At 37.5% G+C, this 121,896-nt stretch overlaps 3 protein-coding genes across 5 annotated transcripts in view; all 3 read left to right on the top strand.

Annotated features, from left to right (window-relative positions):
- Positions 1 to 1,935: 1,935 nt before the first annotated feature.
- On the top strand, positions 1,936 to 83,735 carry LOC148845668 (putative peptide/nitrate transporter At3g43790). 3 transcript variants are annotated; one of them, XM_088953277.1, is made up of 17 exons: positions 1,936 to 2,153; positions 8,187 to 8,227; positions 33,486 to 33,546; positions 33,654 to 33,756; positions 33,885 to 33,987; positions 34,163 to 34,216; positions 34,312 to 34,374; positions 39,721 to 39,770; positions 39,890 to 39,965; positions 44,878 to 45,087; positions 46,992 to 47,079; positions 47,708 to 47,793; positions 47,888 to 47,995; positions 49,705 to 49,749; positions 49,851 to 49,939; positions 67,040 to 67,083; positions 83,298 to 83,735. In XM_088953277.1, exons 1-17 carry the CDS (start codon positions 2,012 to 2,014, stop codon positions 83,381 to 83,383), a joined length of 1,449 nt encoding a protein of 482 aa, XP_088809403.1. In that variant the 5' UTR covers positions 1,936 to 2,011; the 3' UTR covers positions 83,384 to 83,735. The 3 variants fall into 3 exon arrangements, with proteins under 3 accessions (XP_088809403.1, XP_088809404.1, XP_088809405.1); XM_088953278.1 differs by lacking the exon at positions 49,705 to 49,749; XM_088953279.1 differs by lacking the exon at positions 8,187 to 8,227 and having other exon boundaries at positions 2,016 to 2,153.
- Positions 83,736 to 92,893: 9,158 nt separating this feature from the next.
- Positions 92,894 to 110,475, top strand: LOC148845667 (Ribonuclease III family protein). The gene is made up of 5 exons (XM_088955334.1): positions 92,894 to 93,920; positions 103,793 to 103,997; positions 104,439 to 104,639; positions 109,291 to 109,377; positions 109,851 to 110,475. Exons 1-5 carry the CDS (start codon positions 93,064 to 93,066, stop codon positions 110,166 to 110,168), a joined length of 1,668 nt encoding a protein of 555 aa, XP_088811460.1. The 5' UTR covers positions 92,894 to 93,063; the 3' UTR covers positions 110,169 to 110,475.
- An 8,548-nt stretch (positions 110,476 to 119,023) lies between these two features.
- The window catches only part of AKINBETA1 (5'-AMP-activated protein kinase beta-2 subunit protein), a 12,757-nt gene continuing 9,884 nt past the window's right edge, over positions 119,024 to 121,896 (top strand). The window contains exon 1 of the mRNA XM_088954924.1: positions 119,024 to 119,626. Coding sequence (XP_088811050.1) covers positions 119,426 to 119,626 — 201 coding nt within the window. The 5' untranslated portion in view covers positions 119,024 to 119,425. The remainder of the gene's footprint in view (positions 119,627 to 121,896) is intronic.

The raw sequence follows: 121,896 nt of genomic DNA, 5'->3' as shown, positions 1-121,896 counted from the left end.
TCACTCCAAGCTTCGAAGGAAGGCCGAAGGTTTCAAGGGTTCGAAGGAGACAAGCCGAGAAGGGCTAGAGGTCGAGGCGGATTGCTCCTTCGGATACTGTAGAAGTCAAGGGCTTGTACTGAGAAGGGCATTCGAAGAGGACGATGCGGATCAGGTGGACCCAATTGTAGAGCACCACAGGGCTCTGGCAGAACATCTCGCCAGGGCCTTGTATGGTTCGCATCTGAATCATCTGAGCCCAACTACCCACTAGCAGTTCCCACTATAAATACAAGGCACCCTCACAAGGTAAAGGATTTGAAACCTTTGTGATCTGTAGTACTCTCTCCTATAAGAACTTAGCACTATCTAAGACCTTGTATGTACCCCTCGACTCCAGACTCTCTGCTTACCTTGCACACATACTAATTTGGCCATCGGAGTCTTTGCCTCGGGTTTCCACCCGAGGCCTCTAACACCTCCTTCCTTTTAGATTCACTACCGTGAGAGCCGTATCCGAGCGTCCTCATGACGAGCCTATGCTGGTGTCCTTTGGTCGACACGTGTCAGCCCCGTACAGACTAGCCGAGTGCGCCTACATCATTCATGATTATTGACTGTCAAAGAAACCACATCGTTCAGCTGAGATCATGCACAGTACAGATGCAAATTAATATCACTATTAGTAGTTATGCCGTGAATGCTGGTTGTTTCTCGTCTTTCTCCAAACACAAAGGACCCGGTTGCAGTTGCAAGCTTAATACTTGAATTTGGAATAAAGGGCCGGAAAGTTTCATGGAGAGAAACTTGCCAGAATGTAGCTAGAGAGGGAAAATAATTCGAAACTTTTACCCGGTAAAATGCAGTTTGTCGCCAGACAGAAACGATCTCTTTGACTAAATTGGCTTGGGGATTTGAACACACTAAACCAGACCCAAAACTATCAAGAAGAAGAAAAGTTATCCGAAGGGGAAAGGGGAGGGGGAGAGACAAGTGAAATTGATCAGTACAGTAATCATACCTAGGCAGTGTTGATTGTGGTCTAATGTGGTTCAAACCCCACCGGTGTATTATTTGTCATGCCCAAAATATTGGTGACAGGTTTTTTTCATGGTCTCAACCACACCACGGGGTACTATTGCCCCAATATTAATTATGGTGCTTCGCAGCCTCATTTTAGTTATTGTTTTATTAGTTTTCTTATCTACCTATGTGATGCAGGCTACATCCATATCATCATAGAACTGAACCCAGATTTTCTACTCACTTTTTTTACCCACTCTCTACCTGCAGTGAATTGGAGTCAGGCATCTCTCAATTCATAATAGAGATGTGTAGCTCCAATTCACATGCGAGTAGAGAATGGGTAGGAAAAGTGAGTAAGAAATACCGAGTGCATAGAACTAGCTAGTTAAAAGAAAGGCGACTTGATCATTGAAGCTTGAAGCCTGTTTAATGTCAAGAACTCGTACACCTAATTCTATTGTATTCTTCTTTGCATAGTCCTCTTGAAGTTTTTTTTCCGGGGCTTCACCCATGAAACGAGTTTAGTCATTTTTCAAAAGAGGGGAGGCTTTAGTATTTATGCTGCATTTGGTTGGAGTATGAATACAGATTTATAGAGTGCAAATACATACAAAATGTAAAATTTTGTACTCTAACATAATTGTATTTATACTATTTCCAAACTGAGCCTTATCAAAAACGCCAGTCAGGTTTAAGTATTTTATCCAATAAAAAAGAAATAAGTTTTAGAAGTTTATTAAGCTTCAGAAGCTGCCCAGAATTTCCCCCCTTAAACCATAAAAATAAAGAAAATTAATCTTCCTGTCACAGATACATAAACAATAAAAACAAAGATGCTACGTTTGGGTGGTGGTGGGCTCCAAATATTCCATAATTTGGGTGGTGCAGGTTTCAAACTGCTTTTTTTTTTTTTATTTTATGCTACGTACGCTCAGTACTGAACAAGAGAAATTGTCCGCAACTTCTGAGTTTGAGACACTGTTAGCTCTTCGTTGAGCTTGCATTAATGGCGGGGAACAGAGAAACTCTTCTGAAAAAGGTGTACTACAATGGCTGCCCAGGTTGCGAGGTGGATCGGCTGAAGGAGTCGCAGCAACAAATTCCTTACAAGAAGTTCTTGTATATCTGGGTTGTATCACTCTGCACCGGTGAGTGGGTTAATTTAATCCGGACTTGTTCTTTAATGATATCTCTTGAATTTCTCAAAATACATCTTCCCACGTTCAACTATTATCCAATCAGTGAGGCAACCAAATGAACTGTGACTTCCCAGAGGTTAGAGACTGAAAATTTTCTGAATTACATGCATATTTATATTATATACTAGTATACGTTAGAGTTAATAATTAAGGGGTTGAGGGCTGTGATTAGAAGGGTTTAATCCCACGATTTTTATACCATATTTTAAAATGTGATTGTTCACATCAGATTTTTCACAGTAACTGTGTGGTTAGGCATAGCTCTTTCTTAATTTACACCAAACGTCAATAAAATCGAACCGGTCTAAATTTTTACATCGTTCTTAATTTACACCGATTCCAAATACAACCTAGCATGAAATTCCATCAGTCAATTAGACTCAGATGTAGAAATACCCCGGAACCCAGGTGCATATGAGATTGAATTCCAAATCTCTGCAACGACCAATACGAACCTTAGCAACCAACCATCTTATTTGCACCTTGCACAGTATCTTTGTTTTGAATCAAGAAGACCGAATGCTCTGCTTTTTTTTTTTTTAATTCCGTACCCATCATGTTTGTATTTATTGACCGTTGAGAAAATGCTTCGACCTTGGTTGTGTCCATGTCCTAATAATAGTTGGACAGTGATAGAATGGCAGGATTTTTCCGTTCTCTGGAAGCTCCTACCATGAAAAACCAGGACATCACCATATGGGGCTATAGTCCGATTTGATTATTTCTGTCTAATCTGTTTACATAAATGGATCGGGTTCTTATTTTAAAAATTGCATCTCTTTGTTAACCGGATCTGATGATCTGACCCATTAGATTCAATTAAGATATGTGAGGCTATGAGAGAGAGGACCCATTTGGGAGGGCTTCTATGTTGATTAAGCTAAGCTATCAAAAATAGATTTCTCAGCTCGTTTAAGCTTATTTTTGGTTTTCGGTTTTTTTTTTCCTAAGTATAATTTCATAGCTTTCCATGCGGGGCTTATCTTGCAATGATGAGTTAGGGTTGCAATCTAACCTAGCTCTAATCGATTAACTCAAGTTTAAGTTCAATTCCAACCAAGTTAGGTCGATTAGTTATTCAATTTCGATTCAGCTCAACTCGATTGCATCCCTAATGAAAGCCTCTACAAACAGGCACATGGTTTAGTAAAATTTATCATCGCGGGTCATCATAGCCTAGTCCAATCTAGGTTTAACACCTTTTGTAAGGGCTATAGCCTGGGCTTGGACCCAATCAAAACCCAAATTTATGACCTGATTCTTTAATTATGAGAGTGGTGAAACGGACTCGAATAAAACCCAAAATTCTGAAAAACCTATGGGACCTAGATCCGAATATGAGACCCTTAAATATATGAAGTTACGAATTTGGTATTCTTATGAATCGACATGTATAGCTGGTCCAATCCAAATCCCATACAATTATAGTCGTGGTGGCTCAATTTGGCCTTTTTTTTACGTATTTGCACTGTACATTTTTGTATTTATGCTCTTTCCAAACTGTGCCACTAGTACAAATTAAAATCATAGTCCAACAAATTTTTTGACAAATAACAAATCATTCAGTGTTTTGAAGTAAAAATAAATGCAAATGATGCTTGTGTTTTTATTGGGCGGCTGCAAGTTGTGTTACCATTGTTGCAGCAGCTCCGAGATCCTATCCTGGTCCTTGGAGCCAATAGCAAGGGTGGTAAAAAATGTTGGGATCTCTTGCCAATAAAATACCTTCCAACACCTTTCCAACATTATCTGATAAGGCACATTTTACCATGAGATTAGAACTCATCATAAAATTGGGACCTGCCATGTATGAGATGTGGAGTGTTAGATTAGAGTTTATATCTTTGCCTCACAACACCCCACAGTACATTCCCGCCGTATTGGGAACATCTTCCAATGATGTATGTGATCTAGTTAGATCATGTCGGAAGAAGGATATTGGAATCTATCTTGTTGGTGGAATCTAGTCAAACATGTTAGATTGGGTTGGGAATTTGACAAATTTTCAATGGACCCAAACCCTAAGACCCATGTAGTTGAAATTCTTCAGCAGCCTTAACCTTAAACCTTGGATGGTAATACGGCTGCAACTTGAGCTGGTTAGCCCAAACCCAATCTGAACAGTTAGGTTGGGGTTGGGTTAGGTTTGATCCCTTGAGCAACCTGAACCCAAATCTATTATTACTAATATACCTATGTATTATCCTCCTATCGCATATTATCAAAATCCATCCATCTTAACTTTGAACCTTTAACCCTAATGACAAGTTGTCATCGGTGATTTTCATTCCATAATTTTTCTTTATTATTGTTGATTTTATAATTTCATATTTTTGATAAGATCTATCATAATTCATAATAGTCATATTATTTGACATGTTTCTTTTTTATTTTTATAATAAAAAATCAATAAATACGTCAAACAATAAAATGCCAATAAAAGTATGACCAATTTATGATAATGAAAGTTGAATTTAGGTCTCTTAGACCAAAACAATTTGAGAGATTTTACAAGATTTTAAGAAAATGAGAGAAAGGTTGGGCTGGGCCCAACTCAAGTCAACTTTAGGCTTGGACTAAGGTTGAAAAATTTTAAGTTGGGTTGGGATTAAGATTGATTAAGTTGAGTTGAAGGTCGGTTTGTTTTTAGTTAGAGTTGGGGGTTCAAAACCTTAGGTTGAGTTGGGGTTGAACCCAATATAACTCGGCCCATTTGTGAGTGTTGCTTGCTATCAAGACATTTGCTAGTTCTAAAATGTTGGCATGGTTGGCTGATACTTGGTGAGAAAAAACACAACTCATATTACCGTTATGGACCATAGTAAATCCTAGTGGTGCTCATGAGCCAAGTCCAGCTTAGCACCAATTATAAGGATCCTAGCCTAGGCGCTGACCCTGGGCCTGAAATATGGGCTTAGGCTTAGGTCATGCTTACAGGCCTATAGCAATGTAAAATATAAAATATTTTATGTTATATAGTATTTAATATATATATATATATATAAATTTTCATTCATGCGTTGATGCTCCGATTACAGGCAATGGTGTTTGCGGGTATAGATGTAGGACGATTTTGTGAGTAGCAGATCTGGAGTTTTTATAAATATAGAGATATTCTAAATGTACAGCTGCAAGGGATGTGAGGACGGTGTGAGGACCGTTTTGTCTGTTTCAAATCCGAGTTCTGGGCTCCGAATCCCGCTCTTTTTACGCCGGCAGTCGACATCGGATTGCTTACGTAGCCTATTTTACACGCCATGTTTGCAGTAGATGCTGTCGAGATCGGCGTCGGATTCGCTGCAAACACTGACGGTTGGTCACTTAGTTCGAGTATACAGTCTTAATAGAGCAGTGATGAAATCTTGAAGGGTATGACAGAGTTGTGCTCTGTTATTCCCATGGATCTTACGTTTGTCATCCTTCTTCCCGGAGCCTCGGAGGCCGGCCAATTAACCATTAATGCAATTACGGGGATCCTCCATGAGCTTGAAATGAAACAGTATAGGCAGGGTCAAGGTTAGCAATGGCTACTCCATGTCTCCATCTGGACTTTCTTCCCTGCGTGCGACGGCAGAGAGCCCTTCCAACCGCTTCCAAGAGAAGAGGGCTTCACTTTCAATTGTGATTTCCCAGCAGGGGGCCCTAGACATTTTCTGTGGCCCTTCCAATTATAATCCTGAAAATCCTTGAGAGCGGACAGCGGGTCTTTGGGATTTTTTTATTATTGATTGCTTGGCCTGATAGGATACTGAACTGATTTAGAATCTTCATAATGGCATGACAATTATGGAGGTCAGATTTAGCAAACAACCAACAATCATTCCCGAAGAGTAGATGAAAAATAACTTCGGCGCTTCTTCCTTCCTAACTGAATGCCTTGGGGCTGACAGTCAACATGCATTCACAGTAAATATTACCTCATTATATCGCAAAAACCAGACATTCCATATAGCACCATTCTGATATTGGTGCATTATGCGTTCGGTCGATGAACGTGAGTTTGAGTATGAGAGCGGCCACTTTGTGTAAAAGATGCCAAAAATTACCTCCAAGTCCACTCCTCCCAAGATGCGGGATAGCCAGGACCAACATTGGGTAACGTTTTTTTATCTGTTTTTTGTTTTTTTTTTGTTCGTTCTTTTGCTATCCAGCATTGCTACAATTGAATTATTTATAGTGTTTCCCTCCCCTTTTGAAGTTAGGTAACTGCAATTATGATCTTTATTAGGAAAAGCCATCCATCCTATTGACTTACTCCAGCTGGATACGGTGCCAAAAGTAATCTCATATTATAATTGATTTTCTTTATAAATTTGTTTAGTGAATCAAGTAATGGCCAACTGTGTAGAGAGATGAAAGGAACAAAACCTTACTCAATTGAGGGGAAGAAGCATTATCTTCATTGGGTATTTTTAGGATGTGTTCTCATGTTTATGGTTTTAATTTTGCCTGAACTTAACATTATAATGTTGTAAGTAGGTGCTATTGCTTGGTGCAATGGTAAAATCTTGGGCCGACAAGAATGAGAAAACGGATTCCAGTGTGAGGGCTGCCATTGTGCAAAAAATGCCAAAGGTAGCTAGGACCAACATTGTGTAATGGCTATTTATCACAATGCTGTAAGCAAGTTTTAGTTGCAAGAGAGGACTAAATTACCCTTGATGGAAGAACTGAATCACGAAGTAAAATATTTCAACAGAATGATATAAAGGAATTTTGTTATGAAATATGGAATACTGAATTTAACTGATGTTCCATGTTCACTTTTTACCAAAAAATCTAACTGATGTGCTAAATTTCAAGTATGGAAAGAGTTATGATTTTTTTTTCTAACAAGTAGGAAAGGAACTTCGAGTCTTGTGAAACACCACTTAAAGTTACAAAAAAATCTTTTAGTGTTGCAAGTACCCAGAAATTTTGTATCCTTGGAATGTTTAAGTTTATATTACATTGTTAGTGTGCTGATTAACAGTTCCAATACTGGTACTACAACTCAACTCAACTCAAAAAAGCCTTATCCTAGTTAGGGGTCCAACTGTGCAAGTTAACCTGCCAAGGGTGGCTCAGTTGGTAAGTTCTTTGTCTGGTTGCAATAGAGGCTTGGGATCAATTCCCATTGTCACTAGGTTCAGTTGATTGAATTTAATAAACATAGAGATATCTATGTTTTTCATTGTAAGACTATTCTATCATCTTTTATCCATGTTAATTGATCTTTCTTATACACGCCACATTTCTGATAAGAAAAGAAAATAATGTCTTTCTATATTTCATTTTACTAATTTTGCACAAGAGTTTGGCTCTACTGAAATTGTAGTTTTAATTAGGGAGAGGTGTCCTTGGATGGTGATTGTCGAAATGACTGTCTATGAGTTTAATTAGTTGCTCCAACTTAGCAATAATATACACAATGTTATCATGAATGTGGATATTGAAAGCCTCCTCTACAATGTTATGAAGAAATTTGACTCTGGTTTGATCATGTAGTCATTAAAGAACATGTTGTAATATCTTACAAACCAGTAGGAATGATATTGACAATACCATAATAGCAGAGCTGCAGAAGCATAAAAACTATTTCATGACTATTGTTTGCTCCCTCATGAAAAAAATTATTTTTTTTTTCTTGCTTGGCTTTAATGCTTTTTCCCTCTTTTCATGTTGATTCCTTGATAAATGTTGGAGCTTAAGTTTTCCTTTTATTATAAATGAAAATTTATTTGAAAGCTTAAATTATGAAGTTTGATTTTCTGTCCTTGTTTTATGGTCCTTAACTCCAGCCTAATAGACAACCTTTAGGAACTTATTATGGATTATCTTTGCAATATGATTATAGGTGATTCTCTTATCTTTTTGTTTATGGCATGCCATATTTGATCTTTTTTAATTTAGTTTATCCTTATCATCAGTCTGATTTACTTTCCATATTGCTTTTCCTATTTATCCCTTAATGCTTTATTGTTTTTGGTCTACCTTTTCCAGCTTTGCCAATCTCATCACTCTTTCCATATATGTACTTCATGGTATGTCTACCATCGGTAGGACTTTTAGTTATTAATTTCTCCCAATGAGTTCAAATAAGCATGGAAAGAGAAGTTTCTAGTTACAAATATTCTTTTATATTCATATAAGATGTTCTCAATGATGTTGGACAAACCTTGATCAAATCACAAATTCACAATTTCATATTGGGTTTTGGCATGAACATAGGAAATGAAATTCAGACAATAAATAGAATATCAAATAATTTAAGGATGGGTGGCTTTTCTAGTGAGTAGTGACACAAGAAATGTTTCCACATTGAACAAAAAAATAAAAAATAAATAAAATCAAAATATAGAGTTGACATGCAATATTACTAGGAGAATTCAACTGGAATCCAATGGTTGATTGTTTAACCATGATTTGCAATATTGGAAAGATTTGGAATGCTTCCCCATTTTGCTAGGTTGCGATACAAAACTTTCAAGAATATTTTTTCCTATTATCTCCATTATTTCAACAATATTTATATATATTGAAGGTTTAAAATCTTAATTTTTTAGAAATCTTTTCCTTAAAGAATAAGATTTTTTCAGCAATATTTTAATGGTGTTCTTTTCCTTATATTGAAGGCTTAAAATCTTAAAATTTTAAAAATCTTTTCCTTAAAGAATACGATTTTTTCAGTGATATTTCAATGATGCTCTTTTCCTTAAAGAATTATTCAAAAAAGGGATTTGGTGATTTGGATGACTGGCTTACTATTTTGTTATGATTCAGCGTGTGTTTGGAATCGTGGGCATTTATTGAATAAATGCTGCCACATAGGCGCCACTTCAGCATTTCCCCCATTATGTGAATCTGTATGCATAGGGACTTGCACAGTAGACTTTGGTTTATGTGTGCGCCTACCGTTGGGGGAAGCTTCATTTTAGTGCTTTCCCAAACGCGTAGGCGTTTATTCACTGTTTTGCTGATGTGACACCTAATGGCGCCTAAGTGTCAATAAATGGGTTCGTCATTGCTTTTCTCGGTTTTCCAAACAAATCAAGTACAAAACGTTTAGTCAATAAACGTTCACGGTTCCAAGACATACTCAATTAACAAGCTATTATACTTTAGAAGAAAAAAGATATAAAGGCACACAATTACAAAAGAGGATTCTCAATCTAATCAAATCATATAGTAGAAAAAAGATAAAACTCAAAATGGCAAGTAAATGACACAAATAATGAGGAGAAGATGGCTAAAAGACTAAAAGGGAGACAAAGAGAAAGATACCTATTTAAATCTCTTAGTCTTTTCTTATTACTTATACAATTGTTTGCTATTGTTTTTTGGGTGTTAAATATGTGATTATACTTCTAATGATGAAGGTTTTATTAACTAATTCCATGTTTTTAGAATATCTCCCTAATTTTTAAAATTTTCCAAATTTCTTAGTGATTATTTATAAGCATCAAGAAAATTTTATTAAAAGATATAAACAACAACAATACAGAAGTGTAAAACACCCTTTGCAATCACAAATATATAAAAGACAATGAGAGCATAGCCCCTGTCATCTCTCCCCATTTTTGTTTAGCCAAAGAATCAGCTACACTATTAGCTTTCTTTCTGCAATGTTTTTAGTCAACCATCTGGATTTTGTACATCATTTCTGTACACCCACAGCTTTGCCTCCCTACTTTGTAACTACGCAATGACCAGTTTAGAGTCCCCTTCAATTACATTGTAGAATAATTGCATTATAATTTTTCTCAAAGAAACATGATTTCCATTAACCCCTTGCCTTTTGTTTTTGGAGATAAATAAGGAAGAAAATTTATTAATATTATTGATAAAATGATACAAATGTCTTGGGTGGCAAGGTATCACCACCCAGCAGTACAAAAGAGAAACTACAATATAACCAAACTAAGACAGACCAAACTCAAAACCCATACAAAATTAAACTGACAAAGTAGACCAGAAATTCGAGACAGAATCTTCTTTTTTTCTGCCTACAAATTCTAGAAGAATTAAAACCCAATCAACATGCTTTGAGCCGATTGATGCCACTAATTTTTCCTTGCTCTTCATCTTTCCATAAAAAATTCTTCTATTTATTTCCTTCCACAACTCCTAACAGACAACAAAAGGAATGTACGACCATAGGTTTTTTACTTTGATGTTTCCTGATAGCCTTGGCCATGCTTCAAAAATATCCGCAGGTCTAGCAGGAGATGAACCATCAAGGCTGAAAAGCTTGAAGAAGAAAGCCCAAATTCCTTTCACAAAATTGCAGCTAACCATTAAATGGTTCCTCTGAAAAACACAATGCACATCTGCTCGGCATTATAAAACATCTCTTCTTCAGGTTGTCTTGTGTAAGGACACTGCCCATTGACACCAGCCATGCAAAAGCCTCCACTCTTGGAGGAATTTGTTTCCCCAAATTCCTTTGAGAGAAGAAGATCCCACTTGATTCCTCATTAGTTCATTGTAAAGAGATTTGATAGTAAATCTTCCGTTTTTACACTCCTTCCACCACTTTTCATCTGCTACCTTAGGATCAATTACAGCCTTTTGCAATAATGACAGCAGCGTTGTACATTCCTCAATCTCTCAATCCTACAAAGGTCCCCTAAAGGTAAGAAACCAAACCACCACATTATTTCTTACCTCATAACATTGAGAAACCTACACTCCTTTGCTACTTAAGATGTAAAGTCTTGGGTACAGCTCACAAAGCTTGCCCACCCCCAACCCATCTTCTCAAAATCTCACACTAGAACTACGCCCCACCTTCCAAGACAAATGGAAGCAGAGAGTTATATTTCATAATCCCCTTCCACACACTCACCCAAGGTTTAAAATGTTGATGTCGATGGAAATGTCGCTTACCAAAATATAGGACATATGTCGGAAATGTCGAGGGGAAATATTGTAAAAATTGGAGACATTGTGGAAATATTATGAAATATGTGGAAATGTGCAATGATATTTTGTAAAATGATAAAAGAAGCATTAATACATATTTCTAGACTATTATCTTATTCCTAACCATTATATAAAGCTAAGAAACTAAGATCGATAACAAATTAGTAAATGACGATTTACTGATTTATTATGCAATTTCATGTTTTTATAAGGTTATCTGATATTTTCTTTTCTTATTTTTAATTCTGATTTATTATAAATTCTAATATATTTATTTCACACTAGTAAATAGAAATACATTTGTTCTGATTTTTTAAATATTAAAGTTATAATACATTATGTTTTATTATAAATTTAATAAACTATTTCTCCTTTTTGTAGAATTAAGATTATGATAAAGTCTGATTTCTCATAAAACTTAATGAATTTATTATGATTTTTAATACTAAACTTATAATAAATTATGATTTAGTATAAAATTTAATAAATTTATTTTGATTTTTATATTAAATGTAGAATATGATTTATTATAAAATTTAATAAACATTTTCTGATTTTAATAAATATTTTAAAAAATACTAACTAGTTAATATTATATTACTTGAAAAATGTTTTATCTTTTATATTATAAAGTAATTAATTTATTCTTTTGTTTTTATATTTTGTTAATTCTTTTTTATAAATATTTTATTTGAAATATTAAATAGAAATTATTAATGGAATAATTTGTATTAATATATTGTATTATAATAATATAATATACTAACATATTATATTATTAATATACATTAGTCGACATCCTGTCGACATAATAGGAAAAACTGTCTTTTTTTTTGGTTATTTGGATCGATTTGGTCGACATTTCGGAAATAATGTAATTTTTATATTACCATCCATTTTCATGTCGGTGAGCCTCGACATCGACATATGTCGGGCGACATTAGCAACATTTTGCGACATTTGAAACCATGCACTCACCCCATATGAAGATCTCACCTCCCTTCCATCCCACCCAAAATTCAGCACCCCATATTTACCTGCCACAACACTTCTCCAAAGCTGCTCCCTCTCCCTCCCAAACCTACAAACCCATTTCCCCAACAATGTTTTGTTGAAAATTCCCACTTTCCTAATATCCAACCCCCCATCTCTTTTGGCTCTACACACCAAAACCCATTTAACCAAATGAAATTTCTTCTTCTCCACCTTACATAGGAACTCCCTTTGCAACTTTTCAATTTCTTCTATCACCGAAGCCGGATCCTTTTGGAGTGATAAGTGGTAGACCAACATGTTTGAGATCACACTCTTTATCAAAGTGATCTTCTCACCAAAAGAAAGATACTTGCCTTTCCACCCAGACAACCTTTGTTCAATTCAATCTGTTGAGCAAAAGAAGAAGAAGAAGAAAGGAAGGAAGAAGAAGGAGAAGAGAAGAGGCTGCAGACTTAAGGCCTCCAAAGAACTGCTTCATGCGAGTGAAGCATTTGTATTTATACTATACTGGCCGTACAACACAAGAGGTCTACAAAATTACAAAAATACCCCTATGGGCACTAAACCTGTGTACAATACATCTGTCAACATTCCCCCTCAAGTTGGGGCATAGATATCAATCTTGCCCAACTTGTCACAGAGATCTTGGTGTCTGGAATGGTTTAGCCCTTTTGTAAAGATGTCTGCTAGTTGGTCTTCAGAGCTGATGTATGGAGTGCATACTTCGCCTGTGATGATTTTCTCTCTGATAAAGTGCTTGTCAACTTCAATGTGCTTTGTTCTATCATGTAATACTGGGTTAGCAGCGATACTTATAGCTATCTTGTTGTCACAGAGTAGAGTCATGGGTTTGTCCACTGGAAAACCCAACTCTCCCAATAGATTCTTTATCCACATACCTTTGGCTACTCTGTGTGCCATTGCACGGTACTCAGCTTCAGCACTGGATCTAGTTACCATGGTTTGCTTCTTACTCCTCCAAGTAACAAGGTTCCCTTCTACAAAGGTGCAGTAACCACTAGTAGACCTTCTATCACTTTGAGATCCAGCCCAATCTGCATCTGTGTAAATTTCAACTCTCAAATGTCCATGTTTCTTGAATAATAAGCCCGCACCCGGGAACTTCTTAAGATACCGCAGTATTCTCTCCGCTGCTTCAAGATGAGTTGACCTAGGTGCATGCATGAACTGGCTGAGGACACCAATAGCATATGCTATGTCTGGACGAGTCATAAAGAGGTACAACAATCTCCCTACAAGCCTCTGAAATTGCTTCACATCCTTAAGAGGTTCACCTTGGCTATTATTTAACTTATGGTTGGGGTCAATGGGAGAGTCAGCTGGCTTAACCCCAATCTTTCCAGTGTCCTTAAGCAAGTCTAGGACATATTTCCTTTGGGAGATGAAGATACCCTTTTTTGATTGGGCAACCTCAATTTCAAGGAAGTATTTGGCAGGTTCTAGATCTTTCACTTCGAACTGAGTGGCAAGGAAGCCCTTCAAACTTTGAATTTCATCCTTCCAGTCACCTATAACAATTATGTCATCCACATATACTATTAGGGCAGCCATTTTACTTTCTCCCCTTTTTACAAGCAGTTTGTGATTTGACTGACATTGCTCGTATCCCCTCTGCTGAACTGCAGTATGAAATCTGCTGAACCAAGCTCTTGGTGATTGCTTCAGTCCATATAAAGACTTCTTTAACTTGCACACTTTCTGTTCATTTCCTTGAGCCAGAAAACTGGGGGGTTGAACCATATAAACTTCCTCTTCAAGGTCACCATTCAAGAAGGCATTCTTGATGTCGAGCTGATGTAGATCCCAATTCAGATTGGCAGCAAGAGAGAAAAGTACTCAAGTAGAGTTCATTTTGGCAACAAGGGCAAAGGTTTTTGCATAATCAACTCCATATACTTGAGTAAAACCCTTTGCCACTAAATGAGCTTTATACCTCTCCATGGTTCCATCAGCCCCATGCTTAACAGTGAACACCCATTTACATCCAACTGGATCCTTTCCCTTGGGGAGATCAACAAGTTCCCACGTGCCATTTTTGTGAAGAACATCAATTTCTTCCTTCATGGCATTTGTCCATTCTGGTACTGAGAGAGCTTCTGCCACATTCTTGGGAATAGGGACACTATCAATGGAGGTAAGGAAGGCACGAAATGAAGGTGAGATGTTCTCATAGGAACCAAAGTTGGAAATGGGGTGTTTAGTGGTGCACAACCTAACACCTTTCCTGTGGGCAATAGGAAGGTCAAGATCATTAGCAACAGGGAGGTCAGGACCATCATTGGGAGTCAAGTTACCTAAGTGGGTATGATCTTCCCCCGAGGAGTTTGATGGCACTTGAGGTACAGCTTTTGGATTCTCCACAGCTCTTGAACTTGGTTGGCCTTTATGACGACGAGAAAAAACACGGAAAGGTGAAGGATTAGGAAGAGAAGGGGGAGAAGGATTAGGAAGAGGAGGAAGCTGAACCAGTTTCTCCTCATGCCTACACTCCCCCTGAGGAGAAATAGGAAAGAAGGGCTCATCTTCAAAGAAGGTAACATCCATGGAGACATAGAATCTCCGAGAAATAGGATCAAAGCAACGATACCCTTTCTGAGAGAATGAGTAGCCAAGAAATATGCACGGGATAGCACGAGAGTCCAATTTCCCCCGGGTGGGAGATAGGTTTTGGACAAAGCACCGACAACCAAAAACACGAGGAGAGATAGAAAGAAGAGGGGCCTTAGGGAAGAGAAGCTGATGTGGGGCTTTGTACTCTAACCAACGAGAGGGCATTCGGTTAATGAGGTATGTAGAACAAAGAACAACCTCAAGCCAAAATTGTTTGGGAACATTCATATGAAGCAGTAAACCCCGTGCCACTTCAAGAAGGTGTCGGTTCTTCCGTTCAGCCACACCATTTTGTTGTGGCGTGCGGGCACAAGAGCTTTGATGAAGTGAGCCATGTGAAGCAAAGAACTCCGTGAGGTCACTATGAAAAAACTCTTTTGCATTGTCTGACTGAAATATTTGTATCTCGGTCTGAAATTGGGTGAAGATCATCTGCTGAAAATCTTGGATAATTTTTGGTACTTCCTCACGGGTTCGCATTGGATATACCCAAGTGTATCTGGAATAATTGTTAATGAAAGTAATGAAATACTTGTAGCCACTCTCAGAATGTAAAGTAACAGGGCCCCACACATTAGAATGCACAATGTGAAAAGGAAACTCAGATTTATTATTTTTTTGAAGGAAACGAGTTCTACAGTGCTTGCTTAACTGACACGTTTGACAAGAGAAATCAGAAACAGAAACTGACTTACACAGTTCTGGGAAAACAACTTTCAAGGACTCAAAAGACAAATGACCCATGCGACAATGCCACAAATACATTTTACTCTTTCTGAACTGACTCATAGACTCTGTAACATGAAGGCCAACCGTATTCTCCAGCATATAGAGTCCATCAACCATACGCCCCCTACCAATCGTCCTCCCTGAGGCCAGATCCTGAATCACACAATAGGAAGGGAAAAAAGTCACAGAACAGTTTACAAATGGTCACCCAAGAATGTGGTAGGATTACTTGATGTGGATGCAAAGGAGGTGGTGGGAGGAGCATCCACCTGGTGAATTGCTCTACCATAAAGCTCCAAATGGTCATGGAAGGAGTTTACAATATCCTCCCTTGGGTCAGATCCAGAGTAGCTATGTTGGCCATGTGGTGTTTGAGTCACGGTAGAAGTGGAGGGCTGATTCTCCCGAGTAACCATGTTGGCCATGTGGTGTTTCTTGGTACCTTGTTGCCTGGGCCTTCTAATTACATATGAGCCTTGCTTCTTAGGTAGATCCTGAGCTCACTTTGGTTTCCCATGGAGATCCCAACAAGTATCTTTGGTGTGTCGGGGCTTCTGACAATTTGTGCACCACAATTTTTCCTTATCTTCTGCTTTCTTCTGGAGATCCCCTCTCTTGGAAGAAGGCCCACCACTAGTAGAGGTACCTCCCTTTGCCGCCAACACAATTGCATCCCCTCTGGTGCTGTTCATCAAGTTTCTCTTGCTCTCTTCAGACTAGACAAGAGCATAGACCTCCTGAATTGAAGGAAGATCCTTAGAACTTAGAATTTGTACTCTAATGGATTCATAGATAGGATTGAGACCATGTAAAAAAGCAAACACTCTTTGCTGTGAGACAAGTTTCTTATACAATTTTGCATCTTCATCACACTTACAATCAATATTCTGGTAACGGTCCAACTCCTTCCAAACAGTGGTCAAGTCAGAGTAATAAACTGATAAACTTCTCTCCCCCTGTTGACAAGTAGATGAGGGTGCTTGCAGTTGATAAATCTTGGCATAGTGTCGAAGTTCGGAATATGTGTATTTTGCTTGTTCCCAGATCTCATTTGCAGTTTCAGCCCACATGAAGTTCTTCCTTATTTGCGGTTGCATGGAGATCAAAAGCCATGACATAACCATACTATTCTCCTGATCCCATCTATCGTGTTTTGCATTTCCAGAAGGTGGTTCTTTGATTCTTCCATTTATGTAGCCTATTTTTCCCCTTGCAATTATGTATAACTTGATCCCTCTTGACCACTCTAGGTAATTTAACCCATCAAGAGGAACAACAACCATAGGGAAGGATAGGTCACTGCTCTCACTTGTTCCATTCAGTATTGTGGAGATTCCGGATGTAGCTGAATGTTCACTATTCATGATTCTAGGTTTAGAAGTACACAAAACCAAAGGCACACTGCCTTACAGAGCTGCTACAGTCCACAACTAGGCACTTGCTGATTTTCGGTTTCACAGAGAACCAAGCACAAACACTGCAGCTGCAGTACTAGTTTGTATGACCTACACTTTGTAGGAGTCCACAGAACAATATACGAACACTACACTTGCAGTGTAACCAGGTCTGAATGACCTACAGTTTTACAACTTTCATGAAGCTCTCTCAGTAGGAACAGCATACAAGTGGTGGTTCACCACACCTAATCGGCTGATATCCACTTTCCAGGGCAGCCAAACAGTCACTTAGGGTTTAGGGTTCATCAACAGTCCCTTAGAGAGCTGAATAGAGCAACACACAATCAGAGGAGGGGAAAAAAAATAGTCAAACAGTCCCTACTCAGATTTTAGGACATTAACAGTCCATCGAAATAGTGCAAGAAGAGAACCATAAACAGAGAAACTTCAGTTCAGTACCTAGGTCACCCGAACTGTGAATAGGCAGTACACTCATGGACTCAATCTTCTCTGTAGGCCAGAATCCTCTTCGTACATCTGGGGTGGTTTTCTACAGTCTTCTTAGCCGAGCAAATCCAGTCACCAGCACCTGGGCTGGAGGATAAAGAAGAAAAAACTTGTAGCAGAACCCTTTTCTGCGCTAGGAAGTTGAATAGTCAGCTTTCTTGTAGCAGAACCCTACTCGGCAATGGAGACTAACCGCAGCACTAGAGAATGCTTCCCCTTCCTTGTCTTCGAGACCTCAGCTAGTTGTTTTCCAGGCCTGGTCGGTTCCGCTCTGATACCATGTTGAGCAAAAGAAGAAGAAGAAAGAGAAGAGAAGAGGCTGCAGACTTAAGGCCTCCAAAGAACTGCTTCATGCGAGTGAAGCATTTGTATTTATACTATACTGGCCGTACAATACAAGAGGTCTACAAAATTACAAAAACACCCCTGTGGGCACTAAACCTGTGTACAGTACATACAATACATCTGTCAACACAATCCAATACAGGTTGCCAAGTAGAGGAGGCAACCACTCTAGCCCCGATAGGAAAACCAAGATAAGAAAAGGGGAACTCCCCAAGCAAACATCCCAAAGAGCTAGCACATTCTTCCAAAACTGCTTGCTGAACCTCTCCTACACCAATCATAACAATCTTGCTGAGATTAATCTTTAGGCTTAATAGCAATTGGAAACATTTGAGGATACTCCTCAGTTAAGCACCTACTCTACCGAAGCATTAAAAAAATTAGGGTATCATCAGCATATTGAAGATGAGAAATGATCAATCTTTCCCTTCTAATTTTAAACCCATTAACCAACCCCATTTTTACACCTTTATTGACCAATTTGCCCAGGACCTCCACCACTAAGACAAATAACATTGGAGAAAGGGGGTCTCCTTGTCTCAATCCCCTTGAAGTATTGAAGAACTTTGTTGAAACCCCACAAAAAAAGAGACTGAGGAAATGCAGGTAAATATCCAGCTCCTCCATTTTTCTCCAAAACCTATCCTCATCATAACTTCTTCTAAAAAGCCCCATTCCAAATGGTCATATGCCTTCTCCAAATCAATTTTGCAAATCACCCGACCCTCTCTACTCTTAGTTCTTGCATCTACACACTAACTTGCTATCAATATTCCATCCAAAATTTTCCTTCCTTGACAAATTCCATTTGTGTAGGACCCACCACCAAATGCAACACTGTTTTCAATCTTGCCGAAAGAACTTAAGCCACAATTTTGTATGGGCTGGAAATTAGACTAATTGACCTAAAGTTCTTCACCTTACACGCACCTTCCACCCCACCTTCAGGATTAGAGAAATGAAGGTTGCGTTAGCCATCTTCTCAATTTTATTTTCTGACCATAACTCCCTAAGCATCTCGAGCAAATCTTTCTTAACCATATTCCAACACTCCCTATAAAATGCAACTACGAGCCCATCTGGCCCTGGAGCCTTATCCCCTTGCATATTTTTTATTGTATTCCACACCTCATCCTCAAATTCCCTTTCCAACCACACCTTTAATCCCTCATCCAAGTGAAAAAATTCCAAATTCCCCAAGTGACAGCTCCTATCAGGAAGAGATTTGTATAAATTCATGAAACAATTGCAAACCTCCTCTGCTATACTTTGCTGATCATCAATTATTCTCGCCCCTAACTCCAACCTCAGAACTGTATTTCTTATTCTTCTACCCCACACCATGACCTGGAAAAAATAAATAAAAAAGGCCGTATTCTTGTCCCCCTCTTTCAGCCACAACACCCTTGCCTTTTGCCTCCAAGACACCTCTTTAAAATGAATTAACTTCTCCAAGTCCTCTTTTAATAATTCTCTTTCTGCTCTACCTTCTTTAGACATATTATCCTCCTCTTCAAACCTGTCCAGCTTTGCCATCTTCCCCAAAACTTCCTTTTTTTCTTCTTGCCTCTACATTCCCAAAAACCAACTTACTCCAACTCTTCAAATCTTCTTTTAATTTCTGCAGCTTCCTCATCATTATAAACCCAGCGGAACCTTGAAACCGATAAGAGTTCTATTTCTGCTCCGCATACTCCAAGAAATTTGGATGCCCCAACCACATTCAAATCCAAATGGTTTTAGGGCCCTTCAGCCTTACGAAGCCCCACAACAAAACCAGCTTATGATCTGAAATTGAGAAAACCAATGTTTCTTGAATTAAAGCCTCAAACATCTAATCCCATTCATCATTCAATAGAAATCTATCCAATCTCCTTAAAATTGGAACCTCCTGCCTATTTGACCATGTAAATTTAGAACCAACCAGCCTTGACTCTACCAGCTCTTTCCTTCTAATAAAATCCCCTAAAGCTCTCATAGATCCAAACAATCTTTTATATCTACCCCTTTCATTTCCCCAACCCTTTTAACTACATTGAAGTCTCCACCAATCAACCATGGCTTGACCCTCTGCTTCATGAAACCCCTCCAACTCTTCCCAAAGGTGAGACCTCTCCCTGTCCACATTTAGACCATAAACATTTGAAACTATCACTTTCATTTTTGAGCCCACATGCTCTAGAACCACTGAAATTGAGAAGTTTCCTTTAAAGAAACCCACCTTGCTCAACAGCCCTGCATTCCAGATAGTCAACAAGCCTCCTGACAACTATGAACCCAAATCCACCCAGTCCCTATCCCTTGAATCCCATATTTCATTGTTAATTCTCCAATCAAGATCTTCCAACTTTGTTTCCTATGAATCAATATTGCAATTCTGTAGTTCCTAACAAAATTCTTGACCACCTCCCTTAGACCTCTCACATTCCAGGTGTAAATTCTCATTTTTTTCTCTTTTCTTCTTTTTTCTCTTCTCTTTTTATTCTTTTTTTTTTCTATTCTTCAATTTCCATTGTTTCCTCAGCTCTCTCCTGAACGAAGGATTTTACTTCTTTGTTCTTCTTTCCCTCTTACTTATTAGCTTCTTCCACTGTCCTAAATGTCTTCCTTGAAAGCTCTTCTTCCCCCAAGAAAAACAACCCTAAAATTTTGCTTACTCTCACTTCTGACTCAATTACCTTATCACTTTTCTTGGACCTCATGTGTCATTGTCAATTTCCACTTTCTCCTGCTGCTCTTCCACTTCCTCCCATCCTTATCTTCCAATTGTAGAGTCTTGTATCTTCTTCTCCTTTGACACACTTGCTCCTTTCCTGTCTCCTTCAGCGTTCTCAGCCCCCACCCCCTCTCCCTCCCCTAACTCTTTTGTTTTGAAGATAAAGAAAAAAAAAATTATTAAACAAAAAAGGAGGTACAAGAAAAGGTGATACACAATCACCTGAGGGAAAGGAAACTCCACTTACTCTGGAATAACACTTTCACCTCTTTCCGCTGCTCACCCCCCATAAGGTTTTGACCTCACTCCCTTCTTTTTCCACTTCCTCTATTTCCCCTTCATTTTCTCCAGCACTCCCCTGTCCCACCCTTGACACTCCTTCCCCTCCCTTACTCACTTGCTCTAGACACCAATTTACAACCCCTCCCCGTGCTTCTTCTTGAACCCCTTCACCCTCCCCACCTTCTCTCAAGACAACCAGATGGGGAACCTACCTGATTAACTGTGTCGATCTCTGCTTCCTTGCTGCAAATCTCGAGCTTAATTAATGTTTAAATCCTTAGCTCTTCATTGTGTTGAACAACCCACCTCTACCGTTCTTAACACTGCATCTATCCTACGATCAACTTCACTGCTATAATCTATCACACTTAGAACAGTCCTTCAATCACCACCCGATTAGTCCTTTGTCGTTGCCTCCTTATCAGATGCTTGACTTCCCCTTGGCCCTTAGATTCTTCAATTACCACTTGTCTTCCTGCTTCTCTTGTCAGCAGACTCTGCATCTTGATCTCATTGTCATCCTTCTTCCTCTCACTAGAATCGCCATACACATACCTCCATAGTTGTCAAGGCATTGCCTAGGTGACTAGGCACCCTTGGCTAGGTGCCTTGCCCAAATGCCTTGACTTACAGCAACTAGGCACCCATCTAGGTGACTAAGTGCCTACCTAGGCAACAAAAATGAAGGTGGATGCCTTAAATAATATCATTATATTGTGGTATCTTATTAATATGCGTGCTAATTCATTTTATTATATGCTATATATATCATTTTAATGTTTCACTATTGAAATTTAAAAGATCAAAGGGTTTTGAGGAGAGAAAAAGAAAGAAAGAAAGAGGAAAGAAAGAATAAAGTATAAAGAGGTTCTTTTCTCTATTCTCTCTCTAATTAAATAAAACAAAAATTCCATCCTTGTTTTTTCTATTTTAGTTTCCATCTTAAATATTTATCATATAAAGCTAATAACCTTCTTTAGCTGCTAGTTGATATGAAATTGCTCTATTAAATACTTATTATAGTAGTAGTATTTTCGAAAATAATGAAATTAATATATCTTAAAGATTTTTATCTTTTAGATGTGATGATTTGCTACATTCTTAGTGGAAATTTAATGTTTCTTAATAAAGAGAGTTGCTATTCCTTTTCAATTCGTATACATGATGAATGGTATATAAAACTAGGGAACTAATCAAAAGTTAGTTCTTTATAATATAAAATTCTTATCGCCTAGGTGACTAGGTGGCTCCACTCTCCAGTGTCACTCTTAATCACCTAAATGCCTTGAAAACTATGAATACCTCGTTGTGCAGCAAACATATGCATCTGCATTCTTCTTCCCTTCATGATATATCCTTCTCTTTGATCCCTTTTGGTTGTTTAAACCCTTCTATTATGAAGACGCTTCCTCCTTCAATGAAGACTCTTCCACCTTTTCAGCTTGACCTAAAATCCTTGTCTTTTCCCTCATATTTTTTGAGACCCCACTTATTTCCTTATTTCCCATATTGCCCTTCCAACTTGACCTTTCGTTAGAGAGGTCAGAAATGACCATTTTTCCCTTGGCCATTTGTGACTTTTCAGCTTCATCCCCCACCTTTCTCCGAGCCCCTGTTTCTGGTGACTGTTTGCCTTCCCTTCTCTCTCTTTCAACTTCTCCTCCTTCTTCCTGAATTCCCTCTTGGTTCCAGCACTCCCTTTGTCTTCTTCAGTTGTTTCAGAAGCTGCCACTCAATTAAAGCATGGGTCTCGGCAGGTAGCTACAATTCTTAGTTGATAGACTTCCCCTACATAGAACAAATCCAACAGGGACAGGATCTTCATTGCATTCTCAGTCTGTACCAAGATTCTAGCAAATTGAACCTGTTCCCAAAGCTTGTGGCAAAAATCAAACTGCCTAAACCTCCCACAAGCATTACCAATTGCTCTAAGCGTTTCTGTACCCCGGGCATGCAAAGGGATCCCATACACATCAATCCAAGCAATGTCTTTCTGTTCTGTAATTTGCCCTATTGATGGAAACCATCTATCTAATTGTATCTCTGGCTTCCTGTTCATTCCTGCCTTCTCTTGTTCCAAAATTCTCTCCATATCAAACTTTCTTCTAAACCTGAACAGGAAAAGGCATTCTCCAAGTTTCCGAACCCCTTGCCTTGCTAACATATCAACCAAGGAATTTGCAGACCTCTATATCCATCTAATTTTCAATTTCATATTAAATTTTTTGCAACCACTTAAACTACTTTATCTTGTTCTTAAAATTCCATAAAACTCTCTCCATATTCAGTAACCAACTTATCCACCTTTGAGTCTTCAATGGTTAAGTTCTCCGCTCTTATCTCCATGGATTTTTGCACCTCACATACTGCAGCTTTAAGTTTTGCTCTTATTTGATTCACATACTCCAATTGGACCCGATTACATATTCATCATAGCTATGATACACCTTCATCCCTAAAAGCCCCTCATCCTTGAAGGCCCCAGATTCTAGAACTGTTGCCATTAAATTGAAGTTTTTTTAAATCTCCTTTCTAGTGCAACCAAATTTCTCATTACATTTGCCTTCTTTGAACTTGACTCCGCCACTTAAGCCTACTGCCTAATTATTTTCCAAGGAAGAAGAAGAGAAGAAGAGAGAAAAAATTGTGAGAGAGACAAAAAGCTTGCTGTTAGCGCCAACTATCTACCAACTTGTCACAAAGATCATAATAATTCCACAAGGAATTTAACCCTTTGGTAAAAACATCTGCAAGTTGTTCTTTAATGCTAACATAAGGAGAGACTGTACTTGGAGCGATCGATAGGAACCAGGACCAGGGAGTTTCTTCCCCCCTTCCCCTCATTCCCATCCACTCTTCTTCCCCTCTTTCCTTTCAAAACTCAGTTGATATTGTTCCTTGTAGTAATCCTCGGCTTTTGGTTTTTGCAGATCCAGTTGTTGAAACCTCACTGCTTGCAGGTAATGACCCTTCTGTGGTAGGAAAAAAAAGAAGGGGGTCGAGAAAAAGACAGGGAGGGAGAAGTAATCTTGAATATGGTCCTAGAGAACCTTGCCAGCTTTATAGAGCAAGTTGAGAAACCTGAGAAGGAAGATGGGGGAAATGGAACTGCAGTAGGCACAGAAGAAAAGGGGAAGGAACTTGACCTATTAGATGGGAAAGAAGGTGAGTGCAGAGAACCACCCAATTTGAAAGGGCAGAAACAAAAAGAATCTAAAGGAAAGTTCACCAAAGGAAAGGTCTATATTACAAAGGAGGCTGGAGATGATAAAAAAAGAAAAATTCATAGTCCCTTACTTGAACAAACAACAGTAGTGTTCATACCTGTCCACATTCAGCCCTCTTCGTTACTGAATAGAGGGTTTAGTATACCCCTCCAACGACCACCGCAGCAACAACCGGAGGCATCCTCACCTCCAAGTCCACATAACGACAGCTCCTTTTCAGCCCCTTATCAAACCTCCACTCAGGTCAGTCGAAAAGGAAGAAGATGACTGTGAAAGTTGGTGGTGAACCCAGAAAGAGAACAGCGGCAAGAAAGAAATGAGGATACGACCTTACAGCTCTGATACCATGTTAGTAAACCCTAGCAGATTCTAGGTTGAAGTAGAGAAGAAGAAAGAAAAGAGAAAGAAGAGGAAGAAGAAGAAGAAGAAGAAGAAGAAGAAGAAGAAGAAGAAGATGATGAAGAAAGAAAGGTTCGGCCAGACTAGAAGAGAGTCAAAATCTACTCCCCTAGCTGACCCACTTGTATTTATTCAAAAACATAGAGTTACAGGAAAGACGATTTTGTCCCTCATAGAAGATGGGACACATAACTTAAACTCAGATACAATAGACCTTTCACTCTCAAGCAGATAATCCAGAATGACCAAAATACCCCTGACTCGAGCATTCTAACATAGAGAAAGGGATACCTTCTGGGAAGAGCTAGACGCAGTCAGGGGTCTTCAGGAGGGACCATGGTGTTTAGGAGGGGACTTTAATGTGATAAGATACACAAAATAGACAAACAACCCCAAGCAGTCTATAACAACAAGTATAAGACACTTCAACTCCTTGATTGAGTCTCTAGAACTAAGAGAACCCACCTTGTTAAAAGCCTCTTTCACCTGGTCAAATCTTTAGGAAAGTCAAGTGTGCTCAAAGTTGGACAGGTTCCTTTTCTCCATTGATTGGGAGGAGTTGTGGGGAAACTTAACATTGAAAGCCCTTCCTATTGTAACCTCGGATCACTGCCCCATAAGTCTTTTCCAAGAAAACCTTATTGGAGGCCCTATACCCTTTAGATTTGAGAATATATGGCTGGAAGTCCCAAACTTTTTGCAAAAGGTAAAAGATTGGTGGTCAGAAGGTAGAATAAGGGCTAGAGAGAAGGGGTAAGATTCACAAAGAAGTTGAAAAGATTGAAGGAAAAGGTTAAGGAGTGGAACAGAGAAAAATTTGGAAAACTTAAGGTCATAAAGGAGGAATTAGCCAAGAAAATAGAGGAATTGGACTAAAAGGAAGCTCGTAAAGAGTGTGGGCCAGAGGATAGAACAAAAAGATGGAATTTAAAAGTGCAACTAGAGGAGATCTGGAGAAAGGAAGAAATTTCTTGGAGACACAAATCAAGGTGTAAATGGCTTCTGGAGGGGGATGGAAACACCAAATTTTTCCATTCACTAGCAAATGGGAGAAGAAGAAAAAATCAAATCTCTAGCATTGAGGTGGAGGGAAGAGTAATAAACTCAAAGGAGGAAATTGAAAGGTGCTTTGTGGATCATTTCAAATCAATCCTTGCCTCCTCAGTTGAAAGCAATTTGGAATTGGAAGAATTACAATGGGATAGAGTTTCAGAATCCATAGCTGCCTTGCTAGAAAGAGTTTTCAGTGTAGAGGAGGTCCATGAAGCAATTTTCTCGATGGATAGATCCAAAGCTCCAGGGCCAAATGGTTTGTCAATGGCTTTCTATCAAGATTATTGGGAAGTCTTAAAAGATAGTTTAATGGATGTCTTTGTTGATTTCCATAAAAAAGAGGAAATCTCTCCAGGAGCAAATGCAACTTTTATTGCTTTGGTGCCTAAAAAGAAAGAGGCCAAAACCCCTAAGGACTACAAACCGATAAGTCTTTTAGGTAGCATGTATAAGATCATTGCAAAAGTTCTGGCTGGTTATCTGAAGATTGTCTTGCCCTTTGTCATTTTTAGAACCAAGGAGCTTTTGTGGAGGGGAGACAAATAGTGGATCAAATCTTAGTTGCAAATGAATGTGTGGTAGCGAAGAAAAAACAAGATGGCAAAGGCTTGGTTTGTAAATTAGACCTAGAGAAAGCCTATGATATGGTGGATTGGTCTTTCTTGTTGAATCTCATGGAAATGATGGGTTTGGGTGAAAGATGGAGACTACGGATTAAAGGATGTATTAGCTCAGCACATTTCTTTGTCCTTTTAAATGGGGTAGCCAAGGACTTCTTCCCGATGAAAAGAGGGTTGAGACAAGGTGATCCTTTATCCCCCTTCTTGTTTACCTTTGTTGCTGAGGTTTTGAGTTGACAAATCATCAAGGCTGACCAAGAAAATTAGTTTAAAGGTTGGAGGATTGGCATATCAGAGGTGGTGGTGTCTCACCTGCAATTTGCAAATGATACTATCATTTTCTGTGAGAGCTGTGATGAACCTAGTTTGAGGAATTTGAAAATTTTGGTGGATGAGTTTTAGCAGGCCTCAAAACTAAAAGTGAATTGGGGAAAAAGTTGTGTAGCTGGATTAAACTTAGAAGAGGGTGACATCCAAGCCATGGCAAATTTACTAGGCTGTGAAGTGAAAAGCTGGCCTCTAGAATACCTAGGTATGCCCTTGGGAACCCGAAAGCTGAAAGTTTCTGGAAATCAGTTTTAGAGAGATTCACTAAGAAGTTAGAAATGTAGAAGAGAAGTTATATTTCCTTGGGGGGAAGAGTAACCTTGATAAAATCCACCCTAGCAAATCTGCCCACTTATTTCCTCTCCACTTTTAGGATCCTAGTGAAAATAGCCAGGAAGTTAGAAAAGATAATGACAGATTTTTTGTGGGAACCCGGTGATGAAAAGAGGGATCATTTAGTGAAGTGGGAACACGTCTGCAAACCTAAGAAGCAAGGTGGCCTAGGTATAAGGAACATCTTAAAGAAAAATACAGCCCTCCTAGGGAGATGGCTATGGAGATTCCCTTGTGAAGAAGATAGGTTGTGGCACAGGGTCATTAAAAGCATTAATCGTGAAGTAGAAAACGGCTGGGATGCAAAACTAGCCTCCAATGCAGCTCCAAACTCCCCTTGGAAAGCAACCTTTGTGGTACTCCCAACCTTTCTTCACTTTATCCACTTTGATGTTGGGTGTGGCAATAAAGTGTTATTCTAGGGAAGACCTGTGTGTAGGGGATTTGCCCTTTAGTGTCAAATTCCCTGACCTTTACTCCTTGTCAAACCTTAAAAACAAACCTGTTGCTAGGCTTGGCGTGCTTTCAGACTCGGGTCTCTATTGGGACTTTAGCTTCAGAAGGGGTCTGAGGGAAAATAAATGTGTTTCCTTATTGCTCTTGATCTCAACCTTAGAGATGGTCCACTTAGACCAAAATACAGCTAATATTGGAATCTGGTCCCCAACCCTTGACGACTTACTCTCTTGTGCCTCTTTCTTCAGTCTGCTCACTCATTCTGAATTTTTGGGGGTGAATTTCCTAGTGAGAGAAATCTGGTGCAAATCAATCCCTCCTAAAGTACAAGCCTTCTGTTCGGAAGTATTCCTAGGGAAAGGTAAACACTTGTGATGTGCTACAGAAAAGAAGGCCAATCAAATGCCTCTTTCCTCATGTGTGTGTCCTTTGTAAGGCTTGTGGTGAAACCCTACCCCATTTATTTTTATCCTACTCTTTTGTTTCTTGTATTTAGGAAATTGTTTGTTCTCTCTTTGGATGCAGATGGGCTCCCCCACAGGATGTAGTAAGTCTATTCAGCCCCTCTTTCCTGAGGCAACAGAAGAAAAGAGGAAAGTGCTTATGGAAGGCAGCAAGAGCTGCTGTGGTATGGACTATATGGGAGGAAAGAAACTAAAGAATCTTCTTTGGAAAAAGCAAATCAAAGGAGGAAGTCATTGAAGCCATAAAAATCAGAACTGCACATTGGGTGATGACCATGGAACTATTCAAAAACCTCTCCACGAATGACATTCTAAGGAACTAGACTGAAGTGGCACAAATAGATGTACCCAAAGAAATTGTGAGTGGAGTGGAAGCCACTTGCACTAAATAAACTAAAACTAAACTTTGATGGGAGTTCCTTTGGCAACCCGAGAAGGGCAGGTATAAGGGGTGTGCTTAGAAATTGTCAAGGAGAAGTTGTGGCACTTTTCTCAGGACCAATAGGTATTGGTGACTTAATTCAGGCTGAATCTTTGTCTCTCCTACAAGGATTAAAGCTGGCTGAGCAGATTGGAGCAATAAATTTAGAAATATTTCTTGGGCTAAATAAATCACATCAACGCCTTGGAAGCTCAAATTTATCTATAGGGAAATTGACATACTTGTAAGGAGGTTCAACTCTTACTTTGGTTGGGTAAAAAGGACTGCAAATGGTATGGCGGATACCCTAGCAAAACAGGGGGCAAATAGATCTACCTTGTTCTAGGTAGAACTGTAACTATTTGTAGCTTGGGTCATTGCAATGCTGAAACCAAACTCATGTAATTCAATATATTCCTGATCTTAATAAAAGTCTTATTTGCTGATAAAAAAAAACATAAGGAGTGCATGCTTCTCCTTTCTCTAGTTCCTCCTAGATAAAGTGTTTATCCACCTCAAATATGCTTGGTTCTCTCATGGATCACTGGGTTGGCTGCAATATTGATAGCAGCCTTAGTCACAGCAGAGTGACGTAGGACCATCAAGAGGAAAACCCAATTCTCCTAGTAGATTTTAATCCACAGGAGTTCAGCAACACCATGAGCCATTGCCTTGTACTCTGCTTCTACACTAGGTATAGCCACCACACTATGTTTCTTACTTATCCAAGTAACGAGATTTCCACCTACAAAGGTATAATAAGCACTAGTGAATTTCCTGTCATCCATTGAGCTAGCCCAGTCAGCATCAGTATAAACTTCAACATTCATATGTCCATGCTTCTTAAAAAGAGACCAGTCTTAGGGAACTTTTCCAAGTACCTAAGAACTTTGTCTGCTGCCTCAAGGTGTGCAGCCTTGGGAGCATGCATAAATTGACTGAGGACTCCCACGACATATGCAATGTCATGCCTAGTCATCTTTATGTAGAGGATTCCTCCAATAAGCCTTTGGTACTATTTTGCATCCTTTATGGGCTCATCACTGTACTCCCCTAGTTTGTGGTTAACATCAATGGGAGTGTCAGCTGGTTTGGCACCTAGTTTCCCTATATCCTTCAGAAGGTCAAGAGTATATTTCCTTTGAGAGATGAAGATACCTTGTTAAGAGTGGGGAACCTCAATTCCAAGGAAGTAACATAATGGTCCCAGATCCTTCACCTCAAACTGTGTGGCCAAGAACTTCTTCAGCCTCTGTATCTCTGAGACCCAATCACCTATAATAACAATGTCATCTACATAGACTATTAAAGCTGTTGTTTTCCCTTGTTCCTTCTTCACAAAGAGTGTGTGGTCAGTTTGGCATTGCTTGAAACCCATTTGTTGAACTGCATGGTGGAATCTGCTAAACAAGGCCCTAGGAGACTATTTCAACCCATGTAGAGACTTGCAAACTTTCTGCTCACTACCTTTTGCACAGAAACTGGGAGGTTGGTTCATGTTCACTTCCTCCTCCAAAGCACCATTCATGAAGGAATTTTTAATGTCTAATAGGTGGAGTTCCCAATCCAGATTTGTTACTAGACAGAGAAGGACCCAAATAGAGCTCATCTTTTCTATAGGAGCAAAAGTTTCTACATAACCAACCCCATACACTTGAGTAAAGCCTTTTGCAACCAGACAAGCCTTGTATCTCTCAATTGTGCCATCTGCCTTGTGTTTCACTTGAAACACCCATTTGCACCCCATAGGTTCCTTCCCTTCAAGAAGATCTACCAACTCTCACGTTCCTTTCTTATGTAAGGCATCAATCTCCTCCTTCATGGCATTTGTCCATTCAGGAACCGATAAATCCTCTACAACACTCTTAGGAAGGGGAACACTATCAATGGTTGAAAGGAAAGCATGAAAAGAGGGTGAAATATTCTCATAGTATAAAAAATGAGCCATAGAGTGGTGTGCGGTACATGATCTGGCACCTTTCCTCTTTGCAATGGGAAGATCCAAATCATAATTCAAAGTATCAATATCAATAGGTTCAGGGGTATCAACTGGAAAATGGTACCTAGATGGGACAAGGGATCTAACCCCCAAGAATATGACGGCATTGGTTGCACAACTTCAGGTTTCTCCACAATTGTTGAACTTTTCTAGCCTTGGCTTTTATAACATTGTCTATGGAAGATACGGAATGGAGGAGGATCAAGAAGAGGAGGTAATAGAGCCTGTGTTTGTTTCTCCTTAACTTTACTCTCCCTCTAAGGATAAATATGGAAAAAGGGAACATTTTCAAAGAACGAGGCATCCATAGACACAAAATATTTTTTAGATAGGGTCAAAATAGTGGTAACCCTTTTGAGACAGGGAATAACCAAGAAAAATACAAACAATAGTTTTAGGATCAAGCTTACCTCAAGTGGGAGAGAGATCATGTTCAAAGCACTTACAACCAAAGACACACATGGGTATGGGAAACATAGGAACTTCTTCACATTGTCTAATTGGAAGCAACAGGAAACATAAGAACTTCTTCACATTGTCTGATTGGAAGCAATAGGAAACATGGGAACTTCTTCACATTGTTGAGGGGTTCTGGCACAAGAGCTTCAGTGAAGAGAGCAACAGGAAGCAAAAAGTGAGATAACCATGGAAAAGCTTCTTCACATTGTCTGATTGGAAAACTTGGATCTCAGTCTAAAAATGAGTATAGATCATGCGTTGAAAATATTTCACCAATTTAGGAACTTCTTCTCAAGAGTGCATAGGATAAACCCAAGAGTATCGAGAAAAATAATTAATAAATGAGATAAAGTATTTATAGCCATTCTCAATTAGAATATTAACAGAACTCTACATATCAGAATACACAAGATAAAAAGGAAGATATGATTTTTTATTTCATAAAGGAAATGAAGCTCTACAATGCTTACTCAACTGACACACTTGACACTTAAAATTACTACCTGACACAAACTTAAACATTTCTAGAAATAAATGCTTCAACGCCTCAAAAGACATATGGCCCAAATGATGGTGTCACAATATAACTTGACTCTTACTTGAATGACTCAAGGACTTTGAAACCCCAAAACCAACTTTCTTCTCCAACATATAGAGGCCATCAACCATCTTCCCCCTACCAATCGTCTTCTTGGAAGTCAAATCTTGAAAAACACAAGAATGCAGGAGAAAGGTTATTGAACAATTCAAAGTATGTGCCATACTGCTGACAAACAACAAATTAATAGGTAACCTTGGAACATCCAAGACATCTAATAGTGGAAGACCAAAAGGGCAAAGATATAGATCCCCGACCAGCAATGGAGGAGAAAGATCCATCTGCTAACCTCACTTTATCTCTGCCTTAAAGGAGGGTATATGAATGGAAATGAGTTGACTTACCAGTCATATGGTTTGAGGCACTAGAATCAATGATCCATGGGGATTCCACAGTCCTAGAGGCTATTTAGAAGGCAGAGGTTGAGTTACCTGAGGAGGATGCAAAAGAAGTTGAAGGAGTAAGCCCAATATTCGCATGTCTAAGAGCCCTACCATATTGCTCCAAATGGTCATGGAAGGATTAATAATATCCTCCTTGAGATCAGAACGGGGGGGGGGGGGATCTTCAGATGAAGTCACTGCTGAATTTCCATACTATGAATCATGAGCTGCTAAGTTGGCTGAGGTATACTTCTTCTGATTTGGTTTCCTATTCTAATCCTGTGCAGACATCTTGCTAAGTTCTTGTGCCCACTTTGACTTCCCATTCAACTTCAAGCAAGTTTCACGGGTGTGCCTAAATTTCTGACAATGGGTGCACCATGGTTATCTTTATCATTTTCTCTTTTCTGGCCTTCCCCTTTCTTTCTTGAGTTCATGTATCCCCTTTCTGCTAAGGAAAAAGTCTCCCTCTCAGGAGCATTCATAGCTGATTTCTTCTTTCCTCTGACTGAACTAGGGTATAGACTTCTTGAATAGATGGAAGGTCTTGCACTCTAATGGGATCATACATAGGGTTGAGGCTCAATTGGAAAGCAAACACACATTGTTGAGACACAAGTTGTTTATAAGCTTTGGCATCTTTTAGACTTTCCCACTCAATGTTCTGGTAGAAACCCAACTCTTTCCAAACTGAAGTTAGGGCTGAATAGTAGGCAGGCAAGCTCCTCTCCCCCTGGTTACATGTTAAAGATTCAGCTTGTAATTGGTAAATCCTGGCATAGTGCCTTTGCTCTAAATATGTTGCTTTTGCCTGTTCCCATATTTCTTTAGCTGTCTCAGCCCACATGAAATTCTGTTTAACTGAAGGTAACATGGATGTCAGAAGCCACGTCATAATCATGCAGTTTTCTTGGTTCCACTTATCATATTTAGCGGTCCCTGATCTAGGTTCTTTTATCTTCCCATTGATATATCCTGCCTTTCACCTAGCTGTAATATACATCCACATCTCTTTGGACCAAGCCAAGTAGTTCCTACCATCCAAGGGAGTGATAGTCATAGAGAAATTTAAAGTATCATGACCACCATTCAGTCCATCCTGATTAGATGTGGTTCCAGATGTTGCAGAATCTTCAGTAGCCATATATAATAACTTTAGAGTGAACAATGACCTCTTTTCTTTCAGTCCACACACACGGATGACAACCACCCTCACTCTTTTGAGATTTTTATGCATGTAACAAATACAATCACACACAGAAGCTGCTGTCACACACATGTACAGGTCTGTCTAACCTTTCCAAAGGACAATACAAGTCCAAAAACATCAACAAAAAATACTGCAATACCCTGCCAGTTGAATCAGGTCACTCATGACCTACAAAGGTGTTTCAAAACCTTACAGTTTTGGATCTACAGGTCCACACAAAAGGGTCAAACACCCCCTTACACCATTTGGCCAATGTAAAACACAGCCTGTCCTTGGACTTACTGCCAAGAACTAAGGCTGCAAACAATCTAGTTCTTGGTTCTGTTCAGTCCAAGCAGATTCTTGTAAGATTTCAACCCAGAAATAATAACAGCACAGAAAAAATCAAAGCACTTTCTATAATGTTTTTGAACAGAATGCTCTTTCTATAATGGTCTCTTCACTTCAAACGCTCTAGCATTCCTCTCTTCCCAAATCATCCAAATCAAAGCAGCTGTGTGCATCTGCACATTATTTTCTATCAGGGACTGAATAGAAAATTCAAAATGAAAGAAAATAAAATATGTTCAACTCATATGATACAATGAAGTATATTAATATGGTGTACATGCTATTAAGATTATCTTATTCTCTGCATTGACAAAGTTGAGACCATGAAAAGACTTGTCCAACTTTGTCTTGTAGGTGTCTTTTCAAGGGTCCTGGAAGAATGTAAAAATTGCACATGATTGTTGTTTATAAGCATTCTATAGGTAATTTTCTTTGTTTTTGTTATTGTCATTATCTTTGTTTATCATCATTATAATTTCTTTGTTATCTTTGCAGATCAGAGACTTCCATATAGCAAAACGAGAGGAAGATATTGGTTTCTATGCAGGATTTGTTGGTAGTATTTGATACATCACAATTTGCAATAGTATATTTTTTATATATTTACTGAAGTGATTTAACTTCTTAGGATATAATGCTGATAAAGTCATTCGTTTCTTGAAGGATCTTCATTCATGATTGGAAGAGCTTTAACTTCAGTTTTCTGGGGAGTGGTAGCAGATAGATATGGTCGAAAACCTGTTATATTGATTGGGACAATTTCAGTGTCAGTAACATTACAAACTTTCTTTTAATTTTGATCCCTGGTTATAATATCCAAGAAATGAACTTCGGTTTGTTGATTGTTTATTATAAATGTTTCTCCATGATAGAAATTTTCATTATTTACCTCAGGGTTATATTCAATACACTCTTTGGCCTCAGTACAAGCCTTTGGATGGCAGTTTCTATGAGGTTTCTTCTTGGATGTTTCAATTGCATGCTTGGGCCAATAAGGGTATTCTTCTTTATATATGTCTAGATGATAATATGACAAAACACAATTTCTTATCTGGTAGAAATGTTAACCACTGCTAATTAATAATTTTTATTGTGGTATTTGCTCCTCTTGTTTCATTTTGTACCGCTGATGTGTTCAACATTACCCATTGATTGTATCCATTGTGTTCTAGGCATATGCTTCAGAAGTTTGCCATGAAAAGTATCATGCTTTAGGACAATCAATTGTAAGATACTTTTCTTTTCAGTGCTTATCATGGATTCCTCTTTTGTTCTGCATCAATTATAACAAAGTATTTATTGATTTGACATTTCATTTCAGGCTAGTACATCAAGGGGCATTGGGTTTATTATTGGTCCAGCTATAGGAGGTTTCTTTTCACAGGTTGAACAGCATTTCCTTCTTAACTGTATTTACTGGTAACTATTGTTGCTTACTCATGTAAACAATAAAATAACAGTTAATTTACATAAATTGGCTGATTGAAATGGGATAACTAGTTATCAGTTGTCTATATGAATCCTCAATACTTAAAAATATGTCCCTCCCAACATCTTAAGGAAACCCATAAACAGTCCTCCAAGAAGGATCCTTGTATAGTATAACTCTAGGATATGGCCTCCAAAATAGATCTCACATATGAGACCAGGTGTGTCATAAACCTATATGACCTTCTCACCAAACATTTGGGAGTTCTTAATAGGCCATCCTCTAAATTGGAGCCTAGTTAGTTCAATGTATAAAGAACCGCCTAAGTGGGTGGTCTGGTCACACAGAGGTGGGGACAGATAGGGGAGTTTCTCCTGGCAAACAGATGGAGGAAAATATTTGCAGTGGAGGACAAGAACTTCATTGTAGAAGAGTGGATGGGTGTTATGAGCTGCTAGTGAAGTGTTGATAGATCAGCCATTCATTATTGGGCTTTATTTTTTCTATTTTTATATGGATATTAATTTTCTATTCTATAATTTGTTCTTGTTATGCTTATGGGCTTGATTTATCTTGGACTGTGGGCCTTTTATTTTTCTTACTTATTGTTTCAACTAATTAGAGGCAGACTTGAAAATTCATAATATATTGATTGGTTGGCTAAATACAAAAGAAGTGGAGGGTTCTTTCTAGCTCCCATGACTGTGATTGTTTTTCCACTTTCTTTTTCTCTTCTCCTTTCTTATACTTTTTTCTTCTTTTCTTCTCAATTATTCTCGACTTTTATCACTTTGCTGAAAACTGTGGGAAAGACATCAGAATTTATGGATGAATACCTTAGAAACAAGAGGTTTTTAAATAAGTAGGAGTAAAATGGAATATATACTATGTATATTTAATAATAATATGGGTGCAAACCAGGGTATACTTAGGATTGGAAACCAATGCATCTTCAATAGGGGTCTGGAGGCCAATAGTAGAAAGGGTGGAGAGGAGACTGGAGAGGATCTCTGGGGGGCAGAATCACACTCATTCGGACTGTCCTTTCAAGTCTACTGACTTGTTACCTTTCATTGTTGAAGGTTCCAGCTGTGGTGGCTGATAAGATAGAGAAATTACAGAGGGATTTTCTATGGAAAGGGGTTGGGGTCCAATGAAGTTCCATTTTTTTATCAGCAAGGAAAGATTGATTTTATTAATAGTGTGAGGACAAATTACAGGGTTACAATAAAACAGAAAATACAGTTGTTACTTCACAATGTGTTACAATAAAACCCAGAAAAGTTGCTGCCCCTAAACTCCCTATTTAGCTAATGAGTCAGCTGTCCCATTTGCGGTCCTTCTTATCCAAGTGAAAGAAGCATTGAGTTCCCTTGCTAGGCTTTCAATATCCCTCAAGGAATGTCTATATCCAAGGATCACTACCCCTGTTATTAGACCAATAGATCACCAGTTTTGAGTCCCCTTCAACCTCCAAGTTTTTCAAATTTGTTTGTTTGGCAAGTTTTAGCCCCTGAAGAAGTGCTAAAAGCTCAACCTTTATTGAATTGGCTATCCCTATAGGTATTGTTATGCAGGAGAGAAGAATGAAAGAAGAGAGAAAAGAGAGAGAAAAGAAGAGAGAAGAGAGAACTGAGAGCAAAAAGATTACTGCTGGTGGCGCAGCTTTTTAATATATATACTAAGGCGACAACAACTAAAATAGAAAAGGAGCAAAAGTACAATAGTACCCCTAGGTACTATACATAGGAAAAAATAACAGCTGTTAACACTCCCCCTCAAGTTGGGACATAGATGTCAATCATGCCCAACTTGTCACATAAATCATGATGTCTTGAGTGGTGTAGTCCTTTCGTAAAGATGTCTGCAAGTTGATCCTTAGAGCTGACATAAGGAGTACACACTTCCCCTGTGATAACTTTCTCTCTGATAAAATGCTTGTCGACTTCGATTTGTTTAGTTCTATCATGTAGCACAAGGTTAGCAACAATGTTTATGGTTGCTTTGTTATCACAGAATAGGGTCATAGGTCTGTCCACTAGAAAACCCGACTCACTCAACGGATTCTTTATCCACATAATTTCAGCCATTCCATGAGCCATTGTTCGATATTCAGCTTCAACACTAGATCTAGCCACCACACTTTGCTTTTTGCTTCTCCATGTAACTAGATTTCCTCCCATGAAGGTATAGTAGCCACTAGTTGACTTGTTGTCATTTAGGGATCCTGCCCAATCTGCATCAGTATACACTTCAACTTTCAAATGCCCGTGCCTTTGAAACAACAAGCCAGCACTTGAAAACCTTTTAAGGTACCAAAGGATTCTTTCTGCTACTTCAAGATGAGTGGTCATAAGGGCATGCATGAACTGGCTAAGGACACTAACTGCATAAGCAAGGTCTGGGCGGGTCATAGAAAGATATAACAATCTCCCTATAAGTCTCTGAAATTGTTTCACATCCTTGATAGGTTCACCTTGGCTGTCACCTAATTTATGGTTAGGATCAATGGGGGAATCAATTGGCTTCACTCCCATTTTTTCTGTATCCTGGAGTAAATCTAGGACATACTTCCTTTGGGAAATGAAGATACCCCTTTTTGAGCGGGCAACTTCAATTCCTAGGAAGTACCTTAGAGGACCTAGATCCTTTACTTCAAACTGTGTGGCAAGAAAACTCTTCAACTTTTGGATTTCATCCTTCCAGTTGCCAGTGATAATTATATCATCAACATATACTATCAAAGCAGCAATTTTACCTTCTCCTCTTTTCACAAACAATGTGTCTTGTATCATTTCTGCTGAATCGCTACATGGAATCTACTGAACCAGGCTCTCGGTGATTGTTTCAGCCCGTATAAAGACTTCTTCAACCTGCACACCTTTTGTCCATTGCCTTGAGCCTAAAAACCAGGGGGTTGTGTCATGTAAACTTCCTCTTCAAGGTTACCATTCAAGAAGGCATTCTTGATATCAAGCTAATGTATATCCCAATCAAGGTTAGCAGCAAGAGAGAATAGAACTCTAATGGAGTTCATCTTGGCAACGGGTGCAAAAGTCTCTACATAATCAACTCCGTACACTTGTATAAACCCCTTTGCCACTAAACGAGCTTTATACCTCTCCACTGTGCCATCAACCCTATGTTTGACTGTGAACACCCATTTACATCCAATTGGATCCTTTCCCTTAGGAAGATCTACAAGTTCCCATGTGCCATTTTTATGAAGGGCATTAACTTCTTCCTTCATTGCATCTGTCCATTCAGGTACTGAAAGAGCTTCTGCCACATTCTTAGGGATAGGGACACTGTCAATGGATGTGAGAAAGGCTCGAAAAGAGGGTGAAATGTTTTCATAGGAAACAAAGTGGGAAATGGGGTGTTTAGTGGTGCACGATCTAACACCTTTCCTGTGAGTAATAGGAAGGTCAAGGTCATTAGCAACAGAGGTATCAATTGCAATGGGGTCAGGGACATCAATGGGAACCAAGATACCTGAGTGAGTATGATCCGCCCTCAAAGAGTTTAATGGCACTGGAGATACAACTTTTGGATTCTCCACAACTCTTGAATTTGGTTGGCCTTTGTAACGATAGAAGAAGACACGAAAATGAGGAGGATCAGGAAGAGGAGGGAGCTGAACCAGTTTCTCCTCATTCCTACTCTCCCCCTGAGGATAAACAGGGAAAAAAGGCTCACTCTCAAAGAAAGAGACATCCATGGAAACACAAAGTTTCCGAGAAACAAGATCAAAACAACGGTATCCCTTCTGAGTGAAGGAGTACCCCAGGAATATGCAAGGAATAGCCTGTATTTTTACATTTTCATCCCTTACCACCCCTCCTATTCCAGACAGTCATGGATTACCGAATCAAAATTCAATTTTAAATATTCCTTTCCCAGAAGTATCCAACTTCTTGTCACCTTTTTCTTTTTTGAAGAACCTACCACTGTTCCTTAATTCCTCAAAACATCAGCAGTCGTGAAGTCAGGAAATAGCTCCATGGACTTCATCCAATCTGCTATCTTTTTTTGACATTCATAACAAGGGAGAGATCGGTGATTACCACTTAGATTGAAAGGAAAGTTCTATAAAATAGTTGTAAGGTCAGCAATGCCATATGGAGCAAGAGTGTTGGGCAATCAATAAACAGTGTCCAAAAAATAAGTGTGGCAAAAGTGCATATGCTGAGATGGATGTATGGAAAAACTAGAAAGGATAGGGTCAGAAATGAAGTCATTTAAAGGAACCTAGGAATAACTCCAATAGGTGATAAAATGATAGAAAGTAGACTTAGATGGTTCAATTACATGCATAAAAGACCACATACACCACTGACCACCCTTAAGAAAAAGCCATCAGTCACAAGTTTAAGGGGTTAGAAGGGCTAGGGGCAGATAAAAAAGGAAGTAGGTTGAAGTAGTAAGAAATGATTTAAGAACTCATGGTTTAACAATGGATATGACATTAAGCAGAATGGAATGGTGAAACAGGATTCATGTAGCTGACCCCATATGGATGGGATAAGCCTTAGTTGATGATGATGAATCATTGCTGAAAATTTAAGTTGATACCAGAGCAAGGTTTCTCTTCTTCTGTGTGTGTGTGTGTGTGTGAAACCCATGTGTATTTAGGATTAGCAGTGTACATGGGTATTTGTAGAAGCTGATTACCATTTTTTATGTCACCTGATAATTTTAACGACTTTTGGAGATTTTGATGTTTGATTTGTTGCATATAAGTTTTTCCTAGCATATGCTGCCCAATACTAGAGAAAAATGTCATTATATTACAGCAGTTATATAAGATAATGGGTTTCTCATTGAGCCCCATGATCTGTTCTTCAATTCTCTTCTTCTAGTTTGTTCTTCTTCTCTTCTCTCAAACTTATTCTAGTTTCTTACCTTATATCATATTTTATATTGAGTTTGGTTGATTTTATTGGGTCTGGGTTCTGCTGGACTGATTGATAATTCTTTTCATTATGGGTGGTTTGAAATGATGGAAAATAATTCATGACATAGTCAAAACAGGAGCCCATGTACTTACACTGTATCTGAATTCTCTTTAACACATATTTTGTTTCACTCTCCATGTTCTAAAGAAACCTATGGTTATTTGTTTGTTCAGAAAAGATTCTATCCATTTGGATATATAATCCTGGTTTCAAATTGTGTTTTTGCTACATCCCTTTACATAAAGTTGTTTCTGATAATAATTTCCCACCCTCAAATGGTTTTCTTATGCCTTGTTAGTCCTTTGGATTAATTCAGTTCACTAGTTTAGTTCATTTGGTGCAGCCTGCAAAGAAATATCCAAATATATTTTCTGATAATTCTCTGTTTGCAAGGTAAGTTATACTAAAAAACCTAAATATCTTAGTTCCTTACTTCCTGACTGTCAGTATTATACATCATAGATCAATTTATATTGAGGTCTCAGAAAATAAACAAATAGAATGTATTGCAGGTTTCCATACTTCTTACCATGCCTTATCATATCAATCTTTGCTCTGGGGGCATTTATTTCTTGTTTTTGGATTCCGGTAAATTTCACAATTCATTCTATTATTTCGTTCTTTGGAAACTGAACCATAGCATTCTTCAATTTTATCCATGTAATATTTTAATTCTTTTTTTTTTATTCTAGCATGCCAAGAAAAAAGTTATTGTACTGGATTTCTTTTGGCAAAATTAAAGTTGATAACTTGAATGGGAAATAGTTAAAATCTAAAAAATATAAAAGCAAAAAATTGACCTATTGTAGGGCTTGGGGTTTGGATAAGAAAATTTAAGGAGAAAAGTATAAATATAGACAAATAGAATAATAGAGGAAAGTGAAAAGGTGAAATATTCTTATGCTATTCATGATCCTTTAATTTTATTGTTTGAACTCCATTTTCCTACCCATATTTCCAACATTCTTTGTTTTTTGATGAATAATGAAGAATTTTATTGAGATAAAGTTTGAAGTATAAAGTACACTGACAAGTGGTTACAAAAACAGAGTTCTCCCAGAAGGCGCGAGTTGCTGCCTTACATAAAAAGTAAAGTTACAATTGAGCCCAGAATAAGTGATCCCTGTTCACCCCTTGCTTAGCTAGTAGGTCAGCCAGCCCATTTTCCGACCTCCTCTCCTACTGAACTCTTACAGTGAGATTAGAGGTAAGCCACCTGAATCTCCTCATCCCTCCCCTAAAAGACCAAGCTACTGTCTCCGGTTCTTTCAGCCCATATTTCCCATTTTCTTTAACTATCTTTATCTTGATTCTTGAGTTAATCATCAATATTTTACATGTTCATTTATAATACTTTTGTCTTTCATTCCAGATAGACTAGTGTCAGCTTTCAGAAATTTCTATACGCTTTGCTGACTTCAGACAGGAAGAGAATAAAATGGTTTGAGAGATGAAAAAAGTAACAAATGTACATCCTTTTTCCATTGCTTATAATTTTGAGACTTTCTACAAAATGACTAAAATACTCCATTTGGATTACTGACCAATTCTTTTAATAGAAAGCTTATCAGATAATTCATTAGTTCTCTCCTTAAGATTCAATTCCAATAATGACTATCTATAAATTGAACATGGGGCTTAGGTATTCTCTTAGAGACTTCAATCTAGACCTAAAAATTGACAAAAAAATTTCTAATCGTTTTAATACAGAGAAGCCTATATTAACCCATAGATGTGACTGGATCTCCTACCCACAAGAACTCTATCCACACCTACCCACAAGAGACTACAGCCATACATTGGGAACATCTCCTCATGAATAACAACATACAACTATACAAATATGGGAGATGTGCCCAATGTGTTGCTCAAATGTCTTGCGGGTAGGAGACCCAAGTGCTAAATAAACCCATAAGATAGATTCAATTGGTGAGGAAGCTTTGGTGACCCTTAGTGACCCTGTCCCACTTGGTGTTTGGATGTTCTGAAAACTAGAGTTTCGTTTGGATCCTATTTGATACAAACTGGGAAGCACGGAATACAACTTTTTTTTTTTCTTTTTGATAACTCAAACAAGGAACGCAATAACAAAAGAAGATACTTAGCAAATCTCGATGGTAGAATGCACTTTTGACCAGAAAGAATACTGTTTGATTAGTCAAAACTTAGTTGATTTGGCTGGCATGTAACATGCATTTATGGTGCATAAATTCTGCAAAATTTCAGTTCAGTCAAACATGTGGAAGTTCCCTAACTGAAGGCTTCAGGATGACTGGTTTTTGGGTTTTACATGGGGGTGATCATTCTTGGCCTGACCCAGCCCAACCTGCAATTTTTTGGGCTTGGGCCTAGTTTTTTTCTTTTTTTTTTTTGTGTAGGCCTGGCTCAGCCCAATGTGTATATATATAAAATAGTTAATAATATATAATATTTTATAATATGTTCATATTATAAAGTACTATATTATGTACTATGTGTAATAAAATATAAATATAATTATATGTTATATACGTACATATGTATTTTATTTTATATTGAATATTTTATATAAAAATTTAATTTATATTATACATACTTGTACAGTTGTATGTTGACACATTGATCAACTCACATATGGGAGTTGTCCTCCTAGGCAAGGTTTTCATTCTAATTACCAAGCAATGTGGGACTTGGGACAACACTTAATAGTGAGTGCAATACTATTGAGTTGACACATGAGTGCAAAAGTATTGAGTGTTGTCCCAAGTTCCACATTGCTTAGGAATTAGAAAGAAGGCCTTGCCTTCATCTATAAAAGGATAGACAAGCCAAGCCTATGAATTAGAGTGAAACCATATCCTATTTTTTTGTGTCATAGGCCTAAATTCAAGCCAAGCTTGGCCTAGTTTGGGATGATGCAAATATTTTCTTTAACGTATCATACATTTACACATCATATAATGGAAGTAGTACAAAGGAAAAGGAGTATGAGCATTAGAAAGCTGATTATTGAAGGAGACTTCTTCAAGCTGGTGCTGGGCTAGCTGAAGGAAGAAAGGAATGGGCTTTGGAACTACAACAATGAAAGGAAGAAATTTAAGTGGCTAACACAAGACATTGAACTAAAAATGCTTTGAGTTAAAAGAAGTGCTATTAATTCCTTTGCTGATGTTTTAGCAAACTAAGGGGTGGATAGTGATTCTTTCTTTTGGGCTCAATTGTAATCAAGGATTAAAGTATCGGTATCGAGTATTGTATTGGACAACTTGGATACAGATACACTTTGGAAACACATGGATACGGACGAAAAATATGGATATGCTAGGGAAACACATAAAACTTTCATAATACATTAATAATATTAAATTTAAGGTCAAATAACCATAAATAATGTGTAAATAAATAGAATATATATTTTAATGGTGTATATGGAAAAAATATATTACAATAAATATAATATGACGCATAATATCATGCAATTTTATTGATAATGTATCAATCAAGAGTCCAAAATGCAAAACATATTTCCCTATTATATTTTAATTATAATATCAATTATTTTCGGTTTTACTATTTTTACTTTTTTACATTAACAAAGAGGTCAACCAAATATTAAATGCTCCATGTAAATTAAAATATCCATTAATAATTTATAAAATGTAGAATCTCAACTTAAAATATATCAAATCTGTTAAAATTTCTAAGATACATATCATATGCAAATTCATAATTTTTAACTTTTAAAATGATTATTCCATTATTATATTTTTATTCCTGTAATTTTCTAATTAAATTTTTTTTTGGTATAAATGTAGATTAGTAGATTTGATAGATTTAATTTAAGATTATATCCTGTAATGTAAATTAATATATATATATATATATATCATGTGCAAATTTATAAGTTTTAAGTACTAAAATAATTATTCTCTTATTAATATTATATTTTTATAATCTTTTTTAAGATTCAAATAAAATTTTTATATAAATGTGGATTTGATATATTATTTATTTCTATTATTTTATAAAATACTGATTTTAAGTATTACTTTTTTAATTTTTAGTTGGAGTTAACTGTAATATGTATTATTTATTTGAACTTCATTTAAGTAATAATGAAATAAAATCTGTATTCATTTACTCATGAGCACAAAAGATGGAGTGGCGTAGTGGCATACAGTCGCGGACGTTAAGCTCTCCCTTAGCTCTTAACGCGGGTTCGAATCCTTGCAACTTTCTTTTTCAGTAGAAGAGTATGCGTATGCACATTCACGTCTCACGGGTAGTGTATCATTCTATATCGGTCTATATCGATATGTATCAGCCAATACAATGTGATACGAACCGATACACACCCGTACTGGCCCGATACGCATGACTAACAGGATACATCTCCAATTGTAGTGTATCCCGTGCCGGACGCTAACTATAACGATACGATATGCTCCATATCGGACGTATCGCATCGATATTTCAATCCTTGGTTGTAATTTATTGGAACTTCAATGGGAGGGCTAAGGGAAGTTGTTTTGAATCTCTACTAAAGCTTTTCTATTATTGATAAAAATTTACATCATATAATTTGAACTTTTATAAATAATTAAGCTTTCATTTTTTTATGCACATAGGCCCAATGCTTAGGCTAGGCCTATATAGACCAAGGTCCGGGCTGGGCTGGGCCTGGGCCTAGGACTAGGCTCTAAGCCTTATCATAGGTGCTAAGCCTGGCCTGGTCCAATAATCACCCCTAGTTCTACAAGTCATGATTAAAGTCGAATTCAATAGGTTAACTAGTGGACCCCATTTTTTCGTGTCATCTACTATTGAGTCTTTATGTTAAGTTTGGTCCATGTTGGTTTAGTCTTTAAGAGTTATGTTTCAATCTTATGGAAATATACTATTTATAGTAATTTTAAGACTTACTATCTGTTGTAATTGCCATAATTGTTATTTATAGTAAGTATCATGATTATTATTTATAATAAAATTGTTGGTTATATTTTAAGTAATTCTTGGTTCCTTACGTTAAGTTAGTCCTAGTAGAATTAGTAGAGTTATAAAAGTATCCTTGTTTGAATACGGAGTTTCTATTTTGTTTGTCTGAATACAAGGAGTTAGAGTCAAAGTACAAGTTGGAAGTTGCTTCCTTTTGGTCTATAACAGCAAGTCTTGCAAAGAACATTCTATTATACACTTATACTCTTTTAATAATTTTTCTATTCTGCTTAGGAATGAACAGAGTTATTTTCTGTTTCTACTACAGACAATAGCTATAGTAGAGTTATTCTTGCTTCCTCTTCTAATTTTTTTCTTCTTTATTTTCTTGTTAATACTTGTAGCTGAAGCCTATTGCTGCGCATCAACAGTTTTCTACTTTAATATTATGAACAAATGAAAAGAAAATATTATACATGTCCACCGGATGTATCATTATATTAAATGATTTCTTGAATAATCTTTAGTTTATACCTTTGCAGAATATTTGATTTTTTACCTTATGACTTTTGGATCTTTATTGCAGGAAACATTGCATAAGCATAACAGAAATAACAAGGAAGAATCATATGATGCACTGGAAGCTTCTTCACATAGATCTGATGAGAAGGAAGAAATGAAAGAAACTGAACAAACTGGGCCACCTTCCAGACTAAGCCTCTTAAGGAATTGGCCCTTAATGTCAACTATAATTGTATATTGTATTTTCTCACTTCATGAGATTGCTTATGCAGAGGTCAGCTTTCTTGTTTTAACTTTGTTTATCTTTATGCATGCTTCATTTATTTGTTTTCTGAATATCCTGCAATAGAATTGAAACTTATTTCTTATTAGATGTGGGTGTGTCATTTATTTGTTTTCTGAATATTCTGCAGTATACTTGAAACTTATTTCTTATCCGATGTGGATAGTTAGTTGTGTAGATCCTCTTCAATCAATTTTTCTATTTTGTCCTTACAAAGATTGCTCTTTATTGAAATATGAATAAATGGGCTAGGCTAACTGCCCAACTTTCTGTCTCTCTCAACCTCATTTGTGTGTCTGTTGTGCTCCTTTAGTTCTACTTTTTCCTTCTTCAATCTATTGATTTGAGAATAAAATCAAACTCAAGTTGGTATCAGAGCACCAAGTGGCACATCTTCGATTGATTTTGCACCAAATTGATTGTCAACATCATCATTGATGTCAACAAGCTGTATGGATGTTGGTGATTCCTGAAGAAAACCCTATATCTTGATCAAGAGTCATTTTAGATGAGTTTAAGCATATTTTTCTCATTTATTTAAAGCCAGTTTGACCTTTTTCATGATTTTTCTTTGAGAAAATCGAGAAAATACAGTTTTTTTGGAATGTGCCACAATCAAGATGAGGACATTTTGGTTTTGGCTGTAGTAATTCAAGTTGATTGATAATTGTGGAGTTTTTTCTTCACTAAGTTCCCAACCCTATTTTTTGGGTTTTTTTTATCTGTACAACATTCAAATCGTTTCTGTTTTGGTATTGGAATTAGTGTGCTTACATCACAATCACTAATGTACAACATTCAGATGGCTTGAGAGCAATGGTACATTAGTAATTTTGGTCTAACTTTATATTTGTTTTTTGTTATTTCAATTGTGTCCCACCTCATAGGGCAGAAGAGACATTTAATTTTACTTGGAATTCTATTTAAGTACTGGTCGACTGGGGAAGAGTACTTTTAGAGACCTTCAATCTACCATAAAAGTGTTCTTAAGCATGCAGATGTCATTCTTCCTGGGTTTTCTTCTTTATTGGGAGTAGTGTTCTGCTTATTCTTTTATTTATTAGTTGTTTCTTCTATTATATATGTACCCTTTTATTATAGGGGTAGTGTAGGGAGTAGTGTTCTTCTTTTCTTTTCTTTGTCTGCTTTCTGCTTACCAGTCCAAGTGTTGCCTAGGTGACTAGGTGCATCGCTTAAACACCTTGCTTAAGGTGTGTGCCTTATTATATATTGTATTTACCAAAGACTGACATGTGCCTTTTTATTATAATATCATTCATATTTCTACATCTTACTGACATGTGCTTTAATACATTCTGCTATATACTTTATATACCATTTGTATTTTGTTTTAAAGTTTTTCTATTGAAATTTAAAAGACCCAAGGGTTTTGAGAAGAGAAAAAGAGAGAATGAATAGAAATGTAAAGAGGTTTCTAATTTTTTTTTTTTTTTTGTATTTTCTCTTTCTTACATTAAATAAAACTGCAGCTCTGCCCTTGCTCTATTTTTTTCTTTTCCATTTCTAAAACCAGTCTTTCACCCAGTTCAATACCTTTGCATTGTTCTTAGGAAAGGTAAGCACACTTGTACTGTGCATCCCATCCCTGGTTTTTTTATCCGTTGATCACTTCTTTTTCTTATAAACATTTCATATCCCTGTTATCTTCTGTTTCCATTTCTAACTCTGTCTAGGAAGCCTAGTCTTCTTATTGGAGGAAAGCATCTGTTTATGGAATTCAGTTTTTTCTCTATTTTCTTCTTGCTTTGTTTCTAAATATCAATGCATGATTAAGTCTAATATTTTTTTTATCGTTCCCATGTCTAGATTTTCTAGTTGATGCCAATCTTTTTTTGTTCTGTTTTACATTAATGATCAACCTCTTATGTTTACAGGTATTCTCACTATGGGCTGTTAGTGATAGAAAATATGGAGGCTTGGGCTTCTCATCTCAAAGTGTTGGTGAAGTTCTTGCAATCTCTGGTATTTAGGAAATACTCATATTCCAATAAGTCTTAAAGGATCAAATTGTTTATTTTGTATTACTTCTTTAATAGAAGAAAAAAAATATTAAAAAGAATGGATTATTACAATGTGTAAGTGGTAAAAAATCACCAACAAGGCAAACACTTATTAAAAAAAAAAAAAAAAGAAAAATTATACCGAACTGGCCCTACAATACCTCAAGGAAAATCCCTGAAAATTATTACAGACACCACCCATATTGTTATTTTATTAAGAGTGTTTAAATATAATGGATTAAATGACACTATTTTCCGTGTGTCTAATAACTACTGTATATAACAGGGCTAAATCAATGGTAAAATAAAAACAAGGAAAGGAAGCAAATGATAAAATGAGATAGATGTACACATAGGGTACACTGACTATGTACAGCAATATCTCTGTTCACATTTGAAGCTTTGATTAATAATTGATAAACTAGAAAGGTAAAGGCATATCTATGAATGGGCATGCATTGTTGAACCTTGATAGTCTTGCAAGTTACAACCTAGTTTTTCCCCTTAATTGTTTTTTTGTTTGTCCTTGTTTATTAATAACACGTTTACATTCACAAAATTGTGTTACTGACCACTTTCAACATTATTAGGTTTTGGTCTTCTGCTATTTCAGCTTTTCCTATATCCAAGTATTGAGAAATTTCTCGGGCCAATAATGGTTTCCCGCCTTGCAGCGGTATACATTTAACCCCACATTTTATCATTTGTCTATTTGTGTTTTATGTACAAAATTTGTACACCATTAAATTTCCAGTACTTTGAATATACAGGTTTTGTCAATTCCATTGTTGTCAAGTTATCCCTTTATAGCTTGGCTATCAGGCTTCACTCTTCAATTAGTGATAAATTGTGCTTCCATATTGAAGAATGTCCTATCTGTAAGTCAAGTTTAACCTGAACTTATATTCCTTAGGTACTGAATGTTCTGTTAATAAGAAGATGCAATTTGTCACAATTTTCATTGAGTTTGCATTAAAATCATTTTGTTTTGGCGAAATGAACTTATAAAATAGTTTAACGATATAAAAAATTGTATTTTCAAGAGTGTGCTGAAGATAATTCTACCAAGTTTGTTGGTAACACAATAGCTTTCTCTTGAACTGTAGGTTTTCTCTATAAGTACATAAAGAATATTGTGGTAAGAGTTTGGTGTAGGAGCCAAGGTCAATCTATATAAGGAATGTGACCCATTGTTTTAGGAGAACTATAATGAGAAAATCGAAATGATGGGAGCACAAGTAAATCCTGAATGGCTTCAAATTTAACAAAAAAAAAGGCTTACCACAATATTGTGTTTACATATAAGCATTGTATCTAATAGATTGCCATTTATGTTTTGTATTTTACTTGATTGTGCTTTGATTTTTATTGCTAAAATTGTGTATCTTTTCTTGTTTTTTGTTGACAAAACAATGTTCTCGCTATATAAATTTACAAATGACAAGTGTGTTGCATGTACAAAAAATGAATTAAAATGGTAGAGTGCAATACTTACAAGTTATAGATAGGTAATGCATACCATACAGGCTGTCTAGTTTGAAAATAGAATAGAGGTATCATAGAGGTTAGACACATATGAGCATTTGAGAGGGAGCACCTGGAAGATTGTGGGAAATCAAAGATTGGTTAGACACATTTTTCCTGCTTAAGGTGTACAGTCAAGGACATAAGTCACAAAATTTGGCAATCATTCCCACCCAACGTCTTCCTAAAACTTCATAGATGAACCATCTCCGACCTTAAAAGAAACATAGTTAAAGAAAGCTGATTGAAAGCTCATAGTCCCATTCCAAACACACACCCCATATGAGCATTTGACCTCCTTGTGTCCCATAAAAATCCACTACCCTTCTCCAAAGAGCATTCCTTTCAACCTCAAACCTCCAAAGCCATTTACCCAAGAGCTCACTGTTCAAATACCATTTTACTAAATGGTACCTCTTTTCAATGCCAAGCACTTCATCTTTCTTATCCCTACAAACTAAATACCATTTTACTAAATGATACCTCTTTCAATGCCTTTAATACCCCAAAGAAAATCCCTTTGCATCTTCTCGATTGAATTCTCCACAGAAGATGGAACATTAAGCAAGGATATTATAGTATGTACAGTCCTATTATACAACAGTACACCAAGTCTACAAAAGCCCATAAAATTCCTATAAAAAGATGATTGGCTTGTCATACCATATGGCCTCTTGACATCAGCTGTGGGTAATGATGCATCAGAAGCCAAATCGTGTTTCCAAATCAAAAAAAAAAAAAAAACACTCTCTAATACCAAGATGTACTCTAAGCACAATAAAGTCAGTGATTGGTCTAATAGGTACAGTGTAGAGAAGAATGTTACGAAGACAAAGTGTTCTATTTTGCATCAACGTGCTATTCTTTTAATGCATATAATTATCAATTACTAAATAGCCCCTGACACCATGTAATTACATAATGTGATAAAGTTCAAATAACTAAAATACCCCTGAACTATTAATAATATTTATTAATATTAATGTTCATCCTACATAAGAGCATATTTAACATTTTCTCTATCTACTGTCATCTTCCTAAGGGTTTTTGTTTATTCAAATAGGTGGTAACTCTTACTGGATTATTTATTCTTCTGAATAGTGCTGTTGTAAGTTTATTTCTCATATTTTCCTACTCTTTATTGTTTTTGGACTCCCTTTTAATTTTCTTTCTTGCTAAACACTTTTTGACATGACACTGCAATTGTAGCCCCAACATCAAAGAGGAGCTGCAAATGGCATTTCGATGACCTTAATGTCTACTTTCAAAGCAATTGGTCCTGCAGGAGGAGGCTCTCTGTAAGTGTCAATATGTCATATATATAACCTTTTTTTCTCACTTTTGTAGGTTGATTACAATTAAAGTAAAAAATAAAGTTAGATATGAGCTACAGATTCCATTACCAGGATTTTTTCAGCTCACTGGTTCAAGTAGTAAAACTTTGCCTTTGACTGTTATCAGTCGGTTGTATTTCCCTTCTTTTGAAAACTTAATACTTTTCTTAAGTTATTCTCTTTTTAATGTTTAAAGTACTTGATTCCATTCAGTGGAACTAACAGGCATCCTGTCAGGTTCTGGCTCTTGACCTTGTTTTCTTTCCAAGAGAAATTATTAACATTCAGAATGGTGGTTTCATTTTATGTACGCCCATAAGGCAGATTTTTGGAATGCTATCTTAACTATAAGTAGGAAGATGGAGGTGAAACCACTTGGTTTGATTCGTCAACCTTCAAACATCCCCTTAACTGTCATGTTCATTAGTTTAGCTTCCCTAGGCAGTTTAAAAAAGTTTCAGCCATGAGCCCTATATAAGAACCCTGGAGAACTAGATCTGCACAAGAGAGTTATGGGTTGTCCAAGTGAATCTATCTCCGCATTAAAGAGTTTATTTATATTTCTTGTCATTTATATGTAGAAGTTATTAAATACCCATATTTGGCAAAAAAAAATACATAACAGAATGACAAAACATATTTCAGTAGTAGAAGAGCACAATAATATGGTACACTAACTACATAAATTACAAATTCTCACCCACTGTTTTATTTCCACCTCAAACTGATGTGTTTGTTCTGACATCTGTTTCTCAACTACCCAAATCATAGATTTGGTAAAAAAAGAATGACAAAAATCAATTGTTTAAGGTGAAAGAGTGACAATGCCGAGAATTCAAGATGTGTGCTAATGCCAAGGGCAGCCAACTATTGCAAAAAGTATGAACACTCTGAATGCTAGGCAGAGATATGGGGCAGTGGTGAGTGATTTGGGATGCTATATGTAGAGAATAAAGAATAAGTTCATAGGCAGTTTTGTCTTTTCGTTTTTGTTTACTAAATACTAATGAGGATTATTATTGTTGTCTTTGTAAACTATCAGATGATATCAGTAGAATGGAGCATCCGGCCCTAACAATCTATTCTCCCAAACACTAAATCTACTCTTCTCTTCCTCTCATATATCCTATTCTCTTCTCTTCTCTTCTCTTATCCACTCATTCTATCTAATCTCCTTTCCACACTATTAAACAAATCAACATTTTATATTGAGAGCTATTGCACGATCAATAGAAGTCATCAACAGGTAAAGGACTCTATTGACATCATCAACCAGTATAGATACGTCAGTGGGTGTTCTAATGGCATATAATTTAAATGCCTAAGTACCCTAAAATCTGATAGAACAGAATAGAAATGTCATGAAGTATTCTGGTGACCTGAAACTTTAATTTGTAAGAACCCTAGAATCTGAGGAGGTTCTCTTTTACTAAGTTTTTCATGTACTGCTTTCTATTAAAAGGTACTGTTATGATATTTTTCTAGTTTACTTTGAAATACCAGAAAAATAAAAGATTGAAAGATTTGATTTTGTTAACAGTGTATAGGAGTATCAATGTCATTGCATTTGGCTGATGATTAGGTTCCTATTAAGAGGCTATTTGAATTTTGAAATACAACTATAAAATGTTAATGATAGAGGGGTATGAGAGACAATAGACTTTCTCACCCCATTTCTTTCTTGTGATTTCATTCACAATAAGCCACCAATTTGTGAGTTATTTGGTATCAGAGTAACTGATATTGAATAGAGAAGTCTGACACAGTCACCAAGGTGTTGCTGACATCACTGGCGGCCATATGGGTGGCATTAGCAGCTGCACAGTCAGCAATCACCAGATCTTAAGAAACCTAAATCCTGATCAGCCGTGAATTTAGAGTAATTTTCATACATTTTTTAATGATGCTTTAAAAAGATCTAGTATTCTTTTTTTATTTTAAGGTGGAAAATTAGTGGGGTTGAATCTGTGTATGGATTCTGTAATATTTGACCAGAAGCATATTTCTAGATCTCCTAGAGGTATCCCATAATTTTCTGAGGTCTGAAGAATATTTACAATTTTTTTTCTTCAGAACTGTTTACCACCCAGCTTTATTATTACCTTTTTGGATGCACTATTTGGTGTCTATCTGCTATATGAATCATTAGGAGTTGCGATTGTGTTAGTATGTGCTGCAAGGGCACTTTAGTCTTTTTACCTTAAGTTGTACTGCCACCCTAATATAAATAGAAGTTTAGGCATCGCCAACCCAGATTTTTGGACCCTCCATCAATTTTCTGTTCTTCTGTTATTCTCTACATTTTTCCTTGATTTCTTCTTGGATAATATGGTATAAGAACAAGAACTTAGTTGGTTGTAAATGGGCAGTTAACACAAGGATGATGGATCAATTGAAAGATACAAAGCTCACTTAGTAGATACTTCTACATATGGTATTGACTATTAAAAACCCTTTCTCCTATTGCCAAGATGAACTCCATTCAGGCCATTCATTCTCTAGCATCTCACTTTTCTTTTCCTCTTTACCTGATGGATGTAAAAGTGCCTTCCTCAGTGGTGAGTTAACAGTCAAGGTAAAGTTTACAAATTAATTGGTTTGACCACTTTAGGGGAACCATTCAGAAGATTGGTTTTATTTAGTCTCAAGCTGATCAAACTCACTTCATCAAGAAGGTAAATAACTCGGTGATGGTGTTGTTTGTCATGAAGATGATATTGTCTATTGGAAATAGTCCTACTGAAGTTGTTAACTTGGAGGCTTTCTCAGCATTTGAATTTGAAATCAAAGACCTTGGAGAACTCAAGTACTTCCTTGGCATTGAGGTGGTTAGATCTAAGTAATTATTTCACAAAGAAGGTATATGTTAAATTTATCACAAGAGAGAGGAAAGTTAGGGGTCAAAACTGTTGAGACTCCTGTTGATCTGAAGTCAGGTGCTGATGATGGGGAAGTCCTTCCCAAACAAGAGAGTCTTTCAAAGATTTGTAGGGTGGTGGTTGTATCTTTGTCACACATGACCCAATATTGCCTATGATGTGAGTTTGATTAGCATAGTTGTCAAGGCAATGCCTAGGTGACAAGGAGCCCTTGGAGGCTCGCCTCACCAAATCCCCAAGCAGTTTTGTATATCATGTTATAAAATACTTTTATATTCTTAATTTTTTGAGATTATAATTATAAAAAAAAAAAATTAAACTAAAATATCCATTTTTCTTATATACTAATTCCTTTTTATTATTTTATTATTTGTCAGGTTTAATCAACACAAACATTGATAACTTCTGTATTGAACCATCAAAGACTTCAAACCTGAACCAATAAGTAAAGAACTTAAAATTTTGTCTAATCAACACATTTTCTTCTTTTTCTATAACAAAAATATAGGTTCATGCCTATATTTTTTGAATTTTCTTTCCTTTCTTCTTTTTCTTCTCATTAATATGTTGATTTTCTATACTTAAACATGAAGTTTATACTTTTCTTATGAAAATTATGGATAATTGTTAAGGAAATATGGCTATGGAACCTAGAGAACTACCCTAGGATATATATTTTTTACTTAAAAAAAATCCATCGCCTAGGCAACTAGGTGATAAGGCGCCCTTGAAAACTTTGTTGGTTAGCCAGTTTATGCATCATCGAAGAACAACTCATACATAGGCAATGGATGGGATTATGTGCCATTTGAAAGATAATCCAAGAAAGGGTATCTTCCAATCATGGTCATCTTAAGGTGGAAGCCTTCATAGATGCTAACCGGGTAGGATCTATTGATGATAGATGGTCTACCATCTGAATACTGCACATTTTTTGGAGGTAATATTGCCTCATTAAGGTCTAAAAAGTAATTTGTTGTTGCCTACTCTAATGCAAAGGTGGAGTATAGAGCTATGGATCCTGGGATATCCAAGTTTCTTTGGTTTAATAATCTCTCAAGTGAGATTGGAGTTGAGTTTGAGAAGCCTATGAAATTACACTGTGATATTCAGACAACAATTAATGTTGTCATCAATCCTATGTAGCATTATCACACTAAACATATTGAAGTAGACCACTACTTTATTAGAGAATGCGTTACTAATGGTGAGGCTTATTATTTCTAGTCTAGAGATCAACTAGTTTATTGTCTCACCAAAGGAGTTCCTTAGGTAGGCATGTATGATATCTATAACTAGCTGAGGGGGAGTGTTAACAATGTATAAGTGTAACAAAGTCATTATATTGACAAGGATAATAATGTCATTATGCTAGTGGAGGGAAATCGGGTCTTCGAGTTCCTCACTGGATATGATATTGTCAAACAAAACATTCTAGCAAAAGACAATGCTGGGATGGAGCCAAGGACCGGTACTGAGATGAAAGATGTGGTATGTGAGTACTGCAAGAAAATTAAGCACACAAAGGATACCTATTGGAAGCTACATCCAAAGCTCATACCTCCTAGATTCAAGAACACCAATAATGATAAGAAGAGTGGGAACTAGGAAGAGTGGCAATGCCAATGTAGCCACCTATTTTGAGGTTGAAAAAGGTTATAGTGATGAGAAATCAATAGGGGAACAACTTGTAGCTCCCATAGCAAAGTATGAGAAGTATGGACAGCTCATCAACCACTTAGAATCTACTACTATAGCTGGTTCCTCTTCAGGGAATGGTTCCTCTTTTGCATATGCCCATTCAAGTATTCGTGCTACTGCAAACCATGCTTCTATCTTAGGTAATTATAGGATACCTTGGGTAATTGATTTTGGTGCCTCTGACCATATGGCTAGTGTGTCCCATTTATTTCCTACTTATCAACTTTTATTTGGTCAAGACAAGACCTCTCTTGTTGATGCCTCCCTTACTCCTATCTCTGGCAAGGGAAACATTAGAGCTTCAGATACCCTCACCTTATCCTCAATTTTTAATGTTCCTACACTAAATACTAAATTGCTTTTAGTTAGTAATTTGATAAAATCCTTGAACTGCAATGTAACCTTTTTCCCTTCTTACTATGCTTTTCAAGACATGAAATCTCAAAAGGTGATTGGGAGTGGCCATGAAGCGAATGGGATAAACCTGTTGGATATGCTTGGGCAAAGTCAAGTATCACTTCAGAGAGCAGCTTTTGGTTCTAATGCAAGTCATGCAAGTTGTCAAACCATTGTAGAAACTATTATTCTGCAAGTAATGAAAGATCTATAGTTCATTTTCATATTGTTCACTCTGATGTGCGAGGGTCATACCATTTACCTTGAGTGGGTAGTTATAAATACTTTATCCTACTTATTGATGACTTGTCTTATTATACCTGGCTTTACCTTATGCGTTCTCATGCTGAAGTACCCAAACTTGTGAAGAAATTTCATGAATTTGTGCTTACCCAATTTGATACCTACATCAAGATATTCCAATCAGATAATGCTAAGGAATATTTTGAGAGGTTTGGGGTTATACATCAGAGTTCTTGTCCGCGTACGCTAGAGCAGAATGGGGTGGCAAAGAGAAAGAATCAACATGTTGTTGAAGTAATCGGGAGCATTCTTTTAGCCGCCCATGTTCTAGTGAGATTTTGGGGTGACGCAGTTATGACAGCTACCTACCTTATTATTCACATACCTTCTTGAGTTTTGGGGTTCAAATCTCCCTTTGTTGTCTTGTTCCTTGAGGGTGAAGTTCCCTATTCCTTTGCATGTCTTTGATTGCATATATTATGTTCATGTTCCTAGCTCTCAGAGACATAAGTCTAAACCCAAGTATCGGAAGTGCATTTTTCTAGGGTATGTCTCCACACAAAAGGGTTATTGTTGTTTTGATCCCACTAGTGATACTCATTTTGTCTCCATAGATGTCACCTTTACAAAGTCATTTCCTTTTTATGGTCATTCTCATGAGGGGGAGCATTCCATTAAGTTGCTTGTTTCATCACTTCCTTTGCCTTCTCTTGTTGACCTTGGCGTTGAATCCCTACAGTTTCTTCTACCCCATTGGCAGAGTTTTCGTCTCATAGTTCTTTCATTCCTGCTCCTCCTCCACCTACTAGTCCTTCAGCTTTCACTACTCATCTTATTGTTCAAAGGTGGTACCAAAAACAAAGGTTACGACATGAACAGGTTGTTCCCTCATCTGCAATTGAGCCTCAAGCACTCCCAACTCCTGAAGAGAGGGCAATTCCTTCACCGCTTGCTCAAGAACCTCCCTTCCCAAGCTTGGACCCACCTATTGTTGTGACAAAAGGTAAGAGAAAATGTACAACACATTGTATTTCCAAACACCTGTCTTACAACCTATTGTCCCCATCTTATTATTCTTTCTTCGCTTCTATTTCTTCTCAACTACCCAAGTCAGTTACAAGGCCTTGTCTAAACCAAAATGGAGGGAGGCTATGAAAACTTAAATAGAAGCACTTCGCAAAAATAATACCTAGGATATTGTGGATTTCCTTCATGAAAAGTAACCAATGGAATGTAAGTGGGTGTTCACCATCAAGTATCATGCTAATGGTACCATTGATAGATATAAGGCTCGGCTAGTAGCCAAGGGGTATACTCAAGTATATGGAGTTGATTATATGGATACCTTCTCACCAGTTGCAAAAATGACCTTAGTAAGAGCTTTGTTGTCTTTGGCATTGAGTTATGGCTGGCCATTACATTAGTTTGATTGAAGAGGTTTATATATCCCTTTCCCCAGGTATGTATTATAAGTAAATGCAAGGCAAGGTATGCAAGTTGAAGAAATCCCTTTATGGCCTCAATTAATCCCCACGATCTTGGTTTGACAGATTCAGAGTTGCACTTGTTGAGTTTGGCTATATGTAGAGGAGAAGTACCCAGGTTACCTTCCTTATTGTTTATGTTGTTGATATTGTGGTTATAGGGAGTGATACAGAGGAAGTTCAGGCACTCAAAACTTTCCTTAACTTAGAATTTGAAATTAGGATTTAGGGGAGTTAAGATATTTCCTAGGAATCAAAGTTGCTAGGTCTAAAGATGGCATCTTCATTTACCAATGGAATTATGTGTTAGATGTTCTCATGAAGACTGGGAAACTTGATGCAAAACATCCTTATACACCTATTAGTGCCAACCATAAACTCTCAGCTAGTGATGGTGAGCTCTTGGTAGACAAGGGAGTGTTCCAAAGACTTTTGGGGGAGTTACTATACCTTCGCATGATACAGCCAAATATCTCATATGTTGTCAGTTTGATTAGTCAGTTTGTGCGCTGCCCTAGAAACACATATATGGTTTCTGCAAAACGGGTTTCTGTGTTACTTGAAGGGAATTCTGGGAAAGGGTATTCTCTTTCTAGGCATGGACACATGAAGTTAAAGGCTTATACAGATGTCGACTAGGCTGGTAGTATTGATGGTTGGAGATCTGCATTAAGTTACTATTGCCTTGGTTGCGGGGAACATTATCCCTCGAAAAGTAAGAAATAGTTAGTAGTAGCCAGATCTTGAACAAAGGCAAAGTGCAGGGCAATGGCACATGGAGTTTCAGAGTTATTATGACTCAGGTCACTTCTAGAGGAGATGCATATTGCACACGATAAGTCCTTAATGTTGTATTGTGATAACCAGGTTGCGGTTAACATAGCTCACAATCTAGTTCAGCATGATAGGACAAAGCATATTAAAATAGACCAGCATTTTATAAGAGAAAGGGTGGCTTCTGGAGAAGTTTGCCTTCCCTTCATTGCCTTTGAGCAACAATTAGCATATGTTCTGACGAAGAGTGTCCCTAAGGAAAAGTTACAACACTGTGTAAGCAAGTTGGGCATGATTGATATCTATGCTCAGCTTGAGAGGGAGTGTAGAAATGAAGGGTTGAATGGACCTTAGTTTCTTTCATTTCTTTAGTTATGTTTATGTTTTATGTTTATAAGTAGCGGACCTTAGTTGTGGGCCTGTTTTCTTTTTTTTGTTGTTGTATTTAGTGTTGGCCACCCTACTACGAGTATGATGTAATTGTGCTCATATTACAACTAAGAGAATAAAACATAACATTGGGGGACTGGAGGGGATCGAACTACTCTCTTCTTTCTCTCTTTTCTTCCACCTTCTTCCATAATTACTTTTTTCTCTTCCATCTTCTTCTTCTCTTCTATTTTCTTCCTTTATTTCAGATTTCAGGTGGGATCTACAACTACAACTATAAAAGTTAATGAGAGAGGAACATGAAAGACATGCCACATTAATAACAACAATGATTGCCAGATGACATCAGCCACTGATTTGTGGTTCTTTGATCAACTATGTTCTTCATAATGGTTGGAATCATTTTTTAGTACTGTTTTTTTATTAGATCTAATCGGGTTTCAACATGTGACTTGCGGATATTAGATCTAGTTTCTCTTTAGCCTACTTTATTTGATTCACAATACTGCTTAGGACCTAGAAAGGGATTTTGCATTCCCCTTTTATTGGGTTGTATTGATTATTGCATTTATCCTTAAGAATGAAAATGGGTAAGAAGGAGGAGTTATCATTTTCAGTCCAGCACGGAAATTTCAGGCTTGGGCCTAGGTTTTGTGTTCAGGCCCAACCTATGCCCAGGCCCACAATTTTCCAAGCCGGGCCTAGGCTCAATACTTTAGGCCCAGCCTGTAATACATATTGTATAGATTATTTTATATTTATATATTTAGCATTTTATGTATAAAAGACAGGCCCAGAATCAGGCCTGGGCTTGTGTTTCATGCTTGAAACCTAGGCCAGGGCAGAGCTAGGCCCAAGCTATAGCCCTTATCACAGGTGCAAAGCCTAGCCTACGCCCAGCCCGACCCATAACCACCCCTAGAAAGAAAGCATCGAGCTAACGACATTGTTGCTTGTTTCCAGCTTACCTAAGATACATTTTCTACCTAGTCAAACTAGAAATTTTGTAGAAGAATTGAAATTGGACTAGGCTACCTGGTAAAAAATCCTACTTGCATTAGGAATCTAGTATAATGCCTCCTGGTGACTGAGGTAAGCATGAGAAGAGTCTTTTTGCATTGTAACTAGGAATTCAACTTAGGTCAAGTTGGGTTGGGGCTTTGTGCTCAATGGGATCAAATGGCCAAACCCTAACCCTAGCCCAATGTATCCCGACTTGTAGCCCTAACTAGAACTCTCAAGAAAGCTTTGTAGGGATTGTCTTGAAGTGTTCTAATCAAGCAAGAACTTTCATTACACCTAGGTAAACATTTTTTAGTGTTTTTCTTTAAAAGAGCATTAAAGATTACTTATTATTATATTGATATTTATTTTTGGAAATAATTTTTGGAGTCCCAGCAGTTATAAAACTCTTGGAAAAATCCCATGTGGTGGTGATTAGTTCAGATAGTGAGTATACAATGGTATCCCAATCAGATTCTTACACTATACTACTATGGTGTGGAAGGACATAATTGTCATGATATTTTACATGAGGGGTCTTGGTTGATAATTTCCAAGTTCTTAAAGCTATAACTTGTAGATGTAAATCAGTCCTCTAATATCAAGATTAAATTTAGTGATTAGCAGAATAGAACAGATCTTAATAATTGTATAAGAGAGGAAGATGGCGAAGAGAAGAGGTAAGAGAAGAAGAAGTCGAATTAATCACCCTTCTCCTCTAACCCTATTTTTTATTAATCTCTAAAAAGATGATGATGACAAGTATACCCTTAAGTGGGCGGCCAGCTTGGCAGTTACATAAAGAAAATAAAATAAGAACAAATAATAGGCCCATTAAGTGAGGCCCATCAACATAAAATAAAGGGTATCACATGAGACGTTGTTAGGGCTCATTCGGCCCAGTCTCTTTACACTCCCCCTCACACTGAGCATGATGTCAATCATGCCCAGCTTGCTTATATAGTGTGTCAATTTCCCCTTGGGAACTCCCTTGGTCAAGATATCAGCCAGTTGCTCTTCTGATGTGATAAATGGTAAACAAACTTCTCCTGAAGAGACTCTTTCCCTTATGAAATGCCTATCAACCTCAATGTGCTTAGTTCTGTCATGCTGAACAGGATTATGTGCAATGTTGATAGCAGCTTGGTTGTCACAATAGAGCATCATTGGTTTTTTGTAGTCCACCCCCAACTCCTCTAGAAGGGATCGTAGCATAGTAATTCTGACACACCATGAGCCATTGCCCTGTATTCTGCTTCAGCTAAAGATCTAGCAACTACTGATACTCCTCCAAGACACAATATTCCCAGCAACCAGAGCACAATAACTAGAGGTGGACCTTCTGTCATCAATACATCCTGCCCAATCTGCATCAGTAAAGGCTTCCAGCTTCATGTGACCATGCTTAGCAAATAGAATACCTTTCCCTGGAGTACCTTTCAATTAGCACAGAACCCTTTCTGCAGCGGCTAGATGAGTATCTCTGGGAGAATGCATAAACTGACTGAGAACACTTACTGCATAGGAAATATCTGGCCGAGTCATGCAAAGGTATAACAACTTCCCAAGCAGTCTCTGAAACAATCCTTTATCAGACAAAGGTGCACCATCTGTGGCAGAAAGCTTATGATTAGGATCAATGGGAGTGGAGATGGGTTTAGCTCCAAGTTTATCAGTTTCAGCAAGAAGATCAAGGACATATTTGCGCTGAGATATGAATATACCGTCCTTAGATCGAGCAACTTCAATGCCCAAGAACTACCGAAGATCTCCCAAATCTTTGATGTCAAATTCAGAGTTGAGAAATGCTTTTAGTTTATTGGCCTCTTCAATGTCATTACCCGTGACCACAATATCATCAACATAAACAATCAAGAAGGTCACCAGAGAGTCATTTCTCTTTAAGAACAGTGTATGATCAGATTGTGTTTGAATGTAGCCAAAGGAGACAAGAGCAGCCCGAAATCTCTCAAACCAAATCCGAGGAGATTGTTTGAGACCATAAAGGGATTTCTGTAGTTTGCACACCTTGCCTTTCATTTCTTTTCCATACACTCTTGGAGGTAGAGACATATAGACCTCTTCATGCAGTTCTCCATTCAAGAAGGCATTCTTAACATCAAACTAGTGTAGGGGCAGTTAAAAGTAACTGCTAGAGAAAGTAAAACCCTGACTGAAGTCATCTTAGCTACAGGGGCAAATGTCTCCAGATAGTCAATGCCATACATTTGGGTGTAACCCTTAGCAACCAACTGAGCCTTAAACCTCTCAACAGAGCCATCAGAGTTATATTTAATAGTAAACACCCATTTACAACTCATTGGTTCCTTTCCTTCCGGCAAGTCCACAATGTCCCAGGTATGATTCTTATGTAGTGCATCAAGTTCGGTCATCATAGCATCTCTCCATTCAGCTTGAGATAAAGCTTCCGGTACAAACCTGGGTATCACAAGGGAAGAAACAGAGGCAAGAAAAGAGTAGTGGGAAGGGGAGAGAAGGCTATAAGATAAGTGTTTGGATATACAATAGGCTGTACACTTCCGCTTGCTCTTGCGAAGAGCAATAGGAAGGTCAAGGTCTAGAACAGTCAAAGATGGGTCAGTAGAGGGCTGACCTGTTTCCTTAGGAATGATGGGAGTGGCAAGATACTCTTCTAAAGGAGTGGAAACAACCTACACATGTCTGAATCTCTGCCTTTGGTACCACCTCTGGAGAGCAGGAGCAGAAGAAGGATGGGGAGCAGGGACATTAGGGGTAGGTCCAGTGGAAGAGGTGGACACCCCATGATCGGACTCACAAGGAATGGGAAGTAGAACAGCTAGAGACAGAAAAATACTGAAGAAGGGAGTCAACTCTGCAAAGGTGACATCTCGAGATACAAAGCGGGTGCAACGAACCGGATCAAAACAGCAATAACCCTTCTGTGTGGAAGCATACCCCAAAAACACGCACTTATGAGCCTTGGGTTCAAACTTGTGCCTTTGGTGACTATGAATATGCACATAGCAAGTACACCCAAACACACAGAGAGGAAGAGAAAAGAGATCCTCATCCAGGAAGAGAAGACTAAAAGGGGTTTTAAAGCCAAGGACCCAGGAGGGCATATGGTTGATCAGAAAGGTAGCAATAAGAACAGCATCTCCCTAAAACTTTATAGGAACATGGGATGCAAATAAAAGGGATCTGGCAACCTCAACCACATGCCTGTTCTTTCTTTCTGCCACCCCGTTTTGTTGTGGAGTGTAGGAACAAGAACTTTGATGAATAACCCCAAAAGTTTCAAGATAGGTGGAGAGGGTTCTCTCAAAATACTCCTTAGCATTGTTAGAGCGGAATATTTTGATACAGGTATTAAACTGGGTGAGGATGAGTTCATGAAAATTTTTCCCAATAGCTGGTACTTCATCCCTGGATTTCATGAGATAAATCCAAGTGTAACGTGAGTAATCATCAATGAAAAGGATAAAGTATCTATAACCCCCCATGGTTGGCATGTGATATGGCCCCCACACATCAGAGTGAACAATATGGAAAGGAGAAAATGATCTTTTATTGCTAATTGAATAGGAATGTCTACAATGCTTTGCCAGCTCACATGATTCACAATGAAGACTCGATAAAGACACTCCTTTATACATATGTGGGAACAGATGACTCAAAGCAGAAAAGGACAAGTGACCAAACCGAAAATGACATAATAAAATTTTGTTAACAGACTCTGACACGACTGACTCTAAGTTAACTCCATGAGGTGGTCCCAAAGCTTGATCTGGTGTGTCCAGCAAGTATATTCCGTTCGCCTCATGGCCACTCCCAATCATCCTCTGAGACTGCTAGTCCTGAAAAACACAATTAGTGGGAAAGAAAGTTATGCTGCAATTCATTGACTTTGTTAAGCTACTAACAGATAAGAGGTTTGTGTTAAGCTTAGGGACATGAAGAACAGAAGATAAGAACAGGGTGTCAGAGGTCTTTATATCACCTTTACCAGAGATGGGGGCAAGGGACCCATCGGCAAGGGATATTTTCTCTTTCCCAGAGAGGAGGTGATATGAGCAAAATAGGTTAGATAGGCTGGTCATATGGTCTTATGCACCGGAATCAATAATCCAAGGGATTTTACGATTACTTGAAGCTGAAGCATGATTCGCAGAAGCACGAGTACCTGAGTGAGCAAAAGCCGATGAAGATGATGTACTGTTGGAAGGGTGAGTTGAAGAAACCGTAGCTTCCTGGTGATCTAGGAGCCTCCCATACTTCTCAAAATCCAGTTTCATTGCAGCCAACTGCTCAATAGTTGATTTTTCTTCGCTTTCCTTACTTCCCCCTTCAAGCACTGTAGCAGCATTTGCAGTCTTGGATTTTCCCACTTGACTGCCCTTCTTAGGGTTATTATTGTTCTTAAATCTATCAGGAAGAAGTTTAGGACAAAGCTTCCAGCAGGTGTCCTTTGTATGTCGTGGTTTCTTGCAATATTCACACAACTGCTCTCTTTTCTCAGTAGGGCCCTTCGGTTTCATTCCCGCATGTGCAAAATGTTCTGTAGATGGACTCTGCAACTGCACCTGCCGCCTACTTTTCTCACTACTTATCATAGCATATGCCTATGAAAGAGTAACCTCATCCCTGGCCAAAATGTTATGTATGATAATATCAAACTCAGGGTTGAGTCCAATGAGAAACTCAAACACCCTATTTCTCTCCACTAGCTCTCTATACATTTCAGCATCCTTTTTACTCTCCCATACCACTGTTTCCATAACATCAATTTCCTACCATAGGGACTTTAGTATAGAGTAGTAGATTGCCACACTCTTCTCACCCTGTCTCAGGTTCTTCACATCACTTTTCAATTTGTATGCTCTGGCTACATTCAGTTTTTGTGAATAGGTCTCAGTTACACTGTCCCATATCTCCTTAGCCAAAGACATCCAGAGATAATGCTGGCTTATATGAGGTTGCATAGAGTTGACTAACCATCCTATAACAGTATAGTTCTCTTGCATCTAGCCTGTGAGATACCCGAGTTTTCCTCTACTACAAACATAGATTTTTATAGACTGGGCCCAAGCAAGATAGTTCGTCCCATCTAGCTTAATTGTGGTAACACCCGTCAAAACAGAATCTACTGGAGCAGGTCCAGCACCTGCTTGAACTCACTTCCGTATGTCTCCATTAATCAAATGAAAATCAAAGAACAGAAAATTTTGACTATGTAAACTTACTTGAAGTCAAACTAGAACTTGGGTGCTTGAAAAACTAGGGTTTTGCTCCATCCAGCAGATGGGCGGGAGAGAGAAGACACTGCCACACCTACCAGAGTAACCCAAACTCTTCCAAACCAGAACCGCCCTCCTTTAGCAGTCATAAGACACCTTCCAAGCACAGAGTGCCACACCCAAGCTTCACCTTTCCTGGTAACTCGAAAATCTCCAGTTGGCTAGGGTTTTGGGCAGTAGCAAAACAGCATCACTTCTTGGCAAAATCTGGCCAAAACTAAACTCTCCAAACCCTTCTACCAATTAGGCAAGTGATTCTCTATACTATAGAGAACCTATCTCTCCATACACTCTCTTGATTTTAGAGTGTACAGGAACAAAGAAAAAAAAGAAGAAAGAGGAACTGAACCCGCTCTGATACCAAGATGTAAATCAGTCCTCTAATATCAAGATTAAATTTAGTGATTAGCAGAATAGAACAGATGTTAATAACTATATAAGAGAGGAAGATGGCGAAGAGAAGAGGTAAGAGAAGAAGAAGTCGATTTAATCACCCTTCTCCTCTAACCCTATTTTTTATTAATTTCTAAAAAATTGATGATGATAAGTATACGCTTAAGTGGGCGGCCAGCTTGGCACTTACGTAAAGAAAGTAAAATAAGAACAAATAACAAGCCCATTAAGTTAGGCCCATCAACATAAAATAAAAGATAAAATAAAGGATATCACATGAGAGGCTGTTAGGGCCCATTCGGCCCGGTCTCTTTACACTTGTAAATGTGTTATTGAACCTCTTTGCAATTTTACGAAATCTTTCTAATCTTAACCACTAGTTAGAGAGAACAGAATGGAGATTCAAATGTTAAGGCGGAGAGATAAGGTATCCCTCTACTAAACCCTAACCCTTAAGAAATGGAAACCCTAATGGATCTCACTACCCTAGGCATATAAGACTCTTTATATATGATATAAAGAGACCTCAAAATGTACAGTTTGACCAGCCCTAGAGAGTAAATTGTGGATGCACAAGAGGTGCTCAGTAGACCTCATTTTGGTGTAATAGTTGCATTAAATTGAAGTAGTATGATCTACATTGGTAGTAATTGATTAGCCTCGACATCTTATGTGATTGAAGGAAGTAATATGATCTACATAGGATCAGTGATTTAAAAGGCGCGCCTAGGCACATAGCCGAGGCGCATTTTAGGGTAGGCGCCTCACCCAGGTCCTAGGCACAACACTTTCAAAAGGTGCATGCCTAGTGCTCCTAGGCGTGTGCCTGATGCGCCTTGTGCCTTGGCCCGGGCGTATGCCTTTTGAAAATTGTATGCTTTTTTGCTTTTTTTGAACCTAACGAGGGCTGGGGGCTTTGCCTCCGGTCCCCCGACCACGCCCTTCGAGGCAAGCCCAAACAAGTCCATGTTAGGGTCTTAAATTCTTGATTCTCACACAAAAAAATATTGAGTTTATAATTTTAACTGCTCTAAGAACCCCCTATTTGCAAATGTTGTTCATTCATTTATCTTAATAAAATATCTTCTTAATTATAAACTCATTATTTTTTTGTGTGAGAATTAAGAATTTAAGACCCTAGCTGGACTTGTTTGGGCTTGCCTCAAGGGGTGTGGCACAAAGGCGACTTGTAGAATCAAGAATGTAATATGTTTTACATCACATTAGCTACTTGAAGTAATGCAATTGAGGAAAAAAAGAGATTGTGGGACTTACATGCTTGAAAATGTTATATATGTTTCATTTTATTTTTAAATTTTCATTTGAATTTGATTTACATGTTATGTTTGTGTATTTTAATTTTAGATAATAGGTATTTTAAACCAATAATTTTAAAATTTAAGTTTATATTTCTTATTGATATTATGTTTAATAATTTTTTTGCTTTTTTTTTTATTTTTTGGCATTTTTGAATTTTCTGACTTTTTTTTATTTTTTTAGCAATCTTTTGTATTTTTGCGCCTTGCTTCAAAAAGGTGCGCACCTCGCCTTGCGCCTTGCGCTTTTAAAACACTGCATAGGATCAACCAACCAATTTTATCAACCTACTAGCAGGAATTATTCATTCGTATTATTAGAAGTCACTCATAAAATATTCACTCCAAATATTGGAAGGGGCAGATATTTGATTACATCGACATACCAGGTATATATCTCACAATTGAGCTTCATTGGTTGGTGATGTCAAATGCAAACAAATCTAAGATAAGATCAAATAATGTTGTCATGTTTGAGGATGATAAGCAACAACTAGAGACTTCACCAATCATAAAGTTAGACAAAGTTCTAATTCAATGTTTGTCTACACAAGCACTTATGCTGCTATGCATATATTTTGAATCTATTATCTTGATGGATATATTATCCCTTCTCTTAGGGAAACAACTCCATTTCAACCTACTCAAGCTAATCATCCTATGTTGGGCATGTCTATATCCTAATTATATATTATCTCCATGTTAGTAGAATCAACCAATAACTTTATTGGACTTTGAGGGCATAAAATGTCTAGCAGAAATATATCTCTATTAATGGTAATGAACCAATTGTTTTATTAGTACTTATATGAATCCCTTAATCTTCTCCTATTTGATATAATGCATCACTTGTAATGGTTATTTGAGTTTTAAATATGCATTTATGCTTCTTTAATGTTACCTAAAGTTTCAATGAAGAACTTGATGTTTTGTTACTTTGTCTAATGTTTTCCAGTTTTTCTAGATTTCTTGAAGTTTCCCCAATATTTCCCCATTTTTTGCATGGTAAAATTTCCTTAAGAATTGAGATTGTGAACATTTATCATGTATTTAGGGTTTTTTTTTCTTCATTCCCATGGATGTTGTATCCTCTTTCTTGGAAAAGAGGGGAAATATTGAGGATCATCACAATATTGACGATTTGCTTTGCTCGCATCCTCAACTTTTTTTTCTATCATTCAGTCTTAGAATTCTTTTGTATTTGCAGATTCTCACTTGCACAAAAGCGTCAACATGCTGCCTTCCTTCCAGGTATAATGCTTCACTAAGTTAATTCCTATACCACATTTTCTGAAAGATTTTGTCCACAAACAATGCCTAGGTAGCATTGATGGCAGAACATCCTTTGAACACCCATTTGTGATTATCATGTATTGGAAACACTCCTGGGCCCAGGTCCATTATGGACAGTTTGGTATGTGAGCCCAGCCCCAACATGGGCACCACATGCAACATGAATGCAAAAGCTTCCTCAGCAACACATATCACCAAGTTTTACGTTAGGAAGTCATGTCAGCCACTCAAATAAAACAAAGAATAACTAATTCTGTTATGGAGATGTTTTGCTTGTACGAGCCTATATAAGGCATCTGATAGTGGAATGAGGGTCACAAACCCTAATTGAGCTAACTTCCCCTCCTCCTCTCTCTTCTCCTCCTCCTCTCCCTCTTCTCTCCTTTTCTTCTTCTCTTACTCGCCATTCTTCTATTTTCTGTGCAAGAGTGAAGGTTAAGCTTCCTTCTGGAAGGTTTAGAGTTAGGTCATTCCTAACAAATCTGGTATCAGAGCACCTCACCTCGGTGTGCATTCCTCATATGAGATGCCTAACACTCGGTTCATTTCTATTCACTAATGGATCGATAAGATAGAATTAGATCTCCATCGGGTGGTTGTGGAACTGTGAGAGATGGAGACCCTATCTGTTGTAGCCACCTGATGTGAGAAGATGTCACTAAATATAGGTTGAGATAGCGATTTAGAAGCATAGAACCAAGGGAGTCATCAGAGAATGGGATCTCTCACGGGGAAACATGTCAAGCTTGCTTTCCTGCATTCTCTGATGAGGACTCTCTTTCCTGGATTTTTCAACCTGAAAGATACTTTGAATTACATGATACCCCTAGCCACCAAAGGGTCATTGTGGCCTGTATTTATCTTGAAGATGAAGTTATCCAGTGGTACTAATGGTACTGATGTATGGGCGGATTTTACTGATGCCTTATGTGTAAGGTTTGAAACAATGGGGTTTTAGGATTCTGACGAGGAACTGTCCAAACTTAAACAAGTAGGGATTGCCTGGGACTGGGAGTACCAAGTGGCATTTGAGAGACTAGCTACCCTAGTCCATGGGTGGCCTGAGAAGGCCCCAGTGGGCTGTTTTGTAGGAGGGTTAAAGGAGGAAATCTGCCTAGAGGTAAAGGTGATGCAGCCTACCTCGTAATGAGTATTGTAAGGTTGGCCATGCATGAAGAAAAGATTAGCCGAATAAGGAAGGTTCCTAGGTCCATTGGCCAGACCAGCCAAACCCCTAACCCAAAAAAAGAAATGGGATTTTGGGCTGACCGTCGGTGACTGGAAAACCTACTACAATTCACTTTAAGTGACTTACTTGGGTTGAAATGCAGGAGGAGCGCCAAGACAAGGGTCTCTATTATAATTGTGATGAGAAGTTCCTACCTGGGCATAAATGCAATGCCTAATAGGCTTACTTTAAACCGAGCTGGAAGGAGATGAGTCACTATTGGGCCCACATAACATTGAAGAAGAATGTGGGTTGATTGGGAATCAGGCCAATGACAGCCCTGAAGTCTCTCTTTATGCCTTGACCAGGCTAACACGCCCCAGAACCATGAGGGTAGTGAGCATAGGGCAGTATTCATTCTAATTGATAGCAGGTGCACACTCAACTCCCTATCAAGTGTGCTAGCTTGCCAATTGGGCCTGACCAAACAAGCAACTTTTTCTTTTAAGTTGGTGTGGATGGCAAATGGAAACTTCTTAGGTTGTGACAGCATATGTAAGGGCCTCATTTTGAAGATTCCACCCTACTACTTTGAACTAGATTTACACACCTTAGATTTGAGTGGGCAAACATGGTTTTGGGGGTAGATTGGCTAAGCTAGTTGGGCCTAGTTAACCATTGACTTTGAGTGGCAAGGAAATAAGGTGCATCTTCAAGAGCTGACTAGGGGTTCCTAAACAGGTGGGCCTCCACTCCATCAAACATAGCTACAGGGAAGGGAAACCATAGTCATGCAGACAAATTCTAGTCTGGCGGGCCCGACCCTTATGTTTGATGAAGCCCACATCCATGGGCTGGGAGCCCTTGAATAGCTTAAGTCCTTACTACAAGAATTTCAAGAGTTGTTCTAGGAACCAGAAAGGTTGACTCCTGAGAGAGAATAGGACCATTGAATTCCCATCACCCCCAGAGCTTCTCCTACTAATGTATGGCCATATTGATATCCCTACTACCAGAAGCAGGAGATTGAGAAGATGGTCTGTGAACCGTTAGACAAGGGATTGATTCATCCTAGCAGCAGTCCATACTCCTCACCTGTGTTATTAGTTCAGAAGGATGGCTCATGACATTTTTGTGTAGACTACCAAACCTTAAATAACATCATTATCCGGGATCAATTTCCTATTCCACTCATTGATAAGCTGTTAGATGAGCTATGGCATGCCCAAGTTTTCTATATATTTGACCTAAGAGCTAGGGTACAGTTGAAAAACAGCCCACTTGATGTATGGAACTGTTTGAGATTAGATGCAAACCAGAAAATGAACAAACAAGAGAGGAAGAGAAGAGAGAGCTGGCGGCAATGAGTGTTAGAGAGTAAGAGGTTCGAACATTACTCCTCTCTAACACTCTAAACATCTTATTAATAAGTTAATCTTTGACAAATTACAGAGAGGCCCTTGAGTGAGCAGGAAAATACAAAAAAACAGAATATTACAGAGTATGGGCCCAGAATAAGGCCCAGGCCCACAACAGAGAGAGAAACATAACATAACATGAAATGACAGTCTATGGGCCATTCGGCCCATCTTCTCTACACTCCCCCTCAAGCTGAGCATAGATGTTAATCATGCCCAGCTTGCCAGTGTCATGTTGAAGCCTTGCCTTGGAAATGCCCTTGGTGAGAAAATCTGCCAATTGTCCTTCAGAAGTAATGAATGGAAGACACACTTCACCGGAGGAGACTCTTTCACGAATAAAGTGTCTATCAACCTCAATATGTTTGGTTCTATCATGTTGTACCGGGTTGTGAGCAATGTTGATGGCAGCCTGATTATCACAGTACAACATCATGGGTTTGTCATGATCGACCCCAAGTTCTTCCATTAAGGACCTTAGCCACAACAATTCCGAGACTCCATGTGCCATGGCTCTATATTCTGCTTCTGCGGAGGATCGAGCCACAACTGTTTGTTTCTTACTCCTCCAAGAGACAACATTACCAGCCACCAGACTGCAATACCCTGAAGTAGATCTTCTATCATCAATATTTCCAGCCCAATCAGCATCAGTATAGGCTTCAAGTTTCAGATGACCATGTTTGGCAAATAGAATTCCTTTTCCTGGAGAGCCTTTCAAATAGCACAAAATCCGTTCTGCTGCTGCCATATGGGTATCTCTAGGAGCATGCATGAACTGGCTTATGCAATTGACAGCATACGCAATATCTGGCCTGGTCATGCACAGGTACAAAAGCTTCCCAAGAAGTCTCTGAAAGACCCCTTTGTCTTCCAACAAAGTTCCATCCGAAGCTGAAAGTTTGTGACTCATATCAATAGGAGTTGCAGCTGGTCTTGCACCCAATTTTCCAGTTTCAGACAACAAATCAAGGACATATTTCCTCTGGGAAATAAGAATCCCATCCCTGGATCTGGCAACTTCTATGCCAAGGAAATATCTCAACTCCCCCAGATCCTTAATCTCAAATTCTGTATGGAGGAAAGACTTAAGGCCCAGAATGCCTGAGGCATCATCACCAGTCACTATAATGTCATCAACATACACAATGAGATACACTGCTAGAGACCCACTTTTCTTCACAAAAAGAGTATGATCTGACTGTGTCTGAACATAGCCGAATTTAACAAGTGCAGCTCTAAATCTCTCAAATCAGGCTCTAGGAGATTGTTTGAGGCCATAAAGAGATTTCTTCAGTTTACATACCTTTCCTTGCATATCTTTCCCATACATTCCTGGAGGAAGACACATGTAGACCTCCTCATGTAAGTCACCATTCAGAAATGCATTCTTTACATCTAACTGATAGAGAGGCCAATCAAAGTGAGCTGCCAGAGATAAAAGAACCCTCACGGATGTCATCTTAGCAACAGGGGCAAAAGTCTCCAGATAGTCAATCCCATATGTCTGTGTGTAGCCCTTTGCAACAAGTCTGGCCTTGTACCTCTCAATAGTCCCATTTGCCCTGTATTTAATGGTAAAAACCCACTTGCATCCAACTGGATCCTTCCCTTCAGGCAAATCCACCACCTCCCAAGTACCATTTTCATGTAGACATCCATTTCAGCCTGCATGGCATCTCTCCATTCTGGAATCCCAGGAGCTTCTGATACAGACCTAGGAATGGGGTTAGAAGCAACTGAAGAGAGGTAGGCACAATATGAAGGGGAAAGTAGGTCATAAGAAAGGTGTTTGGAAATGCAGTGTGCAGTGCACTTCCGCTTTCCTTTCCTAACTGCAATGGGGACATCAAGATCTGGGAAGGGGGATTCCAAGGGAGCTGAAGCAATACCTGTTATCTCATCTGTGATTGGGAGGGTATGAGCCTCATCTGTTGTAAGGGAAACCACTTGCTCATTCCTGGATCTCTGCCTTTGATACACTTTGGGATTATGGGTAGGACGAGGAGGTAAAGAAATAGGAGCACTAGGACAAGAGGAATGAAGTGGCTGATCCTCCTTTGATTCATTTTGTGAGGATACAGATTTGTCAAGAGACTGAATTGGGACAGGAAGGGGAAGAGCAAAAACTTGTGACAGACTCTCCCCCTGTTGACAATGTCCTTCCTGAGAGGAACCATAAAAAGGAGAAAGTTCATCAAAGGTAACATCCATAGAGACATGTCTGGTGCCAGCCTTTGGATCAAAACAACAATAACCCTTTTGTGTGGGGGAGTAACCAAGGAAGATGCATTTGTGGGCTTTTGGTTCAAACTTGTGTCTCTGCACACTTGGAATGTGAACATAACAGGTACAACCAAACACACGAAGAGGAATTGGGAAGAGATCCTTATCTGGATGAAGAATACTAAAGGGGGATTTAAACCCTAAAACCCTGGATGGCATACGGTTTATGAGATAGGTAGCAGTAAGTACAGCATCACCCCAAAATCTTGTGGGAACATGTGAGGCAAATAAAAGGCTCCTTGCAACTTCAACAATATGTCTATTTTTCCTCTCAGCAACTCCATTTTGTTCAGGGGTTCTAACACAGGAGCTTTGGTGAATAACCCCCATGTCAGTGAGATACAAGGATAAGCTCTTCTCAAAATACTCTTTTGCATTGTCAGATCTGAAAACCTTAATTCTGGTACCAAATTGAGTTAAAACAAGCTCATGAAATTGCCTCACAAGTCTCGGGACTTCGTCTCGGGATTTCATTAAGTATATCCAAGTGAATCTAGAAAAGTCATCAATAAACAGGATAAAGTATTTGTAGCCCCCCATAGAGGATAAGTGGTAAGGCCCCCACACATCAGAGTGTACAATATGAAAAAGAAAAGAGGATCTTTTATTGCTCACAGGGTAATTTTTTCTACAATGCTTTGACAACTGACATGACTCACAATTGAGACTGGACACACTGACTCCCTTAAACAGTTTGGGAAGCAAATGACTTAAAGCAGAAAAAGGTAAATGACCCAACCGACAATGACTCAACATAATTTGACTGACAGACTCTGAAGAAGTAGAACCAAAAGCAACATTCTTGGTATGATCAAAGCATTGGCCAGGGGTGTCGAGCAAGTATATTCCATTCGCTTCATGGCCACTCCCAATCACCTTCCGAGACTTCAGGTCCTGAAACACATAGTGAGAAGGGAAAAATGTTACACAACAATTCAATGACTTGGTCAAGCTACTTACAGATAACAAATTGGTATTTAACTTAGGTACATGAAGAGTGGAAGATAAGAGTAAAGAGTCTGTAGGCTTGACAGTTCCCTTGCCAGAAATAGGGGCAAGAGAACCATCAGCTAAGGTGATTTTGTCACGACCAGGAAGCAAATCATATGACACAAACAAAGTGGAAAGGTTGGTCATGTGATCAGAAGCACCTGAGTCAATGATCCAAGGGGTCTTGGGATTACCTGAGGTAGATGCATGGTTAGCAGAAGCCCTTATACTTGAGTGAGCAAATGCAGTGGTGGCTGGACTTCCAGAAGGGTTGGATGATGAAGTTACACCTTCAAGCTGGCTGATCATCCTTCCAAACTTCTCATATTCAGCTTTCATGGCTGCCAATTGTGCACTTGCAGACTCAAACTCTGTATCTGTACTTGTGGCTGTATGTGCACTTCTTGTCTTTCTACTGTCATTCTTCTTCTGGAATCGGATAGGGACAAGACTGGGATGCAATTTCCAGCACTTGTCCTTAGTGTGTTTCGGCTTCTTGCAATATTCACACACCACCTCCTTCTTTCCTGTGCCACTGGGAGCTCCTGTAACCCCTTTGGGTTTGATTCCCATGTTTGCAAAATGATCATTGATACTAACCCCTTGAACGTGCACTTGCCTCCTACTTTCTTCACTGCTGACCAAAGTATATGCTTGAGACAATGAAACATCTTCCTTGGACAAGATGTTTTGCTTTGTAATGTCATATTCAGAATTCAGCCCTGTCAAGAACTCAAAGACCCTATTCCTTTCCACCAATTTCCTATATGTTTCAGCATCCTTAGGAGTATCCCATGTCACGGCCTCTATCAAATCAATCTCTTGCCATATAGATTTTAGGGTTGAGAAGTATGCTGCAAGTGACTTCTCCCCCTGTCTTAGATTCTTCACATCACTTCTCAGTTTGTAAGCTCTGGCAACATTCAACTTCTGGGAGTAAGTTTCTGCAACACTATCCCAGATTTCTTTAGCCGAGTTCATCCACAGATAATGCTGACTAATCTGTGGCTGCATTGAGTTCACAAGCCACCCAATCACTGTGTAGTTTTCTTGTACCCATCTCTCATAAGATGGATCATCCTCTGGAGGAGCTTTCTTGCTCCCAGAAATAAAACCCCATTTTCCTTTGCTACAAATGTGGATTTTCACTGATTGTGACCAATCCAAGTAGTTGGTCCCATCAAGCTTAACTGTAGTTACAGCCAGCATAGAATCAGTTGGGGTTCCCAAAATCTGTCCATATTCAGCAGCATTCTTGTTTTCAAGGCTTGGGAAATCCATCATGTAAAGGCTCCAATTAGGATTTTAATAGGTTTCTCAAGGTACTGGGGTCTTGATGAGTTTAGTTTGAGCTGAATAGGCAACAACAACTAGCTCACAGAATCAGTTCAGACTTGATAACTGTGACAGTCTAGTTCGGTGGTAGTTTTTTCTTTACTGTTTCACCCTTTAAAGGACACCCAACAAACCTCCAATCACAAGGTATTTCAGGTTCTCAACAGCCGTTGTCCCAAAGAGAAGAAAACAGGGCCACAGTCCTTAAGAGACCTTTTGTCGAACACTCAGTGTGCAGTAGTTAACGGCCTACTGTTAACTAGAAGAAATCACTTCAAGGTGTTCAGTATAGGTCCAAGAAGAGGCTGGGATGAAGATGAGACTAGTGCCACTTAGTTTTAGATCAATTTCAGCAGCTCGGCAGTCCAATAATCAGCCGAATAGCACTTCCAAAACAACCCAGAAAAACAGTCCAGCAACAATGGGCCGAATGTATGTGGGCTTTGAATGCTTTAATAGTCCTCCCAAACAACAAAAAATAACTCAGCAAAGGACTAAGAAAAGACTTACAACAAGAGAGTCTCTGGTTTGAACTATAAACCAGAGAAGATGGGCCGAACACTTGTTCTCTGAGATAACTTCGAAAGTCCTTTTCTTTGATTTCAAATCAGGCCAAACAACTTGCTCTCTGATTCTTCCTAGTCATCGAACCCTTCTCCAAGTGTATAGAAACTTGGGCACCCTCCAATGACCTCCAAGAACCAGGCGGATGATTGTAAACTTTCAGCCCTAGAACCTCCTCATGTAGTTGGCTGAACTAGAACCACATGAGGGACACGCCAAGCAATGGCCTGCTCTGATACCAAGTTGAAAAACAACCCACTTGATGTATGGAACTGTTTGAGATTAGATGCAAACCAGAAAATGAACAAACAAGAGAGGAAGAGAAGAGAGAGCTGGCGGCAATGAGTGTTAGAGAGTAAGAGGTTCGAACATTACTCCTCTCTAACACTCTAAACATCTTATTAATAAGTTAATCTTTGACAAATTACAGAGAGGCCCTTGAGTGAGCAGGAAAATACAAAAAAACAGAATATTACAGAGTATGGGCCCAGAATAAGGCCCAGGCCCACAACAGAGAGAGAAACATAACATAACATGAAATGACAGTCTATGGGCCATTCGGCCCATCTTCTCTACAGGTACCACCAAATTCGAGTTCACTTGGGGATGTGCACAAAACAGTCTTCTATACACACAAAGGCCACTATAAATTTCTGGTCATGCCTTTTGGGATGACCAGTGTTCCTTTATACATTTCATTCCCTAGTGAACAGCATTTTCATACCTTACTTAAGGCGCTTTATACTTGTATTTTTTTATGATATATTGATCTACAGTGCTAACTAGGCCCAACACATGACCCACCTGCATATTGAAGGGATGAGAGATCCATCGTATGGACGCCCAAATCTTGCGGAATAAGGTGGGCGAATTTCATAAATTTTTCTCTCCCTTTCAACTGGGAATCGCATTCCCTATTTAGAAAACCATATTTTCAAGGATCAATCTTGAACCATAAACTGAACCAGATCTGAACCAAAAAGAGTAGGAGAGAGGTATACCTGATACAGAGAAATATTATCTCTCAATGGAGGTGTTCACGCCCAAGGAATGATCTAAAGATTGCTCCCACTGAAGATAGTGCAGTGCAGTGCAGGATGAAGCAGAATCAGCAGCGTTCTCCAAGAACCTGATCCTTCGTAAGAATAGCTGGATGGCACGTGAGCAATGCTTCCAATCAGTCCTTTCCAAAGGGCTGCTATCAAGATCGAATCTTGATTTCTCCTACAAAGTTGGAGATCGAACTAGAGGTCTAGCGGCAGCAGGAAGGAGGCGACAAGAAAGAATTTTGCAGAGATTGCAGAAATCTTTCTTTTGTGATTTCAGCTCTGAAGACTAGAGAACTTGGTGATGTGTTTTCTGTTGTTGTTTCTAAAGGCTGCCGCCCCCTTCTTTTCTTGTAACCCTAAAGGATCAGCTCCTAATCCAATTAGGAGTTGCTGATCCAAATGTGATTTGGATCAGACATCTCTTTAGGTGATAAGGATAAACCCTTATCTTATCTGTGGATTAGATCAGTCCTCTCCTAATCCTATTAGGAGGCTCCTAGATCTAAATCTTATTTAGATCTTGAACTCTTTGAGTGGATAGGGTCAAGGCCCAATTCTATTAACTGATTTAATCCCAGATCCGCCCCTCATTTAAACTGATCAAATCAGCCCAATTCGTAAAGGGCTTCAGACCCATTAAGGTTGTGTGCTCACTAAGCCTTCCAAACTGCTACCCAGTTGGGCTTCCTTGTATGGTCTGGGACCCAAACATTGATCTACACATCAGCCACATGTGTTCGACCTAACCTTTGTTACAAGGCCTGGCCGAATACACTGCTATGGACAGTGCACCCCCTGAAACCCATCAGATGGGCTCTATGGGCCCAACACTTACCCTAAGTGGTCCTTGGTTCAAGTCACCTTGTAACACCCAGGGAATGTGGGAGATGCAAGATTAGCCCATCAGGCATTACCCTCAATGGTCTTACACTCAACCTCTCAGCCCATAATGATCAAACACTGCCTGACAAGAGAAGACCTCTCCCTCGGCTGCAAGGAACAGTGTTGCACTCTCTACTCATATGGATCCCGGGAATTAAAACCTTTTGCAAACATTTTAGAAACCATAATATATATACTTTTATATCTCATATAAAATATATTTTGCAAACAAATGTCAACGATTGAAATCGGTTGCCGGCAGTCTAGGTTTCCATCAGAAAGAGTGCATCCCTGATCATTACCTTTGCCCGACAAAGGGGCTGATTCTGTCACTATGATCACCCACTCAGATGAATTCTCAGACTGTCCCAACATACCCAGGTTTTGACCCCCGCTAAGGATCTCACTGATTGGTACATCAAAGACAGCCTAATCCGATGCCCAGTGTAGTATCATAGTCGAGTCTAGGGGTAGGGTGTAACTTTCCAGTTTTGCCCATTAATCTCCAAGGTCCAGGGCAATATTGGAAATTTGGTCCGGTTCAAAGATTCAATTAATCCTACACTGCATGTGCCTAGGGTCTCACCCTGGCAGCTGAGACAGGCCACCCCAACCGACTTGGTGGCACAACAGTGTCAGCCTTATCAGGATAGGTCTTCCCAGACCGACCCACCGGCTGTGAACATTCTAAACTAACACGAGTCTCCTTAAGTGTCTAGTTTAAGGGTATTACACAGAAACATACCAAGGGAACATGAATCAAATATGTACTTTTATTCATTTACAATAAACTCATAATGTACATCATTCTGATTGAAGCTAAGGGCATACAAAAACTGTCTAACACATATAGCTCTTTCTACCTTGTTGTAGCACCACTTGTATGCCAAAGAATCTAAGTGCTCATTTGGATGTTTCTGTGTGCATTATCTCAGCCATGTTGTGGAGAATGGCCATGTGATGGCAGATCCAAATAAAATAGAGGCCATCTTGAAGTTGGCCCAGGCCACCATGATCAAGAGCCTAAGGGGATTTCTCAGCTTGACATGTTATTATAGAAGATTTACAAGGAACTATGGCATTATATTGACACCCTTGACTTACCGTCTTAAGAAAGACACTTTTGGGTGGAATGAAGCAACTCAAAAGGCCTTTGACAGTCTAAAGGAATCCATCACCACCCCACCAGCGCTAATATTGCTAGATTTTACCAAGGACTTTGTGGTAGACTGTGATGCCTCAGGGATTGGATCAGGCACAATACATATGTAAGGAAGGCCAGTTGCATACTTCAACAAGGTTTTTTCGACTCAGGCCCAAGCTAAGTCCATGTATAAAAAGGAGCTCGTGGCCTTAGTCTAGGAGGTGCAAAACTGGAGACCTTACCTCCTTGGAATGCGATTTATTATCAAATTAGACCATCGCAGCCTTTGATACCTCCTACATCAACAGGTTCTCACAGATGCTTAGCAATGCTAGGTGACCAAGCTTCTAGGGTATGATTATCAGATAGAGTAGGGAACAGTAACAGAGCCACAAATACAATTTCAAGGCAACATGAGTTGGCCCAGATGTAGGTGTACAGGTCATGTATCTCTTGTCCGAAGCCTTAAAACAAGATGCCCAAGGGAGCCCAAAACTCACTCGAATCAAGGAAGCTTTTTACCAAGAGTCCACATCACACGTGGAGTACTTTGCCATTAATGGCTACTATTCTACAAGGGCTAAATGGTTATTCCAGTGGGTTCAGCCCACATTCCAAATCTCCTATTTCTGTTTCACAACTCACCAATGGGAGGACATTCAGGAATACCACTAACTCTTCAGCGGGTTTCTTCTCACTACTACTGGAAGGGAATCAGAAAAGCAGTACAAGATTATGTAGCTATCTGCCCAGTTTGTCAACAGCAAAAATATGAGGCAAGGGCACCTCTGGGTCTTCTCCAGTCATTACCAGTTCCAGATCAGGCTTGGGAAGTGATTACTATGGATTTTGTTTTAGGACTCCCCACATCTTATGGTAAGTCAGTGATTTTAGTTGTTGTCGATAGATTAACAAAATATGGACACTTTTCTGGGCTTCCACATCCTTACTCAGCCTCATTAGTGGCTAAGAACTTTGTGAAAAAAGTTGTCAAGTTACATGGCACTCCGGGCTCCATTATAACCAATAGAGACTCGGTATTTATGAGCAATTTCTGGTTATATTTCTTCAAATTACAAGGCATCCAGATCAGTCACTCTACAAGCTATCACCCACAAAGTGATGGACAAATGGAGGTAGTAAACCGATGTCTTCAAACGTATCTCAGATGTTTCGCTGGTTCTCACCCCAAGCAATTGAAAAAGTGGCTACCGTGGGCGAAATGGTAGTATAACACCATCTTACATCAGCGGCAAGAATGACTCCCTTTCAGGCCTTATATGGCAAGACCCCCCCCCCACCCCTCAATCTTATCTCATGAAAAGGGGTCAACAACGGTGGCAGCAGTAGAAGAGAGCTAGTACTCCAAGATCAAATCCTAAAAGAACCTAAGGTGAACCTACACCAGGTCCAGTAATTGATGAAGACCTCATATGACAAGAAGCACCACGAGTTGGAGCACCAGGTTGGTGGTTTAGTTTACCTGAAGTTGCATCCTTATAGACAACTCTCTCTAGTAAGAAAGTGCTGGCAGAAGTTAGCCCCAAAATATTATGTACCCCTTCGCATTATTGAGAGGGTAGGAAAGGTGGCCTACCAGCCTGAGCTTCCAGCGACTTCCAAACTCCACCCTGTTCTTCACATCTCATTACTCAAGAAGCACATTGGCCCAGCCATACCCTCAAGTCCGACTCTCCCTCACTTCAACAGGGAAGGCCAGGTGCAGCTGCACCCTTGTAAGATTCTAGACATTCTTTGACTCGACAAGGCAAGCAGGTCATCAAGGAGGTTTTGGTGTAGTGGGCTAATTTTCCAAAGGAGGCAACTCAGTAAGCATGGAAGAAGTTACATCAAGAGTTTCCTAAGATAGACCTTGAGGACAAGATCCATTTTGAAGGAGAGGGTATTGTTGGAAGTACTCCTGGGATTAGGCCCATTATGAACAGTTTGGTACATGAGTCAAGCCTCAACATGCGCACAACATGCAACATGAACATAGGAGAGCTTCCTTGGCAGCAACATCACCAAGTTTTACATTAGAAAGCCACATCAGCCACTGAAATAAGACAAAGGATAACTAATTTTATAATGGAGATGTTTTGCTTGTACCAGCTATATAAGGCAGTTGATAGTGGAATGAGGGTCACGAACCTAATTGAGCTAACTTCCCCTCCTCTCTCTCATCCTCCTCCTATCCCTAGTCCCTCTTCTCTCCTTTCTCTTCTTCTCTTACTCGACATTCCTTTGTTTTTTATGTAAGAGTGAAGGTTGAGCTTCCTTCTAGAAGTTTTGGAGTTAGGCCATTCCTAACAGGATGCAACCATACCAAAGGAAACCTATAGGTAAATTTTCCCATGCATAATTTTGCGTAGAAGGTCATTACCTAATGTTAGTCCTAGCTATCTGGAGTCTTAGGATGGGTGGACTTAAGGAGTGGCAATTTCGTAGGAATTTTTGGGTACCCAACCCGTCCTGACCCTAATAGGACTAGTTTATCAAAACCTTATAGGGTTTGGGATTTTAGATTAAAACCCTATAGGGTTTGGGACGATTTTGGGTTTTGACTTTAGGGTATCTGATACCCAATACCAGTTTTATTTTACATGGGTACATGTTCCCAATACTCTACTATAAACCTGGTTATATGTATAAGAAATAAAATATGTGGTATGGTATAATATATAGTATAAAATTAATTATAATATATAATATATTAAGAGAAATTAATTAAGTAGAAGCTATGAGGAGCCCTATGGCCTATGACATTCCTAATTTGTTAATTTACGAGTTTGGGCCATCTGGTTAGGTTCAAGTACAATCCAAGCAATACTTTTAGGTTAGTTGCTTGTCTATGAAATTTAAATTTTTATTAGTTAATTTTAAAAATTTTATTGACACAATTATTATTAAATTTAAATGGATTTTAAATTAATATAATGAGGATTTAAAATTGCAAAATACAAATAGTATCTATTTGTCTAAATTCAAATTAAGAATCAATTGGTTTGGGTTAAGTCCACCCAAGCAATATTTCTAGGTGAAATATTTTTTATCAATTAATTTTAAAAATTTATTGGTGTAATTATTTGTAAATTCAAATGGACTTCAAATTAATTTTATTAGAATTTGGGATTGCAATTTTGCAAATGCTATCTATTTGTCTGAATTTAGATTAATACTCAATTAGTCTAGGTAAATTCAAGTCCAATCCAAGCATTATTTTTAGGTGATATACTTGTTAATAATTTTTAAATATTTATAGTTATTTTTTAAATTGTATTATCATAATTAAGATTGCAAATGGTATCTATTTGTCAAAATTCAAAATTGAAACTCAATTTGAAATGATAATTTTAACTCTTAAGTGCATTGGATCAAATTCGACTCTCACGAGGGATAGGGTTGAGGGTTATATGACCCTATTTGATATGGAGGTACGAGCATAGGCTACCCTCATTCCCAAGCCCCAAATACCTTATGATGTGAAAATTAAAAGGAAAAAAGAAAGAAAACAATTGCTTTAGAATTTGGTAGGGGTGGAAATAGATGGGTTGACCAAACCATGGGCAAATTGTTGAAACCCAAACAATCCTTCGATTTTTATAATATTGAGAACCAAAACCAAACCAAACTAATTGGTTCAGTTTTTGATCGGTTTGCTTCTTTGGTTTTTTATATTTATAATATATATTATAGATGAATGTATAAATACATGATACATATTAAAAATATATATGTACCAGTCAGTTCAATTAACAATCAATTTTTTATAGGTTAATCAAAACCAAAAGGACTTTTCAGTTTGATTTCCTTGGTTTTAGTACATTTTTTCGGTTTTTGATGTGAACATTACTAGAATTTAGAAGGATTTAATAGAGTTTTCTTGTAAGACCTAAGTCTCATATGTATTACATATTATAATATATGGTATTATGTTATACTGTTATTGTGAATTACAATATATTAGAACATGACATATATTACATAACTTTTAATATTATATATATATATATATATATATATATATATATATATATATTAGAACATGATATATATTACATAACTCTTAATAATATATATTAATATTATATATTATATATATACATATACATATATTAGTATGGATGTATCTTTGATAAAAAATATATATCATATTAAATATAGATAGACCAAATCACCAACATACCCTTTAAATACGTAATGGTTTTAGGAATTAGGACTTTAAGAATTTTTTTTAAGTCAAGTTTCAGTCCTTCAACCTTCATGTTTATTTGTTTATTTGTTTACTCATTTACCCTTAAGGTTTAACAGTTAAGAGCAAGATCCAAGACCTATTGATGGGTAACTTTTGGGTTTTTTGGATTTTTGGTTCTTTAGAATTACAAACTTAGTTTTATTTATTTTTTGACTTACACTATTTTGTTCTGTTCTTTTATATGGAAGGATTCTATGTAATGTTGGTTCTTGTTGAATGTTATTGGTTGATAATGAATTTTGAAGAACTTTTTTTATATACTTAATGTTGAGCTTGGAGAAAAGTTTAATTTGATCATATGATAATTGGTTGTCTACTTTCTAATTTATTCCTTATTCTTCGTTATAGTCTCTAAGAGCAAGTGTTCTCTGTCTCTTTCTAATTTATTCCTCATTCTTTGATAGACAACAAGTTGTCTACTTTCTTTGACATCCATATTCTTCATCCTTAATCACCCTAAGTCCATCCTCGTCTACCCTACAAAGCCCCATTACCATACCGAAATTTATAAAACCCCTACCTGTCCTACATCATGCCCTTACAAGAAGAGAAAATATAGAATAATTCTACAATACAAAATATACCCTGTGTTACTGGTACCATAGAAGCACCATATGCAGTAAATTTTGCTAACTTGGCTGTAAATGTTACACCGTAAGATCATTGTATACAAGATTTACAATCTTGATGTGCAATATTTGTAGCCTATAGTGTTTTTACAGTATCAGCATCATAAAACATGTTTTTTGTGTTGTAGAATTTATGGGAAAAAAACTAGAAGAGTAATGGCACAATATATACTCTCGTATACCTTCCTCCCAATTGCCTTGCACATAGGATCCTCACTAATAATGATACGCTTCTCATCAACTTTCAAAATACCATTTTATAATTTATCTTTGATAGAGATTGCTTTCGATTCCATTTATCGTCAATAGATCTCATGACGGGTTCTAGCTTTGAAGAAAAGCTAATAACCGTGAAATATAGCCATCTATATTTTCCAATTTTGTTGCAAAGTGTGCAAAGTTTTGGTTTTTCCTAATAAAAGACTGATTGTAGTTGGCTCACCTAAATGCAGGTGATCAGATAGTTTTCTTCATACTAAATGTAATTACTGCAGTTGAAGTGGTCCTGACTTTCAAGCCATTTCTAACTCGGCCCTAATGCGTGAAGCTAATATGCCGTCTATTGAGCCTGCAGACTCCTTTTTGGTAGTTTCTCTATGAAATGAAGTTGTCCACCCCTATCCCAGTTATTATGCATGATAACTCTTCCCAAAAGAAAAAAAAAATGCTTGATAACAATTGCTATATTCCTGGACGACTGTAAATCAATTCTAATACTAGAATTAACTGTAGCATGGTCTACTTTTTAAAGTAAAGATCACAATGAAGTTGTAAAGTTGGGTGGTTATGGGATTCGAGGATGGGCTACCCCTGGTTGTGTAGCCCAATGAAAAAAAAAAAAAGAAGCTAGAGGCTCGATAAACAATGCAATTTATTTCCAATTGTCTCTCGGTTTATACCCAGCTAAGTTTGACACTAAATTGCTCAAACAAAAGAACAGGAGAAAAATAAATGATTAAATACTTTTTCCCGTGAACCACATAAAACACAAATTGTATCCTCTTTTTTGCTCCACCTGCTAGTTTTACTTTTATGTGAGAACAGCTCAGCCCATGAAGCTTTCCAAGTAAAAAATTGGAACGATAAGAAACTTTGGTCTTCCAGATAATATGCTACCTGAATTTGACCTCTTCCAAATTAGTTTGTCTCTAATAATGATCTATTAGGTTTCAATTGTGCAATATGCTTAATCACCTATGGCTGAAACAGTTCTTGTATCTTCTCCATATTCCAAGTATCATTTGTGTTCATTAGATCTCAAAAATTTACTAACATTGCTGATCTGTTAATTTTATGCCGCTTGGGGTTGTTGGTAATCATGGCTCCTTTAGAGCATCTACTGACGTTCCATCCTTAATAATCCAAAGAAAATTAGGCTGAAGTTCTTTTAGAACTTCTATGGTTTGCCTCCACCTAAGTGAGCTATTGTTTTTTGCCTTTAGTTGAAAAAAGGGGTAATGTTTGCCTTTTATATATGAGGCGCAATAGCTTTGTGGTGAACTATGTGTAGGCCAACTTATGAAGAAAGGTTATTCAGTAATTTTTTATCATGAAGAATGCAAGATTTTATATAAGTCAAAGAAAAATATGCAAACGATTTGCAGAATATACTCAATATGTCAAATTGCAAGCATGTAAACAGCCCGCATTGAATACAAAACTTTTCAAGAAATGATCAAGCAGGGAAGAATGAGGTTTGGAAGGCTTCCAACCAAAATTTTGTTGCTAGGGAAGAATGCGCAAGCAAGGTTAATCCGGTTTCAACTATCTGTGAGTGTTTCCGTTACAACTTTAGGTGTGTGGACATGAAAGTTGGTGGGAAATTCCATGTGTATTAAGAAAATTAAGAAAGGGAGTTCTGGAGAATTCACCAACACCATCAGTCCTAAGAGTTTTAATTTTGAAGTCAAGCAAATTTTCAACTTCTGGTTTAAAATGTAATGGAAACAACCAGCCATATCGTGCAAAATCATCAAAAGGTTGCTTAGTACATGAACTAGAACGAGAAAATTTTAGAACTTTTGCCTTACTGACATGATGAACATAAACCACTGTGATGAGGTGGGTTCAGTGATAAAGAATGAAAAACTATGGCTTGAATGTCTCTTGAAGGATGGCCAAGGCAGTGGTGCCAAATGTCATACGGAAGAATTGTTGCAAGAGCGGAAGGTTGTGAATTGAAGTTGGGAGAGTCTTGAAGGAATAGAGTCCACCCTCAATCGGTCCTTGATGTAGGATCTTTGCTATCGTCTTGTCCTTCGCAAGAAAACCATTAGCATCAAAAACAAATATTACAATTATTATCTTTAGTAAATTTAGAAACAGAAAGAAGATTAGAGGTAGCTTTAGGACAGTGTAGGAGATGATGGAGGTGAAAGCTCGTAGTAGGGGTGTGAACCATGGTGGAGCCTACATTCTTGATACCAAGTCCGTGTCCATTTCCTATTGTTACATGTTCAGTACCTGAATAGGAATAAAGGCTATGAAGATTGCCAAGATCAGGAGTAATATGGTGAGAAGCTCCTGAATCTGTATACCAAGTAGTATCATTAGCAGTCCCTTGTGTCGTAGTAGCCATTGTAAGAAGTTTTTCAGGTGGATGCTGACCTTAGGGGTGTTAACAGTATTCGAAAATCCGATTTCGAATTCGATATTCGATATTCAACATAATTGAATCAAATTTGGATAATTCGAATATTTAATCGGTTGAATTCGGATATGACCAGATCCGATTCGATAAATATCTGAATTCAACCGATTATTTAATTCTTATATAATATATAAAATATTTTATATAATTTATATATAATAATTAAGTTATATAAATAATTTATATATTTATATACTTTATATCAATAAAATATTTATTTTATATATTTATTAATTATCTAAAATAATTAATTAATCGAATCGGATATTCAAATATTTAATCGGATTCGAATTCGGATATTAATTTTCAATATCCGACGAATTTCGAATCGAATTCAGATATCGGATTTTCTAATCGGATTCGAATTCGGATAGTGCCTAAATTCGAATTTGGTCCGTTTACACCCCTAGCCGACCCTCTGGGAACAATCAAATCATAGTATGGCCAACTTTATTACAAATTTGACACGTTGGTCAAGAATTTGGATGTGGTCCACGTCAGGTTGTACAATACGAGGTTGAGGAGAACCAGAGGAGTTACCTTGCTGTACTAAATGCTGGTGCACATGACATTTTCCATCATTAGGAATGCGATAATTGAAAGAGTTAGAGAATAAAACATATTCAATGACTTCACTTGACAGCTTAAGCTTTTAGGTTGAATGGTTCTTTAAGATGGTATCAAGCCAGTTTGACCAAGTGATCTAGTGTTTGATTCCCATCATCCTATTATAACATAATTAACTAAGTTCCAGCACAAGGTATAGGTGTGACTGTACTGTCCACACTTCAAGCCCAATGGACTTTCATATGAAGGGGCATGTTATAGAATAAAACCTATTCAATGACTTCACCTAACAGCTTTTAAGTTGAATGGTTATTTATGAGAAATGGCTACGAGTTTGGTGGAAAGTTTGTGGTTTAGTGGCAATAAAAGCAGTTGGTGCTGATGTATGATCAGGAGATAGTTCCTCTACTAAAGAGATTTCTTCACAAATTAACAAATCATGAAGTTCTTCAAGAGTAACAAAATTGGTTCAACAATGTCCCCTAATAGCTGAAGCAAAGGGACGATATGACGCTAGTAATCCATCAAGGATGTAAATCTGAAGTTCTTCATCAGAAATTGGGGAACCACAGGTTGCCAATTGGTCAGTAATGACCTTAATCTTCTGGAGATAATCTTGCATGGATAGTGGACTTTTTTCAGACGATAAAGTTGCCTTCGGAGGGCTGTAATGTGCATGGGAATAGAGGAGGCATAACATCGCTCTAAAGCCTCCCAAGCTTCCTTGGAGGACTTCACACCCACCATATATGGAAGGGTAGAAGTTGAGAGTGTGGCTTGGATCCATGACAATAACATTTGATCAGTTTCATACTTTCATACCATGAAGTGAAAGATGGATCATCCTTAGCAGGAGCATGAAGGACATAAGATGATGTCCACTGAATATTTGTGATGTTAGAAATGACTAAGGATGAAGATGATGGGCCAGTGTTGGTATAGTTTGTAGTATTAGCAATAGGAGATGATGAATCAGTAGTTTGAGAGTGAGTAGAACTTGACCTATCATTTTAAACAAAAGAAACACACTTTTAGGATCAGAATTTGCAGTGTTGCGATGGCTCTGATACCAATAATAGTGTAATTGAACGAAACAGGACAAAGAACAATTTTACAAGATCACCCCTGTTGTCTTGGGTTGATCGTTGAATTTATTTATAACATTGTTGTATGACAGTTAATATTCAAGATACAGTGTACAGATGTCAAAATATGAACAAATAGAGAGGTAGTTTAAGTAACGAAACATTTGAATATGTGGTTCAGACATTGTAAAGCATTGTATGGTGTTCATGATGCTAGGTGTACATTATCAGCATTGTCATCAACTAAGGCCAAGTATGTGTTCAGCGACGAGTGCAGCATGTAAAGCTACATAGTTAAGAAGAATCCTCAAATATATATTATTTTCATTTCGAGCAAATAGATCTAACCACCATTCTCTATGGTAACAAGTCAATCATTACGGTGACAAAGAATTTAGTATTTCACAACCGCTCAAAGCACATAACATTTCATTAGAGAACTTGTGGAAGAAGGATATATTAGTGTAAAACCTACCCGGTATGTATCTTTGTATATATATATATATATATATATATATATATAGGTAATGTATAAATATGTATTTTATCAATAAATCATGCATAATTATGTTTTATATGAAATATTTTATATTTAATTTGTATTTTTTTAATTCAGTTTTAAATTTTTGTTTGTAAAAATATTAAAATTTGCAATTTGAGGTAAAAAAAGTGGTTTTTTGGAAAAAAAAAATAACGGGGTAAGGTGCATATGGCACATTGAGACATATAGATCTCAAAAAGTTGCCCAAAATAAAAAAAAAAAAAAAATCACCTCAATCCGACAACAGAATATAAAGTTATGGTCTCCTAAAGTTTACATACACAATTAGTATACAACCTGTCGAACGGCTCAACAGTCCAACTGTACAGGTTAAACATTTTTTACCAAGTCAATAAATTTTTTACTTTTTTATAAAGACATTCAGTTATGAGAAATTTATTCAATTTAAAAAAATGTTAGGAATTTGTAAAATTACAAATTAAGGGGGATGTTGAATATTAATTTATAATTGATGAAGGTCAATTATGAATGTGGGAATTAAACTAGGAAGTGAGGAGTTGAAGAGTCAAAAGTTTAGGAGATGCATGTGTTTGAGTCTTGGACTCCATGAGAATTTATGTAGGGACTAGGGACTAGGGAGTTAATGCTTATAGTAGCTTGGAAGAAACCTTTGCGTATAAATAGGGTAATTCAAGTCTTAGTAAAAAAAGAGCTCATGCTTCCTCTGCCCCAACAGCAACAAAATTGCACTTTCTTCATGTATAAAATGTATACATAATAGAGTACTGGTTTGGAACCCTCCAATAAAAGATTTAAAATAAATGAATTTATAAATATCTTTAAATGAAAACCTTTTATTACCTCTTTACTGGTACTAAGTGATTTGCAGGAGAGTTGAACAATAAGAATTTTGAATTTTTGTTCAGTTTTTTTTTTTCTAGTTTTTTTTACTTGTACCTTTTATGTAAATATTAATATTTTTTAGTTATTAAATTGGTGGGTCCCAATATCATATCTTATGGGTGAATAAATGAAAAGAGTTGCTATTCTCGTGTTTGGTAGATTGAGATGTGGAATAGCCAATTAAAACACATTGGAACTCTTTTATTTGGTAATAAGAGAGAATTAATATGGAGAAATTTACATGAGCAGTATCTAGGAAAAAGTAAGAAATTTGTGTCATGTGTCCTACATCCATGATAATGTCTCATGTGGAAGAATTTACTAAACATTCAAAGTTTTTCCAATTCTAGGGCATTGTTTTAGTCCCATAATTGGATTCTAAAGCTTGTAGGGGGTATTTGCTATCATGGTGTTTTATCATTTTATGTCTAGCTATGACACCGGAAGGGTATGATATCTAAAACACTGATAACCAATCAACTGGTATTATGATAAAAGTGGCAACCAATTAGCTAGTAATTCATCAAAATTTATCGATGGATCGATCGGTCAAAGTTCTTCCCTATCATACCTTTCCGACATCACAGATAGCCTTTTTATTTTTTTTGTTATAAGGAATTAAAAAGCTACAAGCTCATTTTTGGCATCATAGTTCATAGATAGTCTTTGAGAATAAAGTCCTATCTAGGGGTGTAAATGGATCGAATTTGAATCCGATTAGAAAATTTGTATCCGAATTCGAATCCGATGAGAAAATCCGATATTCAAATTCAATTAAATATTTGAATATTTGATTTCATTTGAATTTGATTAATTAATTATTTTAGATAATTAATAAATATATAAAATAATTATTTTATTGATATAAAGTATATAAATATATAAATTATTTATATAACTTAATTATTATATATAAATTATATAAAATGTTTTATATATTATATATAAGAATTAAATAATCGATCGAATTCGGATATTTATCGAATTGAATCAGATCATATCCGAATTTGAATTCGATTAACTATTAGGTAAGAATAGGATATCCAAATTCAACCGATTATATATTTAAATTATCCAAATTCGATTCTATTATGTTGACTATCGAATTCGAAATCGGATTTTCAAATACCGTTGACACCCCTAGTTATAACCACTTTGGACGTAATTGAAAGGGCTACAAACTCATTTAAGTAAACAAACCAGGATCTTGCTGCAAATGACTCTCAAAATGTCATTAAAAATTGGAGACACGTTCTCTAGAAATCTCCTAAGTATGGCTCAATTAAAATTAACTTTGATGTTCCCAAAAGTAGTGATGGGAATCGTTCGGGTTATGATTGAGTTGGCTTTGGATGTCATGTGTCACCTCCGTAGCCCAGTTTATCTCCTCAGCCACGTCAGCACCACATCATGTGGATAAGCGCGACCAAGACAAGAAATTGTCACACGGATGGGAACAACTTTGCTGGGGATTAGGTCTTGTCCTGAAGACTTCGGTAGGTAACCTTATCCCGACAACCCTGGAAGCCTCATCCGATCAAGACACGGATCATCGACTATAAAAAGGTACCTCCCGCTCAAGGTAAAGGATCCAACTTTTGACTCACATATTGTTATTCTGCTCGGACCAACACCGTTCTCTAACTGCTTGGCCCGACCACCCACTACTTTCTACTGACTTGAGCGTTAGAGTACCTACCCGGGGATAACTCCTCAGGCCTCTGACCTTTTCTTGGTTTCAGATCTCATTGCGCAACTTCATCCTTCCACCTCGGCTCCGCCTAATTGGCAAAGATTATCTAACTGTTGCATCACTAGAAACCATAGTGGGGAAATATTAGAAGCCAAAGCCTATTATATTAGCACCACCATTATGAAATGTAGCTAAAGCTTGGGCCACTTGGGGAGCTCATAATGTGGCCCAAAATTTTAGGAATTCTCCCATTGCATTGGAAGAAACTCTCTTGTCGTCATCTCTTGCTTGAGTCAAGAAGCTGACCGAGGTCTTATGGAGAGTAAAGACCATCATCGAAAAGTGCTTGAAGCTTGGAGGCAATCTGGTTCGTGGCATTTCATACGTTCATTAATTCTTTCAGGGAGGCAAACGAAGGAGTGGATTGGATGGCACATCAAGCTCTTATGTAGAGTACCTAATCAAGCAAGTGAACCAATTTGTATACATATATTTCAGTATCTAGTTCGAATCCATAACGAATAAAATATTAGTAAATTTATGTAGAGTACTTGTATACATCAAGAAATACACAATGTATACATAATAGAGTATTGGTTTAGACACCTAATCATATTGATAACCTTTATACAATGTATACATAATAAAGTATTTTCTTGAGGCATGAGGTATACGCCTTGAGGCAGGGTACATAGATTTTGCCTTACAATTTTGGTTTAAGGCTTAAGCCTTTGTCGGAATGAGGAATAAGCCTCAAGTAGAAAGCATTGTTTAGTAATTTCATGCAAAAAATACATATTTTTATAGTTCAAATATATAGAAAAAGCACTTCAATAATTATGGGCCAAATAAAAGGAATAAAAATGAAAAACCAAAGGACAAATCAAGTTCTATTAGTTTCTTTTAGTGTTTTAGCCTAAGAGAGTTTAATGCGAAAAAAAAGGGTAAATCAAGTTATTAGTTTCTCTTATATAAATCAAGTAGATTTTTCTCTTAATATTCTTATTTAACATCCCAAGTATGTTATTTTTCTCATTTCTTTTCTTAATAGATTTATTTTTCTTATTATTGATTTTTTGCATAGATCAAATCAACTAAATTGTTTCTTTTCTTCCCAATTGTTGGATGACCATAACTCTAATGTCCATAAGAATAATTTTATAAGGTTGCATTTTAAAACATAAAATGTATAATGCTTATAATCGTTAAATGGTTAGTTATTATTTTATTTAATGCTTAATTATAAACTTCTATTTTATAGATATTTGTACCTTCCATCATTTTAACTTGGTATATTATATCTTATTTTTATCATTTATAAACTTTAATTAATTTTTTTAAAACTTTGAGACTTACGCCTCGCAACACCTTGAGGCTTATGCCTCACCTTTTTGGGCCATTACACCTCAACTATACCTTTAGCCTTTTAAAAACTTGTAAAAAAATATATTATAAATAAAAAATAAATTTACATAAATCACAAATCCAACTTACGGTCCATTTGGTTTGTAGTTAGAATCGGAATCAAAATCAAAATAGCCTATTCTTTCCACCTATATAGACAAGAATTGAAATCAATTTGAATAGATTCTCATTCCCAAGGGAGGGAGAGGGATCACCTGGAAAATGAGACTCGATTCCGTCCAACCAAATGGACCCTTGTATTTATGTAGATTTTTCTATTTAACCAAACCGTGGGGCACTTTTTGTAACCGAACCGGTAGTATCAGTTTTTTGAAAACTAGGAACCAAAACCTATCGGTTAACCAGTTGACCGGTTCAATTAACCGTTAGTTCGGTTCGTCGGTTTTTTATTTTTTATAATATAAATTATAAAAATATATAATAAAAAATTATATATATATGATATTCTACTTTAAATAATAAATAATATATCATATATTATAAATATATATTTATATATAATGCATATTTATTAATTTATAATATAGAAAAATATATATATAATATATATAATATACATAAGTATATATAAAATATATAGAAATATATGTATACCGGTCGATTCGGTTAACTGCCAGTTTTCTATATTGATTAACAGAAACCGAATCAGTACCTTCGGTTTTTTAAAAATACTGAACCAAAACTGAACCGACTAATTTGATTAACTGATTTTTTTTATTCGGTTTCAATCGGTTTTTACAGTCGATTCGGTTTTTTCGGTTTTTTTTCTCACCCCTAATCATTGGCTCGATTCAGATTCAGCGGAAAGGAAACAAGGCAATATCGGATCTTGATCCAATTAATAAACGGACTACGTTTAGATTCGGTCATGACTAAAATGGATATCCAAATCCCACGTAAACAAATCAGATTAAATCCGATCAATTTCCAGCCCTAATGTGTGAAATAACAAGCCGGGTTAAGGCCACTTGAATTTAATAATTCTCGGGCCGACCCGGTCCAACTTTCTTAGTTTGATTAACTAAGACTGTGTTTGGTTTGGAAGAAAAGGTAAGAAAACCAACCTTTCTTTCAACCAAACACGGTCTTATGGACCAATTGTAAACCAACGGTTTTCAGTCCTGTGGAGCTTGAGCCATTCAATAATTTTCTTTCTGGAACAAAAGATTCCGATCCAACGATTCTCCATACAGGCATCGCCTTTCATTCAAGTATCTTGTCTCCCTGATATTTTTGGAGCGTGTTTCAAGTTTCTACTACACGTTCCCTCCTTATCCACCTCTCTTCTGCTAAACCCTGCAACAGAATAATTCACCCAAAACCTCCGTCGATGGTGACTGAAGAAGCTCTTCCCAAACTCAAACAGACGTAGTTTGAGAAAACGAGGTTTCAAATGCTCATCCATTCGTCTTTCCATAAAGACCCCGCAGCTCTATTCTCCCCATCTATGGAGCTCTCTTCTCCCTTCAAGCATCTCCTAAGACCAAATGCCTCACCTGCACATGACCTTTCCTTTTCTTCCAGCTTCTCCGCTTTTCCCCTTCAAATCCACCTTAGAAATCCAAAATTCAAACAACCCATTTCGCCAAATTTCCGTATCTTCGCCGTTGCCGTAGACCCCCAAGAACTTCCCAGGAGCAGTCCTCAAAGGCTCCTCAAGGAGCTCGAAGAGCGTAAGAAGGTCGTCTTTCCGAAGAAAAAGGTTCCCCCGAAGAGATTCATTCTCAAACCCCCATTAGATGACGCCAAATTAGCAGAGAGATTCCTTAACAGTCCTCAAATGTCACTGAAAGCGTTCCCTTTATTGAGCTCTTGTTTGCCATCGTCCAGACTCAACAATGCCGACAAGACTTGGATTGACGAGTACCTGCTTGAAGCCAAGCAGGCTCTTGGGTATCCCCTTGAGCCGTCTGATCGGTTCGGCGACGACAATCCGGCTAAACAGTTCGATACCTTATTGTACTTGGCCTTCCAACATCCATCATGCGAGAGGACGAACGCTAGGCACGTCCGGTCAGGGCATTCGAGGTTGTGGTTTCTAGGGCAATACGTGCTTGAGTTGGCACTTGCCGAGTACTTCTTGCAGAGGTATCCGAGGGAGTCTCCAGCTCCAATGAGGGAGAGAATGTTTGGGTTAATAGGAAAAAGGAATCTGCCCAAGTGGGTCAAAGCTGCTAGCTTACAGAATTTGATTTTCCCATTTGATGATATGGATAAATTAGTTCGGAAGGAGCGAGAGCCGCCTGTGAAGTAAGTCTCGCTTTTGCTTGTGAATTGTGTTCTGTTGTTGTTTATGACAGTTTTTTGAGGTGCAGTTGGAATCCGTTTGCTTTAATTAGAATTTTGCACTTCTTTTATTTGGGTTTTGATGAATTTAGGCAGCTGATTTTTTCTATTGTGTTTTCAAGCCTCAATTAGAGGTTCTGAGAATGAATTTAATATTTACTTGATTTACGAGATTAATTTTAGACCGTTTTTAGTTTTTCTTTTGGGTTTTGATGGTCTTATTGATGAGCAAGTCCTATGTTCAACTTTTATTTTATTATTTTTTTACCTTCCATTTTGCTCTTAGGAAGTAGACATTTTTGACAACTTATATAAATATCTAAATCATGTCTCTTGATCGACAAATGAGGACCAAAAGTTGATTTGTTTATTATAATTAGTTTTGGGTTTTTTGCAATATATACAAACAAAAATTGTGTTGAAATGATTTTTCTTCCTGACCCAATGAACTTGCTTTCCCTTGTATGATGCTTATTTCAGATAGCTGCTAACTGGATTGGTTCTCTACCTGTTTAAAGAAAGGTCATTATATTTTCTTTTCATTTTCAAACCTTGTTGTGGTAGGCAAGGATTGGGCTAGAAAAATGTGTCCAAGAACTTTATAGAAGATGTATACCTTTTGGTTGAAATTAATGATCATGAGACTAGGTCCACATTCATGTAAGATGATGGAATGTGTGTCTGTCTTAAACACTTTTGACCCGGACATCTGAGTTTCATAGATGCAAAATTGAATCTTTAATCTTATTTAGATCCACAAACTAAGATTTAAAAATAGAAAGAAGATGAAAAATGTATAAGACCAATAATAACACAAAAACTGGTGATGTTTTGAGGTGGTTTGATGTTTAGAGGCTGATCTTCTCTTCCATTGTATCCTCACTGTCATGTTACTAGTGAGCCATTTATATTTTTTCATTTCATCTCTATATGCCCAAGTAGCAGCCTCTTGCTTCTGTAACCATCCCACCACTATGTTCGAGTCACCTTCAATAATCAACTTGTCCAAATTCAACTCTTTTGCTAACTGCACCCCTTGAAGTACTGCCAATAATTCAGCCCTAATTGAATCCCCCAAACCTGCTGGTCTTGAATACAACACAACAATGTGTCCATCTGTATTCTTCAATACCCCTCCAACTCCAGAGGGGCCTGGGTTGCTTTGGCTACTTCCATCAAAATTTAGTATAATGAAGTGATCATCCAGAGGTGACCAAAGAACAGAAACAGTCTCCTTGGGCTTTATTCACGATTCTTATTCCTTGGAACCCAAACCCATTGAAATTCTGAGTCTTCTGGACCCATTTCCATTTTTTTTATTGATAACTCAAAATTTCATTAAATGAAAGTGAATTGAATATTACAACTGCCAAGAAGCCCCAAACTGGGGGGCCTCTCTCACCAGTCCTTTTCCACTGTTTACAACAGATAAGTTACAATCCTTCTTTTTCTTTTATTTGTACAACATCATAAGACGCCCCAAAGCATCTGATTCCTATTAACCCCATCCTATGCCAGAGTGTCAACAAAGCCATTTGCCAATCTGTGAGTCATGTGATACTCAAATCTTTTGTAAGGCTTTAATTTCCCTCATGATACTTGCGTAATGCTAGGTTCTTTTACCATCATTTTCGTCCAATCCACTACCACCTCCAAACTCCTTATATACTCAAAGCTGGAATGTTAAGTGACCTGCCCAATTTTATTCTATATAAAATTGCTAATTATTCCATTCTCATAGAGTTTCCATAGCTTATTGGACCCAAGAACATGGCTTTAATGTTTCCTTTTGAGGCTTTTATTACTCATTCAATGCTGGGAGGCCCAAGATTACCCAAGCTTTAGATATCAAAGTTTAGTTCATAAGCATGATTTTAAGGCGGAATCCATTGTAGTGATCTCTTTATCTTTAATCTAGATGACTCAGCCATCCTTTGCCACCCTCTTAAGATATCATCCAATGTGAAAGGGTTAAAGGACTTCAATGTCTTCACCCAGTGTCCTACTTTAATCATAATATTTTCCAAGATCTCTGTTGGAAAATGTGGGGTTACTGGTTCAGATATGAAAATAGAATTGTATATATTCCTAGGATTGTGGAAGGATTGATTTAGAAAGTTTTTTCTTTCTATTTTTGTACTTTCTATTTTCTCTTCTTTCTATTTTTTCTTCTTTCTATTTTCTTTTCTTTCTATTTTTCTTTCTTTCTATTTATTGCAGCAACTTACTGTATAAATATGCCCATTGGCAATAGAATGAAACATATCAGTATTCTACCATTCCAAAACATGGTATCAGAGCTCTAGGTTTGTCAACCTTGAGATTTTTTCAGCCTTCATTGCCATTTTTTTGTGTTTTTCTGTTCTGGCCTTCAGTGCTGATCTGTAACCAGAAGTGTTCCTTTATTCACCTTTCCTGCTGGCCTTATTTTTCCTCCATTAACAATGTCTGACATGATTGCAACAAGTGGTCCTGTCCAAACCGTTGAAGGAGCAACAAATTCTCATCCTCACACTGGTGATTTGCAGAATATTCATGCAACATATAGACTGAATGGCCAGAATTACTTGAAGTGGTCACAACTAGTGCGTACCTATGATTTGGAGATGTTTGGAGAGAGACATATTAATGAGGTTGTTTAGCAGACTAAAGAACTTATGATTAATAGTTGTACGTTTGACCTTCTCTTTCTACGTTCTTCGGTTTCGGACAATCACTCCAAGAATCAGAATTGCAATCAATAATCAAAAGTAGAAAATGCTTGTTCCTGCTGCTCCACAAATATTAACTGTGAACAGATTTACCTTCCATGGAATTAGATCCCTCAGTAAAGTGAAGATAATTCCTAGTAAAAGTAAAAGTAAAAGGCATTTGCATGTATTACATTATGAATGTGGAGTTACATAGCAACTTTAGTCTTTAATTCTGTATGTTTATGTGAGGTGAGGTGGGGAAAAAACACTTTACATCTGTGGAATGTGGACAAACCTGTTTCTTTGTACAATTATTTTGTTTGGCAGACTGGATGAACGGATTTCAGTGGACATGCTTTTTTGGATTCAATTATGATTGTCAGTGTCCACAACCTGAACAAGCACACTCTCCTGTCCCTCGTGCAAACCCACTTTTTCAAAGGCTTACAATTATTCATGGACAGACCCTTCGCTCTGATGCCATACTATACTCTCTCTCTCTCTCTCTCTCTCTCTCTCTCTCTCAGCATTCAACATTTGAAAGATTACAATGTGAAAAACGAGCTTTTGGAAAATGGGAAGAAGTTTCCGAATAATTGGCAATGGTGTGATTTCAAGACATTTTAAGAAAGAGATCACATCTTCACTCCACAAATTCCCTGTGAATTGAAAACCCCTCTCGAAATTATCAGTGGGAGATATTCTCAATACACAATTGGGATACGCTTTCAGTGTTTGTGGGGCACAGATGTGAATTCTTTGAGAAAGCAATTAACCACAGGCGTATCGTATCTTCTTGGTTTTGGGGTTATTCTATTTCCACCACTCACTGAAAAGAGAATCAACCACTTTAACAACCCATCAAAACAAAAATCAACTGGCATGCTTCTGGTGACATTAATTTAGTCTGTTTGGCATAGTTGCTGTTGCTCCAGAAAACATGAACAAAGGCAAAAGCAAGTTGCCGGTCCATGATGAAGGGACGAGCAGTCCTATGGAGAAGAAAGTGGAATCCAATAGTGATTCAGGTCATAGAAAACAATTAGTAAGCTCGAATGTTGCCGAAATTTGTGCAGAAATGTCCTCTTGTAGTAGCTTTCATTCTAGCTTCAATGAAGCTGCGACAAGAAATCTAAGAGAGGATGCCTTGGGTAGTCAGAACTTCAACATGGTTTTCTTGCCAGTAGAATTTTTTAGACATGATGAACAATTGGGAAATGGTCTTATCAACATGGTTAGAACCCAGATGGAGAATGGCTTAAGCTTTGCCAAAATAGGTAGCGTTAACCAACTGCCGCGAAAAGAAAACTTGCGACTAATGCAGAATAGGAAATTTGTTTCCCAGACGGACAATTGAAGGGAAAAGGAAAAACTAGTCACCTCCTTGGAACAGGACCAAGGTTGGGCGAGCCAAATTTTGATGCTTGGGACGAAGAGGACTCCATGATTATGTCATGGTTGTGGAGTTCAATGACACCCGAGATCAGTGATAATTGTATGTTTCTTCCCTCTGCAAAGGCTATTTGGTTTGGGATGCTGTACGGGAAACCTATTCCAAAGCCCATGATGCTGCTCGTGTCTATGAGGTCAAAGTGAAGACTATGGCGGCCAAACAAGGGAGCAGAAGTGTTACAGAGTATGCAAATCTGCTGCAAAATTTATGGAATGAGCTTGATCATTATCGGGTTCTTGAGACAAAGTGCGCAGATGATGCTATGATCTTGAAGAATTTTATTGAAAGAGATAGGGTGTATGATTTTTTGGTCGGACTGAATGCTGAATTTGATCAGGTCCGAATACAAATTCTTGGCAAAGAAGAAGTGCTTCCATTGAATGAAGTCATAGCCCTTGTCAGAGCTGAGGAAAGTCGCCGTGGAATCATGCTTGAGCCTAAAGATCCCGAAGGCTCAACCATGGTGGCAAGGGGAGGAAGTTACAATGGTTCAAAGGGTGAGAACAATCACAACTTGGCTCGTGACACAACCACCCATGACTCTAACGATAACCTCTGGTGCACCTATTGCAAGAAGCCCAGACACATGAAAGATCGGTGCTGGAAACTTCATGGGAAACCTCCCACATCCAGTAAGGAATGGAGAAATCGAGGAGTTTCAAAAGGAGTTCAACAGGCCCATAATGTCTCCACAACCCCGCAGCAAGAACACTCAAGTCAGGGACCATTTAATGATGAAGAAATTGAAAGGCTAAGGTGCTTCCTGAAATCCTTGAAACCAGGAAGTGGTTCTACCTCTCTTGCTCTCTCAGGTGAGTCTTTATCTCTAGGATTACATGCCTCGGCTAGTGTTTTTCCATGGATTCTTGATTCTGTAGCTACTGACCACATGACACCCTCTTCACTACATTTTCTCACCTATACACCCTGTCCTAGTAATAGAAAAATTTTTGTTGCTGATGGTTCTTTCACCACAGTGGCAGGGATTGGGAATATTCAAATTACTCCATCCCTATTACTTAAAAATGTGCTTCATGTTCCTAAGTTATCCACTAGCCTTATCTCTATACATAAACCCACCCAGGATGTGAACTGCAATGTTGTGTTCTTCCCTTCTTATTGTGTATTTCAGGACCAGGTTTCGGGGAAGAAGATTGGACTTGCTAAGGAAAGAGATGGACTCTATTGCCTTGAAGCAACCGGCAAATCATCTCACACTGTTATGCATGTCACACACGAGTCATTCTTATCTACCTCCAATAAAGATTTAATTTGGCGTCATCATTTCCATTTTGGTCATCCTTCATTTCCTATTTTAAAAACAATGCTTCCTTCCTTGTTTAAAGGAATTGGTGTTGAAACCTTTCATTGTGATGTTTGTGAACTTGCTAAGCACAAAAGGGTTTCTTTCCCAATCAGCAATAAAAGATCTTCAACTCCTTTTTATTTGATTAATTCGGATATATGGGGCCCTTCTCAAATTCCCAACATTACTGGTTTTAGATGGTTCGTCACCTTTATTGATGATTGCACTACGATCACATGGATTTTTCTTCTTAAGTCTAAATCTGATGTGGGTACGATTCTTCCCAACTTTCATAACATGGTCCATACTCAGTTTGGTGTGAGAATTAAAAGGTTTCGATCTGATAATGCTACAGATTATTTTAATCAGAAATTGTCCCCATTTTTTCAGAAAGAAGGCATCGTGCATGAATCCTCCTATGTTAACACACCCCAACAGAATGGGGTAGTTGAGAGAAAAAATGGCCATCTTTTGCAAACCACCCGAGCCTTTATCTTTCAAAATCAAGTGCCAAAACAATATTGGGGGGAAGCTGTCCTTACTGCTGCCTACACCATAAATAGACTACCATCTAAAGTTCTTGACAACCGAAGCCCAATACAAGTCCTTTCTCAATTTTACCCTGATATTCGAGCCTCAAATAATCTCACACCAAGAATTTTTGGCTGCACTGCTTTTGTTCATGTCCATAATAAGGGAAAATTAGCCCACGAGCAATCATGCGTGTCTTCTTGGGATATTCCCCAACTCAGAAAGGTTATAAATGTTATCATCCAGCCACCAGAAAATTCTACACCTCCATCGATGTCACATTTGAGGAAGGAAAATCTTTTTTCACTCAATCTTATCTTCAGCGGGAGCCCTCATTAATGGAAGATAAGGCCTCGGATCTACTCTCCCTAGATGTATTACCCTCCTCACAGACATTCAATTGTCAAGAATCACATCCCTCTGAGTCACATTCCTCTGAGCCCCACATTCCCGAGTCTCAACAAGAGTCGAACAACCCGACCATTGAACTAAATTTGGATACTGTTAACCCCATGAATGATGTGCATGATAATGTGAGATATATGCAGGTTTACTCTAGGAGGAAAAATCCAGATCCTCAACCTGTGCAAGTCCAAGATTCAACTCCTAATCCTAGAACTGAGGGATGCTCAGAACCTGAACCTACACCTTCACAGTCTGAGTATGAGTATGACCTACCTATTGCACTGAGAAAAGGAACCAGAGAATGTACCAAACACGCATTGTACCCTTTAGCCAAATATGTAGCATTCCAAAGATTCTCTAAATCCCATAAAATTTTTCTAGCCAGTCTTAACACCATTCCGATTCCTAATACTTTAGCCGAGACACTTTCTAATAAGGAGTGGAGAAAAGCCATGAGAGTGGAAATTGAGGCATTAGAAAAAAAACAACACATGAGAAGTTGTGGATCTACCAAGAAACAAGAAGACGGTAGGTTGTAAATGGGTGTTCACAATTAAGTACAAATCTGATGGGTCATTAGAAAGGTACAAAGCGCGCCTGGTAGCCAAGGGATATACACAGACTTGTGGGGTAGATTATCAGGAGACTTTTGCCCCAGTAGCTAAAATGAATACAGTAAGGGTGTTACTGTCGTTGGCTGCTAACTATATATGGACATTCCACCGGGTTTTGGAGAAGGCATTAAAGGGAACAAAGTTTGTCGGTTGAAGAAAGCACTATACGGTCTCAAACAGTCTCTGAGAGCATGGTTTGGAAGGTTTACGGAGGTAATGCCGAGTACAGGTTACAAGCAAAGTCAAGGTGACCACACATTGTTTATCAAACACACAGACTCAGGGGGAGTTACTGCACTATTAGTCTATGTGGATGATATAATCGTTATTGGGAATGATAAAAAGGAGAAGGAAGCATTGAAAAACTGCCTTGCCAGAGAATTTGAGATAAAAGACTTAGGGAGACTAAAGTATTTTCTCGGAATTGAAGTTGCACATTCTAAACAAGGCATATTTATCTCTCAACAAAGTATGTTGTTGATCTTTTGAGAGAAACAGGAAATATGGCATGTAAACCAGCTTCCACGCCTATAGATCCCAATCATAAACTTAGAGAAGCCAACGAGAATGCAAGTGTAGACAAGGAGATGTTCCAAAGACTAGTTGGAAAACTCATTTATCTTGCACATACACAACCGGATATTGCATATGCTGTAAGTGTAATAAGTCAGTTTATGGATAATCCTAAAGAAGTTCATCTGCAGGCTGCTCATCGAATTCTGCACTATTTGAAAGCCAATCCAGGAAAAGGAATTTTATTCAGAAGAAATGGAGGACTGACTCTTGAAGCATATACAGATGCCGATTATGCAAGATCTCCAATAGATAGACGGTCCACTTCTGGTTATTGTACCTTCTTAGGAGGAAACTTAGTCACTTGGAGGAGTAAGAAGCAAAACGTAGTGGCTCGGTCAAGTGCAGAGGCAGAATTCAGGGCTATGGCACAAGGAGTGTGTGAATTACTCTAGTTGAAGATAATTTTAGAAGACCTGAAGATTCCACGAGAAGAGCCTATGAAACTATATTGTGACAACAAGTCAGCCATCAATATTGCTCACAATCCTGTTCAACATGACAGGACGAAGCACATCGAAATTGACTGACACTTTATAAAAGAGAAATTGGACAACAAGTTGATTTGCACTCCCTATGTGTCTACAAAAGGACAACTGGCCGATGTACTTACTAAATGGCTCAATAGTACAGACTTTCGGAGAAGTATAGCCAAGCTGGGAATGGAGGATCTCTATTCACCAGCTTGAGGGGGAGTGTTGGAAAACGTGGGGTTACTGGTTCAGATCTGAAAATAGAATTGTATATATTCCTAGGATTCTAGAAGGATTGATTTAGAAAGTTTTTTCTTTCTATTTCTTTCTTTCTATTTTTGTACTTTCTATTTTCTCTTCTTTCTATTTTTTCTTCTTTCTATTTTCTTTTCTTTCTATTTTTCTTTCTTTCTATTTATTGCAGCAACTTACTGTATAAATATGCCCATTGGCAATAGAATGAAACATATCAGTATTCTACCATTCCAAAACAATCTCTTCTTGTGGCCTTGACTTGTCCAGGAAGGTAGGAACATTCTATTGTTCCTCTCCTACCATAAATCCCAAAGTCTAGCTGCCCCAGTACACTTCCTTCCATTAGTGTCTCTCCTTTCTTGATAGGGAAAAGAAAGATGGCTTAAATAAACTCTCCAAACTGGGGGTGGGGAGGCACTTGCAACCAAACAAGTAGAATGAGTAGAAGAGCCTTTCCCAAATCCAAGTAGCAAAAGAATAGGATATTAGTAGGTGATAAGCAATGCTTTAAAATGTAGAAGCATGAGACATAGTTCAGAACAATAGAGGCATAAGCCTCCTTAAGAAAAGGGAGATGAGGAGGAAGAGGAGGAGGAGGAGGAAGAGGAAGGAGTATCTCATTTTTTTTTTATGGAAGATGTCTTGTATTAAGAAGGAAGATGCAGATCCCCCTTTCGCACAAATTGGGCTGCATTTAAAAGGTGTTGGAGGGGTTTGGGGGGGGGTGGCCCAAACTTTCTTTCCTTTTTTCCTTTCCTTTTTCTTCTCTCTCTCTCTCTCTCTTTTTCTTTTCTCCTCTTCTCTTCTCTTCTCTTCTCTTCCCCTTCCCTTTTCCTTCCTTCTTTCTACCTTTTTTGTATGAGGTGTGCTTGAGGCATATGAGGTGTTTGCCTCTAGCATGCTCATGCAAAAGGTGTATGTATGAGGCATGCACCTCATGGACCTGAGGCATATGTTTCAGAGGCATCAGCACCTCTGGCATAAGCCTTAGGGCGTTTTGGGGGTGCCTTGCCTTGAGGTACACATCCAGGTGCTCACCTCCCACAACTTTTAAAACATTGGTGATAAGCAGACTCTCCTTTCACCACTTACCAAACAAAGAAAACATACATGAGGAGATGAGTATAAATAAGGCCTCCTTTTTGTAAAAAGATCACAAGAATTTATTTTTTGGTGTAACACCTCCTAACAGAAAGCCCATTTTAGGTGACACCAGCCAACACCAAACCTCCTTAACTGAAAAGGACAGGGGAACCACATGATTAGGAGAGAGAACCTTGGTAGCCTATTTCCATTTCACCAAGTGGAATATCTTTTTATTACTCCTACCATTCCAAACAAACTCTCTTTGGATCTTCTCAAGGTGTACAGATATGCTTGCAAATGCACTTATTATGAATGCAAATTTTGGATCTTATCATTCTATAATATTGTCTGAATGCCTAATATTTCGGATTCCTTTATTGACTGTTGGATTAGGTCTGGTAAATACTGCTTTATTTTCTACTAAGATACTGCTTCAAATGTGGTTAGGTCTGTCTTCTGGGCTCTGTTTGGAGCAATATACTTGTGTTTTGGCATGCCAGAAGTATATCGTGTTCTTTTTGAGGTCTTTGGAATGGACCCAGATGATGAGAGCTGCCAGCCAAAATTAAGGAGACAACTTGAAGATGTTGATTATGTATCTGTGGAGTTTGAAAGCAAAAGACTCAGTTGGCAAGATATTGTTGCCTATAAGGCAAGGATCATCTTTTTCCTTTTCACTTTTTGTTTTCCACTGAATTTTTTTTATGGAAACCTTGAGTAATTTTCCTTCTTCTGGAACAATTTTCTGGAAACCTTAAATTTTAAATTCCTGGGTAGGAATTGGTTTCCATGCACCGTCTGCAATATCGACTGCACTCAAGTTTCAGTTGGTTGGAATCATTTCAATCTAATGAATGGTACCATGTACTTTCCTGGGCTTAATAGAATGCCTGAAGTTCTAGGTTTGCAATCTAATTAAATGGAAGGTGTAGCAAAGAAGGTTACAATATTGCAAGATTATGAGAGGTCTTTATGAGATAAACAATGCTGGTACTTGTATTTGGCTGTCCTTATATAATTAAATGGTTGCAGATCTTAATTAGGGAATTATTGGAAATTTTAATTCCTGGATTAACAATGGTTTTATTTGCAGCCTCCAGAAGATGCCCTTTTTGCACATCCGAGACTTTTCCGGGCTTGTGTTCCACCAGGCTTGCATCGGTTCCGAGGAAACATTTGGGATTATGAAAGCAGACCCCAAGTCATGCAAGTACTGGGATATCCATTACCGATGACTGACAGGATTCCAGATATAACTGAAGCCAGGAACATTGAAATTGGACTTGGGCTTCAGGTAATATTATTATTTACAAACTCTCCTTTCTGTTACCACTCTGGCTTATAATTGTAAGATGTACAGATGTCAGATATCAATTTCAGATACAGATATTAGGTGTCAGAAGATTGAAATATCAGAGGCTTGTTATTCTAATCTAATCTCTACAATTATTTCATAAAAATAAAATATTAGTATTTCGAAATTTAGTAAAACAAATCATTGTACACATCAAGAAATTGTAAACATTGGCCATACATGGTCTATGCATGTAAACATGATCTTCACCTTCTCCAACAGGTGGGGGAGCTTGGGATGGTAACTTGGTAAGGGAGATATAGGAATCTAGGTCTGCAAGTTCGCAAGAGAAGAAAACTTGTTTAAAGAGGAAAATTTTGGAAGAGGAGAACAACAAAGTCTATAATAGAAGGACGGCCCTATTATTGTTTTAGCATGTGCAAGGGAGGAATTTTTGAAACATTTAATTCTTCACTCTGTGCCATATTAAAAGGATTTTAAATAAAATTTTATTGCTAAAAATGGCAAATACATCTTCATCAGGTAACAAGAGGTCACCCCATCCAACAGAAACTGAAACAAGACAAGTAAATAACAAACAGCAATCTACAAAGTACAAAAAGCAAAAACACCAAGGCTCTTTTTAAGCATTCACAGTGCACGAAAAATCAGCACCGAAGTCTTCTTTCTCCAGTCCTTGAAATTCTGGAAGCAGCAACACCCATCCAATAACTGAAGAACTGATTTTCACCACAACCTCTTCTACCCTTTTCTTTTTATCCTCAAAAATCCTTCTGTTTCTCTCCCTCCTTACCTCCCAACAAACAACAAAGGGGATACAGCAGCCATAAAATTTTGACCTTAGAACCACCTAAGGTTAAAAAAATTGTTACGTATCGGCCTGTATTGGGAGCACCCCGATATGCCCCTACAGAGGGTGTATCGGGGTTTTGACTGGTTCAGGGGGTGGAGGAACCTTAAACCGCCCCTCCTGAACCGGAATTGAAAAAAAAAAAGTTAAAAAAAAAAAACAGTACCAATACTGCCTGATATGCCCCTAGTGGCGTATTGGGTGTATCGATATTTAGAACCTTGGGACCACCCTGAATCCTTGGCCAACAACAAAAATTTCAGCCGAATCTGATATAAGTACATGGATTAGTTAAAAAATCAACTGCTAGTAGTATTGTTATTATTTTTGTCAGACTTGTAGATAACTAGAATAATAAAGGTCTGGAAAAACTTCTACTCAAATATATGAAAAATGAAAATTTAATTTGCTGCCCATTTTTTTGGTTCTTTTAATACCAGGAATAAGGAGTCGATAATAAAAGAACTGTGTTAGTTATAATGTAATTGACTGCCATTGGTACAATGAATTGGGTGAAGGTGTGAAAAAGGAGGGATTGACACCATGTGGCAAAATCTTATCCAATAAGCTTGGATGTGGTGACAAACAGAGGCTGCCTGAAGTAAATGTTGTGTATTAAAATTTGAGAAGTTCTTTCTAGGGAGCCTGGGATGCTAAGGTATGGTGGTAAATTAAGGGAGAGTATGAAAAGAAACATCTTGGTTAAATTTATGTTGCTTGTGCTTATATATGTACATGTTAATGAGTTTGTATATTTAAATCCTTCGTGTTGGAAAGCAGCTTTGGGGAAGTGTTTGACTCAGGACAAATTGCAGAGTAGGGGCATGTCGATGGACTGTGTTTTGTTCAGGGAATAGGGAGACATCAAGCCATATGTTTCTGCAATGCCCTTTTACAGTCAGGTTGTGTTGCACTGTTCTTGCAAATGTTTTGGCTGGGTGGGATGTTTTCCTTTGTCCATTTTTCCAATTCTGCAAAGCTGGCAGCCAAGGCATCTATGAGGCCCATGGTGTAATTACATTTTGATGGCAATACAATATCTTAGCTATTCAAAAAAAAATGCACATAAAGAATTCTTAATAGATTATGCATGTATTATGTGTATATTGGACCTGCTAGATGTGAAACCTGTGTCAGGATTCACTGGCATGGCTGGAAAATTGAACAGGGTGGATTGAGCCAGACTAGGTAGGGGTAATCATGGACCAGGCCAGGGCCAGGCTTTCAGGCCTATGACTTTAAACATCATCATCATCAAATATTAAATATATAATATTTATATTATATAACATATAATATATGTATAAGATATATGTTATACTTTATATAATATAAGTTGTAAAATAACACATTCGTATATGTATAACATCTGTATATATTTGTAGTCTGGGCCAGGATACAAATGATCACTCCTAAGGCCAGGCCAGGCCAGAAATTGCCACCCCTTATGATGCCTAGATATGGATAGCAACATGGACACAGATATAGGCATGGGTATTTATTAAATATGCTTATATCATGTTCATAGATTTCAAGGCGCCAAAGCAAGGCTAGGCAATTGGGGGGCGCCTTGTCGCTGGTGTAGCCTAGTCGCCTAGGCGAAGGATTTTTTTATGTAAAAAAGGTAGTTCCCTAGGAACCATAACCATATTTCCTTGATAATTATTCATAATTTTTATAAGAAAAGTACAAAGTTCGTGTTAAAGTATAGAAAATCAACATATTCATAAGAAGAAAATGAAGGAAAAGAAAATTCAAAAAATATAGGGGCTGAATCCTTATTTGAGATCTTTGAGGGTTCATTACAACATTTAGCAATGTTTGTGTTGATTAAACCCTAACAAATAAGAAAATAATAAAAAGAAATTGGTATATAAACACACAAAATGAATATTTTAGTTTAATAGTGTCTATTTTATAAATCTAATCTCAAAAAATAAAGAATAGAAAAGTATTTTATAATAGAAAGTACAAAACTGCTTGGTGATTAGGCGAGGGGAGCCTCAAAGGGCACCTTGTTGCCTAGGCGTCGCCTTGATAACTATGATCATGCTTTGATATTTCTACTTTTCATTCATTTACAAAATCCACAAAAGGAATCATAAACTCCCTTTTACTTCCTTCAAATTTCTTCTGTTGTTATTTCCAGCCAAATGGTCCAGCTTAGTGCCCCAGGAAGAATCTGCCATAATTAAGCTCCTAACATTTAAAGATATTTTTTTTTTATTTTATGAATAAACCTTCATTCTTTTGATATGCTCAATATTATTCAGGGATAGCAGCAAGTTGTACGTTTTTTATACACTTAGAACTTGCTATCAGAAAGATTCCAACAGCCACCATCTTATCGAACTTAACTTTCATGGATCTTGCTTAGGCAACCCAGGTCGGTGGAAGTAGGAGGTGTATTCGGTAACAGTCAAAGAAGCCTAATAGCTTTCTATTCAGAGCCTATAGACCATGGTAACTCAACAATGTAGAATTATTGACCGTTCTATAAGGATTCAAGTTGGCAAAAACTCTAGGTTATAAAGACCTTCAAGAGCAGTTTTGAGCTGGTTCAGAAACAATGACTAGGGCTCTTGGGCAGGCACAAAGTGAGAGATACTACATTTGGTTAGGGAGTTGAGAGGAATTTCTTATGGGTACAGTGTACAGAGATCAGCCAACAGTCTAGCTGATGTTCTAGCTGGGCACGAGGTAAATAGAAGGGAACTATTTTGGGTGATCATTTTTCCTGCAGTCACGTATGAGATGAATGCTTGTACAATGATTAGGTAGCACTTGCTAGCCTAAACTATTAGAAGGGTTGTGTGGTACATGCTGTAATATACACACTTTATCAAAAATTAATCTAGAAAGAAGGAAAGAAAAGAAAAGAAAAGAAAAGAAAGAAGGATTGGGACATGATGGCTAATGGCTGGTCAAGAGTATTTTCTTGATCAAGTCCTTGTAAATTTTACACGAATGTCAAGGTTAATATTCGAAGCATCTTATTATGTACAGTGCAAGTGGGGTTGCTATTAGCTAACTAGGATTTATGAATTTTGCATTCGATAGACTCGAGAACATTTGAAATTGACCTATATTGTCATTTAGCTGATACCTGTGCATCCAATACAATATTCATAAAACTAGTGCACTACCATCATTTAGGCAACAGGAACGCCCCAACTATACGGGTCGGCTACATAAATCCTGTTTTGCCACTCAGCTTTGTTTAATGCCAACACTACCATCATCAGATGAGTTGAAGAAATGCTACTTGGTATTTCCTGAGGCTTTAATCCTTGTATTCTACATTATTCAATAGGCTTACTGAAGTGAGGAAGTGACTGAGTGTTCCTTTTTGGTATTAGACTAAGTTTAGATGTGAGAACTTGTTTAAAGGAATATTGATAAAAAACCTGTTTAAAGGAAGAGAGGAAGAGAGAATTGAAATGATGGAAGAGAAGTCAGGGCTGTTTGCCCCCTTCTCTGAAAAATGTTCTTACAAACTTTTCCTTTGTTGCAGAGATTTCCTTAAAGCACTTCTTGAAGTCCTGGGACCAAATTACAATGACACTCTTCACTACATTCTGCGTTGTTCTTCCTTAAAATTGTTCAGTAATTTCATGTTTGATGGAATTAAGTTGGAGCTTCAATCTTTTCTTTGGCTTTTTTTGATTGTGATTTTATCATACTTATCTTTCAATTACACTGCATCTAAGAATTCAACATTTATAAATTCAATAAATGTTTTTCTGTCCTGAAATATCTTTCATTATTACTGAAATGCAGCTGTGTTTCTTGCATCCATCAAAATACAAGTTTGAGCATCCAAGGTTTTGTTTTGAACGCCTAGAATATGTTGGCCAAAAGATTCAGGTATTACCTTCTTCCTTTGGTTCTGCAGTTACTTCCCTTCATTTAGCAACAGTTTTAAGCTACATATGTAAATGTTGTGTTTTGAAACATTGCCCCATTCCATCAATCAACTTCGCTCTTACAATGTGAAATTTTATCTTTATGGTGTTGAGGCCACAGTTACTGGTTCATCATCCACTGTATCTTCATGGTTTGTAAATTATTTACTTGGGAAAAAAATTGGTTGCTTTGTTTCTTAGGCTTGGGTCTTGGGGAACTACAATTTCTGTTCTTTGTAGCTTAGGTGAAAAAGTGATTCTGACTCAACTGAGTCCAGGATCCTGTATGTTTTTTCCTATCCTTCTTGTCTCCCACTGGAAGAGAATGGAATAAGGTATAATTATGTCAAGAAAGTGGTAGTTACGGTTATGTGTACATCATTATGGACTGCAAATTTTTGTGAGGCTTCAATTTGATGTTTTCCTTTACTCTAGGATCTTGTGATGGCTGAGAGGTTGCTCATGAAGCATCTTGATGCTCCTGGAAAATGGTTACAAGAGAAGCATCGTCGCCTTCTGATGAACAAGTTCTGCGGGAGGTACCTTAGGGACAAGCACCTCCATCGCTTCATCATATATGGTGAACAAGTCCAGGACTCATATGAACACAATAGAAGACTAAGGAACCCAGCTACAACAGCAGTTCAACAAGCCATCCATGGGCTTTCGTATACTGTATATGGGAAGCCAGATGTCCGGCGCCTCATGTTTGAAGTTTTTGACTTTGAGCAGATCCAGCCAAAAGCAGTTTAAATATATGCGATTGTCTTGATTTAGCACTTCAATGGGTGAATGCAGCTTTTTCTTATTTATTTCCAGGTGGTTGTGAATTTCATCCACTGGAGAGAATTAGAGCTAGTGCTGATAACGTTCTGAAATTGCCAATGCAATGTACATATACATACATCACGGCAATGCATTACAATTTGTTTTACACCAAAACCATTTAGTGTAGCATCAGACAGTGATAACCATGTTCATTATGAGGTGTAATTGCTAAGCTGTTCTCTGGATCAGAGTGATTTCCTGGAATTTACCATTGGCTGCTTTTCTTCCTTGATATCATGGTGCTAATACTTGAATTCAAGATCCAATAGTGAAAGCTGGCTTTGATTATTTGTACATAAGAGAAGCTATGATCAATGGAGACCAGGTAGATATGAGAATCAGCCAAGCTGGGAAAGCTCCAAGTTAGACTTTGGTCAATCCCAGCCCAGTCTAATTAAGTAGTTCGGCATGGGCTGGCTCAACTGACATAATCTACCTATACTATCATATTAGTTCCTGTTTGGGAAGGCTAAGCACAGAGGCTTATGACTTTCTGAGGTGGGCCCCAAACGGACAGTCTATAAACTATGTCTGGTGAAAAATCCACATAGCTCAAATAGGCTAAAGTGGTTTATTTGGAATGCCATCCACTTCAGCCTCTTTGAATAGTTTATTTGGAGTGCTTCAAAGAAGTCGAACCAGCTTAGCTGAATCTTCAATGCAGCCGGGCCCTTAAGTGAAGTGACCTTCCTGTTGCATAGAAAAACAATCCAAGAGGGGGTGAATTGGGGGGTGAACTAATTTTGATTTTATCATAAACCTATTCTATTTTGAATTCTTCATAAGGAGTTTCTCAATTCACTATACTTTGTGAAAAATGAGGAGAGCTTAATGAGATGTAATCAATTTAAGCCACTCTTAGAACATTAAACTTCCTGGGATCTTCTAAATTTCTAGACGTATGAAAGTTGTATCAATCAATAGAGCACTCTTTGATAATATTACCTAGAGTATACGTTGTTGAAGGTGTTTTCAGTTTTTTATTAACGCGTCTCTAACAAATGCTTGTTGACAAAGGTAACTTGCTTGATGTTAAATGAAATAGATCTAGCAAAGTAAAAGAGCAATCAAGAATAAAATAAACAAGAGAGACATAAGGATTTCTAGTGCCCTTTCCTACATTCACTCCCCAAGGAACCCCTCTTGGAATTTTTCACTAACCAACTAGTTTCTTGGCTAATAGCAAAACTCTTACCGTTGTTCTGCCCTTCTCACCTAAGCACTACAACTAATTGGTTTTTACTGTACCAGTTACATCAACCTGATCATATTTAGGCTGCCTTTGGCATTCCTTATTTTAAGGACTTATCTCCTTTTTGCAGTTAAAATGCCCCTATGAAACCGAGTTTTTAATAGCAAAAGGAGGTAAGTCCTTAAAATAAGGAATGCTAAATGCAGCCTTAATAGAGTTGGTCACACCAAATTACATCAGATATTTCAATAGTTAAGCACATAATATGACCCTAGATAGCCTGATACAATAATAAAAGCACAAAAAAATATCTCCTTAGGATAGATATTAGCATTGTAGTGCAATCCTATTCAACACCATATGCAGGAACTTGGGCTTCAAGGCTCTTCCAAGTATTTTAGAATTTTAGCTCAGATTCAAATTAATTTTTCCCTCTTGCCTTAGCCTTTAAGATTTCATTAAGATTTTCCAATAGAGCTGTTTCTTTTAACCAATTATTCCTTAGGATTAGTTGAGATTTAAGATAATCTCAGAAGATTTTGGTTCAAGCTCACACAGTGACACAGAACAGAACCCCTGGTTTGGGTTTTCCTTATCATTGCCCCAGGGAAAATCATTTTTTCAATTAGTTCAAATGGGCTTTTTATAGAGAAATCTCAAATTTGACCATTAGGCTCAGTTTGAAAAGAGTATAAATACATACATAATGATATAAAATACAAGGTTTTGCATTCTCCATATTTGTATTTGTACTCCTTCTAAACTGAGCCTTAGAGGCAAGTACAAGACATTAAATGCCTTTTAGAACGTTTAAAACAGGCCAATAATAATTACTTTTAAATGCTTGAAAAAAAATGCATTGTAGGAGTTGACTCCTCATTAGTCTGGAGTCATCTCTAGAGCTAAGGAGACGACTCATCATACCATGAATCGATTCATGACATCTAGAATTTGAAAAATTATCACTTTTTTTTCCTACCTAAAACCAATCCAAATCATTTTTAAGCCCAATCCAATCATGTTCCAAGGTCAAGGGAAATTAGGGCAACCTTCTAAGGTTCAAATTAACTTTGTTTGAGACTTTCTTCATGCATATGAGCTGACTTACATGAAATGACTCTAAGAAGTCAGATTTAACTTTCTTCATGCATATGAGCTGACTTCCAAAATGTTTTCTTCATGCATATGAGCCCAATCCAATCGATTCATGCATATGAGCTGACTTACATCAAATTAACTTTGTTTGAGATTTTCTTGTGCATCCTGCTTGTTCTCTTTTGAGTTTCGATTGCTTTTGCACATGAGCAGCAAGTCTTTTTTCCTTCTCTTGCATGCCTCATGAAAGATGAAAACATTTTGGAAGCACTTGAATAATGATTTGCACAGCTTGGGATGCTTAGGATGTAGGACTTGAGCTTGGAGATTTTCTTGCATTTGGCTTACTCTTCTTTGACTTGGAACACTTCAGCCCTTTGAGCAGCAACCTTTTCTCCCTTTTCCATTCCCATTACTTGAATGTGAAATACTTTGAAGATTGAGCAGCATTTTTCTTTCCTCTCTTGCAAGAATTTTCTAGTGTCATGCTTTCTAGGTATCATAGTTGGACACTTGGACCCTTTATCTTCTTTTTGAGCTCCACTCTCATGTCCAAATATTCACATGTATACTTGCAGCACCCTCTAGCAAAGATTTGAAGTATATATGATATGATGTTTGAGTAATTAAAGTATAAAATGATATGGCAACCAGGTTTGGGGGCTTAGGAGGATGATACTCCAACCAATCAACACAATTGATAAATATCTAAACAAAATTCTATATTAAAATTTTATGCTTTTAAATTTTTGCATGTATCTTCATAATCATGTATATATGTGTATTTTACATACAAATGAAAATTGTAACAGGTTCATGTCCAGTGTGTTGATTATATTATTTTCTGTCAATCTGATAAAGTATGTGTTTCTTATGTGTTTATACCTTATAGTCAAATGAACTTTAGGATTTGTGTTAGGAAAAATCTATGATGCCAGAAAGACATGATATCGAAAAGGCTTTGACCAATCAAAACCCTCATGAATTTTGATGAAAGCCCACCTGATTGGTTACCATTTTTATGATATTGGTTGATTGGTTATAAGTTTTTCTAGTATCATGTCTTTTTGGCATCATAGTCAAACCCTTGTGTTATTGATATATTTTTAAGATTTATGTGGTTTTTCCTACAATATGCATGCTTATCTTAATCATTTTACAATATCAAAGGTACAAGGTATTGGAAATGCAAAGAGTATGAAAAGCAACTTCAAAAGATGTATTAGGATATGCTTTGGATATGCATGGATATAGGGAAAAATTAAGATAAACATGGAAAATTCAAACAAATCTAAAAAGAAAATACATTGATACCACTAAGGCCTTGTTTTGTTTGGTCTGTTCTCAACCTTTGATGTCTTAAAAACAATATTTCTTAACTTCAAGTTATTTTTTTAATACTTTTTATTTTTATTTTTTAGACTTCAAACATCAGATCTGATAACATTTTTATTTTTTTTTTGTCCTCAAAATGCCTTTCACGTATTTTGTTCATCATCTATTATTGGTAAAACACTCTTGCTATACTTTATTAAGATTTTATAAACAAACAATACTGAAATATTATTTTAGTATTATTTTTATAATAACATGAATTTAAAATAAAATAATATTATAATATGAATATATTAAATAAAATTATTTTAGTATTTGATTTATCATATTTTATTATTTTATTAGTTTATTCTTATTTTGTTATTACTTTATTGTTGTTTTAATATTATTTTGTTTTTATATGATTTTATTTTAATTTAATAATATTATTTTTTTAACCATGTTATATTATAATTCATTATACTAAATAATATTATTGGAAAAAGATAATATTTACATATTTTAGTTTTAAAATAATATGATATTAATATTAATAATATTTCATTATTTCATTATGATTAATTATTATTTTTATGCTATTTTATTAATATTTTATAATTTTTTATGTTATTGTTTTATATAAATTTTATGAAAATTTTAATATTTTATTATTAATAATGATAATTATCATTAACGTAAATCCATTCTCATAATCAACTACGGGGACAAAATGACAAAGTAACCATTTTCAAAAATCAACATCAGATTTCAAAACAACATTAGATAAAACAAAAAGCACCAAATTTCAAAGTACTTTCTTTTAGAGCTTTTTTTTTTTATTTTTAGACATTATATATTAGAGCAACAAAATGACACTTAAATCTAAATCTTTAATGACTTTATTTATTCTCTTCCATTAAAATGGCAGATCCCAAATAAATTAGAAACTTGTTCGAGCCCACTACATCCTTTTGACTAGTACAGATTTTGAAAGTATTGGACAGGAATATTAGAAATTTTCTCATGACGGCTAACTTAAGCACCCTCCTCATTCTTGACGTATTCAATCATATTTCTTCTTTGTCTAGTCACATAAGACAGCTGAAAAGAAATTGTATTTCCATCTCTTTCATTTAACCAAGGTTGTCTCCATTTTTGCCTCAAAAAAGACTCCTAGACATTTAAAAGTTTCTCCCCTTCTTAGGTTCTGCTTCCACACATTCTTTTGAATTCTTTTAGAATTTTCTATTTGTTACAAATCCACTCAAATTCACAATTCCATCATCAATGTCCAATTCCAACTTTCAAGTCTTTCTTTATTCTATTCAATTTGAGATTGATCCTGAATCCTGTATATACCCCTTAATTTGATATCCCCATCCATCTCTAAAAATATCTATACACCTATCATCCAACAACCAATAATTTGATAGAACTTGAAAAGGTTTCAGTCTAGACTCAACCAAAATATTGATATCAAGCATCAAAGGATGGTGATGATTAGATCCCCATTTAGCCCATAGAACATAATGCAGATCACCAATGAATTACAATCAAAGCAAAATAACAACACCCTCTCCACAAAATACATAGCTTCTCCCTCCACACTAATTGCTATAATTTCCCTATCTTAATTTATATACAAAACAATTCTAAAGATGTATATATATAGGGTTTACTCCTCCCCCAATAGTAAAGCAATTCATTTATGAATAAACATTAGAATCGATATTCATAGTCCAAGTAGGACAACAATAGAAATGAATATAAGAAATCCTAGGGCTGTTCATAAGAAGACCCAATCCGGACCGACCCAACCCGAGTCGAACAGGTTTTCTTCAGCACCGGTCGGTTTCGGGCTGTAAAAAATCATAAACCAATGATTTGGGTCGGTTTTCATGTTTGAAAACCGAAATTGACCTGAACCGAATCGACTTAGTAGTTAGTTCCTAGTTACTAGTTACAACCTACTTAGTTCCTACTTAACTAGATCCTAGTTACAACCTAACTTAATTTATAGTCTTTTATTTAGGAATGACATTAATGGCAAGTATTGTAAGACAATTAGACAATGAATTTTTTTAGAAAAGTTTAAAGAAGAGAATCAAACGATCCTAGTTTCTATGGTATTTTACACCAAATAGGCAACTAATTACAATTAGAATTAGGTGTCATTTTTTACTTAGATTATAAGGTTTCTTGAAATATACAAATTTCAGTCTTCTTTTTTTTTAATACAATTTGACTTTCTATTTTCTTGATAACTTCTATTCTAACTTAGTCCGCCCCCCTTAGCCCCTCAACTCAAGTACAACCTCTAATACAATTTGACTCTCAAGAATAAAAAATTTGAAATTTCAATTTATTACCATGGTTGAACTTAGAGCCAAAACCGACCCAACCCGACTCAAACCGACCAGGTCGATTTTGCTTAACACAGGGTCGATTTTGATTTCAATTTCAAGTAACCTGACCAGGTTGGATCAATTGGAAAAATCTCAATAAATCGACCCAATCCGGCCCATGAACAACCCTAATAAATCCAAACCATCCAATTGCTTTTAGGGTAAAAAAGATGCCAACCTTTGCTACCAATTTACTACTCTAGCCCTTTAACTATATATTCATCCAAATTCAATACTGTTGGAGATGCCTTCCATTTCCAGCATAGACAGACAATATTCTCATTCAGAACCCCAACTCAACTCAGCCTTAATTCCAACTATTTGGGGGGGGGGGGGTTGGTTTCTCATGGTCACAACATCATATGGGAATGAAACATTTTCTTGATCTATTATATGGTGATCTATATGGTTTGATCCACAACTTCTGGCGGGAGATTCTTGAAGTGGGTCCTGGTCGAGTGGTCGGTCCCCTATACACGTATGAATGATATGGATTTGACACCCGGTGGGCTCCCTACATGAAAGAAAGAATGATTGAAACATTTCAGAGTCAATTATCTCAGATTCAACCATGATTGCCACGTGGCAATAGGACAAAAGTCTTATGTTTCCAATATTAGAATATAATTGCAAACAAAAGAAAGAACAAAACCAGGATAATGTGAGGAGTAAAATAGGGTATCCAGTGGTCGATCTTTGTTTGTTTTGGGGAGAAATAATGAAGGGAAGAGTAGAGATAGGCTCGACACCTTTTTCCTTGCATGTCAATCTCATCCTCCATTTAAAATATTTGGAAAAATGTTATCCAAAGCGTTCATTAATGACCCAGATAACTATTGCTTTCTGCAGGAGTACTTTCTACGATAATCAAGTGAAAGAAGTGATTCCCACGACAAAGATGAAAAAGAAGTTTCACAGGGCCGTACCTCACGTCGGTCCAAGGTCCAATAAAGAGGTATGACAAACCATTCTGGTTCGACCGGTGGATCAATTGAACCACGTTAAAACTGATCAATCTATACTATGTTGTCGATACAAAATTAATCTGTATTTTTCAAGTAATTATGAGAGAGTCATGTTAAAAGATGCCCGTGTTTTATGAGTAAATATATTTAATTAGTAAGGTTCAAAATATCGATGTGATATATTTAGTATATGTTTGACATCGATGTCGTAGATACAATACTATTTTTTGAGAAAACAATGTCGTTTTTTTTTTTTTGAAAATGTTGATGTCAGGTAAGACTTTTCTTTGAACAACAACACCTTTTTGTTTGGTACCAGTGCTCCATATCTTTTTTAGCACTGGTACCCATTATAGGAAGTCCACATCACTGCTAGACCTGTTCATGGGCCAGGTAGCCCGACGGCCAGGCCCGCACCCCGGTCGGGCTTGGTCATATAATTAGGCCCATGGGCTTGACCTCAAGCTTAGCACAATAAGCCCGACTGTGTTTCGGGCCGGGCTCGGGATTTGTCAAAAAAGCCCAACCCGACCCGACTCAGTATTATATGTTTTATAAAATATATAATATGTATTTTATATATTATATAAAATATATAAATAATATAATATTTATTAAAATATATATTTATAATTTAATATATATATATATTATTCTTTTCTTTATAATTTCAATCTCTCTCTCTATTCAGCTACTTCAACATTAATAATAATAATAGTATAGGCTAAATTTCAGGCCCGGGCCCAGGTTCGGGCTCGGTCCCAAGTTGTAGGCTCGATGGTCGGGGGCTCCGGCTTGGGCCTTAAAAAAATTTGTTAATACATAGTAAAAGTCCGACCCGAGCCTGGCCCGGCCTGGCCCATGAACAGGTCTAGTCACTACCACATCATATCCTCATTGACAACAACAAACTCCAATCTGAGAAAATATCGAATTTGGTATTGTTCCAAACCACACCTTTTCGATATCCAAGATGTGGCTTGGAGTAATGTTTTTTATGAAAAAACAATTCCAAACATGAGCACCATTTTTTCCAATGTGGCACTGATATATCACGTTTTATAGAACAACGACATCTCAATGTGAGACATATCGTATCAACTTTGAAGGCCACTGATGTATTATTTAGATTTTAAATGTTTTAAATCAAGAGTTATGACGTGAAATTAGATTTGATAAAATATCAAAGCCAAAATACTCAAAACATAAATTAATTTCCGTAAATTTTACATATTGAGAGTATTGATACTTTAACTTTATTAATAAAAAAAATTAATCAATTTTGGGCGTATTTAAATAGCCCCATAGTTGATTTTCTTTAAATAAAAAACAAAAAATTTGAAAAGCAGCTCATATGGACAACTGTATTTTAACTATAATGCTAAACTTTGACATTTAATACTGGTTCACAAGGCCGGTCCAGTACTGGCCGCCGGTTGGTCTAGAAGGGGTGGACCGTCTAGAAAAAATTCTCCTGTCGTTTTCATAAATTGTCAGAAATCGTTATCCTAGTATGGACTGATCCGTCAATGAGTTAAAGATTCTGGGCATTCTCGTCATTTGAGCGCTTTTTACTGATTGATAAGATTCGGGGGCATTTGCGTCATTTGAATTTACAATCTTATCCACAAAGCCTCAAGGGTTCCGAGTTCCAACAGCACGTGCCTGTCATGCAACTAACGCCACTCGGCAACCCGAAAAAGCTTCTCAAAACAAAACAAACCCACCCAATGAAGTTCCCGCTTGGTCCTACACGTGTCAATTAACACGTGCAAACCCACGCCTTCATAAACCCCCTCCTCAAATCAGTTCGTCTTCTTCTCTCCTCTTGCTCCCTTCTCCCCTGCAAAAGATAGGAGCCGTCCATCTTGGAACCGCTCCCATCCTTCCCTCCCGGAACCGATCTCCGGCACGTTGCAGTGTCAACCTCCGTAAATAAAGGCAAGAGAGGTGGCATTTCCGTGTACCCTCTTCCGTTTTCCTGACATAACCACCACCATCACTGAGAACTGGCCATCGCCACCACCTGACCACCTTCCTCTGTTTTCTTCTTCCCGCTTGTACTCTGTAGAACAGTTCTTCAGTGTCAAAATTCGTAAATAAGGACAGCGATTGGTGGCACTTTCTGAACACTCGTCCAGCGTTATTTTTTTGTCTAGGTCTTCTCTTCCCGCAGTTCTGATTTGTAGATCTGTGAGAAGCTTCTGAGAGATGGGGAATGCAAATGGGAGAGAAGAGGGGGAGAATGGCGGCGACGATCCGTCGGTACGATCTGATGGGGAAACGGGCTTTCGCAGTGATTTCCCAGCCAACTCTGACCGCCCGGTGCGTGTGAATTCGTTGGATTCGATGGGGAACTCACCGCCCCAAAGCCCTGGTCGGTCTCGATCTCCGCTTATGTTTGCTCCCCAGGTAATCTCTCCATTTCCGCCTTTGATTATTGTAGGATTTGATGTATTCTTGACTTTTTTTTCTCCGTTTTTCATTGGTTCTGTTTATGGATTTCAATTTATGTGATTGATAGATAAATTGGTTATTTTAATCAGTTGATGTGTGGCTAGGCTACTGTGGTCTTGGAACTGATGTGTTCTGTTAATTTATGGTTGAGGGGTTGGTGGATTTGATTCATTTTCCTGTAATTTTAGGCTTGATGAGTCAATACTTGTTAGGATCTTCAATTTCTCACTTGTTGGTTGGTGATGCATTATGTGTGAAGTATTGTTAGAATCCATAGAACATGAGAACTTCAATGTATATATATCAGATAAAGGCAAACCAATAATATTTAATAATAAGAAGCTTTTTCCATTATTGCATGGTACTTGAACACCAATAATAATGCAGTATGTAATTGTCTTGTTTGTATTTCTGCCTATTTTCCACATACAACTTGTTAACTGGAGAAGGGGAAGTTCCGTGCAGTGTAAGAAGCACAACTGAAGCACAAGGAGTTCGAAGAGCTTGAGACATAAGGCACAAGGTGAGGTGTGCACCTGAACGAAGTGAGGTGCCAATTATTGGGAAAGGGAAAAGAAAACTTGATGCATTAATCCATCGAAAAAGACCAACAAGCTATGTGAGACATAACCCACAAAAGGAGCATCACCTTCAGCTCGGTGTGCCTTTTACAACATGGGTTGCTTGATGAGGGAAAAATGAAAAGGAAATCTAGAAACGTCACACTGGAGTTTGATGAAATATTTGGCTTTGATACGTCTTGGCAGTGTTAGTTCACCTTATTAGTAAAATTCATGCAAATACCATTTCAAGTTCATCTAAGAAATGCATTCTAAAAGATGGAAACTATATGCTTTTGGCATTTTCAAGTTTTATGGTGGCTGGGATTCTATAATTTGGATATTGAAACAGGATTATTCAGTTCCTTGTGATTGAAGTCTAAGGGATTGAAAACAACTTTTGGAAAAATCTTGGGCATGCTAATTGTGGGAAAGATGCAATAGGATATGACTTTTTCCCCCTTTTCTTAGCTACTTTTTTTCTCATTGTGTGGTAGTATGTGTACGACATGGTATCAAATGGATAAATGTGCATTTGTCTTCATTGCCATTTGCGTGATTCACTGTTGCTCTATTGCTGCCCTTGTTCTTTTTCCCTTTCTGTTACTCTGTTATTTCTTTATTAGTATAAAATTGTAGCCTTCTTTAGTTACTAATAATTTTTTGACATGCAATTGATCTATTAAATACTTATGATATGTTGGTTTCGAAATATTGGAATTAATTGATTAAGAGTGCTATTGTCTTTTAGATACACTGATTTGCTATGTTTTGAGAGGAAAATGGGTGTTAGTAGTAAAGATTATTGCTATTTTTTCACATGCATTCTAATTGTTATTTACAATTATAAAATAATCTAGAATTTATATATTTTTTTCCTTTATTCTGTTGCCTATGTAGCTAGGTGATGCCCAGGTGGGGCAACATTAGGCCGCTTAGTTGCCTAGGTGGGGTGCCTAGGCGGCAGCTAGACGGTAAAAATTTTATATAAATAATTAACTTGTTTCTAGTTCCCTAGTTTTATATACCATTCAGCATACATATTATTTGAAACAATAGCAAGTCTCTTTATTAAGAACATTGAATTTCCTCTAAAAATGTGGCAAATTATCATACCTAAAAGATAAAAAACTTTTAAATATATTAATTTCATTATTTTAAAAAATTATACTATTATAATAAGTATTTTTTATCAGCAACACAAAAATTGATTCATTAGATTAAAAAAGCATATACAAGTATACAACAAGAAGTCGTGGGCAGAAACAAGAAGCCCAAAATAATTTATCCCACTAATTACAAAACAGTCCAGAACATAGATTGTGTTTGAACCCCTTGTTTAGCTAGACCATCAGCCATGCTGTTAGCTGATCTCCTAATCCACCTTATTTTGATCAACATGTCTCTAGATTTATGCTTGAAGCACCTGTGCTCAATCCTTAGCTTCCATATTACTCCTTCACCCTTCTTCATCCAATTCATAACAATTTTTGAATCTCCTTCAATTATAATCAGTCTGTGAATCCCCATTTCTTTAGCTTTTCCTACTCCATACACTGCTGCCATCAACTCTGATCTCACCACATCATGCTGAACAGGACCTGAGAAGTGAGAACTTGATCAAAATATTTTCATTCTCTTCCCTTATTACCCCACCAATACCCA

This window comes from Nelumbo lutea, chromosome 7 (genome assembly GCF_056320005.1).
Source record: "Nelumbo lutea isolate HS-2025 chromosome 7, American lotus-T2T, whole genome shotgun sequence".
Classification (NCBI taxonomy): Eukaryota; Viridiplantae; Streptophyta; class Magnoliopsida; order Proteales; family Nelumbonaceae; genus Nelumbo; species Nelumbo lutea.
The sequence above is the reverse complement of the archived record's forward strand: the minus strand, read 5'-3'. Positions and strand labels throughout refer to the sequence as shown.

Coding starts and splice junctions, on each gene's coding strand:
- LOC148845668 (XM_088953277.1), top strand. CDS start 2,012: ATGGCGGGGAACAGAGAAACTCTTCTGAAAAAGGTGTACTACAATGGC. Junction 8,228..33,485: donor TTCCATATATGTACTTCATG/GTATGTCTACCA, acceptor TTATCTTTGCAG/ATCAGAGACTTCCATATAGC. Junction 45,088..46,991: donor ATGAGATTGCTTATGCAGAG/GTCAGCTTTCTT, acceptor TTATGTTTACAG/GTATTCTCACTATGGGCTGT.
- LOC148845667 (XM_088955334.1), top strand. CDS start 93,064: ATGCTCATCCATTCGTCTTTCCATAAAGACCCCGCAGCTCTATTCTCC. Junction 93,921..103,792: donor GAGCGAGAGCCGCCTGTGAA/GTAAGTCTCGCT, acceptor AAATGTGGTTAG/GTCTGTCTTCTGGGCTCTGT. Junction 103,998..104,438: donor AAGATATTGTTGCCTATAAG/GCAAGGATCATC, acceptor TTTTATTTGCAG/CCTCCAGAAGATGCCCTTTT.